General features: G+C 44.0%; 1 protein-coding gene and 1 long non-coding RNA gene across 3 annotated transcripts; both read right to left on the bottom strand.

Moving 5' to 3' along the window:
- Nucleotides 1-29,735: 29,735 nt before the first annotated feature.
- Nucleotides 29,736-41,700, bottom strand: Gm38552. Of its 2 annotated transcripts, XR_869526.2 has the most exons (4): nucleotides 36,178-36,646; nucleotides 35,200-35,342; nucleotides 31,417-31,535; nucleotides 29,736-29,960 (listed from the first exon to the last, which is right to left on the bottom strand). It is a non-coding gene; the product is annotated as a predicted gene, 38552 (long non-coding RNA). The 2 variants fall into 2 exon arrangements; XR_869527.1 differs by lacking the exons at nucleotides 35,200-35,342; nucleotides 36,178-36,646 and adding an exon at nucleotides 41,659-41,700.
- An 18,805-nt stretch (nucleotides 41,701-60,505) lies between these two features.
- Dera (deoxyribose-phosphate aldolase (putative)) lies at nucleotides 60,506-143,801 on the bottom strand. Its single transcript, NM_172733.1, has 9 exons — nucleotides 143,740-143,801; nucleotides 120,157-120,254; nucleotides 118,721-118,868; nucleotides 117,553-117,648; nucleotides 115,315-115,449; nucleotides 101,496-101,624; nucleotides 68,073-68,185; nucleotides 61,495-61,644; nucleotides 60,506-61,262 (listed from the first exon to the last, which is right to left on the bottom strand). The coding sequence occupies exons 1-9, from the start codon at nucleotides 143,768-143,770 to the stop codon at nucleotides 61,206-61,208; spliced, it is 957 nt and encodes a 318-aa protein (NP_766321.1). The 5' UTR covers nucleotides 143,771-143,801; the 3' UTR covers nucleotides 60,506-61,205.
- Between the last annotated feature and the right edge of the window lie 378 nt (nucleotides 143,802-144,179).

Raw genomic sequence — 144,179 nt, 5'->3', positions numbered from 1 at the left:
CTCCCCAGGTTGTCTTCTGAATTCCACATTCATGCCATGGCATGTCCTTGCATGTCCATTACACACACACACACACACACACACACACACACACACACACACACGATATAATAAAAAATTAACTTATTTTCATTTGAAAAAATACAAGAGTATATTTTAGTACTCCTCATTTATTGTGTAGGAATCATACACCTGTCCCTAAAGGCTAAAGATAAGGCTATGTTCCCATGGTCTCAAGTGGCCCTTGTGGAGCAAGGTTTCATCATGTCCAAAAACCACATATCTTATTCTCAGCAACTTTTATGTCCCTTATTCAACAGTTTAAAGGAAGAGAAAATTTACCCTCCAACACACTAATTCTATGCAAGGTCCCTGCACTGAGTCATTAAAAATCCCTCTTCAAAGCTTTGCAGGAGCTTAAGTGCATTTCAGAAAAGTGAGGGACAGTTTGTATTTTGAGAATTATGTAATACTCAGCCAGCTTAGTCATGTTTTTTTTTTTCTCTCCTAGCTCACAGTGGCCCCAGCTCTCTGCAGAGAATAATGTGTTCATAGTAATGCTGGAAGGCTCAGCAGTCTCCCATTTTTACAGCCCACAGGACTCCTCATTACACACAGCTAAGGTAATGTTCTGCCCCAGCACACTGGGATTGCCCCAAACATCACTGTATTCATGTAACTCATTGTTCCTCTGGGAAGAAAGAAAGGAATTTCAAGGTAGGATCAAGGCTGTAACGGACTGGCTTTTGAAGTCTCACATTATTTCATAAACTGCCTCTCTATTCGAAGACATTTTATGCTGTAGACACTATAAATTTTATCTCAATCTTTTCTTCTGCTCTAATCTACTGAAATATATTTTCTTTTATTCCCATGGAGTCATTAGCATGAAAAACTGAAGTGTTCCCATCCTGCCAAACAATAGTGCGTCATTTCTCTGGCATCCACACCTGTTTCTGTTGCTTTGTAAAGGCTGGTAAATAACACCACTGAAAGCTGTTACTATCATCCCAAGCAGCAAGGTGTGGTTAGCAGAAGGCAAATACAAGATCCCCTTGTTCTCTTTCCTGACATATCTCATTAGAAGTCTCTCACCCAAACACAGTGTGTCACTTAATAATGTGTGCCATCAATATGTGAGTTTATATTATTTGCCATTATTCTCAATATTTTCCTCACAGGATTATTTTCCAGGGGTTTTTGAAGCAGTTACTATAGCCCCTAAGCAGGGGTGAGACTTCTTACCTACCTCCCCTCTCCACACTGGGATGTCATATGTCTTCAATGTTGTCAAAGCACACAGTGAGTTCATGTGTTCAACAGCTGTGACGTGTACTGTTTTGCTGAAGCGTCTGCCTCTGGCCCTTAGGATCATTCTCTCTGCTCCTCTGCAATGATTCCTTAGCCTGCAGAGCATGGGTTTGATACAGAAGTCCCATTTAAGGCTAAGCACTACACCATCTCTTTTGCTCAGTGTCTTGACCAGTTTGGGGGGTGGGGGGCTTCTGTGTTAATGGACTGCAAAAAGAAGCTCCTCTGACGATATTTAAAGGATCTACTAATCTATGGGTTGTCGAAGACCAGCTCCAACAGTATGTTCAGTCACTCAAGGATGGGATATGGAGTCAGTGTCAAGCAGGTACACACTTACACACTCTTGGTGTATGAAGAAAGCTTTTACAAGCTCCAACAACTTCATATATACACAGACAGACAGACAGACAGACAGACACACTCACACACACTTACTCAAACACTGGATGGGCAGAGTGATGTTCCAACCATTTTACAGCCATACACATACATGTGTTTTGTGGCTGGATGGAGCAAAACTCCAATGAGCAAGCTCCAACCATTTTATATACAATTGTACACATACACACATTTGGTGGATAGAGCAAACTTCAAAGAGCAGCCTCCAACAAGTTTATTTTTTTCCCACAGCTTATAGATCCAGCAAATCTTTCAAGCAGCACACACACAAAAAAATCATAATGTGATTACATTCTATTTTTCATTAAGTGATCGATTACAATGAGTATGCATAGAAAAACATGTTCCCCAGTACCCTCACATGAATAAACATTACATAGTACAGGTGAAGAAAAAAAAAAACAGATTATTCCCAAGAACCCACATACATCCGTAACTAGGCAACTCATTATAGATTAACAAAATGTAAGCAAGCAAGGTAATTTTCTCAGCTAGTTTCTCTTACTGACAGGCTGCAATTTGCGGTTACAAAGAAAGAATCAACTACCTTAAAATCTATCTTAAAAACTAATCTTATAAAATCTTTAAAAAATCACAAATCTAAACTCTTATGTAAAAAAAAAATCAGTCATTTCTACTTTAAATCCTCAAAATGCATATCTATTCATTAACATTTTTATTAAATCATACCAGGAAGCTGAAGGCAAAAAATGGGTACAAGAAATTAATCATCACCTTGATCACCAGCCCAGACGTAGTAAGAAAGAGGCAGGAGAAGGAAGAGGAGGAGGAGGGAGAGGAAGAAGGAGGAGGTGGGAGAAGGAAGAGGAAGAGGAGAAGGAAGCGGAGTTTGAGGAAGAGGAAAGGGAAGAAGAAAAGGAAGAGGAAGGAGGAGAAGAAGGAGGAGGAGGAGGAGGAGAAGAAGGAGAAGGAGAAGGAGAAGGAGAAGGAGAAGGAGAAGGAAAAGGAGAAGTCAATAAAATGATCCCTAATGATATTCTGTTATATTCATAGATAGATTAATGCCTTATCCAGTCATCATCAGAGAGGTTTTCTCCAGCAACAGATAGGGACAGATGCAGAGACTGACAGCCAGACATTAGACAGAGGGGGATGGGGAGTCTATTTGGAGGTCTCTATAAAATCCTTCCCCTCAGAGCTCAGAGAATCCTGTGGAAGAGAATGCAGAAAGATTGATTGTCAGAGCCAGAGAGAATAGAGGACACCAGGAGAATATGGCCTTCTGACTCAACTAAGCAAGGTGCATACGTGCTCACAGAGACGGAAGCGGCAAGCACAAGACCTTCATGGCTCTGCAACAGGCCCTGTGCATATATACATAACTGTTAGCTTAGTGTTTTTAAGGAACTCTAATATGAGAATAAGTGGGTCTCTGATTCTTGTGCCAGATCTTAGGACTCATTTCCTCCTGTTGGGCTGTCATACCCAGCTTTGATATGATAGTTTTTGCTTCAATTTATTATATTTTATTTCATTATGTTTTGTTGTTATCTCTTCGAAGCCTGTTGTTTTAAAAAGATTTATTTATTTTTATGTATATGAGTACACTGTAGCTGTCTTCAGACACACCAGAAGAGGGCATTGGATCCCATTATGGATGGTTATGAGACACCATGTGGTTGCTGGGGTTTGAACTCAGGACCTCTGGAAGAGCAGTCAGTGCTCTTAACCTCTGAGCCATCTCTCCAGCACAAACCTGTTGTTTTTAATGAGAGACAGAAAAGGAGGGATCAGAAGGGAAGGTGGGAAGGGAGGAAATGAGAGGAGTAGGGGGGGGGGACTCTATAATCAGGATGTATTGTATGAGAAAAGAATATGTTTTTGATAAAAGACAAAAAGGAGGGGATCAAAACTAAAGTTGGTCGTCCATGTTCTAAGAATGGTGTAATAGCAGAATCTAAATAATTAAGACAATGGAGTACTACTCAGCTATTAAAAAGAATGAATTTATGAAATTCCTGGCCAAATGGATGGACCTGGAGGGCATCATCCTGAGTGAGGTAACACATTCACAAAGGAACTCACACAATATGTACTCACTGATAAGTGGATATTAGCCCAAAACCTAAGATACCCAAGATATAAGATACAATTTCCTAAACACATGAAACTCAAGAAAAATGAAGACTGAAGTGTGAACACTATGCCCCTCCTTAGAAGTGGGAGCAAAACACCCTTGGAAGGAGTTACAGAGACAAAGTTTGGAGTTGAGATAAAAGGATGGACCATGTAGACACTACCATATCCGGGGATCCATCCCATAATCAGCTTCCAAATGCTGACACCATTGCATACACTAGCAAGATTATGCTGAAAGGACCCTGATATAGCTGTCTCTTGTCAGAGTATGCCTGGGCCTAGCAAACATAGAAGTGGATGCTCACAGTCGGCTATTGGATGGATCACATGGCCCCCAATGAAGGAGCTAGAGAAAGTACCAAAGAAGCTAAAGGGATCTGCAACCCTATAGGTGGAACAACATTATGAACTAACCAGTACCCCGGAGCTCTTGACTCTAGCTGCATATGCATCAAAAGATGGCCTAGTCGGCCATCACTGGAAAGAGAGGCCCATTGGACACGCAAACTTTATATGCCCCAGTACAGGGGAACGCCAGGGCCATAAAAGGGGAGTGGGTGGGTAGGGGAGAGGGGGTGGGTGGCTATGGGGGACTTTTGGTATAGCATTGCAAATGTAAATGAGCGAAATACCTAATAAAAAATGGAAAAAAAAATAATAATTAAGACGCAAAGTCTTGGCACCAGGATAGCTACAATTCCCCAGCCAGCAAAAGACCAATAACCCATCAGTTAAACCTACCCATAAATGTCCCTGGCTTTTATTTCATCTTTCCTATAGGTCGCTCTTCCAGAGTTTCGGCACCAACTCTTAAACGCGTTCTCGCGACCGGCCAGGAAGAACGCAACAAACCGGAATCTTCTGCGGCAAAACTTTATTGCTTACATCTTCAGGAGCCAGAGAGCCAGAGAGCCAGAGAGCCAGAGAGCAAGAGTGCAAGAGCAAGAGCAAGAGCAAGAGAGAGAAAAAGAACAAGAACAAGAAAGCAAGAGCAAGAGAGAGAAAAAGCAAGAACAAGAGAGAGAAAAAACAAGAACAAGAGAGAGAAAAAGAACAAGAAAGCAAGAGGAAGAACAAGAGCAAGAGAGAGAAAAAGCAAGAACAAGAGAGAGAAAAAGAATGGCAAAACCCCGTCCCTTTTAAGGAGAATTATCCTCCGCCTAGGACGTATTACTCCCTGATTGGCTGCAGCCCATCAGCCCAGTTATCATCACGAGAAAGGCAGAACACATGGCGGGAAAACTGCCCCTGCACGTGTGCAGATTATGTTTACCACTTAGAACACAGCTGTCAGCGCCATCTTATAAGGGCAAATGTGAGGGCGGCTCCCAACAGGTCGCAACATGACTACAAAAAAAGTCAAAGTAAAATTATTAATATTTCTCACCTTAGTTCTGGCTGAAACTATAAACAGCCCTTTCCTTTCTAATCAATCGGATATCCAGGTTTCTTTCAAAAATGCTGTGGGCTGTGGCTTTAGAATCCAGATCTACTGGTAGAATAGAGAAACACATGAATAGTCTATACTTCATAACTACTTCATAAATCCATAAGAGTGGGAACTCTGGCACGTTTCCAGTTGTCACACATACCACTGCCATCTTTCCATGCGCTCTTGTGTGCTCGATGCCCTCCCTATTAACATACAGATATTTACTAGCCAAGCTGATAGCATTCTGGTTTTAGAAAAGTACTTAGCTCGGCAGGATTTTTTTTTCTTACTCCTTTTGCTTCACTATTGAAGATATAAAAATACTAGACCTTTTAAAATATCATAATGATTTCCTGATTTGTTTCAAAGTTGGAAACATCAAACTTGGATGCAGAGATTGCTAGCACTCCTCAGAAGATTCGCTCCCCCTCCCATAATAGAGAAATATATTGTTGGGGGAGGGTCGTCCCCATTTTACATGAGTGTGCTGTATTTACATTCCTTCCCCTCTCCTCCCTCTCCTCTGCTTCCCCTCCATCTCAGATTCACGGCGGTTTCTTACATACTGTTACATATGTATTTATGAGTGTATACACACAACATACTGAGTCCATTTAGTGTTGCTTGAATGTACATAGTCTTGGGGCTCAGCACTTGAGATGAACCACAGGGAGTAAATGAGCTGCCTTCTTCAACTTTACGTTTCTCAGACTCCAGCCCTGCTGCATAGTTTTCATGGCCCAGTGAAAAATGAAAGTGTAGGGCTTTTTCAAAAAATTATTAACATTAAACTAAGCACAAGGCCCCTCTGAGCCTTGTGCTACATAGGTCACGTGCCTGTGAGGCCCTACCTGTTCTTACCATACTGAAGATCCCATAAGGAAGGGCTACTGGTGATGTGCATGCTCCAAGCCAGGGTGTTAAAATTGAGCACCACAGAGCCGGCATGATATGACATTTTAGATCACTGTATGGCAGAGAGCCAGCCAACTCCTGCCCACTTAAACTAGTATCTGTCAAAAATATTGCATGTTATTTAAGTGAAAATACAGTTTTGGTGTACTGAGCCCTTTGATTTGAGGATTTCCTGAATTCCTAGCTGACATTACCTTAACTCACACAAGAGCTGAGGAAACAAGATTCTAAACTAAAATTCTTTAAAAACCAGAAACAGGGAGTTCTCTGTTCCTCTCATTCAGAGTCGTGGGCTCTAATTCTATTTGTTCTATGCTCTGCATAACTTTGGGCTCTTATTATAGTGTCAGAGAACACTCACTGTTTGAACAAATGCTTCTTAAGGCCCTTTGCCATGTCAGATAACAGGAACTCTTCAATGAAGTAGAGAGCTGAATTCTTGCTCCCATAGCATATACACACAGGAAATATATACACAGGCAATATATACACAGGCAGTGTATACACAGGCAATATATATACAGGGAATATATACACAGGGAATATATACTCAGGGAATATGTACACAGGAAATATATACACAGGAAATATATACACAGGCAATATTCTGAGCCAGATGTTGGTGGTGATTCAGGTTGGTCACCAAGCAGCTCAAGAGATGTGGGCAGGAGGACATCAAATTCAAAACCTTCAGACAACTAAATAATTTCAAAGTTATCTTTGACACCATGGTGAGATCCTTGCTAAAAGGAAAAAGTTAAAAAAAAAATAAGAAGAAGAAGAAGAAGAAGAGGAAGAAGAAGAAGAAGAAGAAGAAGAAGAAGAAGAAGAAGAAGAAGAAGAAGAAGAAGAAGAAGAAGAAGGAGACAGAGAAGGGAAGAGGAGGAGGAAGAAGAGGAGGAGGAAGAAGAGGAGGAGAAAGAAGAGGAGGAGGAAGAAGAGGAGGAGGAAGAAGAGGAGGAGGAAGAAGAGGAGGAGGAAGAAGAGGAGGAGGAAGAAGAGGAGGAGAAGGGGAAGAGGAGGAAGAGGAAGGCGGCAGCAGCTAGGATGAAGCTCAGTGGTGGGGCTTGCCTGTCTTGTGAGATAGACCCTGTCACCGTGTTATCAGGAGCCGCTCAATAAGTAGATAAGTAGATGCAGAGAAAGGTAACCAGTTCCCTGGTGGCTATTGGTGTTTTACTTTGAAGAACTGCCATGACGCAATTTAGACTCGCCCTATCAGTTGCCTCCATAAACGTAACCATAGAGCGTCAACACCTTTGGCCAAAAAATTCCCTAGTAAATGGATGGCTCGCAAGCCATTGGCCAGTGAACCTGCCACCTTCAGTGGTGGGCAGCAGGCAGTCAACACTGAGGGGAAATTGTCCTTTTAACCCAAAACAAAAGACTTTCAGAGGTGTATTGAAAGGGGAATCCACTTCCCCCTTAACCAGAGCCCTGCTCTGCCTGCCATTCGGTGTCTTACCTTTGAAGGATAAACCTTACATTTCACACATCTAAAATAATGAAGCTGTGTCATTTACCAGGAAAAAAAGTGTGCAACTGGAAATCATCCTATGATGCGAAATAAGCCAGAGTCACAAACACAGACAAATACCGCATGCTTTCTCTAATTTGCAGATTCTGTTTTATATAAATAGCTAGATCATACATATATACATATACATTGTAAAAAAAAAAACAGAAACAAGACTGCCTATGAAGGTAAAGAAATTCAAAATATATGATGTACTTAGATAAAAATATCCTTATGAAACCCAATACTATACTGAATGAATTTATGTCAATAAAATAAATTAAAATATTAGTTATATCTGGTGTCTATCCTTGTTTAATTTTTGTCACATGTAAAAGGTGATTTTTGACAAGCTTTTTCATCCGAGGAGTACATAAATTTTCTTTCCTTTCAGTTAACTCCCCTTTGCGTTGTCATCTCTGTAAATTCAGGGTCAGTCTCCTCCTTCTCTCTCTCTCTGGTGTTTTCTGTTGGACATCTGAACTGATCTGCTGTGCCTTAGGGTTCCTGCACCGTGTGTTTCCACCTCTGTGACGCCTCTGTCACCTGTACCCTCTCTACACTCTCGGTTAGGGTTACCTTGACATATGCAGAGAGAACTAAGTGGGAGAAGAATGCTCTCTCTGAACATACATCCAACCTTGATTCTGAGCAGCAATAAAATATCCACCATATAACTTCTTCACAATCCTCTGGGACCATCTCCAGGAAGAGCTGCAATAATACCCAAAAGACACTGCAGCAAGAACTGGAGATAAAGAAAGCCAGGAGGAGGAGACTCTTGGTATCCTGTCTGCGGAAGTTTGCCTTAGTTTCCCACTTTCTTTCCCTTTTTTCCTTTGCAATGTTGGCAACAGAACCCTCAGCCCTGCATGCTGCGGGGAGCCCTCGACTGGTAAGCTGAATCCTGACTCCACACAGCATTTTAGTCAGACATTCCCTCTTCCCAGTGCCTGGATGGCTGCCCTCTTCTGACCTTTTCAAATCCACACACTAACACTGCAGCACATTCGCAGCAATATTCTGGGTCGTGCTTAGGTCACAAGAGCAAATCTTTCATGAAGGCCTTTGTTACCTCGAAGCCTTGCTAGAGGAAGATGGCTTGTACAGAAGCAGACCCTCAGGAGAAGGTGACACTGGGTCAGCCTGCACCTGTGGCTGCAAAGCCTCCAGAACTGTGGGAAATCTTCCTTGTTTGTTTGTTTACAAAACTCCCATTGAAAACACATCGTATATATACTGTGAAAACCCGAAACAGAACAAACAAACCTGCCTATCAGGTTGCTTCTGTCCAAATGTACTAAGGTAGCAACGGAAGACACCCTCTAACAGAATCCCAGGGAAGTTTTTATTATTTATTATAGGAAGGTAGCCAAGTCTGGTTTTGGAGTTACCATCCATTAAAAAACATGCATCTGCCCACTCGACGCATTTCACATCTATTAACACAAAATAAGGGCAGGGGAAATGAGACTTGAGGGTCAATAGAGGAACAGTGATGTTTATGACTAAGGTGGCTTTCAAATGCTTTATATTTCAACAAGAGCATGCATTACTGGAAAAGATGCTATTAGTCCATTAGTATGAAAAAAATGACGATATTTTATACCCCAATCTATATCACTTTTGAAAAGAAAAGGATCCATGCTCCATCCATAAAACGTTCCTAACCACAATTATGTCATTTCTTGGAGCTGGAAGATAAAATGCATTAGACTAACCAGGCTGTTTAATGTGGGGACTGAGGGGGGAACTGTGAAGGCACTGACAGTGGGCTTCAGTAGAAGATTCTCATGTACACAGTCGAGAGTCAATCCAGCTGTCTTACCTACTAATAGAATCATATAAAGATCATTGCAACCAGAAGATGGAAATGTGAACCCCCAGATATCCAGTTTCTGATGGAAGACATGTTGAATTCCTTCCAACTTCCTGTTCCTCAACTGAACAGAAAGCTGTCAAGCAAGTTCACAGAGGACTTCAGAGAGAGATGAGAGAGAAGAGACTGTGGACATGACAGAGAGATGGCACCCATGAAATCACAAGGTGGCTGACCAAACAGAACCTGCAAAGGAAAGCATCAACAGCATGCCACCTCGGGTAGGGAAGTTCACAAGGCCCAAGATGAAGCAACATAGGCAATCAGTGGCTACTGAGAGCTGGACAATCGGTCTTCTCCAGGGGTGAGAGCCCCTTGATCGGTCACCTGAAACACACACACATAGGGAAATGCTAAATATCTTTAGTAGGGTGTGTGTGTGTCTGTCTGTCTGTCTGTCTGTCTATGCCTATCTTCTGTTCTGTTCTGTTCTGTTCTGTTCTGTTCTGTTCTGTTCTGTTCTATCTGTGTGTCTGTTAGTCTGTCAACCTGCCTCTATCTGCCTGTCTGTAGCTCTCTGTCTGCCTATGTGTGTGTCTGCCTGCTTATTGTCCTGCCTGTCTATCTACCTGCCTGCTCATCTGTCTGTCTGTCTGTCTGTCTGTCTGTCTGTCTGTCCATGTAGCAATGATTAAGATAGAAGAGGCCACGAGGAAGAAGGGGGACACAGGAGGTGTGGGAAGGGGAGAAGAAGGAGTGAAAACAATGTAAACATAGCATTTGTGTATGAACTTCTCAATAAAACTTTTAATTTAAAGATTGAGACATAATGGAGATTCCGCCATTCAGCCAATGAGCACCGCTCTGTGGTTCCTAGTGGTGGGCACTACACTCACTTCCATTTGCTGGCACAAAATCAGAGTAAGTAAATTCAGCCACCAGCTTCCCTGAGCATCTTGCACGGTGCCCTGTCATTCTGACAGACTCACCACAAGTGATTCAGGCAGCAGAGGAGAAAAGCAGGTTGGACAGTGACCACTACACACACACACACACACACACACACACACACACACACACACACGCATGCACACATACACAATCGTGCACACATATACACAGCATGAACAAACACAGAGGCACCCATGCACACATATACACGTATACACACATGCATGCACATAAATACACACACTTGTGCATACACATACACACACACACACACAGCATGCACAAAAGATCTCTGCATATAACTACCATGGAAATTGGGACAAATGACCAGCTCAGATTAAATACGCTTAGCCATGAAAACAGTTAACTGAAGACCAGTGAGCTGGCTTACGCTGATGCTGGTGTATTCATGTAAGCGTTGTGTCTCGCCCACCATTTGTTTTAATTATTCCTGATGTGCGCTGCCTATCGCATCTCTGGCTCCTTCAAAGGCAAAGGAATAAGCAGTTGTCATAACAACAAAGGCCTTCATTACCCTGGGAACCTTCAACAGCTTTATTTAAGATGAAGGAGAAAAAAAGAACCCTAACCAATTAGCTTTATCAGTCTGATTCATGTTCCTCTTAAACTGATAACTGTTTCCTGAAGAACCTAGAGTTTGATGGGAGATGTGTCATGAATATTTATGGTAACATAAAACTCTGAGAAAAATTGGCAAGCTAATTATCACTTGGGAGGTGTTTCTGGTCAAATTCCCGCCCAGTGATCCATTTGATTTTTTTAAAATGACTTTTATTAAACAAATCAAAGAATTAGTGAGACCTTTACCAATATCTATCCATTGGTTCCAGAATAGAAACGAGATGTATGCCGTTCAAACTTTATTGCTCTCGCTAATTTGATTTGTGTTCGCTTTTCAATTCTGTTAAACTGGAAATGTTTTCTCCTGCCTTCCATCCTTCCTTCTCTGTACCAAAGCACAGTAGAAATCCCTAGACAGTTTTAATTCCGCCCTTCTCTATGGAGGCTTTTTTTCCCAGCTGTTTTCTTCTGGCTGCTGGAGATAAGACTTAGAAGCAATTATTGTCTTGGTCCCGGATCCCACAGGTGTTTTCCTTCCTGCCCTGTGACCATGAGAAAAATAAATAGCAACCCTGAAAGGGTTCAACCAGGGCAGTCTTTGAGTTCAGCCTTGAAGCTAAATGTTTGCATACTTCATGAGAGTGAAAAATTACGCAGGAGTCAGCATAATTATTTCTGCAAAGGGCTAGATAGTAAATATGTTTGACTTTGCAGGATGTAGGGTCTCTGTTGAAATTCCTCAGCTCTGCCTCTGTCAAGCGAAGTGGGCACAGACAAGATGGGAGCCAGATTTCATACAAGCCTGGTTTGCTGGCTTCAAAAAGTTCCCACGAAATTAGACATTTCCCCATCAAGGAAGCAAGTGCCAAAATTATTCAAGTGAGGGAAAATAAACACTACGGTAGCATATCTAAGAGAGGATTTGCACATATCTTGTTTCACTTAATCTTGCAGGGAGGGTTGCTCTACAAGGAAGACATTCTCCTTTTCCTCTCTTACTCATGGGAAAACTGGACTTGAGCCACTCAGGTAACTTCCTTGCTTTCCAAGGTCAAAATGGCAGACTGTTGGCAGCTTAAATGCTCTTTCTAGCACATAGTCACCTGGCTCATAAACAAGGTGGCTTACACAGCTCAAGAAGAACAGCATGTCAATTCTCAGTAGAGTGAGAGGCGGACTCTATCCATACCCTCCAGTTCTGTTGAACCACCATTTATAGGAACACGAAGCCAAGAGATAAGTAACTGCGGAGCTGGAATTGTGGGTCCTGAGTCTTGGGGCCATAGCTCCCCCTCAACTTCCTGTCCTCGCAAACTAAAACCAACAAAGACTTCTGAAGCTCTTCAGGATCCCCTAGAAATCGCTCGCACCGAGTGAGTAGATTCAGGAGCAGGTGAAGCTCAGGCCCCACTTCCACTAAAAGGTTTACATAGATGCTTCAGTCACTCAGAATTATGCAGAAAACTATTACTTAATTATGACAACTCTACCCAGGCAGGATATTGCATTAGTAAGCGCAGATGTACCATCTGTTATGAAATACAATAGAACTGGATTTGGTGTTCCCCTATTAGAGCCCTGTAACATTAACTCTGTAGGGCTCAGCTGAAATGAAAGTCTCCAGGAACAAGCCTGACATAGGCTTTTTATAAGTGGGTCCCCTTCACTCGATTCAAGACTGCAAAGATTTTCTGAGTAATGCATAAGAAATTAGACACCATTAGCAATAAGAAAAAAGTCTTTGATAAATGAGCAAAATAAAGGCAAGTTTTTCCAGGCAAGATTTGATAATTCATAGACTAAGAGAAAAAAAAAAAAAACACCCAATGATGAAGAAAGGTATCTTAGTCTAGTCATCTTGCTATAATTAAATGCTATAAACTGGTAAACTGGTGAACTTTCTTTCTCACAGTTATGGAATGTCCAAGATCCAGGCCAGCATATTCAATGTCTTCTGCTGTCTTCAATGTGCTCTCACTGTCCCCTCCCACCTAGGAGAGGCAAGAAAGCTCTCTGCACTCTTGGAGGGGCACTAATCCTGGTTGTAACAGCTCCACCTCTGTGACCAGCAACCACACAGAGGTCCCACCTCTGGGGATTAGGATTTCAATATATAAATTTGTGGAGAATAAAAATATGGAATCCAGTCAGGCGTGGTGGCACATGCCTTTAATCCCAGCACTCGGGAGGCAGAGGCAGGCAGATTTCTGAGTTCGAGACCAGCCTGGTCTACAGAGTGAGTTCCAGGACAGCCAGAGCTACACAGAGAAATCCTGTCTTGAAAAAACCAAATATATATATATATATATATATATATATATATATATATATATATATATATATGGAAACCTTAGCAAATGAGTGAGAAAATGTTTCAGAGAGCAGTTGAGGCCTGGGGAGACAATTCCATAGTTAGTACATTTGCCATGTAAATAGGACCAGAATTCAAACTCCTGAACCCATGTGAGTGATAGGTGGGTGTGATGGCCTATCTGCAGTTCTACTGCTTGTAAGGAAAGACAAAGTAGACCCCAAGTGAGCTGGCAAGCAAGATTGGCCATAGTGGTGAATTCTGGGTTCAATGAAGAATCTCAAACTCAGGGTTGGGGAGTAAGCTCAGTGGTACAGCGCTTGCCTAGCAAACGCAAGGCCCTGGGTTCAGCTTTGGGGGAGGGGGGCAGGGAAGACAAAATAACAAAAAGAATCTCTGACTCAATGAATATGGAGGAATCCATCCAACATAGCATGTATATGTGAACCTGGACATACACAGGAGCCACAAACACACAAACACACACACACACACACATGCACACACACAAATACACAAACCAAATTAAAGTAAATAAAGTAAATAAGATATAATAAATTGCCAGTATTCACAGTTTGAAGATTTAATATGAGTTAGATTTCTGGCTTTTCCTAAAGAATGGAAAGACCTAGAATTCAGGAGTATTGTCAGCACACGCCCAGTATGAAAGTATGGAGAAGGTGGGCCTTCAGGTGATGAGTGGCCTCCCATTTGTCTGCTCCCTTTCAGGCTCACTAGTCTCATTTTGATAATCTCCTCAGCCTCCACAGACATCTTAGTTTTTAAGACTCAGTTTCAAAGGCACGCATGGGAGATCTTCTACAATAAGGTTAAAATTGTAAAACGATTTCAACATGATTAGGAAGGGGCTTAAAGTTATCCTGTTCACTACAAAATTTAGTGACCAATCACAAAGAGATGAGCCATGAATTGAACAGGATGAGTAGACTGAGTCACCTAGACTGTGGAGACAGTAGCTAAGCTGCAAATTATGCATTTGATACAGTAAACAATGATGAGCAGTGGAAAGGAGGGATACACTGGAGTTCATTTTGCCTTTTAGAAGATGTTGACTCTTACCAAAGTCAATTTTAAATTTATATGCATTGTGTCAGCAAGCAAACAGGTTATTTTATGAAGTATCCTGGAACTAAATGAACTGTAAAGTACATTTATGCTTTGATGGATAACTTGGTTGGCCTCAATTTGAATCATTTGCCTTATAACTTTTTTCTAGTGTTCCGCATGAATTTCCAAACACTTCCCGTAAACTCAAGCATAAACACATGTAGAACCACACTCAGTGAAGGACTTGAGATTTACAAGTTGTGCCCACACTGTAACTCTCTTTTATTTTTCTGCTTTTGGGCAATTATTTTTAAATGAGGAATAATTCCTGCTGAATATATTCCAAACCATATTTTTAAAAGGAAATCCTGTTGAGACATAGAGATTCTTAAATTCTTCATATTTTCCATTAATTGATTTTTTTTAGAGGTTCACTATAAAATTCCAAAGTAACTGTTGGTTATATAAAAGAATTCCTTTCATAGCATCCATAACTGTGCATATATGCATAGTCAGCTTCATAGAGTAAATATCTCCAACAATGTATTTTTTCTATGCTTAAATTTTAGTCATATTCAAATAGTACTTATGTACTTCAGTCACTTATGGTTTATGACATGTTAACTTTTTTCTAACGAACAAGATCATATTTTATGTAGCTTCTTGAAGATAATTGAATTTGCTCAAGCTATCTCAACTTCTCTTCTAGAGGTTGTCCAAAGGTCTCCCTATGTAGTCGTGGCTGGCTGGGCGCTCACTGTGTGACTCAGGGTAGCCTCCAGCTCGCTGCAGCCCATCTGCCACAGCTTCTAGAATGCTCATCTTACCTACCTTTAACACTGTACCCAGCTTTCTCAATACTGGGAAAAACAAGGTCACCACATGGGCATCTCATCTTTCAGCCTTTTTAAGGTTTTTGTTTTATTCATTTTCCCACTGCATTATGCTTCCTTCCCTAAGGTGATTAGCTACCTCTCTCCGTATAATATTAGCATATTTATAAGTGCTGAGCATTGCATTGGGGTTGCTAGCCAAGAATAAGTCTAACAACAACTATTGTTACCAGCTAAGGTATCCTTCATTTCTACTGTCACCAGATCCATTTGTTTTTAGTTACTCTCTTTAGTTCATCCATCGTCTGAGAATCCCACAGGTTTTCTTTTTATTTCGTGGATAGCACTTATCTGATGACAATTTGTAAAACAGTCTTCCTATTCAAGGTAAAAGACCTTGCTTATGCCAAAAGGCTCGGCTCTCAAACTAGAACAGAATAAGTCACAATGATTATTGCTAACCCCTGGACCATGTAAGAGATACGCTCACACATGCACGTGCCCAGATGGTGGCTGTGCTACTAGTAGCTCGTTAGTCAATCTGGCAGGTCGGTCCTTATAACTGCTGGAACTTTGCAAGTCTTTATTTTCATGAGTATATTGTTTCTATTTTGCTTAGTCTACTTCAAGTCATGATGGTTTTCTGCTTATACCCTTAATGCATTCAGAGGTGGGTTTTTTTTCCTAGTCTTGTTTCCTATATGAGTATCTGCATTTCATCCTTTTTTACAGATATATTCACTACATTTATCAAAATATCAGAATTTGGAAACGTTTGTTCATATTGTTGGTGCACATTTAATCAAATTTGGCAGTGATTTGTTTGAGAGTCCTTCTGATAAACAATTGGGCCAAATCCCATTAACGCTATTGATTCTGACTTTCCCTTATGTACTCTTCTATATCTATAGCATGATGTCCATGCAGGTATTATGTTCCTATAATATCTTTGGCATTGGGTGATTTCTAAATAATAATCTATAGGCTGAAATTATCTGAATATAATAGAAAGACTCAGAATTCTAAGTTGCATCCAGTGGATGCTGACAGCATGATGCACAGAACTGTAAGGTGAAATCATCTTGTCTGCTCTCAGCGGCCTTGGTATACGTCGTTTTATATATTTTACATTGTGTTTAAGGTTTATGCTTTGTCTCCTCAAATAAATTCTAAGTGTTTGAGAATAAGGGAGTGTGTGTGTGTGTGTATGTGTGTTTGTGCATGTGTGTGTGTATGTGTGTGTATGTGTGTGTATGTGTGTGCATGTATGTGTGTGTGTGTATATGTGTGTGTGTATGTGTGTGTATGTGTGTGTGTATGTGTGTGTATGTGTGTGTGTGTATGTGTGTGTGTGTGTGTGTGTTAGGCATGTTAGGGAAGAGCTGTGATTCCGCATCCTCTGTTTCCACCCACAGAGTGTTCAGGATAAAGTGGAGTCCAGGCCCAGGTGGGGACTGCAGGATTCCCATGGGGACAGGGGGGTTTTAGTGTTACAATTCTTTTAGATAATAGTCAATGAAACTACTCTCTTAGACAATTACAGTGAATCAGCTGGTGTGCATATATTTAATTCAGGGTGACCAAGGGCTATATATGAACCTTGGAGAGTGGGAACTAGTTTTCAGGGTGAATGTAAATCATTGGCTGGAGTTTAAAGTACCGGGGATGTCTCCTTTGCATGGAGAGCCATTCCAGGAGTCGCAGGTACTTCCTAGGAGTGTTCTTATTGGGGAAAAGAGGAAGTTGAATTTGAAGGTTTGCCAAGGACTATGTGACCTTCCTCTGGGAGACTGGGGGATTGGGCTCCCCAGACAAGGTCAGAGAAGGAAAACCCCTGTTGGAAAAACCAAGTCCTCCATTTTGCATTGAGCTCAAAGGAACTATCTGGACATGGTACATTAACCTTAAGAATTTGGGTTTTCCAACATGTGTGTGGGGTATGGGTGTGTGTGGAGAGAGGTAGAGAGAGAGAGAGAGAGAGAGAGAGAGAGAGAGAGAGAGAGAGAGAGAGAGAGAAAGAGAGTTTGCTTGCTTGCTTTCTGAGCTTTTCCACAGATTCTAGCACTATACTACGTACATTCAAAGGGTTCAATAATATATCAGAAGGGGCCGGAGAGACAGTTCAGTGGTTAAGAACATAGACTGCTCTTTCAGAGAACATAGGTTTAATTTTATTCATAAAATGGTCATTTCCGGGCAGTGGTGGCGCACACCTTTAATCCCAGCAGCTGAGAGGCAGAGGCAGGCGGATTTATGAGTTCAAGACCAGCCTGGTCTACAAAGTGAGTTCCAGGACAGCCAGGGCTATACAGTGAAACCCTGTCTCGAAAAAACAAAAACAGAAAGAAAGAAAGAAAGAAAGAAAGAAAGAAAGAAAGAAAGAAAGAAAGAAAGAAAGAAAGAAAGAAAGGAAGGGAAGGGAAGGGAAGGGAAGGGAAGGGAAGGGAAGGAAGGAAGAAAGAAAGAAAGAAAGAAAGAAAGAAAGAAAGAAAGAAAGAAAGAAAGAAGAAAATGTTTAAAAGTGGGTCTTCCCATGTCAAATGTTTTAATAAAATGGTCATTATAGCCTATAACTCCAGATCCAGGAGACCTGACACCTTTTGGCTTCTGAAGCCACCTACATTCATGTATGTATGCATGTATGTATGTATGTATATGTACCCACTTATGTATATACATTCTTAGATATTATTAAAAATTAAAAATTATATGTATGATATACACAAATTCAGATTTTACACACACACATATATTTGCATATATACATATATACATATGTACATATACATATGTACATATGTGCATATGTGCATGTGTGCATATGTGCATATATGCATATATACATATATACATAATATATACATTATATATATATATACACATACACGTATATACACACATACATATATATATGGAGGAGAAAAAAGAACAAAATTATCCAGCAGAAATCATTCTTAGCCATGGACTGTTGAAGCAAAGATCACACCACCCACTTACCTGTCCCTGCAGTTCCTAGAGGAAAGAGCACAGTGAGAAAAGCCTTTCACACACAAGCTAGTAAAGCCTGGATCGAGGAAAAACACACTGATTGTAGAAGAAAACAGTTCTCATCTTCCAGAGGCTGACGTAAACAAACACCAACACATGCAGATGGTGGTCATTATGTACTTGCTCAGTTTTACTTAGGTTGCTGCGGGGACTCAAAAGATGTTTGCTGGTGGTTAACGGTCAAATCTCACCACTATAAGAAACTTTATCATATATCCAGTTATGGCTTCATTTATTCATTTATTTACTAATCTATTCATTCATTCATTCATTCATTCATGTGTGTTCGTAGTCACATCTTGAGGATGTGTGTATGTGTTGATCTTGGGGACAAAGGTTGATTGATCTTGGATATCTTTCTGACCTTCCTCAGCCTCCATCTACCTTGTTTTTTGTTTTTTTCAGTTGGCCCTGTTTTGTTGGTTTTGGGTTTTGTTGGGTTTTGAGACAATACTGGCCTAGAGCTCACAGATTAGGGCTTATCTCTCCATGAGAGCTCCAGGGATCTACCTGTCTCTGCCTCCCCAGTACTGAGATTCAGAGCATACATCACCGTGTCCAGCTCGTTTACAGGATCCATGCTCCTGTCCTCATGTTTGTACAGCAAGCAAATACTTTCCTGACTGCTAACTCTGCTTGTCAGTGTTTAATAGCTCATTACCTTCACACAAATGGTAATTCCAAGTACACATTATATATTGATTCATACTATAAAGTTCTCGCTACAGCTTTGTGTGGTAAATGCAACACTAATTCCCAAATACATGTTCATACAAAAGAAGAAACTAAGACTTTGTGATGAGAAACTGACCAGATGTGTCACAGTCAGCTAGAGTCACAGGGTAGAGTTCAAACGCAGACACTAAACACAAAGTCTAGGAGATTTAACCATAAGGTTTAGGAGCTATTGTAGTACAAAAGGGCTCTGCTGCATGCATAATGAGCCTGGAACACAGACTCGTGACAAGCAATTCAGTTCATTATGCTTGACCTATCTGAGACACCATAGTTATCAACTCTAATAGTTGAATCTTCTACATTAACAATATTGAAGAGTAAGATAACTCTGGCATTTTCCTAAGAACTTTCTAGTGGATGCTTTAATCTGTACACACAAAAAGAGCTGTCCATATCATTAAAACAAAGAATAAACACTGTCCAATGGACACTGCATCATCATTTCCTCTTCGGCCCCTAAACTAACCTCTTGCTGTCCTCTGGTGTCATGGATTCTCTATACTATTGTAATGGTTTGAGTAGGTATGGCCTCTATAGACTCATGTGTATGAATGCTTGGCCCATATGGACTAGCACTATCAGGAGAAGTGACATCGTTGGAGTGGGTGTGGCCTTTTTGGAGGAAGTGTGTCACTGTGGGGGCAGGCTCTGAGGTTAAGTAACACCCAGTTTCTAAGCCTCTTGCTGCCTTTGGATTAAGATGTAGAATTCTCAGCTCCTATATCTGCTTGCATGCTGCCATGCTTCCCAACATAATGATAATGGACTGAACCTTTGAAACTGTAAGCCATCCCCAGTTAAATGTTTTCCTTTATAAGAGTTGCCTTAGTCATGGTGTCTCTTCACAGCAATGAAACCCTAGCTAAGACAGCTCTCTTCCAGAGCTTCTTTGCCGACTTGCTCTAGGATGATCTTGGAGTCTCTTGGAAGTAAGTTCTTGCTGTTTTTCTCTAAATACACCATGGTTATCTTTAGTCCTCTCTTCTGGAAGTATCTCAGGATTTCTCTCTTCCAGTGTAGTTCTAAGCATCCTGTTTGTCTCTTGCTTGGTTCGAGTCCTCAGTCCAGCTAGAGTGCTCACTGCCAAGTTCTGGTTCTTTTCTAGAGAGGATCAAAATACAAATTTGAAAGTCCATTCTTTTTATTTTATTTTATTTTTTATTTACTTATTTATTTATTTTTGTTTTTTCAAGACAGGGTTTCTCTGTGTAGCTATGGCTGTCCTGGAACTCATGCTGTAGACCAGGCTGGCCTCAAATTCAGAAATCCACCTGCCTCTGCCTCCCAAGTGCTGGGATTAAAGGTGTGCGCCACCACTGCCTGGCTTGAAAGTCCATTGTTGTTGGTAACAAGAATCATCTTACCATGTTGAAAATGTGACGCCCAGGGTCCCACGTTTTGATACCCTCCATGATCTATGTTTTGTTGGAAGCAATGGTTCAGGAGACATTACCATGAAACTGCTTCGTGCTCAATAAGACGTGAGTTCCAGCTCTGCTTTGAACCGTTTTATGTCCTTGAATCCTCTGTGTCCCGTAGGTCTTGGCTAAGAGTCCAAACAGAACTGAGTATGAAATGTCCTCTGTGCAGTGTTTGCTGTTTATTGTCTGTCATTGAGCCTAAGAGCAGCAGAGTGTCGACAGCTCTCATTCTTAGTGAAATCCCAAACTGAGTCCTTTTTGGGGGGTGGGGGTGGTAGTCTTAATGTAAGCAGCCAAATATAAAGCGTTCTGAAATAGGAGTGGGGATATTTGTGATCTGAACTATTTTTTTTCTGGTTTTAACAACTTTTATGTGCAGAGAAATGGCAGTGAACAAGATAAGCTCAGGCGCTGCACCGGTGGAATTTACATTCTGACTTTGTCAACAGTTACTACTTATCAACTACATTCGATATGGAAAACATATGTTAGGAGTTTGGGAACAGCCAATAAATAACATCCCTCTGTCCCAGTTGAATTCAGAACCAATTTAGAGATGGAAAAGATAGACAGATGGAGATCAATCCAACAGCTTTATGACTGTTAAAGCTGATTGGAGAATGTGGCTTCGGACTGGCTTTTATCACTGAATTTAAAAGACCTTTTCTTCTTCGTTTATTGATGTAGTTTGACAAAGTGCAGGCTATTCTCTTAGAGCCCAGCCATTACAATGGGAAAGGGGGCTGAGAAAAATTCATGATTCCAGTTGGGTGTGGTGGCGCCCATACTGGTAAATTCTGCACTTGGAAGGCCAAGGCAGGAGGATCTCCAGGCTCTGAAAACTATTCACTGTTTGACCAGAACAGGTTACAGAAGTAAATGAGACTCTGAAAAAAAAATTGTTTCAAAGGAAAACGTATCTGTCTTTAGAGGACTAATGGTTTTCAGACACATATGAAGACTTTCTGACAGTTGTGGGTACACTGGTAATATTTTTTCAGTTAATGGTCATAATACAAATGGTGATTTTCATTCACAAAGCTGTACATGAAGACAAGGCATAGGTACAGAGTTAAAAGACTACATGCTTTCTGGTAACATTGGAACTAAAAGAAATAGTACTTTAACATACAGTCTTAGTAGAGTGGAGAGCAATTATGACAGTAATTGGGGGAAATGTTTTTAATGAAGCGTTACATGTAAAGATAAGCAGTGTGAATAAGCCTATCAATGAAAATTCAGTATCAATGAAAATTCAGTATCACCTTCTTGCAGGTGTGCATGTACTAAGCTATTTCCCAACACAATCTAAGAAGAATCGGAAGGTTTTCAACCATCACCATAATAAACACCAATAAGACCTCAAGTCACGTGAGAGGAGAATGCTTTCTCTGAGGGCTGCTGGGGTACCAGTCAGTCTTATTGCACAGCGCAGCTTGTTCCTGAGAGACCCAGTCCGACTCCGCGTCTTCCCAATTTAGGCAAATAAGTTATTTTATTTCAAGTACTAATTGTCTCCACAACAAACAGTGACTCCTCTCAGCTGCGATTATTGGCATTACAATAGATAATCAACAGGAAAGCCTGAATGCAAAAATGGGAAAAGTTGCCTTGGTTACCAACCCGCAATGCCTAAGTGTTACAGTTACGGCCATCTTTCTAAATTTCTTAGCATCCCCCACCCCAACCAAGAGCGAAGGGTAGCATCAGAGTCAGCTTAGGCCAATAAAAGACCCCACTCTTACAGAAATATTTTTATGAAGCCTTTTCACTAAATAACCCCAAGAAAGGAGCCTTCCATTTAGAGTATTTGTATATTCATGTTCATGAACGTTGAGAACAGTAAGATGGAATTGGAGTGCCTGCTTTATGCCCGAGTAGCACATTATTGTGTTTGCTCAATGCACAACACCACAGTGTGGCCATTACTCTATATTATCCTCTCCTCTCCCTTTCCTTAAAAGCAGGTGGAGAAATAGATCACCCAAGGGGCCATCTTACTTCATCCCATATGGACAAAGATTGTGTAGGGCTTGGGGGGCCGAAAGGTTCATCTCAGATCCAACAGTAACTGCTTAGCTTTGCAGCCCTTGATCTGTTTAGTAAATTGAGGATTGTAAAACTAAGATGACTATTCAGATAGGCATCTATTAATATATCCAGCTATTATAAAGCAGGCCGGAAGCTCACACAGCACCTTGCTTATCAAGTTCTGACAGTGGCCGGCACTGACTTTGCCTCCACTCCATAGTCCTGAGTCCAGGGGATGTAGTTGTCCTTTGCTTTCAGAACATCACGCACCACCAGGTGAGTGACATTTTGCTTACCTGGGGGAAAACATCTAAAAAGTATAAATCATGACTATATAATAAGTAATGGCAAAACATGAATTAAAACGTTTAACAAGATGGAGTGATGTCTCAGTGGTTAAGAGCACTAGCTGTTCCTCCAGGAGACCAGAATATCAATTCCCAGCACCCCTCTAGCAGGCCCGTGGCAACTCATAGCCATCTGTAACTCCAGTCCCAGGAGATCCAGTGTCCTCTCCAGGCCTCCGCAGGCACTGAGTGCACAGAAATTCAGGCACATACATACAAGTTTTAAACAGCTAAATCTCAAAATTTTTCTTAAAGTTTTAACAAGTTCCAGATTGTCTAGAATATCATGTAAAAAAAAAAGTATTATCTCTGTTAATAGATAAGGGAACTAAAGGTTATCATATAATTTGAGGGAACTTTCCCCCTAACAATGGAGGGTGAAGGTCCTGAACCAGAAGAGACTGGAAAGCCAGCTCTGCCACTCAGGTGCTCAGGCCTCCTCTGTGAGAACGGCGTGAGCAAATACGCAGGAACCACTCGGAACAACACACACAGGAAGTATGACATGTGGACCTGGAAATACTTGTGACATTGAGCAATGTCTAAAAGTGTCCAGGCATTTAGTTCTATTTACCTTGCTATTGTTGTTTCTTATATTAAAAACCTTGATACATTCTTCTTTGCTGGAGTCACTACCTGTTATAAAATGTCACTAGATGTGCTGTGTAAACAGAGCTACTGGATACAGTGTTTCTTTACCCTGCTCGGGACAATCAGGTAAGTGATGCAGATTTAGATCCCAGCCCATGCCCAAGTCAACAGAGGAGGCCTTCTGACCTCAGTGGTCATCACAAAAGCAGATTCCCACCATCCACTCCTACTTCCTGCTGACTGCTTACCTGTGTGCTCTTCCAGGAGGAGGGCGTGACCTTGAGACATAGCCATTCGCCAATTGAGTTTATAGAGCTGCAGGGTCCAGAGAGACTCTGGCTCACAGCCAACCAAGCTCTCTCTCTGGCAAGCTCATTGCCTTGATGTTAACAGTGGATCTGGAAGAGTAGAGTCTTTTCGCCCTTTGCACAGAGCACTTTTATTCACTAAATCTTGTCAAAGAGCCACCTGTCTTTCATCTGCTGTGGTGGTTGAATTCCATTCGAGGGGCAAACACACACATACACACACACACACACACACACACACACACACACACACACACACACACCTGTTAGTGTTTACCTGACACTAACCAGGGTCATTTGGGCAGAAGGAATCTTAATCAAGAATTAAGGATTCTTAATTAAATTAGTTAATAAGATTAGCCAGTAGGCAAGTCTGTAGGGCATATTCTTGATTGATGACTGATGTGGGCTCACTGTGGGTGGTGCCACCCCTGGACTGATAGTCCTGGATGGTGTAAGAAAGCAGACTGGACAAGCCATGGACAAGCCAATAACAGCACTCCTCCATGGCCACTGCATCAGCTCCTGCCTCAGCCGAGTTCCCGCTCAGCTGAATCCTGCCCTGACTTTCCTCAGTGATAAACTGTTACCTGGAAGTATAAGTGAGATAAACCCCTTCCTCCACAAGTTGCTTTCCGTTGTTGTGTTTATCACAGCAATGGAAATTGTAGCAGAGCGAGCCATCACAGAAGAAGGAGCAAGAGTAAGAGAAAAACACAGAGAAACAATGTATTCTGGAAACAGGGCTGCTGTACATGCAGACTCATAGCTGCCATGGCTGCCTGTAGGCTTAGATGTTTCAAAACCTACTTAATTAAGGGTTCTTAAATACTTCAACCTTTCTTCCAGCCCTCCAACCAAAGGTAGAGAAGAAAGCCTGTTTAGAAGTAGTCCTTTGAGATGGTACCAGTCTTTGTTGTCAGGACGTCAATAGTCTAGTCCAAAACATTAGACTTGAATCAGTACCGGCAGCCTGGTCCAATCAGCAAACACATATCAGTAGCAGCAGCTCGATCCAGAAGAAACCATGAAGCTCCACCAATTTGGTACAAGTCCACAGAAGCACCCAGAATAACCATGAGAAGTTCTTTGGCAAGTTTCTCTCTATGAAGTCAAGGCAAGTGAAGATCAGTATAGACCAGCAAAACTTTGAAAGAAGAAGCAAGGCAAGAGCATCATTTGCAGTCTGTTGGGCTCTATTTATACTCTTTCAAACATCATGCGCCCTTTCAACTGTCTGCCTCATCAAAGCATCGTCTCATGTGTCTGCTTCAGGAAAACATCCTCTCATGTATCTGCTTCAGGAAAACATCCTCTCATTACCCAGCTTCCAGAAAAAAAAAAAAAATTACATGACAACTGAGCCTCCAAGGAAACCAGAAATTATACTTCAGTTGTCTGTACAAGATCTGCACAAGATCAAGCCAGTAAGTGTTCCAGTTTGGATGGGGAGAGGGAGGGATCATGAGCTGCCATACGTAGCTGAGGACAGTTGACAGTCTGGGGGAAAGAAGAGTCACTTCTTAATGAGGTTGTGGCCCTGATAAGTTGACCATGGATGCCCAATCCAAGGAGATTATGGCCAGCATAAACTGTGCCAGTGGGTTATTTTAAAAATAGTAATAATAAAAAGGACACGGAGATGAACAGGGTGGGGGCAGATCTGAAAGGAGTTAGGGAGAAGAGTGAAGATACGATCAAAGTACATTATCTGCAGTTATCAAGAATTAATAAGAATATTATGTATTAAAAGTGTTTAACACATCACTTCTTGGCCTTTTGTCTAAGATCAAGTGTAAAAGTGTTTAACCACAATGGAAGATAGGAATATCTGGAATCTCTAAGCTATACAGCAATAACAGATTCAGAAAGCCTCAGCTTCGTATAGGATAGAAGCAAAGCACCTAAATAAATAATACATGTGTGCAAATAATCCTGACTACCAGGCCTGAGGGACAGCACATGATGGGGTTTACTGAATGTCAGAGACGTTTGCTGAGGGACAGCAAGGCCACAGCTGTCTCAAACTAGCATTTGCAGAGCTGGAAGAAGAGTCCAAGAGGGAGGTTCCACAAATACCAACTTAACTGAAGCTGATCCAGAAGAGACACGTTGTTCCTTCGGCGCCCTCTATTGACAAGGTCAGGCTAGTGCCATTCGGCGAGGCATGCGTCATTCAGTGAGAAGAGAGAGTAGATTTGTGTGCCGCTTAGAATCAACAAACTGATAATTGGGTCCGTACAGATACAAAATGCCTTTTTTTCCCCCTAAGACATGCACACAGAAGAAATGCCTGTTTCGTATTTGTGCAAAGACAAGCTGGGGAATTGCTTTGAGTCCTGAGATCATGGTGAGGGGTACCTGGCATGCAACCATTGTTGCTCTGCTCGGCCCCAAATAACCAGTCTGTATAGGCAGCCTCTTCGCAGCACGACACTATGGCTCGCCGTCACTTCCTGTTTGAATTACTTTTTTAAAGACATAAACAATAGCAATCACACACACAAGCCTCTCTTGTTCAGTTGCTCTGAACAGGTTAATTGTATGCTGAGGAAAAGCGTTCCTTTTCTAATGACTCAAAAGCAAGACAGACGAGTGAGTGAACGTGTGATTTGATTCAGACATTCTTCTTAGATTGTTGCTGTTTGCGGCCATCACCTGGACCTACCCCTAACACCGGTGAAGTTAAGAACCTAGACTATCTAAAGGCATCCGTCCCAGGGTTCCTCAGGCTACTGGACAATTTCCATTTCTTGAATGAAAAAAAAAATCTCAGAATTCATTGATTTGGGGGTAAAGTTACTGAAAGCATCGAGGAAGGTCAATGAAACGGGTTGCTTAACTGAGGGAAATAGATGCCATCCTTGCTCACTGGTAGTTTCTGTGTACTCTTTATGCATAAATCAGTCTCGTTTGTGATAAGGAACACTGGAAGGGCTTGGATTCTCAGGAGGAGCAGACAGAAGCAGGAGCCCTGGGCCGTGGTCTAGGGAGGGCTTTGTGTGAAATTGCTGAAATGGAAGCAGACAGCGAGTTAATTCTGTTGCATTTCTGATGGGTTACTCTGCCGTGCTGGAAATGCTTCGAATGTGGACACTATTAAAGAAACTAAGCACCCGGTGGAAAGAGCGGGACAGGGTTGTTTTAGGTAAACTGGGCTGGTTGCAACAGCGGATAGATACTTTCTTTCCAAGCCTTCGAAAAGTAAAGGGGATACTCTCTTTCCAAGTCTTTGATGTTATCTTTCAAATGGGGGATGAACACACTTTTTGTCAACTTTCTCTACACCCTGAAATAACAAGACTCCATTCCCAAGCTTTTCTGTACCATAGTTAACAATTATTCTAATTGTCAGTCCCTGGATTTTTTTTTTATGCTTTCCCTGAAATGTGATAATTTGTAGGCTAATGTAAGAAATTAGACCATTTCCTAGTTTTTCTAAAAGGAAAGCACAAGGCTTCCTCTCTCAATAGATTGACATCGCAACCCCTCCACCTGTGAGAATCAATGAAGCGTTCACTCATTCGGAGTTCTACCGCCTTCTTGTCAACAAGGTGGAGGGAGTTTGTTTTTTTTTCTTTTTCTTTTTAGTGCTTTCTCTGTACTGTCATTTCAGATTCACAGTTGCTAAGTATTCCAGGAGCCCAGCAGAGGGACTCTCTCATGGTGTGATTTGCAAACTTTGAAATAACACCCACCATCAGAAGCACCATATGTTGCTGCGTTATAGTCAGCTGACAGGAGCATGTCATTTGTCATTCGAAATTCAGAAAATGTCAGCATCTTCATACCCAGCAATTGCCTACACGCCTCTCTGGTTAGCAAAGAGCATCATTGAGCCTAAGTGCACATGAAAATATGGGAGTCGTATGGAGGAATAAAAATAGCGGAGTCAGTATTAAGACACACAGCTTCATGAGCATATGGACAGACAGATCAACTTCCTATGCTCCCACCGTGTGTGTGTGTGTGTGTGTGTGTGTGTGTGTGTGTGTGTGTGTGTGTGTGTGTGTGTGTCTGTGTGTGTCTGTGTGTGTCTGTGTGTGCATGCATGAGTATGTATGTATGTGTGCGTGCATCTAGGAGAAAGGTCTGACCCATAGGGTTAATGGCATTTGGGCTAATCACGTTTTCTAACACTGGTGACTCAAATGTATCTTTTAATTATAAAATAGGATACCAAAGAATATTTTTTAATCCATTAAAGGCAGATTCAACATAAAACACAAGCTGTTTCCTTTGTGATTAAATTGCATGCAGCTGCGCTAGCTTCCGCAGAGCCAAGAGAGAAAAGCACTTGGTAATTCTTCCTAATTAGAGGATGCTAATTACTCCTAAATACAATGCACTTTCAATGTTATAAAGGTTCCTCTAAATCAATGTTTTTATAGGGCTAAAAATTAATAATGATTTCAAATCCATTAACTGTGGCCAAACTACCCATTTGTTCATGCTTGCACATGACTTTACAATGAAATCTCTGAACTGAAATGAGGTGAGGACCGAGCCACATGGCCTGGCGTATTAGCACATTATTTCCATGTTGATCAGTGCCCCATGGTGGTGTTTCTTCCCTGTGCTCATGTCATGGTGGAAGCAGAAGCAGGCACTCTGTGGTTGGAGCATGGTCATGCTTCCAATTTGCCTTCACTCTGTGTTCCCATCAGATAGCGGAACTTCCCTGCAGCAGGGGCTGGGATCTAAGTTCTTAATCACACGAGGGACCCATGGGGACAGAGAAACTCAGTTGCTGGGCACTACACGTTTTCTCCTTTGACACAAAAGTCCATGAAGACTTTGAGAGTCAAACAAAAGTTGTCCATTTTGTCTAATTAAAATACCAGGGCTGTATCAATGTATAGAACCAGTGAGATGTTTCAGCAGGTGGAAATGTCTGTTCCCATGCCTTATGAGCTGAGCTCAGTCCCTGGAACCCCCCCCCCCAACACACACACATGATAAAATGAGAAAAACAACTACCTTTATAGGAAAAGTATAGTGTATGTGTACTCAAATAAATGCACAAAAAGATTTAAAAAGTATATAAATTTTAAAATAACACTGTTCACTACACACTCTTCCAACTAAATTATGACCCTTATCAAATAAAGTCTTTTAAACATTTTTCTGGGATTAAAGTGGTTCAAGTGCACTATTGCATATGCCAGCAAGATTTTGCTGAAAGGACCCTGATATAGCTGTCTCTTGTGAGGCTATGCCAGTGCCTGGCAAATACAGAAGTGGATGCTCACAGTCATCTATAGGATGGAACACAGGGCCCCCAATGGAGGAGCTAGAGAAAGTACCCAAGGAGCTGAAGGGGTCTGCAATTCTATAGGTTGAACAACAATATGAACTCAACAGTACCCCCAGAGCTCATGTCTCTGGCTGCATATGTAGCAGAAGATGGCCTAGTCAGCCATCATTGGGAAGAGAGGCCCCTTAGTCTTGCAAACTTTATATGCCCCAGTACAGGGGAACTCCATGGCCAAGAAGTGGGAGTGGGTGGGTAGGGGAGCAGGGCGGGGGGTTGAGGGAGGGGTATAGGGAACTTTTGGGATAACATTTGAAATGTAAATAAAGAAAATATCTAATAAAAAAAAGAAATTTTAAAAAATAAATAAATAAAGTGGTTCAAGTGGTTGCCAGGCATGCATGAAAACCCGAATTTAGATTCCCAGAACCCATTAAGTGCTGAGTGGGTCGAGTGGTTCCTCTGTAATTCTAACTCCAGGAAAAGACATGAATGCCCAAAGCCACCTGATTGATGAGACTAGCCATGTTGGTGAGCTCTGGGTTTGATTGAGGGACCCTGTCTCAATGAATAAAGTAGAGAGCAATGGAGGATGATTCTTCCATCGACTTCTTGAGTTTCTACATGTGAGCACATACATGCACAAAGCATATACATATATACACATGCACACTACATACATACATATACATACATACATATATGAAAGTAGAAGAAATAAACACTTTTAACTCATTTTTCTTAATGATAATATTTTTCGTTCTCTATCATTTGCCTGTAAGTTATACTCTATTTAATTCAACTCCATCTTGAGAGGTGGCTCGTTTGCTCAGTCCATTTGTTCTGGGCTCTGGTTAAAATGCGTTTGTACTCCAAGGCTTCCTAGACAAAAGTCTTGTTCTCCAATGAGTTAGTGCTGAGGTGGTGGGAACTTTGAGTGACAGGATCTCCTGGGAGGTGGTTGTATCATAAAGTCACCAACCTAAGAAAAGATTAATGGTGCTGCCATCAACTTAGTTCCATACAGTCCTCTACAAAACTTCTGTAGACTGTATGAGGTCACATGACAGACTCTTGGGGAGCAGGGGAAAGAGGCAATAGTGAACCCCGAGTTTCCGAACCCCGAGTCAAGCATGTCATGAGTCTGGACTCTCCGACGGTGCTTATGCATGTATCATGGACATGTACATGTATCATGGACATGTACATGCTTATGCATGTATCATGGAACGTCACTGATGCTTCAACTCTAACCACGTGACATGCGCACTCTACTGTGCATGCTGATCCCCCTCCACCAGGAAACGCCAACAAAGGCGGCCTGACACGCATTGAAGCTCAGCCACAAGGGGAGCATCTTTATTGTACCTGGAAAGCTCTCTGCTCTTATGAAAACATAATGGTTTAATTACAGAAAACAAAGACTTCTACTATTTTCCTACTGTCATTCCTCAGCATGTAAGTATCAAATTAGCATATATTTCGATGGTACTGTGCTATATTTTGATTTCAAAATTGCTGTTTGAATCGCTGCCCCAAGCTTCATAAAAACTCATTACTTAGGAGTTTGGGGCAGAGAGAGGCGGGAAGGATGGCTTAGCAGTTCGGAGCACTTGTATTCTTACAGGGGGCCAAATTCAGTTCCCAGTACCTGCATGGTGGCTTATGATAGATAGATAGATAGATAGATAGATAGATAGATAGATAGATAGATAGATAGATAGATAGATAGATAGAAATTTCCCTATGATTTGTCAGTAAACCCATGTCTTACATACATACTTAACCTGTTTATATGCCTAGTATTGTATAAGAATTGCTTGCATGAAAGGGTTGAGAAAGGAAAAAGTTTAAGAACCCACAGTCTATGACTCTAAAGCCATTGCTGTAGCAAACCAAGGCTAGCTCAGGCCTTTCTGCACATAGCTACTTCTTGTTCTGCACCTCTGCCATGCTGTGCTACAAACACTGGCCCTGACCAGAAGCCAATTAGATGGAGCCACCTGATCTTGAACAAGCCAATGCCTTTTCTTTGTAAACTGCCCAATGTCTGGTATTCTAGCATCACAAAATGGACTAAGATAAGCAGATGTAACAATTTTCCAGAGACTGGTTAATTTATACACAATGGAATTTTATTTCTGATAGTTCTGGAGGCTGAGAACTCCACAGTCAAGACACTGATGGCTTCCATGTTTGCCTCTTTCATTAGGTCATGGTTCTACTCATGAGGTCCTCGCTGAAGCCCTGGCTCTTAATACTGACACACTGCTGATTAAATACAAATGTGTGTTCTGAAGGAAAGCATTCACACCATAGTACCCACAAAGGAAGAACTCTCACCTTGTTCTTCCCAGTCATGAAAAGGTGGATCTGGATGAGTCACTTCCTACTTCCCCAGATTCAGGTACCTCATCCACTGTGGTGCTTCAACTTACTTGGATTGAGGAGTGCTGACATGCCTTGCAGAACACACTTCTAGGCTTGTCTGAGGATCGTCTACAGATGATTGACTAAAGAAGATCTGCTCTGAATGTGGACAGCACCATCTCACATGCTGGACCCAAAGAGAATAGGAGAGGTGTTAGCAAGGCTCTCTCTCTCTCTCTCTCTCTCTCTCTCTCTCTCTCTCTCTCTCTCTCTCTGTGTGTGTGTGTGTGTGTGTGTGTGTCTTTCTCTCTGTCTCTGTCTGTCTGTCTGTCTCTGTCTATATCTTTGTCTCTGTCTGTTTTCTGTCTCTGTCTGTCTGTGTGTCTGTCCATCTGTCCATGTGTCTGGCCAATGTTTGTAGCACAGCATGGCAGAGGTGCAGAACAAGAAATAGCTATGTGCAGAAAGGCCTGAACTAGCCTTGGTTTGCTACAGCAATGGCAACACCTCTTCTATTCTCTTCTTTCTCTCCTATTCCTGGCTGCATGAGGTAAGTGGCCTCTCAACCTGCTCTTGCTGCCTCAATCTGGACCCAGATGCAATGGCACCAAGAACTGTTTACTGAGAACTCTGATTCTTCAAGCCCAAGTAAATCCTTCCTCCTTCAGACCTGCTTCCCTCCTGCCCCAGCCACAGTGATGCTAGTCTGACTAGAACACTACCAAGTGACTGATGCCTAAGGCCCTTCTAAGATGGGGGCAATAAGCAAATGAAATAATGGTTTGGAGAAGAAGGTATTTTGAAAAATACCATCACAATATAATGAAAGGTGCTTCAGTCAGGATCAGCATGGGAGAATAACTATGGGAGAGACTTTGGCTTCCTATAAACTACAGATTGAGACTTTTTTTCTCAATTTTTAGAATTATTACATTATGTGTATGAGTATTTTGCCTGCATATATGCATATGCACAACCATGTCTGATGCCTGAATGCAGAGACGAGGCTTGGGTGATTTATCACTGCACTGAACAGTAGGAGGGTGAATTCCGAGTTCAGAAAAGCAGGCCAGTCGTGAGATTCACACACCTTTAATTTCCCTTTATTTGAACTTGATTTGCTTCATCTGACCCCCATCAGAACCTCCAGTGGAGATTGAGGAATGAGGGACTGACCCCCACATGGCCAGAGAGTCTCATTCTTGACTAGACCTTTGCTCCCATTGGCTTTTTACATTTTTCATTAACCTTGCATTTTTGTGTGTAAGTCGGTTTTTCATCACTGTGGTAAAATGTCTGTGCAAACAATATAGGCAGAAATAATTTACTTTGGCCCGAAGAACTAAAGGTTTCAGCCCAAGCTGGGCTGGTGCCTTGATGGTCTGGCAGGACCTTGTGGAGGGAAGGCACGAGAGAGAGAAACTGTCCAATGTTCCCTCATGGTGGGCAGGAGAGTGCCCTCACTTCCTGGCTCCTTCCCTTCCCCTTTTGCTCCATGTAAGCCTCTGTCCTATCAGATGGGGCCTCCTCAGGCTGGGCTGGGTTCTCCTCCTCAGTCAATCTTCTCTGAGCTGATCTCACAGAACACCCAGGGTATGAATTACCAATCTATCTATCTTTCAATTCAATAATTCAGTCAAGCTGACAACCTAAATGAAGCTTGCATTGAGTAGAGGAGATAGTGTGTGTGTGTGTGTGTGTGTGTGTGTGTGTGTGTGTGTGTGTGTGTGTGTGTTCATACTTCAACTCAACAACTCAACAATCAGCCCTATTAACGTCTGATTCCATTGAGAGGTAAGTGCAAAGCAAGCCCTGGGAAAGCATATTACATTTGTAACCAATAAATGGGTACTTCTGTTACTTTTCTGATGGCAGCGGCCCAGATACCCGGCAGAAAGCAACTTAAGGGGAAAGAGTTCGTTTCCTGTTATATTTTAAGGGTGATGCCCATCACAGTGATTGGCATGAAGCAAATGTGACAGGTGATCCCATTGTGTCTGCAGTCCAGAAGCAGAGTACACAGGAAGTGGAACAGGGTCTCAAGGTCTCAAGGGTCTCCCTCAATGACACACTTCCTCCAGTGAGGCTCCACCTCCTCAAAGCTCTAAAGCCATTAAAAAAAAAAAAACCATGCCACTAGCTGGGGACCAAGTATGTAAACACATGAGGATATGGGAGGCATTTCACATATGGGCTTCTCTTCTTCAACCTCCCTTCACTATCAGGAACCCAAAGGCAGAAAACGTCAGTGGAACATGGGACAGTTTTTTAAGTGCCCATGTTAGTTTTGTGTAGCACTCGGGAAACATCAACATGTCACTAAGAGGGAGAGAAAGGACCGGGTCAGGAGACTTAGTGGATGAAGAAGCTTGCATCCAAGCATGACGGTGCGGGTTCGATCCCTGGGCCTGGGTTCCATTCCCAGGACCCACACAGTGAACTGACTCCTGCAAATTGTCTGCTGACCTCAACACATGTATGGTGGCATGTGCACATGTGAACACGCACACTTTTTTTTCCAATTTTTAATTAGGTATTTTCTTCATTTACATTTCAAATGCTATCCCAAAAGTCCCCTATACCCTCCACTACCCCACCTGCTTCCCTACCCACCCACTCCCACTTCTTGGCCCTGAAGGAGCACACACAAAAGTAGAGTAGAAAAGAATTTTATTCAGAAGTTCAGAGTAGTTATATCATGAGTCGTCAGTGGGTCCTGAGTGCTCAGGAGCATGTGTGCTATGTCCAGCCTCAGGAGCATGCATGCTATGTCCAGGCTGGCCTTTGTGAGTTTGAGCTGATTACTAAGAGAGGCTAAGGGTGGTTTTCTATTTGGATAGACAGGCTTGGGTTATGTCGGCCTCTGTTCATTCTGCATGCCCTTTCCCGTGTTGAACTTGATTTTGATCATACGAATACCCAATTATGCACAGGCATACAATGGTAAATAGTTTTTATTCCTTACATTTTAATTTTGAGAATATAATTCACCTTGTGGGCATGCACTCAAAATTAGCTTAGGCTGCATCAGCCCATGGACCCTCGATCCAAGATACGTTAGCATTTGACCACAAAGATGCCATGGGTCAGAGTGACCATCGGCCTTTCTTTAAGGAAGGGTGCACATGTAGCTCAATGCAGATAAGTTTCCATATTACCAAGTGCTTTGTTGGGGAATGGTGGTGGTGGTGGTGGTGGTGGTGGTGGTGGTGGTGGTGGTGGTGGTGTGTGTGCATAGCTAAAATCATTCAGAGTTCTGGCTAGCTAAGTTCTCCCTCTTCTTGCCTGCTTCTGTTGGAATACAGAGGAGATGGCCATTAACACCAGCTTGGTGAAATTAGGGAAAGCAGGTAACACTGGACCAGCTCCTCCAGAGCTTCATATTCATAAGTTAGTGACTATGAAATACTTGTTATGCAGCTGCCCTGAAAAGGCCTACACCATTTACTGAGTTGATGACCAAGCCATATCCCCAGGGCCATCTCCCAGTGTCCAAATAACTTCTGTAGAACTATTAAGGCCAGCATGCTTTTGCCTTTAGATGCTGATGCTGATTTACACCCTCCAAAGACCATCAAAAAGACAAAGACAACTCCTAAAGAACAGACTTGTCAGAAGCAATCCAAGACTCCTTCAATGGCTGCATGAGAGAAGCCCTTAGCAGAATCACATTGCTGCTAATGTACAGGTGTAGTTTGAGTCGACCAGCCCCTTCCTACCATTCTTATCTCTTTGTTACATGGGTGCCCACTATGACCAAAAGAAATAAAAAAAATCCAGAAAAGGGCTGAGAAATGTTGCCAGCATAAAGATGGGAAAGCGTGATGTGGCAGTCTAATAAAAGGACTCACAGACGTTCCTGAAATCATAAATCCTTCTTGTGCCTTTTGAAATTGGCTTCCTTTTTAAGATTTCCAGGACACAGCTAGAAAGCTTCAACATGTTGCCTTTTCTGTTTTCTCCCTGCCAGTGGGAAAGCCTGAGCTAGGTGTACCTACAGAAGGAAAACAACAATGTAACTTCCCGTCTTTCCTTTCTCCTCCACCCACTGTGTGCTTATGATCTGGCCTTATAGATGTAGAGAAAATCAGAGCCAATTGGACCTCCAGACCCCCTTCCATCATGGCTGTCTTGCCCTCCCCATCCAGTCTGATCTTACCGTCTTCTCCACAGCATGTGGTAAACTCCTGGGCTCTCTTAGATACCTCTAAAGCCTGGAACTAACCCTGAGCAGTTTCATTAAAGAAGGTGGGTTTACATCTTTATCTCAATCCTTTCGGTGAATCGTACATGAGAAACCTTGAAATGGATGTCCTAGGGTTTCCACTTAAACCAGTGAATGAACACTGTGTAAAGGTTCTACAGTAGGACACAGCTTCTCTGCTCTCATCATTGCTGTAACCTGTTTTCCCAGGCTTGGAAAACAGAGCCTTATTCTATTTTAATTCAGGCAAAAAGCAAGTAGGGAAATAAATTGATGACTCCCAATATTTCTAATACCAGTAAAAATATACTATATTTTAATTTTAAAAATTCTTCTCTCATATATTATATCCTGATCACAGTTTCCCCTCCCATCCCCAACCTTCCAGACCCACCTACCCCCACCTACCCGACATGCCTCCATTCTTCCCCAGATCCATCCCACTCCTGTTCCCTTCAGAGAAGAGCAGGCCCTTAGGGACATTAACCAAACACAGCATAAACGGCTGCAATAAGACCAGGCATTGACCATCACATCAAGGCTGGACAGGAGAACCCAGTAGGAAGACAAGAGTCCCACAAGTAGGCAAGAGTCATTATTGTTTCTACTTATCAAGTATTATTACTTGTTCTTTCATGATGCAAACACTTTAAAGCTGTTGGAGATACATCAAGCATAAGTGAGCTTCTCCTACAAAAGATTTAAAATAAAGATGTCAGCACATTCTGTTATTGGGGGTGGGATTGGTGATGCTTTTGAGGTTTTCTTGTTTTGTTTTGTTTGTTTGTTCATTTGTTCATTCGTTTTTTGAGACAGAAGCTCAAAAGTCCAGGCTAACCTCGATCTCTCTACACAGCTAGGGGTAGTCTTGAACTGCAAATCCTCTTGCCTAACTCCCACGTGCTGGGATTCCCAGGTGTGCAGCACCACACCTGGATAACTACTATGTGTCTTTGCACATGTGTGCAGACATACAGGTGGACCACAGATGGACATCAGATGCCTTCCTCAATTGCTTCCTACCTGTCTCAGTTAGGGTTTCATTGCTGTGAAGGGACACCATGACCAAGGCAACTCTTATAAAGGAAAACACTTAATTGGAGCTGGCTTACAGTTTCAGAGGTTCAGTCCATTATCATCCTTTCAGAAAGCATAGCAGCATGCAGGCAGACATGGTGCTGGAAGAGCTGAGAGTTCTACATCTTGATCCAAAGGCAGCCAGGAGGAGACTGTCTTCTGCAGGCAGCAAGGAGGTAGCTCTGGATCACACTGGCCAGCCTTGAGCATATATATGAGATCTCAAAACCCCACCTCCACAGTGACACTAGTAAGGCCACGCCTTCTCCATAAGGCCACACCTCCTAACAGTGCAGCTCCTCTTAAGCCAAGCATATCCAAACACCACATCACCTTATTTTTTAACCAAGCTCTCTCACTGAACCTGGGGCTCACCAATTTGGCTAGAATGGCTGAGAGCAAGCCTCATGAGTCCTGCTGTCTCTGCCCCTTGTCTAAGCACTGGGGCTATATGTACAAGCTACAGTGACTCACGTTTTACTTGAGTGCCAGGGACCTAAGCTCGGCACTTTGTACTTTGTAAGGCAAACGCTGCACCTAATAAGCCATCTCCCAAGCCCTAGCTAGCTACATTGTTTGAACTCCACATGCGAGTACTTCGGAACACAGAAGGGTAGCTTTACTTTACCATTTATTGTTTATTGTTTTTATAAAGAACAGAGGGGGAATACTGAAGATTCTGACAGCAGATGACAAACATGTAAGGGTAGAAATTTAAATAACCATATTTGATCATTATGAATTGTGATAGCCAACTGGATCATCACACGCTTTCCTCCATAAATATGTACACGTAGTATGGGACAATGAAGAAGGAAAATAAAAACACAGGGTAGACTGCGGAGATGGCTCCACTGAGCGTGCTGCTGCTCTTCTGTGTGCTCTGAGTTGGGTCCCGCAGCTCACAACCACCTGTAACTCCAGGTGTGGGTGGGGCATGTGTGGGTCCATGCCCTCTTATGGCCCCCTTGGGCACCTACTTACACATACACAGCAGAGTCTCTCTCTCACACACACACAAATAAAAGTAAAAAATATAAATAAAAACCTTTTTTAATAACTCCGAGGATCCAGATTGAGCTGAGACTTGGAGTAAGAAGGGACTGAAGATATCAAGCCCAAGGCCTAGCAATAAATGTCAAGGGAGTAATTGAAGTAATTTAGTTCCTGGAGGGACAGACTTGTGAAGACATTGGGAAGTGTCTTCCTAAAACCACGAAGACACTCAAAATAGCCACCTCCCTCTCCCCCCTAGATATTTTTATTGGTGACAAAGTGACATTGAAGTAGATGCACCACATCCCAAAGATGCCTTCTTTGAGGAAAGAAAGCACCGATTTGAGTGTATGGATTCTGACACAGTTGCTAAGCATCAGATGTATTACTTTAGAGCAGCTCTTTAAATATGCAGTATGTTCAGATGCAGAGAGCAGCCGGGAACACTGGTGTCTTATTTCTTTGTTGCTAAGGGTCTTATTTCTCCCTTTGTTGTTTTTCTCAAAACCTGGAGTCTTCTTTATTTGAAAATATTTATGTGTGCAGGAGAGGAGAGATTCGGTGCATTGTTCTTTGAAATTTGCTCTTTTTACATTACTGAATTCTCACACATCTTTTTCTGCGGGGCAGAATGACTCTAGTTTTCTTTACAACCATCAGTGCACACATCCACAGGGATTTTCCAAGGCTGGGCTCATGATAGCTTTCCTACGCTGAAAGATGGGGCGGGGATCTGTATTAACTTTATATCAGCCTGTGAAGCAACCTGACTTTATTTGAACCTTTATCACCCTATGAGAGGTAAGTTGCTTTGCTTACTTACAGATGGTCTGGAGCAAAGGCTGTGATTCAAGTGACAGACTGAGGTGATCTACTTTGAGATTTGGAATAAGTTTTTCTGCTTTCTGGAATTCCAGTCTCTTCTCCCACAGCTTCCTACCCACTTCACAAAGATGTTGTGAATATTAACTTCCAAGGCTTTAAGCACTTCTGAAGAAAGACATGCTCTAAAGACAAAGCATTAAGCAATCTGAAATAGGCTCTACTTTGTATTATCATATAAATTATCAGGAGGATTTTATCTAAAGAGTAGTTACTTGGTGCTAAATCCAGCTAAATAATGGAAGAAAAAAATGCACAGATGAGACACAAACTCACACAGTATTCTGTGGTAGAAGTCTGTCTGCCATTGTGCTTGCAACTGTAGAGGGATAAAGGCAACTCAGTGTGCAAATTGCCTGGAGCAGGTACATGTGCATTCTTGATGTGCTTGCTTTTAAGTAATAGCATCTCCATTTGACTGTGGCCACGGAGTTCAGGGAGTAAGGCAAGTGGTCCAACAGCATTAGCAAGAAACAGGAAAAAAAGGAAGGAAATGTGGATGAAGGAAGGAAGGAAGGAAGGAAGGAAGGAAGGAAGGAAGGAAGGAAGGAAGGAAGGAAGAGAGGGAGAAAGGGAAGGAGGAAGGGAGGGAGGGAGGGAGGGAGGGAGGGAGGGAGGGAGGGAGGAAGGAAGGAAGGAAGGAAGGAAGGAAGGAAGGAAACACAAATTTGGCTGCAGTGAGATAACCATACACTGTCAAATAGATAAAATTTTAAAAAGCCCAACATCACCAAAGTTGGCAATAATGAAGCAACCGGACCACAGATTAATTGCTGGTAGGAGCATGAGAAGAGAATGGGAATTCTTCCAAAGTTAAACATTACTCACACAATGAGCCCATGACATGATAACACACACCAAATACAGGCTTTCAAGGCTAGTGGGGTGTCTAAGCAGGCACTTGTCTCCAAACCTAATGACCCTAGTTCAATCCCCAGTGCCTACACAGTGGAAGAAAAGAACTGACCCCTCAAGTTGTCCTCTAACCTCTATAGACATGTGTGCATTCATGCATGGATACCCCCCCACACACACACACAAATATAATGATTTTCAAAAGGCATATATAATGGTGTCCCTGTTTTTATTCAAATCTTAATACTGGAAATAATTCAAATTTCCATTAACAGACAAATGTATAGATGAATGATCTTTTACTATATGATCCTACTCAACAATAAAAAAAGAGCAAAATTTTGATATGCACCACCATGGACACATCTCACAGATGTAATCTTGAGTGAAAGAAATCATAAATAATAAGTGGGAATAGGGAAGATTTTTAAATGTGTTTGTGATCACTCAACCTAATAACGGCTGCAGCTGCTGTCATGTTGGAAGATGGTCTTTCAGAGTTTTCTCTACTCTTAAGTACAGAGGGAAGAATATTTGTATTGAACAAGCTGAGGCTCAGAATGGTGTGCCTACATTGTTCTTCCAAGGTATTACAACCTCACTCCCCTGTTCAAGAAATTGGCTCCGAGTGATTCATCATATGGAGACAGTTGTTTTCTATACCTTATATACTTTCATGGATGATAAATGCAAAATCTTGGGGAACTATCTAACCAAAGACAGCTATTCAGATGTTGCACAATCCCTAAGATAGTTCATACAGAAAACAGACACTTCATTTGTGTGATCAGATTTTCCCTCAGGAATATGAATTAGGAGCTAGAGATGCTGATGAGCACTTTCCGTGCTAAGGAGCAGCACATAAACAGCTCAGTATGGTGGCAGAAGCCCCTGGCACCTCAGTATTGTAGGAGGTAGAGACGAGATCACTGAGGCTTGTAGGTACCAACCTGGCTTTGGTGCAATGATAGACCCTGCCTCTGAGGACAGGATGGGGAGAGTATGAGAGCAGGATACTCAACACTGTTTTATTGCCTTCATGAGCGCGCGCACACACACACACAGGGTTTGAATTAGACAATGAAAAGAGTAATGCAGAACAAAACCCAAGTACTAGAAAATGCATGGGTAAAGATGACTACAGATGCCCTAACAGGATAGAAGATAGGAAGCAATGGCAGGAGACAGAGAAAGCACCTACCCTTTGAAGGATGATGTACCCAGAAGTAGCAGGGAATAGAGCTAAGACCATGAGAGAAAGGTCTGATAACACTGCCATGGGACCCTGACTTCGATGGCACAAAGTCTGAGTACACAGCTGTAACTCCCTTTCTTATCTCAGTGTGCAGAAGCAGTAACGAGACCGACTTTGACCTTAGTCCAGTTTCTGTTCTCTATAACCAGGAAGCCCAATGTGACAAACGCACTGATAGAATCGTTATACACATATTCTTATTGTTGTGTTGTGAACCACACATTCATATGTTTGATATTTGGCCCCTATTTGTTGAAACTACCTGTAAGGAAGGCATTTCTGCAAACTTTTGAAGGTAGAGCCCACCTTGAGGAGCTGGTCTCCACAGCTAGAGGTACAACCTAGAGGAATCCTAGAGTGCTGTAGACTTGGTGGACACTTCTTGTGGGAGTTCAGAAGACAAGAATGCTGAGAAGACATGGAGGCCCAAATGGAAATGAAGTCTTTATTGGGAATGGGACAAGAAACCATTCTTAGTAGAGCCTAGCCAAAACTCTACCTACATTTTGCCCATGTCCTGAAAGTCTGAGTCAAGACCAAAGTAATGGATTATGGCTAAAGAGATGCCTCAGTGGCTAAGAGCACTTGCCGTGCTTTCGGAGGACCTGGGTTTGGTTCCCAGAATCCACATGGTGGCTGACAATTCCAGTTCCAGGGAATCTGATGCCATCTTTTGGTGTCCACAGGCACTGTACACACAAGGCACACATACATCCATACAAAGAATCATATGCATAAAATATAAATAAACAAATTTTTAAATGTAATGGACTAATTTGGTGGAGAAGATTTCAAGAAAGTAAAAGAGCCAGGCTGTGGCAGTTAGTGGCGACTGCATTTATTCATGTTTCTAGTAAGAATTAAGAACAGAAAGCAGAGCAAAGCATATGCAGTTTGGTAGAAAGGGAAACTGTTAGGTGGTAGACAAAGAGGCCACATTTATTAGCAAGATTAATTCCTTTCAAATAGACAAGCAATTTGCATTAGAATAATAGAAAGGGTGTCTTGAAGGCATCCCAAGATTTGACAAAATCCACTTACCATAAGCTTCACAGGAAAGTATTATAGTAATAATAGGTGATCTCTGTAAGATTGAAAGAATTAGGTATCAAATATGAGTTGTTATGATTCCTATTAAGAGATCTCCCAAGATTCTCCTCTCTCCATGATAGTCATCTTCTAAGCATTTTGGTATCATAACTTCTTAAAGAGCTTAACACATTGTTAGTGATTCATAATTAATATGCTGAAAATTATGGTACATACTTATAAAGTATAGTTAAGTCTGATACTTGGTTTACTAATAATAAATCTAGTTCATAACATAACTATTTTTTGAAAGAGAACTACTTATAAAAAAAATAGTGAGGCATATCACATTATATAACATTTGTATCTTCTTGTATCTTCTGCATTCACTCTATTGCTCTGTGCACCTGCTAGAAAGCTCCCTACATATTCATGAGAGAATAAAGGACAATGAAGAAGCCATGTACCCTTGCAGGTTTTTCGTGTTCTATAGTAACATCTGGACTTTTAAGAATCACCAGGTCCCAAGAATGAAATCTGACTCTTAGGCATATCATGAGTTTTTGGTGAGATAACCCTTAGTAGGATATACCTTAGCTGTCCAGAGATATTCTTTCTTAAAGCCATGCAGAATCCCACTCCTGTTCAAATATAAATTTTTCACTTCTATATGTTTCCCAAGTATTATTTTCTCTTCCAACGATGCCTATTCCAGCATACTCTACTAGGAGTTAAGAGTAACTCACTAAGAAATAACGTTCTCAAACCCCTGAATAAAAGTGAGACAAAGTGAACTTGGGTGGGTAGGGGGAATAATGAAGAAGAAGAATATGAAGGAAGATGGGGGGAAGAAGAAAAGAGAAGGAAAAGGAGGGGAGAGGAAGAGTAGTGACCCACATATCACCGTTCTTGTGAACAGCACTGAGTTTTGAATTGTTGCTTCCTATAGAGTGCAATGGGCTTTCCAACATTCTATTCATGGGGAATCTATAGATCCACTGCCCAGGTCCTGGCAGCACTGTAGAAGCCTCCCGGAATGAATCTACCAACTTTCTGCTAAGCTTTGATAGTGGGATAAGAATCCCCCTAGTCCTAAGGAGTAAGAGCCATTACACAAAGGCCCAGATTTATATTCTCCTCATTTCACAGCCCAAAAGAAAGTAAATCCCTGCATCTTCCCTGAAGGGGGAGGAAAATATCTAACAGTGGTAAAGTAATGGCTTCCCTTCATAGGAAAGGGCATGGTGGTCAAGGTACATCTTTTTCTACCTGGTACCCCAACCACACAGAGAGTACAGCCCACACTCCCTTCCCAAGGAACCTCTTGTCGTGCTCAAGCATCAAATATTCAGTTTCCCGACTTATTTCCCTGCCTTGTATTATCTCTTACATAAAGGCGTTCAAGTGACATTAAAGCCATCACGCTCAAGGCACCAAGAATATGAACAGTAATGAGATGCTGTTTCTGCTTTCAGAAGGTCTTTGTGATTTTGTTTCTCATGTTTCCTTCAAGAAAATTAGAAGCATCAGGCACACAAAGATTGTGATTTCATTAGAAAAATGTATATACATCTGTCTTATGGTTTTATTGCTATGAAGAGACACCATGACAAGAGCAACTTTATAAAGTAAAAACTTGACTGGGGCTGGCTTACAGTTTCAGAGGCTGACTCCATTACTGCCATGGCAGGAAGCGTGGCAGCATGCAAGCAACCATGTTGCTGGAGAGGTAGATGAGAGTTCAACAGCCCTATTGGCAGGCAGCAGGAAATGAATGCCCACTAGACTTGGCTTGACCAATTTTGACCCAGAACGCCTGACCCAATGACACAATTCCTCCAACAAAGCCACAATTACTCCAGTAAGGCCACATCTCCTAAGCATGCTACTCCCTATGAGCCTATGGGGGCCATTTTTATTCAAACCACCACAAAAATCCCTCCATCCCTGAAACTGGTCTACATATGTGACCTTCATCTGTGGCCCTCGTCTCAGACTCTGAAATCTTTCTGAATGACTCTTGTTTCCTATCAGGATCCAGCCAGACCAGTGGCGCAGAGATCATCTTCCAGTTACAATGACTCCATTTTCAACCTCTTAGTTACATACAGGCTTTTGCATGTTTGTGTTTCACATTTTTAATATTAATAGTAGAAGCCTTCAGTACCGCTGTTCATTGTGTAAGAATCTGGAGATAACACAGCCTACATTTTAGGTCCTAAGAGCATGGAGAGAGTAAAACTTCCTGTGATATTCAGCCCCAAGTGTTGGAGACCATACCATAAGAAAGTAGGCCTTTCACAGCTTCCCACCCTAATAAGCCAAATGGCCTTGTGCTAAGGAGCCGGTCATTACCTCCTCCTCCCTATCCTTTCCTGGCACCAGAGACCCTAAAAGCTGAATTATAGTCCCCTTTTCCTTATCTCTTCCTGGCTCCCAAGACTTCTAAGGACATGAGTTATGTGCTGAGCCCAGCCTGACATCCGGGACTGTTAAGGAGGGATCTACATTCCAGAGATAGGACTCGGAGTGCCTCCCACCTGCAATATGAATTCGGCCTTCATGTCCCCAGATGCCCACTTCTTTGTTCTTTGTTAATTCCCCCTCAACCCCTCCCTATTTCCCTTCGCTGTGTGCTTAAAACCTGGCGTTTCAGCCTAATAAACTGAGACCTTGACAGGAATCCTCCTTGGTCTCGCTCTTCTTTCTCGCTCATTTCTCTTCAGGTTTGCGGTCCCCCTCGCACCCACGAATAACTGGGTCCTGCTGGATGGGACAAGTGACACCTGAACATGCGGCTGAGGTTCGGATCGTTTGCCTTAGGTGGAGATTACGGAGTTTGACTCCACCAGAGAAGTTCGTCGCGACCCCAAGAAAAAATAAGTAGTGAAGAACCACTCCCACAGCTCATGGGAGGAAGTCGTCCTTGGTAAGTGATTCATCTCCACTGAGAAATGGGAACTAAGCTTAAGAGGCAGCCTTCATTAAAGGTTTAAAGATGTCTTTCAGGGAAAGAGGAGTTAGAGTTAAAAAGAAAGATTTGATAAACTTTTTTATTTTCATAGACCAGGCATGTCCATGGTTTATTATAGATGGAGCAGAGATACACTGTAAAAATGGCAAAAGGTAGGCAGAGATTTAAATGATAAACTAGCTAATGAGGGTCCTGATGCGGTCCCTGCAACCATCTTTTCTTATTAGGGAGTAACTATCAGAAGCTACCACTGTGCCTACTCTCCCTTCTCTGGCAGAATTCCCAGAAGAAGGAGATAAAGAATTAGAATTTGAACATGAGAGAGAGAGAGAGAGAGAGAGAGAGAGAGAGAGAGAGAGAGAGAGAGAGAGAGAGAGAGAGAGAATAAGTTTCAGAAAAGCAGTTATCCCCTGTTTGGGATCTTTTAACAAAAAAGAGGGAAAATGAAAATAAGCTATTTCAGAGCTCTCCTAGGGACAGAAGGAAATCGGGAGACGTCCTGCTTCCTCTCTGGCTCCTATGGAGATATTCTTAGTTAGGATATCTGGGTCCCTTTGAGACATTAAGTTCTATTTCCTCACTGTCTATTGTCTGTCCTTGGTGCACCATTTGTCCATATGTCTATTTATGTTTGTTTTTGTTTTGTTGTTTGAATGATTGTTGTTGTGTGTTTCATGTTGAAAAAAAGGTTAAAACTTTATCTGCTGGCTGTCCATCCTTTGATTTAGATTAACTTGTTTAAAAGGGCGTCTCAATTTGCACAGCAGAAACTGATAAGTTACACTGCACTGTGGCTGGGAGTCAAATACAGCTGGAAAAGCCTTGCTGAGAGCCAATTGCAAATGGAGCTGTTAAATGGGCAGGCAGCCTTTTGCTTGTAACAGAAAGTTAGCTTAAATTGGTAACTCAGGGTTAGAGTCATGTACCCAAGAAAACAGGTCTTTAAAGATACTTGAAAATAGGGATAATCATTGGGCCAGGACTCTGGCAGAGTGCTCAGATTGAGAAATGTTTGCATTTAGGTTGACTCTGAGCCCAGAGGGAAGCAGCCTCAGCGAGGCTTGTGTGGCACTTCTTTTGTTTCACAAACCATGACTAGGGAAATTCCTAGGACTTCAGCTCTCCCTCCCTTCCTTTTAGCTAAAAAGAGTCTTGTTGCAGACCTAGCCAGTGTTGTTCTAAATAAAGTCTAAATTCAAAGTTTATAAAAGGTCAATCAGACTGTGGAATTTATCAGTACATTGTGAGTTGACTTGCCTACTTTATATAAAGTTATAGTGTACAGAGTTTGCTTATATGGATATGTATATTGTTTCCTAAGTGAAAAGCATTTTAGTAACTAATGCTTTAAATCCTTGCTCTCACACAATGAACTTTTAAGTTCTGGGGAGTAGCTGTAACTCCAGATAAGATTCAGAGGCAATATCTTTTAATACTTAGGGTTTTTAGCTATATTAGAAAATCGTGGTACAGAAAATCTAAGAAGGAAAAATTGATTTGCTTCAAAATTTTATTTTCAAAAGCTTCCAGGAGATGTTTGTTGGCTAAGACCTCACCTTGAGGCCTTAAAGTGACTTAAACCTTTGTTAGGTGCTATCTAGTGAGATTCAAAATTACTGGTGAGAAACAAAAAGTTTTCACAGAAAGCAGAGGAAACTTCTGTGATCAATTGTTATCAATTATAATCAATGGTAATTAAATATTACCTGCTCGTTTTATTTATGTGCCCACAACAAATCTTTGGCAAGAGACACATTGTAGTAAAATCATCCTTCTTCACCTCAAAGTAAAGTTTTAGCATCCTATTAGGCCACTGTAGTGCTAATAAAGAATTGTAAGATAAATTCATATATTTTAGAAAAACTATAACAAAAATTGTGTCTTAAGAACCTGACTAAATGTCTGTTCCTTGTTCCAAACAGCCATTAATTTGGTTATTGCAGAATATTGATGTTTGATCTATTGCATACCATCATATTAAATAAAATTGATAATCATTATCCTAAAGATAAGTTAAAAAATTGTTTTTATGCATGCATGCATCCCATTTACTGTGTTTTAAAAACAGCCTTTCTATGGGAGAAAAGTATATGTGAATTGGATCACACACTTATTCTTTTGAGTTTCCTCCTGTTTCAGCACAGATAATTAAATTGTGTGCTGTAGATGGTGTTTTAAAATGTTGAACAATCAAACTTTAAGTTGTATATTAATAGTCAATATTATATCTCAGAGCTTACAATTGCTTAAAATTGTTCATCCCTCAGACGCTATTAATTTTCAAGCTTGCAATTGCTTATGCAACTTATAAGAAAAAATACTGTTCCTTTAAGAAGACTGTTTTTGGTCAGTTAAGAAATTGTCCTGGGTTGCCTGGAAAAGACCCCCAGGATTTGCTTCTGTGTTATAGAGGCTTACATAAAGCTTTAACTGATAAGGATTACAGATAGCTCCTAAAAAGATACGAACTCAGGATCCTTATAATTATTTGGGTTTTAGACTTACTACTCAAGCTGTTTTTCCCTAGAAGATAGTTATTCACAGAGACAACTTAAGGACTTTAAATGATTTTCAAAAATTGTTAGGTGATATTAATTGGCTTTGCCCCTATTTAAAGTGTACTACAAGGGAGTTGAAATCTTTGTTTGATAGTCTTAAAGGGAGTTCTGATCCAACCTCCCCTAGATCTTTAACCTCAGAAAGATTGCTGGACTTACAAGTGGAAAAAGCTATTGAAGAGCAATTTGTCTCTCATATAGATTACTCTTTGCCTTTACACTTGTTAATTTTTAATATGTTTCATATGCCTACAGGATTGTTATGGCAAAAGTCTCTCTAATGTGGATACATTTGAGGATTTCTCCTAAACATAATATCTTGCCATATTATGAAGCAGTAGCTCAGATGGTTATCCTTGGAAAGAAGCAGGCACTAACTTATTTTGGCAGAGCCAGATATTGTAAAACAATGTCCTAAATGTATTACATTATCTCCAGTGCCACATTTAGAAGTTAATCCACGAGGTCTTATGCCTAATCATATTGGGCAAATGGATGTAACTCATTATGCAGAGTCTGGAAAATTAGAGTATATACATGTTTGTATTGACACGTGTTCAGGATTTCCTTTTGCTTCTCTGCATACAGAAGAGACCTCTAAAAATGTAACTGATCATTGCCTACAAGTCTTTAATGCCATGGGATTGCCTAAACTTATTAAGACAGATAACGGGGCATCCTATTCTAGCAAGAATTTTACTTCATTTTGTAAAGAATTTGGCATCAAACATAAAACTGGAATTCCTTATAACCCCATGAGGCAAGAAATAGTTGAATGTGCTCTTCGTACTTTAAAACATCGACTATATAATCTCCTTCTTTATATATTCAAAATAGTAATGGTTTAAGATAATATTTTGATATTTTTAGAGAATTTGCATGTCAAATTGTAAAAAAAAAATTTGCTCCTGGTGTCCTCAGTTCCTACCTGGTTCCACATAATTGTATTAATTCTTGAGGACCTATACTTAATCAATTGCTGCAAATGAATGCTCTTATTTCGGATTAATAAATAAATTATACACATGTGACTATAATAACTTTTTAAGCATTCTAGTTACAATCTCTCTTCAAGAGAAACAATTGAACGTGTAATTAGTCACTGCCCATGTTATATTAAAACTGACTATAATAGTCAAGTATTTAAGTGGTTTTGTCAACAATTTAATAATTCTCAAAGACAAGGTATTGTGGAACTTTAAAAACTCTATCTTCTTAAAAACAAAGAAGGGGAGAAATTATACCCCCATGCACATTATTTAAATCATACTTTTATTTTTAAGAATTTTGAAATTTGGATGTCAAAGAACTTAATAAATGCCTTATAGTATCTTAAAACTAGACATAATTATATCTAGGTGAGATGATAAGGGTCAACTTATTGGCACATGGCATGATCCTGTACAGAAAGTTAATATGGGGGAGAGAGGGGGATGTCTCTGTTTTTTCCACAGAATGCTGCAGAAGCATGCTAGCTTCCAGAATGAGTTGTGTGACAGGCTGACCTGTGAGTTCCTGAGTGTCCTGATGGTGGTGACAGGAAAGCTGTGTTGATCACACAGAGAAAGAGGAATCAGGGAGAGCAGCAACTTGCAAACAAGATGAAGAAACTTCCTATCTCTGCCATGGGCTACAAGGAGAGCCTATTTCTGCAGTGACCTTGGCAGTAATCCTGGGCTTAGGAGCCGCAGGTGCAGGAACTGGAATTGCCTCTAGTCACCTCCCAACAGCAATACACCCAGCTTAGCCTTGTTGTGGACAGAGATATACAAGAGCTACAAAAGGGCTTGAAAAATCTAAGACTCCCTGGTCTCTCTGTCTGAGGTAGTGTTACAGAACAGACAAGGCCTTGATTTAGTGTTCCTACAAGAGGGAGGGCTATGTGCAGTCCTCAAAGAAGAATGTTGTTTTTATTCTGATAAGACTGGCTTAGTTCAAGATAGCATAGACAAAGTTAGATTAGTTTAGAAGAAAGAAAACATAACAGAGAGAAACAAGAATATTGGTATCAAAATTGGTTTTCTACTTCTCCTTGGCTCACTACCATACTTCCCAACCTTTTGGAACCTTTCGTGGGTATTTTGTTGCTTTTGTCTTTTGGCCCTTGGGCCTTTAATAGATTAACCAGTTTTGATAAGTCACAGATTGAAGCTGTTTTAAGCAAGCCAGTTGCAGTTCACTACCATCGACTAGATATCTGAGACTCAGACGAAGATCTCCCTTCCACCGATGTAGAAAGAGCAATTGCTGGCCGCCAATTTTCCACCCTTGCTACAAATGCAGAGTCCCCTTGGTTCCTCAAGCCATGGAGACAATAGAGATGAGGAGAGTGACCTCCAGCTCCTAATATAGCCTGAGAGCCACAAATTGTGGTGTTACAACTGGCATAATTCTTAGATACAGTCCACAGGGGCCTTGCTGAATCTAAGGTTGACAATTCTCCTTTAGGAGCTGTACAGGACTCAGACCTGTACATACTGGTTCCTGATAATAGGAATCCAGTATGGGCACCAGCGTGGGTATGAGGCTAAGCACTGCAGGGGAAGGTCCAATTAGACCGTTTCTGAGTTCCCTGAGAGACACACCCAGTTTGTATGGAGGTTGGTATCTAGTTCCAGTTACAACCAAAGAATCTTTCTAAGGTTCTGCCTCCCCTCCCCAAAAGATACCAAGAGCCATGAGTGTGGGTCGTGACAGCACCCATGGGAGGAATCAGGTCAATGCTCCCCCAGCCATGGTTAATGCCCACTCATCCAAGGATGAGAAGGTCATTTGATCACCTCAGTTAAGTGTGGCCTTAATAAATTTAATTCAAAGGGGGGAGATGTTGGAGACCATACCATAAGAAAGTAGGCCTTGCACTGCTTCCCACCCTAATAAGCCAAATGGCCTTGTGCTAAGGAGCCGGTCATCACCTCCTCCTCCCTATCCCTTCCTGGCACCAGAGACCCTAAAAGCTGAATTATAGTCCCCTCTTCCTTATCTCTTCCTGGCTCCCAAGACTTCTAAGGACATGAGTTCTGTGCTGAGCCCAGCCTGACATCCGGGACTGTTAAGGAGGGATCTACATTCCGGAGATAGGACTTGGAGTGCCTCCCACCTGCAGTCTGAATTCAGCCTTTATGTCCCCAGATGCCCACTTCTTTGTTCTTTGTTAATTCCCCCTCAACCCCTCCCTATTTCCCTTCGCTGTGTGCTTAAAACCTGGCGTTTCAGCCTAATAAACTGAGACCTTGACAGGAATCCTCCTTGGTCTCGCTCTTCTTTCTCGCTCATTTCTCTTCAGGTTTGCGGTCCCCCTCGCACCCACGAATAACTGGGTCCTGCAGGATGGGACACCCAAGGAAGATGTTGTTTTGTCTCCCATAGCTCATTACAGACTTCCCATGAATGACTCCTCCCTAGGCCAGACCACAGAGGATGCGCTCACCGACTGAATTACAGTGGCTAACTTGGGGCATGGCTATTGCCTTCTACAAGTCCTGGGAGTGTGGTATAATGCCCAATTGCTCCAGTGAGTGCCTCATAGTCTGTGACACGAGGTGAAGGCACAAACACCACTGTCACTGCAACTGGCCTCAAATCCCAGCTCCACCTGAGGACACTTTAACTTCTCCGTTCAACTCATCAGTGGCATCATAATCCACAGACCTCACAGGTTTGCTGTAGCATCAGCTAACTCATACAGATGAACCTCAGGGAGCAGAAGTCACCATACACTGCAGGTACAATAAATTATCAGTTGCTACCAAGCAAAAACGGGCCCTAGTAAACCAGAAATATGCATTTAGTAGGCAGTCAGAATGAGCTAGATACAGCTGTTTGCAATCCTCCTGCCTCCACTTACTAAATTCTGGGATTAAAAGCATAAGCCACCATGCTCAACTGGAAAGACCTTTTAAAAACTGTATATGAATAGCAAGGATTTATGGACTGAACTTACCAACCAATATTTTATTATAATGATAAAGTTCTAGTATATTATATCCCAAATATTCATACCCAAGTTTTAAAGTTCAAATCAAGCATTCACACAACTGCAATATCTTGTCTTTGCAAAACCTCGCTACAGGTGTGCCAAATGCTATAATCAGTCTACCAGATAGATACTGACTGCGGTTTAAAAGACAGAATCTAATAACATTTAGGAGTTCCACAGAGCTCAGGAAGTGAAACTAACAGGTAACCATGGAATGGGGTGAATTTTGCACATTAGCTGGTAAGTCATTCCAAAAGCATTAAAACTTATTTCAAAGATTTCAAATGTACAATTACTTTTGCTGTCACTCAAAGCATAGAATCAACACTGGGGGAGAGAGACAGAGAAAGAAAGAGAGGCAGAGGCAGAGAGACAGAAAATACTTTTATTGGTTCATCCGAATGAATAACTTTAATGAATACAACTGTTTCCCCAAACATTTTTTTTATATATTACAATTCATCTAGCAAGATCAGCAAGTGGGGAGGAGTGGGGAGAAGGCCAAGTGAACCATTTCTCCCACCCATCTTCCTATCAGAATGAAAATATGGCAAACTGCATATTTGAATAGGCCAAAAAGGCACACAAATAGAGAGGAGCTGCCTAGAGCCTGGGTCTAACATGGTGTCCCATAAAGGAAGAAAGCACAAAGCTGGGACCTGGGCTTGACCAGCCTCGCTTCCCTTGCTTGCTACTGGCAACCAAGTTCTGATTCTGTGACTGCTCAGTTTCAAGCCTGGCCTCCTTTGTATCTGTAGCCACGCTAAGCACGTGTCTAAGCATGTACATGCGCAGAGCGCCCTTACTGATGGGCATTCCTAAGCACGTGCCTTAGCCTGTACATGCGCAGAGCGCCCTTACTGATGGGCATTCCTAAGCACGTGCCTTAGCCTGTACATGCGCAGAGCACCCTTACTGATGGGCGCCCCTAAGCACGTGCCTTAGCCTGTACATGCGCAGAGCGCCCTTACTGATGGACGCCCTTAAGCACGTGCCTTAGCCTGTACATGCGCAGAGTACCCTTACTGATGGGCGTTCTCTCCACTGGACTACAGGATCCTAGATTTGCTGCCCTGTGGTTTAGAAATCCCTTCATTTGACTGAAGAAGAATACTCCATCCAGCCCGATGCTGCCCCACCCTGCTTCCTGTAGCTTTATAACATACTTGCTAATGAACGCGGAATCAGGAAGAGATAAGCCAACGGTTTTATTATAAGAATGACGAGAATGGTGTTAAGCAGTTGCTATAGAGCAAGACCCGAGAAATGCCTTCTGAGTTTGAACCTTCCTTTCTGGCACTGCCTAGCTGACAGATGAGCTTCAAGGAGCCCCAGCAGGTAGGACCTGAGAAGGAGCCTGTGCACATATACAAAGAAGCTTATTTGTGTGCTGGGGACATGGCTAGGCTGGCAAACTGCTGCAGTGCAAGCACGAAGTCTCAAGTTCAATTCCCAGAAGGTCTAGTTTTCTGTTTTGCTTTTTTAAAAAAAGCTAAGCATAGCAGTACAGTGTGAGCCTGTAATCTTAGCCCTGGCTAAGCCTGGGTTGGGAACATCCCTGGGGGTTAGGACCAGTCAAACCAAGCCAGTGAGCTCCAGGTTTATTTTAAAAAATAAACCCAGACTCTAAATACATAAGCAAATAAGTAAGGTGGAGGGAGACTAAGAAAGTTACTCAAAGGCAACCTCAGGCCTTCACATGCACACAGACACCTGTGAACACACACATGAGTACACACTAATACACACACAAACCCACATACACGTACACACATACGTGTACACACATGCACACATGAGCGCATACATTCACACACGCATGCACACACATTCACACAAGCATACATGTCCAGGCACACAAACATATATACACACGCACACACATGCACAAGCAGCACACATACACACACGTACACACACACATACAAACACACATACACACACACAAAAAAAATACTTTTTAGAAGAGATTCTTATTGCTAAATCCTTACTTTTTTTCTAAAGTGGTCAGGGGAGTACCTGAAATTTATCTTGTCACTCATTTCCCAACTTCCCAGAATCAGTTGTATTTATTATTCCCCTCCACATTTCAGAGGGAAGGATAAGCTTTATCTGAGGGTGAGATATTGAATAAACAGATGATTCAGGCTCGGCAGCTTCCAACCCCCCTTTCTTAGCAATGTTTGGCCTTAGGAGTTGTTGTTGCTTCCCTATTCAAAAGTGAACTGGAATCCTAGTCATGGAACACATAAAACCTCCCCCTATTCAAATGCAGCACAGTTTCCAACTACATGGCCAGAAAGCCAGCACATCTCAGTAGACGGCATGCACCGTGAAGACGAGTCAGATCTGCTTTGGCTAGGTCTATAAAGGCTGGCAGAGGGAAATTTCCTATATCAGTCCAGCATCAAAGGAGAGAGGTGAAGCTACCAGGAAATCAAATAGCAAGTTTGTATATGCAGGGAGCAGCCAGTTACTGAGAATGGCTGGGTAGTCAGAAAGTAGTCATGAGCCGCTCTCTGGCAGCTGGGGACAGCTAATGTGGAAGGGATGCACAAAACCACATAACTGTGTATCATAGGAACATGTCTGTACACAAGACTTCCTACTAGGATGAGATGCATTCCACACACAGACTTCTAGCCTGTAAAGATGGGCATCTGTGCAAAGCCACCACAAGAAAATCAAATAAGAAACTAACAGAAGGGAAAAGAATATTCATTAGAAAAGACTTCTTCATACAGAAGATAAAATTATAAATCAAATTTGTTGACATGACGGTAAAAACAAAAACCCAAATAAAGCTGCCTTACTCATAGAGCAAGAGCTCATAGCAGGTGCACAAGAGCCTAGGACCATCGCAGACAATCCTTCAAGGGATAGTCTCTTGTGCACTGTGTAAGAGCATTCACCTGTCAACAAAGAGCTGAAAGGCCAATAGCAAAGCAGGAGAAGATAGGCGGGATTTCCAGAGAGAGAGGCACTCTGGGAAAGAGTCCAAGGTGGGAAGAGTCTTCACCTAGACATGGAGGTAGCTGGACATAAGTAACGGAGGAGAGGTAAGTAACCAGCCATGTCACTGATGTAGACTTGTATAAATGGGTTAATATCACTAAAGTGCTAGTTGGGGAGCAAGCCTGAGCTAAAGCCATCAGCACTGTAAATAAAATAAGCTTCCATGTCATCATTCGGGAACTGGGTCGGACATAGAGAAGACCAAATGGTTACACAAAAGAATAATAAAGGGGAGAGATAAAAAAGACTTGCATGGGCTGGAGAGATGTTTCAGTGGTTAAGAGCATGCACTGCTCCTACAGAAGACACAGTTATCAGCACCCACATCAGGTAGCTTACATTCATTAGTAATTCCAGCTCCAAGGGATCTGATGGCCTCTCCTGGTCTTATGTGGGTACCCAGACACATCACACACACACACACACACACACACACACACACACACACACACACACACACACACACTTCCCATCATCATAATCATCACCACCATCATCACCAAAGGTTTTTAAAAGGTTTAATAGTTCAGAAATATGGTAGCAAAGGTTCAGAGGAAAAGAAGACAAGACAGTGGCTAGACTCAGTGGCTGACTCAGTGGCTGACTCAGTGGCTGACTCAGTGGCTGACTCAGTGGCTGACTCAGTGGCTGACTCAGTGGCTAGACTCAGTGGCTGACTCAAGCGCCACCTGGAAGAACAGATGATAAAATCATTTCAGATAAGGGGAAATCATGACGTTTAGCCAAAGCTCCCTTCAAAGTCAAACAACCTTAATGCAAAACCCATAGAGTCACCAAGAGGAGCGGGAGGGAAGCAATTGCAGAAAAAAAAATTGTTACTCTTGATTAGAAGCCAACAGATAGTCATGTAAAGAAATAAAAATGTAGGGCTGGAGAGATGGCTCAGCCGTTAAAGGCTAGGCTCACAACCAAAAACATAAGAAATAAAAATGTAAACATCACTAATTAAAGTCCCCTCGCAAAGGATGCCGCAAGACTTCTTTGAACTCACTGCACAGGGCCAAGAGATGAGGGCAGGTCTGAGAGCTCAGCTTCAGCGAACACCAATGCAACTGTGTGATACTTAGTCCTTTACCACCAGAAGCAAAAACCTCTGCCCAGCACCGCAGGGCTACACTGTAGTTGATAATCAATAGAAATATAATGTAGTTTATCCCCCAAGAAGCCAGAATGTGCCTCCCCACACTCCTGGGTTGCCAGGATACAGGCAGGTGATTCGATCCCTAACAAATGGAATGATGACCCAGAAACTCGGTATCCAACATAACTGTGAGGAAGCCAACCTTTGCCACCATGGCAGAAGTTCTGGAGCCAAGTGCCCAAGACAAGACTATAGTTTTACGGAGTGGTTTGAACAGTGTTCTTAGCTGCCTTCCTATACTTCCAACATTCTGTACAATGCTCGGGATATCATAAGCACCCTTTCTGCACATATACTAGGGTAGAATCCTGTTGTTACTAATGCCCGGCTATGCACAGTATTGGCAGAGCACACGCTTAAAAAGCAAAAGACAAAAAACGTAAAACTCTTGAACACACTTAGCACCTAACATTTCCATAAGCCCTAGGGGTTCCCTACACAGAACCTTCAAACAAAAAGCCAACTGTCTGTGAAGTGTGCCTCCCTAGAGCACGTTATCTATCCCAAATGTAAGTTGAAGAATGGCGTCTGTTACAATAAGGCTCGGCATTAAGCACCTGACTGCACTTGAATCATCAAAAGCTAAGCATTCCAATTCGGTAAAAGGAAGTGCAGCTGGGTCTCACCACGCTTGTTTGCTGGAATCCGTCGGAGATTTCAAGGGTAATGATTCTAAAGACGTCTAAAGTGTTTATTCTCGGCTCCAACGCTTGCTTTGAAAGCCCAAAGTGGAATCAAGTTCACTGTGAACAGATTAAGGGATGGTGTCACTACCATCTTTCCCACTCCTACTCTAGGATATGAAGACCAGAGTAACACACCACACTCCTGGGGTTGCACAGGGATACAGCCCTGTGGCCAGTGGGTTTGACCGGCTCAAGGATGCACTCACAGAGTTGAGGACAAGCATTCCTTCCCAGGCATGGTTCCAGTATCCCAATCTGTATCTTGATGTAAGGTCTCAATTTCCAGTCTTAAACTGCAGACTCTTTAGGTTGGCAGCATAAAGCAACCCAATCAAAGGGTGATCTACTCAGGGCACAAGATCACCTTGAAACACCCCCTTGATGGCATGTTTCAGGACTGAATTGGCTCACAATTCACCTAACTTCCCTTTGCTAAGTTGAATACAGAAGTCTCATTTTTCTTCACTCTGAGACAGTCTCATATAATCCAGGAGGGCATCATACCCCATATGTGGCCAAAGATAACCTTCCTCTTGCCTCTTCTTCCCCAAGTGCTAGGACTATAGATGGATACCACCATTCTTGGTGTATGTGGTACTGGGAATCCCATCACAGGTTTATGTTTGCTAGACAAATGCACTACCAACTGGGCTACATACCCAGTTCCTTTACATACAGTGAATTTTTCAAGCTTTACCTCATTCCTGTCAATCCTGGGAGTAAAGTACAATGTTATGTTACTACAGCATCATATTACTGATCAAATGAATTGAAAACATTTCCCAAAATTCCTCCAGAGAAATTAGTGCCATAAAACTAATGATTTGAGCTTGTTTTGTTTTAAATTTAATGTATAAGTGCATTTTGCTTAATGTGTATCTGCGCACGTGGAAGCCACATGCTGGTACCCACAGAAGCCAGAAGAGGGCACTGGATACCTTGGAACAGGAGTTACAGGTGCTTGTGACACGGGTACTGGAAATCAAACCTGGGTCCTCTGCAAGAACAGCAAGTGCTCTTAACTGTTAAGCCATCTCTCCAGCCCCAAGATTTATTTTCTAAAAATCAAATTTTAGGCCTGTCTTTTCTACAGATTCCTCTTTGTTCTTGTTGCTTTATGTTTGAAAAAGTTTTAGTTCGTTGTAAGGTCACCGTCTTTCACATATCTTGCATTAAGCATTTGGTTCTCATTTGTCCCATTAAATAAGAACTGACCAGATGGATACCCTCCACTTTCTCTCCTGAGCAGGTTTTGAGCAATTAAATATGATTATTTTTACTGCATATTTTATGTATCAGCCAGATGTTATCTGTGGTCATTTCTGGAAGAGATCACTCTGTGGAGGTTATAAAATACTTATTTTCTTTTGGGAGATGGAACTCCTGAGTATGACCAGGAAAGCACATGAAATTGATTTACTCTTGTATAGCTTGTTCCAGGGACAAAATGGGCCAAATAGCTCAGCATCTGTGAAGGCAAAGGTCTATTCAAAATTCCCTTCTTCAGAGCTTTGCATTCTGCTTGCGTTGTGTGAGAAACAGAAAACAAACAGACCCCGTCTGTGTGAATATCTGTTTCCCACTGTACTTTGCCGCTTCCCAAAGAACTGATTTGGCCTCTGGAAGCTGTCTGTTTGTGACACAGTAAAGTGGTGGCTCACGCAAGACCTTGCGTGCAATGACTTGCCACGTGGACACGCTCCCAGATGTCCCTGACAGTTTCTGCACAGCGCTTTCTGTTTTTTCATGCAAGCTAATTCATCTGCATTTCTCATTAGCGTCGAAATGATCCAGAATTAAGCCAAGAATCCGTAATTGTAAAACCGCTCTGTGATTACACAAGTCATTTTCTCCCCATGTGGACACAAATTAGAACTCAAATAATTTTTTCCTAAAACAAATATAATCTCTTAAAAAATTGTAGAACTTCAGGTCATCCAAAATTATGACATTATAATCAACAGAAACACTCAACCATGTTATCAAATGGCTAGGCAGAGGTGGCCTCTAACACACTAAGCCAAACCGAAGTTACTACACAATCATAATTTTGAATGGTAGGGTAAATCTAAAGACAAGAAGAGCACTTCAGTTTGAAAAACTTGACCATGTCCTGTCAAATACCTCAAGATGTGCTGGTGTGGATTCTGGCTTCAACTCAAGACTGCATCTCACTGTGTAGTCTCCTTGTAGACTAGGATGGGTCTGAAGTCATTAACACATGCCTTCTAAGTCCCTTTAAGCCCCCATTTCATATGAGTGTGTTAAGAGTAAAGCTTAGGCCTATCATGTTTAACTGCAACACTGTGACCATTTGGGGGGAAGAGAAAGCTTGTCCCTATTAAACTGAATCTTTTCACACAGAACATGGCAGTCATTCCCACCCTGGGTAAAACAGCTCTTCCCAGTACTCGGAAGTACACAGATCTCCTTATAGGAAAACATGGTCACCTTAGAAATGACCTGTTCCTGTGTTTTATAGCAACGGCCGTCAGCTAGGACCCTTTACAGTCATCTGTGCAGCATGTCGATAAGCAGTCAGGTAAGAAGGGCCAAGCATGTCTCATGAAGAGTCCCAAAGTCCTTAGGACAAATTGTCCCTCAAAATATAACATTATTTACCTCTGGACCAGGCCATACTCAGCAGCTTCAGAGAGGGTTGAGAGACACACCAGTCTTAGTTTCCTGCATGCATCACAATTGTCCACAGGGGTCAGTTCCAGTGGATGCCTCATATAAATTAAAATTGAAGATAATGATGCCCGCTCACTTGATCAACTAAAATGACCAGCTGGGTTTAATGGGAGGAAAACAGAAACCCCACTGAAATTAGAATAGTTCTGAAGGTGATGGGTGTAATTATTTTCCATAATGATTCTTCTCCAAAGGTGACTGACCACTGTGCTAGCGAGCACCAGGGCCGGGTGGAACATTACGAATCTGGATGCAGCACTCAGAGCTAAGGCACAAGCCAGGCGTCACCACTCCGCCTCGGTGCTGGGGGAAGCAGGCCTTCTTTTCTGCTCTTGTGTTAGTTGTTTCCTTTAGTTAGTGAGGTGCTTTGAGGGAATTGCTTAATTGACTCCCGAGAGGCAAATTCTAATTTAGATCGGTACAAAGTGTTTTCTCTTTCTAGCCATAAAACATTTTCTTGGATTTGTTCTAATTATCCTTGGGGGTGACATGGTCTTGGGTCTGAAAGCTCTGTTATGTCATCTGCCCTCACCCCTTCCCTTCACAGAGGCAGACACAGGGCAAAGGATGCATACAGACTGGACTGAGGTCCTAGAGAGAAGCAGAGGCTGGGCTGGGCAGCAGTGCAGGAGAGATGAACAAGACTGACCAAAGCCGGTGTGCTTCTGCTCGTGACACCAGCAGAGGTATTCAGAGGAGGGAGGGAGGGAGGTGAGGAAGGGAAAGAAGAGGAAGGGGAGGGAAGGAAGGAGAGAGAGACAGAGAGACTCAATGAAAAGGCTCCTTTTCCAAGGCTCAGGTTCTGCAGGTGGTAGAGATGTCAGCAAGCTGACAAAAGCTGGAGGGAAGAAGGAGTCACAGAGCAAAGGGACATGCAGAACATGAAGCCAGGCACATGTCACAGCTGTTTGTGGGTTCCTAGCTGCATGAAGGTGACCCTCAAAAGTAACTGCCGACGCAGCAGGATTCCCATCTAGCTTGCTGATAACCTGGTTGCTTATTTTTGGAGTCCTGGGTATCAAAGTCCAAGGCTTCTCTCACAGGCCACACAAGCGTGCCATCCCTAGACTGTGGCTACTTCTCCAAGCTTGGCCTTCCCTGTGTATGTGCACACAGTGTGTATATGTGCATATGTGTGTGGGGGAAGCGGAGGTCAGCCATTGTGTCCTTCCTTAGATGCAGTCTGACTGATTTTTAGACAAGAGCCTGTGACTCACTGCAAAGAAAGATGCCTGGCCACGGCTGGAGTTACAGGCAGATGCCACCACATGCCCAGTTTTTATTTTTCTTCATTAAAAGAAATAATTTAAAGAGATAAAGACAACAAAGACCACCAAGCCAGGCAGAGTGATGCTCCCAAGCTGGGCAGGAGGTCCTCCCAAGCCAGGTAGGAAGTATTCCCAAGCCAGGCAGGAGGTACTCCCAAGCCAGGCAGGAGGTCCTCCCAAGCCAGGTAGGAAGTACTCCCAAGCCAGGCAGGAGGTCCTTCCAAGCCAGGCAGAAGGTCCTCCCAAGCCAGGCAGGAGGTGCTCCCAAGCCAGGCAGGAGATGCTCCCAGAATTTTTTTTTTTTTCATTTTTTGAGACAGGATTTCTCTGTAGACCAGGCTGGCCTTGATCCCATAGTGATCCACCTGGCTCTACACCTGAACTCCGGAGTTAAAGATGTATACCAACACTAGCAACACCTCCTCCTGCTGGAAGGATTTTTTAAGTTCCAGCCCATACCACCCACCCCCAGGGCACCGCCGAAAATAAACAAAATAAATAAATAAGCACAGAGATTTTTTGTATTTAAAAATTCAGCGATATCCACATTTTCTTGCAACAACATCACAATCTCATTAGCAAAACAATTACTAAATGTTTAGTATAGCACAGAGAGTCAGGTGGACACCCGGGGCAGGGCTCCACATTGGTAGGCAGCACAGGGGGGCAGAGTATCCTCTTGCTATAGCACCCATTCTCATTTTTATCACAGTTTTAAGTGTATTTATTATGTGTCAGAGGTAGGGGACACGAATGTGTGAATGTCAGAGGCCAGCCTTTGGAGCCGGCTCTCCCCGTCCACCCTGTGGTTGCTCAGAGCTGAACAGGTGTGCCAGGTTTGGTAGCAAGCACCCTTCCCTCCACAGCCCTGCCTGCCCTAGGATCTCAGGTCTCAGGCAACTTAACTTCACTGTACGTTCAGAATTTTCTGCAGTACAGGCTACTAGAAACATTTTATTCTGAGTTTTTTTCAGAGGGAATCTTCACAAAATTAATAAATGTAGACCTCCTGGTAACGAAGACCATTTCAACCTTTCCTGATCTGAATCCACATTTAGATTCAGCTGGTTTGTTTCCCTTTATTGTTTTGAGTTGATTTCAGGGGAGATTTTAATGGGGAAAGTCAGTTAGCTGTTCCAAAATTACATAACCTTAGCAATTATGCAAAAACATTTTTTTTTGAACAATTTGTTGCAAGATGCTTTTCTGGGTTGGCTGCTGACCTAAGACATCGGAAGATCATGATAAGCCGCGTAGCGTCCAGTCACGTGATGGTAAATCTGTGAGGAAAGCCAGTTTCGTTAATTAATAATTAAGCAAGCATACACATTAAGTAGTAATTACACTATTGCACAATAGTAACTTCCCTCCGTACTGCGTTAGTACGCCTTTCAGCAGAATTTACACCTGATCTATATAACTGATGCAGCTTCCCTTGCAGGAGGTGGAGACTCGCTCAGTTCTGATGTGGTCAGCCTCCACTCCTTCCAAGGACAGTGTGTCTTCACTCACCTGTCTCTCGATGTCTGAGAGCAGAGAACTGGCCCCTATCCGGAAGAGGTCAGGCGTCAGCCACTCATCTCCTAGTTCCTCCTTGACCAGGGAGAGCCACGCCAGGGACTCCTTTGCAGTGCGGATGCCTCCGGCAGGCTTGAAGCCCACCTAAGGAGGAAAGAAGAGCAGCCACTGTCACCAGGCCAATTTCAAAAGTGTCCCCACGAAGTGTCTTGAGTCACCCTTTCCTTCTTAGACTTTTTCACCTCAGCAAAGGGAGGGGCCTATTTCAGCAGAGCCTTACCTGAGCAAACTTCAAAATAACTTTTCCAAGACAAATGGGAACTGGGCCACTGCTTCTGAAGGGGCAAGAATGAGGGTGCATGTCACACCATAAACCTCCACTGTCTAGGCTAAATCTGAAGAAGCCAAGGGAAGTGTCAATAGATAAAATACACCACGGGTGTCCATCCAGTCTACACTGATCCAGTGAGCCTTCACCTGTCTACACTGATCCAGTGAGCCTTCACCTGTCTACACTGATCCAGTGAGCCTTCACCTGTCTACACTGATCCAGTGAGCCTTCACCTGTCTACACTGATCCAGTGAGCCTTCACCTGTCTACACTGATCCAGTGAGCCTTCACCTGTCTACACTGATCCAGTGAGCCTTGACCTGGAGGTGCAAAGTACGTGAGTACTTAAGATGGGATCCGTGTGGCCACAAGGTCAACCTAATCAAACTGGCAGCCGTCAGCAGAAAGAACTGACAGTTGCTTCAGAGGTGCAGGCTTCTTCTCTGAGGCTGTACCATGAGGCATGGAGTTCTATAGAGCAGGCCAACCATTAGTGCAAGCATGGGAGAAGGTATATGGGGATGGTCATAAGCCAGCCCAATTCATGGCTGTGAGTGATCTTGAACCCATGCTTTTTCATAGGACGTGCATTCAGTTCTCAGCACTCATGTTGAGGGGCTCTAGCTCCAGGGGTACTGGAGCCCTTTTCTGGCTTCCTCAGGCACCCACACATACAGGATGCATACAGACACACAGGTATGTATGCACACATGCACACATAAATCCTTTAAGAAAAACAGAAAGACATAGCCGAAATCAGCCAATTTAAGTTGCTTCTACATTATGTCTGATATCCATTAGAAAAGAACTGGTTATCAGGCTCCTGTCGGCATGCACTTCTTGACATCCACAATAGTGTCTGGGTTTGGTAACTGTACTGGCTAGTTTTGTGTTAACTTGACACAGCTGGAGTTATCACAGAAAGGAGCTTCAGTTGGGGAGATGCCTCCACGAGATCAAGCTATGGGGCATTTTCTCAATTAGTGATCAAGGGGGGAGGGCCCCTTGTGGGTGGGACCAACCCTGGGCTGGTAGTCTTGGTTCTATAAGAGAGCAGGCTGAGCAAGCCAGTGAAGGCAAGCCAGTAAAGAACATCCCTCCATGGCCTCTGCATCAGCTCCTGCTTCCTGACCTACTTGAGTTCCAGTCCTGACATCCTTTGGTGATGAACAGCAATGTGGAAGTGTAAGCCGAATAAACCCTTTCCTCCCCAAGTGCTTCTTGGTCATGATGTTTGTGTAGGAATAGAAACCCTGACTAAGACAAATTGGTACCAGCATAGTGGGGTATCCTGTGACAACCTGGCCATGTTTTGGGGAGGACTGTGGAAGGACTTTGGAACTTTGGGCCAGAAGATCCATTCGTTGTTAAGAGCTCTGTCAGATGTTGTGAAGGAGCTTGGAAGATATTGTTGAGAACAGTGCAGAAAATGGAGGCCTGGCTTGTGAAATTTCAGAGGGAAAATTAAAGACTTACTTCAGGGCCATTGCTATTTTGGATTGTGAAGATTCTGTGGTTCTGGTTAGCTGGGGCTGAAGAATCAGCTGTGATTAACAAGATACCAGAACTGCTAAAGCAAAAACTTGGCATTACTGGGACTACTGATGCTGGTTAGCTGGAGCTAAGAAATTAGTGGTGATTAAGAAGAGACCAGCATCATTGAAGTGACATCTTCTGGGAAGTGTTTTTTGAGAGCACAGAGGCTGTGTTCCAGAGATAACCAAGGTTGTCCCTCGTGCTACAGTGGGACTTGGTAATGTGTAAAAGTCACTCAGGTGGTACTGGTTTTGAAGGCATGAAGGGGTCATGCAAAGCAGCTGAGACTCGGCACTGTGAGAGGCCAGGGAAGGCCATTGGTGAAGGTGCAGCCTCAGTTGCAATTGATGTCTCAGGACTGAAGGGGTCATGCAAAGGATTTGAGCTTAGCACCATGAAGAGAGCCTATGAGAGGCTATTGTTAAAGCCAAGTTACAGTGGAAGACAGCAGCATTTTGGAGATGCCAGTACCATGAGATGACCACCAAGAACAGCAGCAGCAGTACAGAGGTACAAGTGGCTGGAGCCTAGAAGACAATGTGTGTGCTACAAAGGGCATGGCTGGAGAAGTGACCCAAGCCCTTGGAGGAGGCCAGAAGATCGTGAGTTGGATCCCAGACATTGGATGGTTGGAGACTGAATTTTGCTTTTGATTGTGACTATGCCCTGATATTTTTCCCTCTTGAAGGAAGTTTTTTAGTGAAGCCCACAGTTAAGAGATTTTGAATTTTAAAGTACTTTGTATTTTAAAAGATACTGGATATTGTAAAGGGATTGAACTTTTAATATGTAAAGACTGTGGAACTTTTAAAGTTATTTAGATCGTGGGGATGAATAAGAACTAAGGGTTGAGGCTTACTAGTGATGTTTTTGTGTGTCAAGTTGACAAGGGGTCAATTGTACTGGCTATTTTTGTGTCAACTTGACACAGGCTGGAGTTATCACAGAGAAAGGAGCTTCCGTTGGGGAAGTGCCTCCATGAGATCCAACTGTGGGACATTTTCTCAATTAGTGATCAAGGGGGAAGGGCCCCTTATGGGTGGTGCCACCTCTGGGCTCGTAGTCCTGGGTTCTATAAGAGAGCAAGCTGAGCAAGCCAGGGGAAGCAAGCCAGTAAAGAACATCTCTCCATGGTCTCTGCATCAGCTCCTGCTTCCTGACCTACTTGAGTTCCAGTCCTGACATCCTTTGGTGATGAACAGCAATGTGGAAGTATAAACTGAATAAACCCTTTCCTCCCCAACTTGTTTCTTGGTCATGATGTTTGTGCAGGAATAGAAACCCTGACTAAGACACTAACTGTGTTATAGGATGAATCCCAGGTAGGACAGTTTCTGGATGGCCTTTCCTTCAGTCTCTCCTCTACACTTTATCTTTATATTTGCTCCTGTGAATATTTTGTTCTCCTTCTAAGAAGGACCGAAGCACTCACACTTTGGTTTTCCTTCTTCTTGAGCTTCATGTGGTCTGTGAATTGTATCTTGAGTATTTGGAGCTTTTGGGCTAATATTCACTTATCAGTAAGTGCATAACATGTGTGTTCTTTTTGTTCTTTCACTCGGGATGGTATTTTCTAGTTCCATCCAATTGCCCTGCAAGAGCCTTACAAATACAGAGACAGGTGCTCTCGGCGAACCATTGGACTGAGCATGGGGTCCCTAATAGAGGAGTTAGAGAAAGGACTGAAGGAGTTGAAGGGGTTTGCAACCCCATAGGAGGTACCACAATATCAACCAACCAGACCCCGCAGAACCCCCAGGGACTAAGCCATCAACCAAGGAGTACACATGGCTCTATCTGCATATATGTAGCAGAGGATGGCCTTGTCAGACATCAATGGGATGAGAGGTCCTTGGTCATATGAAGGCTGGATAGATGTCCCAGTGTAGAGGAATGGAGGGCGGGGAGGTGGGAGTGGGTGGGTGGGTGGAGGAACACCCTCAGAGAAGCAGGGGGAGGGGGGATGGGATAGGGGGTTTCCCTGGGGGCAGGGGGTGGGACTGGGAAGGGGGATAACATTTGAAATGTAAGTAAAGAAAATATCCAAGAAAAAGCAAAAGAAAAGAACAGGTCCCATGTATAGTAATCTCATGATGCCCTGGATTCGCCTGTCCTAGGAGTATAACCATCCAAAAGAGTGGACAAATCTATACCCACAAGCTGCCAAGCCACACTGGGGCTTTCTTCAGATAGATCACACAAGCAGGAGGCACCACGAATAGCATGGAGAAAGGAGCCAAGGAAGCAACAGGGAGCCTCCCTGTGAACTTGACCACTGCCGCAGAGCAACCAGAAGCCTCCCTATGAATCTGACCACTGTCCCGGAGCAGTGTCACGAATGGAGCGAAGTGGTTCCCTGCCTCAGTAACACACAGACAGCTAGCTCAGCAGTAGGGCACTTGTAGCCATTGTTGAGGAATGGCAAACAACCAAATCGCATGAAGCCTTGAGCCGACAGCAGCACACGTGGCGACAGAGGAGACTTTCTGCAGGTTGGGCAGTCCTCCTAAGAGATTTTCTATAAACATATTCCAGTGTCAACAACCCTGTTCAGTTATGTTTTCAGAAAGAAGTTCTTATAGAAGTTAATATTGTTTAAGGGAGAGAATATAGAAAGCATAAATCTGTGATGAACTCAGTCATGAAATATTAAACTGTAGCTTCTCAGGGGCAGCGCCAAGTGCAGACTGGGAAGGTGGGCTTTTGTCCCATACCACAGGGCTTGCATCAGTGAAGGAGGAAGAAGCACAGTACACTGCCTCTTAGCCTTGCTGTCAACAACTTAAAGGCCATGCCTGGCTCCCAGGTGTATAAACAGGTTCTCCTTGCTAGGTATCGAATGTTACAAAGCAAACTGGATGTGTCCTGGGCTTGGTCTTGTCTTAACATTAAGGGGGGCAAGAACAACCATAAAGAAAGTATATAAAGACAAGCCAAATAGCTCTCCCAACTCCAGCCTGGACCACTAGCTCTTGCCTTGCTCTCTGATGCCTGTTTTGTGCTGTCTGAAAGCTGTCCTGGGAAGGGACATGACGTTTACACCTGAGAATAACCACAGGTCAGCATCGCCCATGATCACCCACTCAAGAACTATTCCTTTAGTTCCCAAAAATATGCTTTACCTCTAAGACGCTCGTGAAAACACATGGACGCCGAGGGAATCTTGCAGCCCCATGGCCGCTAAGGCTGAGCCTGGGAACCCACGTGCATAGCCAGCTGAATATCTGATTTTGACATCCTTAGGCCAACGCTTTATCAGAAACCTTCTGTGACCCAGCAGAAATAGCTTGTGAAACGACCTCAGCAAGGAGTCCCATGGGCCTAACTGGTGGTGACAGTTACAACTGAAGGGGAAAGATGAATCTCTCCTTACACAGCTTCTCTTTGAAACCAAACCAAACCAACAATAACAGGAACACATTCAGTAAATTGACAGATCCGTATCAATGCTGAAGACCACCAAGTAGCATGCAGGTGGGATCAGTGTCCTCTGCGGATAAATTCTAGGAGAGATTTCCTCTCACAAGGAGCACATTCCATGGCAGTCTCTAATTCCAAAATAATTCTAAGCTGTAGTCACTTATAGAGTCATAAAGACATTCTGTCCACAGGTAAAACATTAAAGGTCTGCTTGAGGGGAGGTCTAGGTGTCAGAAATCAAGATATTGGTTTTTAAAAGATGCCCCTCATGAAGGGAAGTCTCATTATATTAAATGCATGTACACACACACACACACACACACACACACACACACACACACATGCATGCACACATAGACACCTATTCAACTATGAAAAAAATTTCTTAGATAATTTGTGACTAGGCAAGCAACTTGAAGTGAAAAATCCAAATTCTGTTTTTAAGAAACACCTCGTATGCATTTTTCCTTTTTACTTCGTACGATTCAAAAAATCCTGTGTTATTCTTCGAAAAGCTGACAAAAGGTAGCATATACCCTCCTCAGCTCGACACTCTTCCAAACAGCACGTCCACCTTCCATAAAACACACACACACACAAAAATGGATATTTAATTCAAGAGCTATAGGACGGAAGCTAGCTTTTCCCTGCTGTTACGCGGCATTTCATTATTCTGTTTAATAAGTTCATCTCCTCGAGAATTTTCTCTTCACCTCATATTATTAAAAGTAATAAGTTTTTCTGGACCGGGGGTTTCCCAACAGAAAAACCAATTTACGTGTGTCCTTCAATAATGACAGGAGAAGATGATTTCCCATTATCCTGCCTACTTTTCCTATCGCCACCACAGCTTATCATTCAATAAATGTTACTCCACGATTCTTTCCATTCCGGGAGGAAGTTAAATCTCTATATTAACCTGTTTTCGCCAGCCAACGCCTTGCCAGAAAACCTCTGTGTTGCTGCACAATTAGTTCCTTAAAGAAGGCATTTAGGAACCTCTCGTCAGTGCTGAAACTGTCTTCAGTTAATAAAAGGACACAGAGTGAGTTTACCTCTTGATCACACAGTGCGCCCACACTCACACTCACACTCACTATGTTAATCGCATGCCTTCCCCCATTGAGTTGTTCTTTTGTAATGAAAGATAAATTAAACATTTATCTTAATAAAGGCGACTCATCCACACCTTCGGCATAGGGAGCCAGTTATCCTGTGAGCTGTGAGGAGGGTTATAAATAGCATCCTCTTCACTTTGAAGGAAGGTTTGCTGGCAACAACTTACCTTGTTTCCAGTTTTCCAGAAGAAATCTCTAATGGCCCGCAGCATCACGATGGCGACTGGGAAGGTGGCGTTTACTGTTTCCTTTCCAGTAGAGGTCTTAATAAAATCTGATCCTAAGACAAAAGCAAGGAAAAATCCCAGGTTAATTAGAACTTACTTTTTACACTTAAGTCACTGAAGGAAATGAGTTGTGTGCAACACGCCCCCCCCAAGCCCCCAACCCTCTCCCCCACCATGGAATACTTTTGTTTTTTGGTAATTATGTGAAAATACTAAAATGAAAAGCTCCCTTTAAAATAACTGTTTCTATGTAAAAGCCAGAAGAAAGGGAGAAGACCTGTAAATTGCTGTCTTCTGGGCACACACAGCCACGGCAATTATACCCCTCAGCAGCAGAAGCTGTCACGCCCAGGCCTGTACAAGACTGAGCCCTCATTCCTCAGTTACGAATGAGACTCAACTCTTCCTGCTAAACTTCTTGCTGCTGGTCAGTTCTGGGGAGGGGGCAGTCATTGTCGTTGGTTTAACACCCATGGCTGAGCCCAGCAGGCACCGAGGGACAGTTCTAAACCCAAAGTTACATGACCCTGGTCAAAACTTATGGGTCACAAACAAACCTGGAAGACACTAACGTATGAAAGGGAGGAGCACATGGTTGACAGAGGGTATAGGGCAAGAAGCAGGTAATAGAAGGGTGGGTGGGGTTTAGGAGGTAGGCGGGGTATAGGGATGGTGGGCAGGGTTTAGGAGGTAGGCAGGGCATAGGAAGGTGGGTGGGGTATAGGAAGGGTAGAGAAGAGTAATAATACATCACACACTTGTATAAAATGAAAAAAAAATCTGTAAGAATTTTGTCTTTCACCACCAGATAAATTAAATTAGTCACTCGATGGATTCTCATAGACTCTGGTACTCTTGCCTCTATATTTCACAGCTAATTAAAATCAAGTTGGTTTGTTTAATGCATAACAATTTTATGCCCTGTGCTCACTACCATGTATCCTGACACGTCCCACGGCACTGTGGCTTCGTCACTCCCGCTCGCTCACTCACTCACACTCGGAGGAGAGCACACACACAGCACAGGTGTGACAGCCCCAGAACTGTCACCGGCTGACTTCTGTTGCATTAACGAAGCAGCAGACCTCCCACACAGATGAGGATTTCACAAAAGATAGGGACCCTTTCATAGCTGGCAGATGTTTTCCACAACTCCCTTCTCTTGAGTCTTAAACCTGTTTGTGTAGTTTCCAGGAACAGCAGGAGACACATGATAACAGCAGCAGGGATCAGCACCCCAGTGCACCATGGGGGTCAGGAGCATAGCAGAGCCTCAGCACTGTTACCAGGCACCGATACAAGAATGATCTTCAAAGAGGCCACTGAGACATGGAGAAGCTAAGTAGCTCTTCTGAAGTCACATGGTACAAAGTCTGTCTGTCTCACTCTGTTTCTATCTCTCTGTTTCTGTCTCTGTCTGTCTCTGTCTCTCTCCCCCTCCCTCCCTCTCTCCCTTTCTCTATGGGTGTGTGTGAGTCATTTCAGCTAAAGCAGTTTACCTTAGTTTATCTGTTAGAATTGTCCCATTTATCTGGGGCCACACAGCAAGTCAAAACGGAAACACCTTCCTTCAGGTGGTACCTAGCCCAGCAGTGCTCAAAATCCAACTCATCCATGCACAGTATAGGACCACCATATATGGCTAGAGAAGAAAGTTCTGGGTGCTACTTCCTAGAAGGGTGAAAACCAATCACGATGCTGTATACTGTATCACACACACACACACACACACACACACACACACACACACCACACAAACACACATACACATTTAAAAAACTAGAGTGTGAGCTCTGAATGCTTTCATTCACCAGGAGACAAATGACTGAATACATATATTCACACAGATCTGAATATCCCAAGGAGTATGACTACTGAAATGTCACATGGTGATTCTATGTTTATTTGTCTCATCTTAACTGAATTGCATTTTTAGATGAAAGAGACCCATGTTCTGGATTCCCAACAAAGACCAACTGACTCAGACTTTGACAAAAACACACATACACTTGGGTGCAAGTTTCCAGCTCTGTCCAAGGAATCTGTGCAACAATGCTTACAATTAATTAGAGTCTCTCCAAGTCTATCGAAGAAATGTGGGCCAGAACATGAAAGACAACCTAAATCTTCCCTTATAGTTGTTTTGAAAAGATACTTCCAGGGCTATTCTGTACCCTGGAAGACTCACTTAGACACGCCTTTATTATACATGCTGGGAAATGTCCAAGCAAATGTTCGCTCTTCCCTCCAAAGCCATGGCAACCCTGGAGTATGACAGCAAGGGTTGGGAGTCAGCCTGGTGTCCAGCTCTGGCTTACACGGTAGCCATGCCACTTCAATCTTCCTCCTTTCTAGAATGGGTCTGAAAACCCCTACTGCTTCAGAGAGTTACACGAGGCATCAGAAGGGATAATATATGTAAAAGCTCCCAAGTCCCTCAAGGACTACACACACACAAACGAAGCAGAGGCCTTAGGTAGGGCCTCTGTGGTAGCATCTGGGCAGTGGCCCCCAATCTCTCTAAGCAGCAGAGATTATGGGTCATTCTGAAGGGAGAACAGAAAACCAGAATGCCACGAGAAATTTAGACAGGAAAGAGAGTGTTCATGAGGGTTTGGAGGTCACAAAGACTCTTGGGAATTGTGTCTGGGAAGCCTAAGGAAGGCTGAATTCCAAAGTAACTGCCTGATGTTTCTGGTGAAAGAAATCTCGAGGCAGAATAACATGCAGAGTGTGGCAGGGCTCTTGCTCACTGTGCTGACTCCGATCTGCAGGGAGAAGGGAAGAAGAAAGAACAGTGGGGAGATAAGGAGCAAGGTACAGTGTTGGCAATGAAGGAGCCCTTCACTTCAACCTTCCAGCCTTTATTGTGGATTTCTTATAAACATTCATTAGGAGCTCAGTGTGTGTGTGTGTGTGTGTTTAAGACTCTCCTTTTAATAGATATATTTAGACCATTAACATTTAAAATGATCACTGATTCTGTTGGATTAATATCTACCATGTTATATCTCTTCCATCTGTTACATTTTTGTTTAATTTTCATACCCCCTTTTGGGTCTTCTCTGACTTCTTTGAAGATTCTACATGATTCCATTTCATTTCCTCTCATCATACCAATGATACTTCTCTCATATCCTATTTAGAGACTGCCCCAGAGTAGTAAATACTCACTTCATCCCAGCCCGTCTTCAAATAACACGACACTACTATGCCTTTGCCTTTTAATAAAGAGGTCCTAAATTGTTTCTTCTGTCTGTCAAAGTCCTGCTGTTGCTCATGAGTTTGGAGTTTCCCCCTAAAGGCCTTCCTTAAACACCTCCTGTGAGGAAGATGATCTAGCACTGCCTCCCTCGGCTTCTGCTCAAGATCAGAGAAGAGGGACAGCACCACTGTTACAGAGCTCCACTGTGAAGAACTTCTTTCCCTCACTCATTGCTGACCTGATTTCTGATGAGAAGTGTGCTGAGGTCATTTCCTGTCTGTTGGGGTCATTTCCTTTGTCTGCTGAGGTCATTTCCTTTGTCTGTTGGGGTCATTTCCTTTGTCTGTTGGGGGTCATTTCCTTTGTCTGTTGGGGTTATTTCCTTTGTCTGTTGGGGTCATTTCCTTTGTCTGTTGGGGTCATTTCCTTTGTCTGTTGGGGTCATTTCCTTTGTCTGTTGGGGCCATTTCCTTTGTCTGTTGAGGTCATTTCCTTTGTCTGTGGGGTCATTTCCTTTGGCTTGGGTAGGTAATATGTTTTCTTTCTCTGGCTTTAGTTTTTCAAGGTTCCCTGCTGCCTTTGATTTTCTCCTATTTGTATATGCCATGACTAGGAACAATTTTCTTTGTCAGTCTCTAGTTTTCTTAAATCTGTGATTTATGGCCTGTCCTTAATTTTGGAACATTTCTAGCCATTATATTCCCTCTATACAGTTCCTCCCTTTCCCTATCCTCTTTCTCTTTCTGATACTGGAATTACACCAGCATTATAACTTCTGAAGTTCTCCCCACGTTTTTGGAGCTTTTGTCTTTCCTAAGGACTCTGTCTCTTTACATTTTAGTCTCAGAAGCATCCATCAATCTATTGTCACAGTCACATGGAAAAGCAAGATCTGGAAGTATTAAGGGCCATGCTAGGTCCTTCCTTCCTAGACATCAGGTGTGAACTGAAATTAGAATGCATAACGCATATGGTATATACAAGGAATACTGTGGAATATGTCAGATAGATACGATGGTCAGAAAGAACTGCAAAGTTTGAATTAATCCCTTCAACTAGATTGATGCAGGGGCGATGCATGGGCGCCATTTGTGACAGACGAAACTGGAAGATAGGGTCTGTGGGAGAGCCTGGCCATCAGACATAATCTCTGAAAGCAGAGGTGGCACTGCCTCCACGTAAGTAAGCTGTTAGGGGACACAGTGATTATATAAACGTATGTTTTAGGTGATGCTACTATTGGCCTAGGGACAACTCCGCATATGTGAAGCCCAGGGTTTCATCAAAGCTTCTGTTATGTTTCTTACATTAAATCACTATAGAGGGTTTTGAACCTGCAAACATCTGGCTTCTGTCCTGAGGGCAGCATGAGGTCTGATCACATGACTCCAGGGTTTTTAGCTGCTGCATTTACTGTCTGTCATGGAAATCAGGAAGAAGAATGACAGAGAATCACACAGCATACAGTTCAGGCATTTAGGAACTGGCTTTCATTAGATTTCAGGAAGAAAAAAAAATCAAGATTTGATTACACCGAATATTTTAGAAAATACATCCTGTCAGTGCTTTCCCACTGCCGAAGAACACTGGACTCGCCAGTGAGACTAGGGAGCCACACTTTAGTTTCATTTCTCGTTTTAATATTATTTCTCCTGCCCTTTGCTAAACAAAACTACCTCAGAGAAATACATGCTGCTTTCAGAATCATCAAAAGCCCTAAACACAATCAACTCTCCTCAGAGCACATGTGAACCCAGTCACAGCCAACCCACCTCAGAATGGGTGTGAACCCAGCCACAGCCAACTGTACCTCAGAGCACCGTGAACCCAGCCACAGTCAACCCACCTCAGAGTGAGTGTGAACCCAGCCACAGCCAAACCTACCTCAGTGTGAGTTTAAACCCAGCCACAGCCAACCCTACCTCAGAGTGAGTGTGAACCCAGCCACAGCCAACTGTACCTCAGAGCACTGTGAACCCAGCCACAGCCAACCCACTTGAGAGTGAGTGTGAACCCAGTCACAGCCAAACCTACCTCAGTGTGAGTTTAAACCCAGCCACAGCCAACCCTTCCTCAGAGCTAGTGTAAACCTAGCCATAGCCAACTCTACTTCAGAGCGTGTATGAATCTGGCCAACCAGACCTCCCTCATGCTGAGTTTAGGAGCCAGAACCTTAAGAGAAAATACCTCCCCATCAGCATAAGCTATCCTACAGCTGGTCCACAAGTTTAATGACATGAGCTAATGCCAACACTAGGTGGGAAAGGCCTGAGACGGTCAGGAGTGGTCCAATCAATGGACCAGTGCTCAACTGTGAGTAGCTGAAATTAAAATTAATAATAAATACACTGCTTTACATAAAACTGTATTTCTTATTTTCCTCATTTGGCACCTTTAGCTCAGCTCTCTTCTTGTGGTCTAAGGCTACTCAGAGCTTTCCTGCAGCCTGTAATTACAAGTCTCCATGGTACTGTTTCATTAAAAACTTCCATTAAACAACAGCTGCCCCTGTATATGGTCTTCTAATCAATTTGGTCAAAGACAATGACTTCTAATCAGCTGTTGATAAAAATAGAAGATGAAATTTTAATTCTAATAGATTAACCACAAACTCAAGACAGTCTTCAAAATCCATCTAACTCGACCCTCCAGTGGATTTAATGACTATTCAGCAACTCATTACTAAATAGAACAAGACGAACATTTTCCAGTTCATTAAAGAAATGTACTATGTATTTTTGCATTGTCCTCATGATTCGTTACAGGGAGTCTTAATTACAAGATAATGGATAATGGTTATTAAATGCAGACTGCAGTAATGAAGCCCTATTCATTTGCGAGCCTCAGAGACTGCAAAGGGAGGAAAATAAAATTACTAGCTTCAAAAGATTAACGGATCAAATTATTATTCAATTTTCAAAATCTCATTCAGACTTCATAGAAACAAGAAGAGATTAAAAACTAGTATTAAGACCAAAGTAGTACATTTACAAAAATAATATCTTAGGGCTATTGCTGCATAATAAGCTTCAGATGTGATTATTTTTTAAAGTATAACTAACAATGGGAAAACATACATTTTTATTTCCTGAACAAATCTTATTTATGATCCAGGCAGTTTCTAGTAAGACCTGAAAGCCTGGGTGCCCATGGAAAATGTGCTTCAATGCACAAAGGGGAACACAATGGGAGCTGTTATTAACAATGTGTGCTTTACTAATGAAAAATAGGGTTTAAATTCGACTACTGCCGGAGAACGCCTGTCCCTAAGCGAAGTCGCATGGACCCTACAATAAGAGCCGCTGAGCACGCTGTTCATTAGCTTTGTGCTTCCTGTGACTCCCTGAGAAGTTACCCATTAGAGGTAGTGGGAAAGGTTTTTTTTTTTTAATGGTGATTTTTTAACACTAATTTACACTTACAATCCACAATGAGATACTTTTTAAAATAAACAGGATGTATAAAAGTATGAGGCACCAGATTAAAACCTATTAGACTCGTTTGTTCCATATGAGCTTAAAAATAATTTAGGGTGAGAGATAAAGATCCAATTTCATGGTTGAAAAATGTCTAAAGAAGGAAGTTGGACGCAGCAGTGGAATGCAAATCTTCAATCTAAGAACAGTCGTTCCACCAAGATGTGGGCACGTGATCCATAGAATGTCTTCCCGTGGGAGAAAAGGGGAAATGTCTGGAGAGACAGACAGACAGACAGATGGATGGACAGATGGATGGACAGATGGACAGACGGACAGGCAGGCAGGCTGGATGGCAGGCAGAAAGGGAGAAGGTCGAGGAGAAGAGAAAGGGGGCGGAAGAAAGGGAGGTGAGGGTCTTTTCTCTCTCTCTCTCTCTCTCTCTCTCTCTCTCTCTCTCTCTCTCTCTCTCTCTCTCTCTCTCTCTCTCTCTCTCTGTCTGTCTCTGTCTCTGCAGACACAGCACTGATAGTGCTTTCCCCTGTGTCCAGTCCATCGTATGAGTGAGGCAGCACCGTAAGAAGTCAGGCATAGCCAGACAGAATGGGAACCAGAAGGCAACTACAATGTCAGGGTTTGAAATGTCTCTAAGACACCAAGGGTGTGCTTGGCTCATGGAAACCACATGCCTTGAAGTTGGTCTCCTCCAAATAAAGATGAAGATGTGGTCACAAAGAATAATACAAGACAGCGTGATTCAAAACAGATTGTTCTTGGTAACTGGCAGTAGTGTTGTGGGGAGATGGAGCCGTACCAGCAGCAGTCTGGATGGGCTCGTGGCTCAGAGGGTCAAGTGACTGCCTAGCATGGGTGATCAGCAGCACTACACCCGGCCAGGCTCACACCTGCAGCTCCAGCATTCGGGAAGTGAGCCAGGAGCATCATGGGAAGGCCCTCTCTGACTTCACAGCCATTCTGGCTAACATGAAATCTCAGTATCCTGCCCCACATGGGGGTGGGGGCTTTCAGTGATAGCTTTATACTCCAGAAGTTCCTTTTAATTTAAAATATTTTGTTTAAAATAAATTTTAGAACTGTGACTATACTGGAAACTAGTGAGTGACCAATGCAAGTAAAGTCTGCTGCTGCCTAAATCCTAAGAGTGGACGTCGGCTGCGTAAGTCCTTAGAGTGGACGTCGGCTGCGTAAGTCCTTAGAGTGGACGTCGGCTGCGTAAGTCCTTAGAGTGGACGTCGGCTGCGTAAGTCCTAAGAGTGAACGTCGGCTGCATAAGTCCTAGGAGGGACATCAGCTGCGGAATCTTGTAAACACACTAAGCTTTATTGTCGTGGCTGGTTTGCAAATTTCAAAACAGACAAGCTTTACTTAACTCAAGTAGCCAGTGTGATTTGTTCAGCATTTTGAACTATGAATCACAATAGTGAATGTCTGGGGTCTTAAACTTTTCTGTACATAGTCTCTATTGTTATATATTGTTAGTTGTCCAGAAAATAGGTGTGAAAATCTACAAAGAATTTCCAAACTAAAATGTTGGAGTCCCCACCCACCCACCCCCAGCCCCCATTTTAGGGTCTCGCCCTCTCCTTGCCCTCTCCTGTGTGAGGCTGAGGAAGGAGAGCCATGGGGACATCTGGGACAAGAACAAAGGCCCTGCCATAGGCACCGAGTGGACTACAACAAAACGGTGAGGTCACAGGGACGAAAGAGGAGACAATGGAAACTAACTGCAGAGCCAGACGTGGTTACACAGCCCTGTGATCCTCACACTCAGGAGGCTGAGGCAGGAGGACTGCATGTTTGAGGCTACTCTGAGTTAGGTAGTGTGAGAACCAGCTGAAGAGAGAGGGAAGGAAGGAGGGACCGAGGAAGAGCTGGGGTGTATCCACTATCTGACAAAGGAGACGCACACACAGTGATGAGCTATATAGTTATCTGATCTCACATTTTAAACTGTATCTCGTATTCTCTGAAATTTCCTACTGATTCCAAATAGGACACCCAGAATGCAGGCCTCCTCCCTAATCACTGTATGAGGGACGTCAATGCATACAGTTTTTAACGCTATCCCTGGTTGTTGGGATAGTCAACGAAACAACCTTCAAAGTCAGGCATTCAACTACCCGCAGCATTACCATAGAGCAAGAAACTTCAACACGATTCGTAAGTCCTTAGAGTGGAGTCCTGGGAGGGACATCAGCTGAGTAATCTTGTAAACACACTAAGCTTTATTGTCATGGCTGGTTTACAATTGTCACTCCCAGGAAAAGACCTGTCAGGAGGGTGTCAACAGTGGGGGCTTCCTACTGGCCAGAGACAGTCAACCTGTGACAGTCAACATTGGTCACAGAACCTGTCAGAGCCAGCTCAAGACAGATGGCTGCGAGTCCCCTAGCACTCTTCTGTGGCCCAAAGGGCCACCTTGTCTCAGGCAATAGCGCCACATCTAGGGTTATTTGAAATGAGTTCATCCACGCTGACACGTGAAGTGAGTGTAAAATCCACGGGGCTGGGAGAATTTAGTACAAAAAAAAATACTGAAATTTTTTCTCAAAAAACGTTAAAATTGATTGCACACTAAAATAAGACTGGGGATTGGGTCAGAAGCTTCTTTTCACTGAAATTTTGGTTGTTTGAAATAAATTTCAGAACTGTAATAATACTGGAAAAAATAAAATAAAGTCTCATAATTCCTATTTGCCCTTTCTTTTCATTTGATTAATGGCACAACAGAAAACACACATTGCAATAGCTCTCTCTGTTAAACAGGACTAGCCTAAGGCTTCAGTGAGTCTCCTAAGTGAGTTCCATGAGCAAAGCTCCTTAGGCAGGTTCCGAAGTTTCCTCTCTCTGCAGGCTAAGAATTTGCTACTACGGTAGGCCAACACCCTTTAAATGTTGGTTTAAAATTGGTCAGAGGGGTGGAGAGAGGCATCGGTGGTCAAAGTGTGGGCAGCACGATTGTGAGGTCTGGAGTTCAAACCCCTAGCAACGCTGAAGAAGTGCAGTTGCATGTGGTCAGCTCACCTGTTAGTCCGGCTCCAAAGGCAGAGACTGGGGAATGTCCAGAGCAAGCCAGCTAGCTACACTAGCCACACATGGGCGCTCTGGTTTGACTGAGAGACCCTGGCTCAGTGGATAAGATGGAAAAGTAATAGAGGATGGGAGAGACCCTGGCCTTCAGATGTGTGTGCTCACGACGCATGCCTACCTACCCACATACAAAACCATGCAGACATATGGTACTGGAAAAGGAAACCAAGCATAATAAAATATAGGAGTCAATAAAAATTTGCATCAACAAAAGGTTTCTGAATGTCGACAGATTTCTATATGTTCACAAAAGTGAATTATAATAAGTTGTGTAATGAAGCTACAGTATTCCCAGCAGTGTGCGCCTGCAGTGCATCATGGAACTTCACTGCAGCCTCAGGTCTGAACACACAATATGTGCACTTTGCACTGTGCATGGAGTTGCACCACAAAATGCCAACAAACACTTCCCAGGAGACCCTGGCTTAGCCTGGAGGCTGCTGGCCTTAGAACCCTGGTGGTTTTGCTGCTGGCATCAAAGTTTCTGCTCTTAATATACAGATCATGGCTTAATGACAGAAAACAAAGACTTTACATATTCTTTCTGCCTTCATTACTAGCATGTAACTGTCAACTTAGCATATCTTTACATTACAGTGTTTTAGTGTTTTATTTTAAAAGCTGTTTTGGATGATGACCTGGGATTCACTTAAAAAAAAAAAAAAAAAAGAACAAGTGAATTTTAGCTTGGGATTAGGACAGAATTTCCAAGTATTTCTGAAATGGATGTAAACAGCTTTCTGCAATTTCATAAAATCAAAACATCATCCACTCTGAAAACAGAGTAGAATACTGTCTTAGTCAGGATTTCTAGTCCTGCACAAACATCATGACCAAGAAGCAAGTTGGGGAGGAAAGGGTTTATTCAGCTTACACTTCCACATTGCTGTTCATCACCAAAGGAAGTCAGGACTGGAACTCAAGCAGGTCAGGAAGCAGGAGCTGATGCAGAGGCCATGGAGGGATGTTCCTTACTGGCTTGCTTCCCCTGGCTTGCTCAGCCTGTTCTCTTATAGAACCAAGACTACCAGCCCAGGGATGGTCCCACCCACAAGGAGCCTTTCCCCCTTGATCACTAATTGAGAAAATGCCTTACAGCTGGATCTCATGGAGGCATTTCCTCAAGGGAGGATCCTTTCTCTGTGATAACTCAAGCTGTATCAAGTTGACACAAAACTAGCCAGTACAAATACTCTTATGTCCTACAGTGTCAACTAATTCAGGGGAGAATTGATTCTTTATGTAGAAATGAACACATCTATATAGTTAATACACAAATGTATTAAACAAATTATAAACCATGTAGACCAAATGTTGTTTTATAAAACAAATTTTTAACTGTTGTGTGCAGTGACCACAGAGCCCTGTGTCAGATTCCCTTGGAACTAGAGTTACAGGAGTATGAGCTGTCCAGCATAGGTGCTGGGAATTGAACTCAGGTCCTCTGAAAATACAGTGTATGCTCTTAACTGCTGTGCCATCTCACCAGACCATCTTCTTTTTTGAAAACTTACTTTGTATGCCTGTCTCTCTCTCTCTCTCTGTGTGTGTGTGTGTGTGTGTGTGTGTGTGTAGGTTGGTGGATAACGTTGAGAGCTATTTGTCTCTTCCCACCATGGGTTCCCAGACCAGGAGCCCACGCTGTGTGTGTGGCAAGATGTATACGCCCTCAGCCATCTTGCTAGCCCCATGAGACACTTCTTTACAGATCTCTGCTCTATCAGCAGATGGCCTGACTCAAGTTATATACATTGTCTTTTCCCTTGTAATAACCACATAGGTTAGATAGAACCTTTATCTGTCTCTGTCATATTATCTTTTTTTTTCCCCAAAGAGCTCACAGCATTACAGGGAAGAGGCAACAAGAGTCACAGTGATTAGATCAGTACCCCCTGGTTGTAAGGAAAGGCCTGGGTACCCACAGTTTTATTATACAGGTGCAAGAGTCTGGATGACATGGAAGCGTTGGGTGCTGGAGAGATGGTTCAGTAGTTAAGTACTCCCTGGAGAGATGGTTCAGTAGTTAAGTACTCCCTGGAGAGATGGTTCAGTGGTTAAGTACTCCCTGGAGAGATGGTTCAGTGGTTAAGTACTCCCTGGAAAGATGGTTCAGTAGTTAAGTACTCTCTGGAGAGATGGTTCAGTAGTTAAGTACTCCCTGGAGAGATGGTTCAGTGGTTAAGTACTCCCTGGAGAGAAGGTTCAGTAGTTAAGTACTCTCTGGAGAGATGGTTCAGTAGTTAAGTACTCCCTGGAGAGATGGTTCAGTGGTTAAGTACTCTCTGGAGAGATGGTTCAGTGGTTAAGTACTCCCTAGAGAGATGGTTCAGTGGTTAAGTACTCCCTGGAGAGATGGTTCAGTGGTTAAGTACTCCCTGGAGAAATGGTTCAGTGGTTAAGTACTCCCTGGAGAGATGGTTCAGTGGTTAAGTACTCCCTGGAGAGATGGTTCAGTGGTTAAGTACTCTCTGGAGAGATGGTTCAGTGGTTAAGTACTCTCTGGAGAGATGATTCAGTAGTTAAGTACTCCCTGGAGAGATGGTTCAGTGATTAAGTACTCCCTGGAGAGATGGTTCAGTGGTTAAGTACTCTCTGGAGAGATGATTCAGTAGTTAAGTACTCCCTGGAGAGATGGTTCAGTGGTTAAGTACTCCCTGGAGAGATGGTTCAGTGGTTAAGTACTCTCTGGAGAGATGGTTCAGTGGTTAAGTACTCCCTGGAGAGATGGTTCAGTAGTTAAGTACTCCACTGCTCTTCTGGAGGACCTGAGTTATGTTCTCAGCACCTGTATCTTGTCACTCACAACTGCCTGTTAACGTCAACTCCAAGGGAGCTGATGCTGTCTTCTGGCTGGGACGGGACCTACACTCATATGTACCCCTATAAAAACAAATGACTAACAAGAGAAACATTCTTTAAAAACCACAAAGTGTTCTGCACAATCAGAGAATAAAAGCACTGATCGACATACACCAAATTACAGCGAGCAAAGCACCGGTGTCAGCATGCTTTGTCGCTGGCCATCCCTCCAGCTGAGCCTCCAGCTCTGAGGACTCACTGGATCAGGCGATGTCCCCACCGATAAGATGACTCTGAAGACATCTTAAAATGATAAGACTATACCCGGCATAAGCTTTCTCTGCCCTCATGTTTGTGGTGAGGGGAGAGGGAGAGGGAACCGCCATGCTAGGTAGAAAACTCACTCGGTTATCACTATGCTTCGGCGGAGAAGAGTGAGAGAGAAGTGCCTTTTAACAAACTAACAAGCAGGGTGTGCGTTAGACAGCTGAACTTCATTTTGATTGTGCTTGCGACTGTCACGAGCGAGTTTGGAATGTATAGTATATATTAACATTAAAAGTCAGGTATGCTTGTGTGGAATCTATTAACTCCAGAGAAAATTACTCAAATTGAAGGAATAGCTGCTTAAAATGGATTTAGAAATACATTTTACTGAACAAAGCCAGCTGGAAAATTAGGCTACTTTATCAGGATTAGAAAGTGCTATGAATTTTAAACACAAAGCTTTTAAAAACAATGCACTACATATTTGAGATTATCATACCTCAATGTCATCATAAATCTTTTTTCCCCCAACAATTGATGATGAGTCTGGAGAGTTGCTTTGCGCAGTGGCCTGCCTTTCACAAAGGAAGCTGTGTTAAATTTTCTGTGGGGAGCTTTATCTCCGGGCGATGGCTCTGAGGCACCTAGAGAACTTGTCGGCCTCCCATTAGCAGATCTGGAGATGGGTGACGCCTGCAGAGCTCTCAGTGTAAAGCCTTTACTGTACAGAGCTCCCCGGTGGCCATCTGCTGCGGGGACTGTTCACCAGCCACTCACAGAGACAATGCTAATCCCAAGTTATTTTCAAGTCAGAATCATGTCTCTTACCCTACGGCTCATCACAACCCCCTTTTATCTGCATTCCTGCCCACTCAGCTACCACCAGCGACTATGGTTCTCCAAAAGTGGGGCTGGCAGATAAAGAAAGAAGGGGAAGGGCTCTGAAAACCTCACCTAGTGGATGAGTGCAACCAGCAAAGGTCACCTGAAGCTTGAGACAGTGTGTCAGGTGGATCATTCACAATTCCTGAAGACAGGGCCAGAGACAGGGCCTCAAGGTTAGCTCCCAGCAGCCAAGCCGAGGAATTCACAGCCACCTGTAACTCAGCTCCAGCGGATGCAATACTCCCTTCTTTTCAAGCCTCCAGTTAATTTCTGATATGTATTTAATATTGTGAAAACTACCTGTAAGGACTGCTGTTGAACGCAGGCATTATCTCTCCCGCTAAGGTGCATGTATTCAGAGAGTACGTTTTGTGCACTTAAGTGACATTATGCAATATCAAGACCCGAAGGGCATACACAGAGGACTTAAACATGTAAAACCCAGTGAAGAAATAGCAACTCAATTGTTACATTTATTATTGAGATGGGAAGCAAGATTTGCAGTGATAGACCCATAAAGGAAAAAAGGCACTTGGGGTGACAGACAAGCAGTAATGTCCCCACATCTGGAAGCCACAGACTTGCTCTTCACTCACAAAAGGCCTTGAGTGGGTTTTGTTTTTTTTTTTTTAATCTAATGCCTGGGAACTAATGATTAAAAGCTTTTTTAAACATGAAAATCTGATGAGCATCAAAGATGGCTCTGATGAGCATTAGAAGATGGACAGAGGTTCCATTGTGAGCTGTGCTGTGTGGCTGGCTCAGTCAGCGAGGTGCTCACAGGCAGGCACAGGGACCCAAGGCTCATCCCTGAGCACCCACACTGACAAGTAAGATAGGTGGAGGCCCGCACCTACAGGTCAGCGCTGAGACAGCAGAGACAGGCAGAGCGATCACTGAGGCCCACTGGAGCCAGCCTAGCAGACCTGGGAAGATGCAGGTAGAAAATGAGAGACTGCCACACGAGAACATGGTGGGAATGACTGAGGAAGATACTCGAGGTTTACTTGTGGCCTTCACACAAACGCATGGCCTCACAGATGCATGTATACTCATCAACACACACACACACACACACACACACACACACACACACACACACGTACACACAAGCACACACCTGGGGTCTGCACAGTCCGAGATATGAATTCCACCTAATAATATTTGACTGTTTCAACAAGCATCTCCAGCCTTAGCTAGCTCTGACAGTGGTGACCAAGATTTATCAACACAAAGGGTCATATATGTAGGAGTAGCACACCATGCGCGTCTTCTGAGAGCTACTTCAGAGCCAAGCTTTACCTGAGCGTGTTCCACATCTATCACTAAGTCCTGTAGGTACCTCGGCCGTCATCACTGATGAAGATGCAAACATCCCCAGACACTGCAGCTGAACAACAATGCATCCTTGTCATGAGATTCGAACAGAGGCTTTTTTAATGCAGCACCCAGGCTTTTTAATACCACGGTTCTTTCCGTTCCGTAAGCCAGATAACTCACTGTTCTGTAGAAATGTTCTCTGCTGTATGGACTCTGCCCCTATTCCCCACTTCCCTGTCAGAACTCTACCTGGGCCAGTCCAACTGCCATTGCTGTGGCTCTCCCCCAGTTGTGAGCATACACACAGGATTAGAACTATGGCAGCTCACCTACCAGCATGGGAGAATTTCCTACAGAGTTAGAGCATTGCCACACCCGACACGGCAAAGCACCAGTGACTGCCCCATCTCCAGGCTAGCTCTGAAGCTGCTGTGGTCAGGATCTGTGTCACACCAAACCCTGAGAGACTGTCTACTGGACCGTCCACTTTTCTTCTGCAGATCTGGAAGTTCAGTGACTCTACATCTATTCACTTTCAATGGGTGTCACCTTCTGTGACTGTATTCACACATACCACGCACAAGCACACACACAAGCACACATGTCCTGTTCTGCCTCACTCATGCCTAGGCAGGCCCCCAACTCTCCACTCTGTCTTCACTGGGAAATCATAGAAGCAGCACGGTCCAACTAAATATACTGTGGAAGGAAATGCTGGTACGTGGATGTGAGAGCGCTAACATGGTATTGGGGAAAAAAGAACAGGTAGAAGCCAAGTGCAGCAGGACCTCACAGGAACTGCTGAAGAGTCAAGGAGGGACATTTCCACATCCCTGTCTGGACAGCTCCTCCAGGACAACAGGGACTCTGTCTCTTTTTGGGCAGCTCCTCCAGAAACACAGAGCAGCTGATGAAGAGAGAAAATGGAGGAACGGTGTGCATTCAAGTCTGCAGATGCCAAGTGAGGAGCTACTAGACCAGAAAGAGCTGAGAGACAAGGACACCTCACACTGGAGGCTAGTGATGACTCACCATCCTGCTGTGACACACAAGGGGCCCAGGGACAGGATAACCTTAGTGATAACTCACAGGGAGACTCTAAATGGGTCACATGGGGAGGGCTTCCATCAATACTATATAAGCCAAGAAAGATGGACTTGGAAAAACTAATATCCCATGTCTTCCTTCACACATAGTATATCCCATGTCTTCCTTCACACATAGTATATCCCATGTCTTCCTTCACACATAGTATATCCCATGTCTTCCTTCACACATAGTATCTAGACTTGAATTTAGACACCTGTGTGTACATGCGTGCTCACATGTGCGTGTTATGTGTGTCCATGCATGCATGTGTGTGTCTGTCTGTCTGTGTGTGTATGCACGCATGTGTATGTCTGTATGAGTGCTTGCACTGTGTGCACATGTGTCTGTCTCTATGTGTGTGCAAGTGTGTATGTGCATGTGTGTGTACGCATATACTTGTATATATGTGTGCTCAGGACCTGAAAGTAGAGGGGGCACTGAAAGGAAGAAAGGTTTTGGGAGAGATCTATCATCTATCAAACATGCATATGACAGCAGGAGGAACTTGGGGAGAGGAACTAGAAAGAGAGGGAGACAGGACAGTAATGATGGAGAGGATAAAGTGTCACCAGGTACACCAGCTTAAAACGCGAATGGCCATAAGGGACACAACTTCCTGACCTACATTCCATACGTCCAGCTGTGCACTTCCGTAAGCATGAGCTTTTGTTTAATTACTTTATTAAATAAATATTCAGCATCCATTATGGAACAAGCCCTACTTGAAAAGCTTTATACATAACCTGAAAGACCTTCAAACAACAACAAAAGCAGTCCTGGGCCACTCTGGGGCTCTACCAGGGCCATCTTCCTAGAAAAGTCTGTAAGCAGCCAAGGGGAAAGTCTCATTTTAAGATTGAAGTAGTCAAGAGGAAATTCCAGGTTTGGGGACAGTTCAGGACCACCTCTGCCTTGCTAGCAGGATTTGTGGAGAGCTGTTACATCCTGAGTCATGTACTTCACTATGATCAGTAAGCCTCTGGCCCTGGCTGGAGACAAGTGAGGGACACTGTGCCAGGCCATGAAGAGCTGGAAAGGAGGAGTCAGGAGCCACTGTCGAGACTCCATGGCAGGTTTCTGATCCACCAGGGCCAGCAGGAGTTCCTGACTGAAGAGGGCTGGGGTGGCCACACAACCAGGCCTGCTCACGTAGAGACCACAGTTCTGACTCTGCATTCATGATCCAGTCAATGGAACTGAACAAACCTGGGGTATATCATTTCTGTTCTCCTTTTCCTAACATTACCAGACTGTGGTCACTGCAAGGATAAATGATGTCTGTTGCTGATGTGAAGAAGGGGCAGGAAGGGGCAGAACCTAGGCTCTCCACTTAACAGATTTTGGTTTTATGAGACAGGTCTCCAACTGTAACAAAGGTTGACCCAGAGCTAATTATTACAGCCCAGATTGACCTCAAACTCCTGACAATCCTCCTGCATCAGCCTCCCAAATCCTAGCATTACGCGCTGAGCCACCATGCTTGCCCAGCGTGGACTTTATTGAAATATTAATAAGCTATCCTCAGGATGCACGCAGGCTGAGCATGGTGTCTCCTCCAAGCTGGGGTGAAGCTCGACAGCCTTCCGTTGTGTGGCTCTGACATGTGGGACTGCAGACACCAGCCACACAAAGAGGGAGCAATATTGAAAGTGACTCCAGGGGAGAGTTTCCAACACTGTCCTACCCACGTATACCCACATTACACTCGGAAGAGTTCTGAGTGCATTGCATGGCGCCTGCTCAAACACTCATCCTCGCATGGAGCACATCTGTGTACAGGGCCTGGCAGGACTAGTAAGCTCGGGCTCTCCTCTTGAGTCTGGTATTAATGAGGATGAGAGAAACTTTGCCAGTCTAATGTGAGTTTGGAATGACAGGCTCAGACAGACATGTGGAGATCAGAGGACAATTCGCAAGAATCAATTCCTTCCTTCCAATATGTGGGTTTTGAGGATTAAACTCAGGACATCGGCCTTGGCAGCAAACACCCTTACCCACTAAGCCTTTTCACAGGCCCATAAGCCACATTCATTCAGAGAAGGGAGTACACCCCAGCTAGCAGGGCTCAGGATCCCCCAAAGTTCTTAGACCGTGACAACCCTTTGTTAGAATGGATGGTGCTGAAATATTGCTTACCAGAACACAACCCAGTAATGGATTTTAGCTGGAAGGAACTCCCCAGGCACACGAGCTTCCGTTCTCCACTGCACTGCACTCCACTGCACTTCACTCCAGGGACACACGCTTCCATTCTCCACTGCACTGCACTTCACTCCAGGCACATGAGCTTCTGTTCTCCACTGCACTTCACTCCAGGGACACACACTTCCATCCTCCACTGCACTGCACTTCACTCCAGGCACACGAGCTTCCGTTCTCCACTGCACTTCACTCCAGGGACACACACTTCCATCCTCCACTGCACTGCACTTCACTCCAGGCACATGAGCTTCCATCCTCCACTGCACTGCACTTCACTCCAGGCACACGAGCTTCTGTTCTCCACTGCAGGGTGCGGAGCTTCAGGAGAGTCTCTCTGATTTTGACTTTGCTTTCCTCCAACCAATTCCAGGCCATCCCCAACACATGCCATTGACTTTATACCAAGCTTGTAGAAACGTGTTCTACTGATGAAAAGAAAGAAACTTGACTGATACTTCAACTTCAACTCTGTCTTTTCGTCAAATTTAATTTGAGCTCCGTAGAGTAGGAAACCAAACCCTCAGCTCTTCTGTTTCTTCTTTAACTCTAAGTCCTAAAACAGCATCATGCACCGCAACAGCTTACCAAAAGTCCCCTGCACTAAGAGACGCTAGGAGACGATCCTTATAAACCAACGGTTCAAATCTCGATCCTACAGGCTCCAGAGGCAGCTCAATCCTCATTTATAGTACCATTTCTTTAATTAAAACAAAAACAAAAAACACCTTGATTTTCTGAAATAGGACTATTATGAAGGGAAGTTCCACTACTTGTTACCATATGCAGAACACACTTGTAGACAGCCTGTTGTTTTAAAGAAAAACAAGTATGGCAGCAGAAGTTAAAGTGACTAGTGATAAAGACCAAGGAAGACGGTCCTCTGCTTCCTTGGTGCAGAGACACTGGAGGCTGTCATCTTTGCAAGCTTCCACGTTCCCTTTTTAATGTACTAACAAAGATGAAAACTCACAGTATTTACCCATAATCTCCTAATAATGGTTCCAGAAAGCAAGAGACATCTGGGTTTATGAAGGAGAGGAGGAAATAAGATGTGGTGGGAACTAGGTTGTCACCAGGCAGAAAAGAGTTCTCTGATTTTATTTGGATTTGTTTCTGCAGTGGCGCCCTTCGTCTTACGTGAGGTCTCTGGGGGAATTATGTGAGGTTTATTGTTGGTGGTGGTGGTGGTGGTTTTTTATCTTTTCTCTATTTGTATCTTTGAACATTTGGTTTTAAACTCAGATCCAAGTTATCTGCATGCATTAAACTGCTAGTTGACAGCACAGATAAACCAAGTGCATTTTCCTCTCTTTAATTATTAAATTGAACAGTTTAATAATGCAATTCTCCAACCGAAAAATGGATTGTATTCCAAAGCTCATAAATGCATGGTTGGCTGAAATCAAAATGTATTTCTCCAGACTGAGGTTGGCAATAAATGCCAAGCAACCCAGAACCCAAGTTTCACTCCAACGGAATGTTCAGGCCTCTGAGCCCAGTAAACTTTGGACAGACAAAGAGTTTACTGGGGACACAGGAGTGTCAGCAGGCCCATCTCTGCAGCTCGTTAAGCCACTGTCTCCTACGAGGCTAGGGCTGGGACATTCTGAGATTTATAATGCCAGCATCTGGGAGACTGAGGTCAAGGCCAGCCCAGGTTACATCACCCAAAACAAATACTTCTGTAGCCTGCAAGCCATTTCTGGCTCTGGGGACAGGAAACTGGACACTTGGTCTTTGAGACCCTCTCGGCTCACTGCCTGGCCCTTCTCAGGCACTTCTCTCTCTGATGCCAGCCACCCCATCGTCCTCCTTCCCCAGAGCTGTTACTGCACTACATGCAGGCTCAGCTCATTCAGAAATTGCTAGTAACTGCTGGGTTCCTGGGGTCTCGAATGCCTTGAGCTCCTCTAACAGGGTCCTTTAAGAGGATCAAACCATGTGGCTACCACAAACCACGTGTCTCCCCCTGTGTCCGTAAGTACACGTTCCCTCCTGGCCTCTGTATGAGCTGCTCTTTATCTGAGCCATTTGTCTTGGATTAAATAAACAAATAAATAGTAAAAACAAAACAAACAAACAACAGCAATAAAAGAAAAAAAATCATGGGACTTTTTCATTCTACCCTTGAAGGAACAAACAAGATTAATGGTAAAGTATGTTTGATTATAGGGAGGAACCAGCAAGAACATGAAATGAGAACTGAACTTCAAAAATAACCAGCAGAAAAACATACTTAATAGCCTTTCAATTTAGGACACGCCAACTCTACTGGAAATACCTAAAGGTGGTTTTACAGATTTTTATTTTACGCCTTGGAAAGGCGTTATGATATTGAGTATTGCAGAATAAAGCAGACTGCTTTCTAGTCATCCAATATACAAGCTAAGAAAAGGCCTCGGCGTATGACGGATGTAGTGATGGAGATCATTGCGAACGCAGAGGTAACTTGCATGCTTTTCCTTTCTATTAAAAAATAAACAGGCACACTTTAATTATTCACTAGGCGTGCTAATATCAAACTGTGATGACAGTGAACATCCCACCAACAGCTTTGTGCCACTTCGGTGCAACATGATCTACGTTCCCTCCCAACCCGTGGACTCTTTGGAGCCTCCTTGGCTGTCCCTGCCCAATTTAGCAGCTTATAAGCACAGGAAGCTGACTTTCCCATGCCCCACTTGGTGATAAATTTTTCACAAAAAGCAAATGAGCACACTCATCCCTGGGTCGCAGTGAGGAAGCATCATCCCGAGAACTGGAGTCAGAACCAGGCGGGCCTCTCCCTCCTCCTTCAGCCCCGGCAGCAGATCTTCCCTTGAATGTATGTGGTGAACCTCATTCACGTATTCTAACTAGAAAAACGGCCTCCTACTTACCCTCGTGGCTTTTGCTAGAATTTGTTTTTTAATGTATTGTTTTTCCTTGTTACATAAACAGAAAAGTAAAAAGAGGGCCAGTCTATGCCTCATTCTGTAATAAACCCAACCACCATGGGCCGTGGATGTTCTTACATGGGGAAGCAGAGGCCTTGGCTCTTAGTAAACAATCTGGTTTCTCCCAAATCCCACGTCCCAACAAATCACTCTCGGCTCTCTTGCCTCTGCTCCTCTATGGCCATTCATTCCTAGCTACTATTGTTTTTGCTTCTAACATGTTTTGGATGGTTAGTTTTCAACTGCTGACTTGACAAGACCACCCGGGAAGAAAATCTTAAGGAATTGTCTAGCTCATGTTGGCCTGTGGGCATGTCAGTCAGGGGGGGTGCGGGGGGGGGGAACAACACTGTCTTGATTGTTAATTGATGTGAGAAGCCAGAGCCCACTGTGGGCAGCGCCATTCCTAGGCAGGTGATTATACACTGCACACGGGAATGTAAACACATAGGTCGGCATGCATTTACTCAACTACTCTTGACTGTGATGGACAGCAGCCTAGAACTGTAAGTGAATAACCCTTCTCTCCTCAGTTGTTCGCTGTCAGGGTATTTTATAACAGCAACAGAAATACAAGCAGGACAACGCCCCAAGTCACTCCTGCTCTGCAGGGCTTTCTTAGCTTCATCTCCAGGCCAGCCACACTGTCACCTCCATTTTCTCAGCTCCCCATCTCCAACAGAAACACACGTCACTGCCAAAATGCCAATGCAACCACTGTCCACCATCACTTAGAGTCTGGAGTTAGGGGATTGCATTTTTGTCCCAGGTGCTGGGCACAGGAGACATTCTATAGACCCCACTGACCGAAAGAATAAACAGAGGAGGGATGACTCGCTAGTCCAGTGCTCAGTCCTCAAGCTAAAAGCTTTCCCTGCCCCTACTCGGAGGAAGCCTGACTCCTCAGATAGTTCTCAGTTGTAAAATGCTTTCTGGCTGACCTCCCACTCTCTAGCCACACCTCCACCTCTTCCCCACACACACTGGAGGGACATGCTGCCTCTGTACATCTCAGCAACACAGATCCAGTGACTTTCCAGCCAAAAGGCCTTCCTTCACATCTGTCCCCAACAAGAGTCATAAGAGTCAACAGCTTTGTGAGTTCTTCCTTCTGACTCCCTCCCAGTGGGTTAGCAGGAAGAGATGCATGAAAACAATGGCCCTGTCTCCCCTTGCTTCCCACAGAGCAAACCACTCTCTCTGCTTTTAACTTGTATACAAGACCTAAGAGATGGCTACCACCTCACCTCACGTGCTGGCTGCCCAGTCTCCATTTACCCATTTTCTGTCTCCCTTCTCTCTCATAAGCCTTCTTCTCAGTCCACATAGCCCAGAACGGGGCAGGACCCCAAACAAACCCCACACCCAACATGGAGAAGACAGGAGAAAAAGCCATGGTCTGTTTGTATTGCAGTGAAGAACAACAACTAGGTAAAGATGAGTGCCAGCTTGTGGTTCAGAGTCTACACTGTACTACAGCATGGCTGATGTGGGCCAAGCCCTTGGACTGGCCCAGAGACCAGCTGACCCACGGGACGGGATCTCTCAGGGGAAACCGGCTCAGCCTACCAAGCCGGCCACTTACAAAAGCAGCTTGTGAAACAACAGATTTGTTCTGTGCTGGCTACCGAGAGTCCTGTTCAAGCTTGAGACTTTTTTTTCCTTTTTCTCTTTTTATTGGTTATTTTATGTATTTACATTTCAAATGTTATTCCCTTTCCCGGTTTCCCCTCTGGACCTCCCCCACACCCCTCCCCCTGCTTCTATGCCGATGTTCCCCTCCCACCTCACCGCCCTGGCATCTCTCTACACTGGGGCTTCGAGCCTTCACAGGACCAAGGAATTCTCTTTCTACTGATGTCAGGCTCTTTTTAAATGACTATTAAACTGCAGGGCTTGGAAGAAAGAGTCCTGTCCTGACCATCGGTTCAGGGTCCTGCCTGCTAAACAGAAGTACTCATGGCCATTTCTGAAGTACTTCAGAAAAAGCACTAACCACCCCCTGCCACGCCCACCCTGGTAACTATCACCCGGCCATGCCCACCGAGGACCCAAGGAAACACTAGCCATCCCACTGCCATGTCCACCCAGGACCGGCTGACACCTGATTCTCTGACAGTTGGATTTATCAACGGTGTAACTATGAAGCTCTTGAGGAAATCCTCATAAAAGTCTCGCTAAAGAGTGTTGGCCTAGACTGTCTCTCTCAGCAGCACTTTCACCATCTACACGGGCTTGATATTTTAGTCCCTCCTGAGCTCGGACACTTTTGTATTTCAGGTTTTCTTGTGGTAGAGTGAGAGGTTTGAGGTCAGTGAACTCTTTAAAAACAAGCAAAACAACATTATTTAGACATTTTTCCATTTTAAAGATTCATTCTTATTTTGCGTGCATGAGGATATAGAAACATGTCTATGTACCACGAACATGCCTGGTGGCCTTGGAGGTCAGAAAACAGTATCAGTTCCCCTGGAACTGCAACCACAGATGGCTGTAAACTGCCATGTGGACCCTGACAACAGGGCAAGTGTCCTCTGCAGGAGCAAATGGCTCTCTTGACGGCTGAGCCACCTCTCCAGCTCCCCTGTTTGTTTGTTTGTTTGCTTGCTTGCTTAACAGTTTACAATCCTAATAGTTTTCTAGGCATTTCAGCATTAATTCTCTATCTACTTATTTAACTCTGGCTAGGGACTGAACCCAGGGTCTTGGACATAACAGACAGGCCCTCCACCACTGAGCTGCACCCCCAGGCCTCCACCATCTACCTACAAACATCCACTTAGACTCTTTGACTGGCAAGTAACAGGGAAATCGATGAGTAAGCGAAGATCTCTTTAGTGACTTACACACAGAAAACGTGGCAGGCGGGATTCCAACCTGAAGACCACATTTCCCACTTGCCTAACTAGCTCGAGGGAAGACAAAAATTACATAGGAGATCACTGAAGTTTACGGGCTTGTAAAGAGCCATGTTAACAAACATTTAAAAAGAAAAGGGGCTCCCGCAGTACCTCCCTCCCTCTGCTTCGCAGCTCCCCTCGGCTAGCATGCATGACTTTGTTTGTATTCACTTGCATTAGGGCCAGGGCCACAGACAGAAACTGTGGATTTCCGGAATGCCCCTTCACTACCTAAGTCGTTTCACTGAATGGCTTGGCTGAGCAATTTAATACAGAGGGTCTCTCTCTTCTTTATTCTAGAAATGGCAGTACAACCTTCGGCTTGTGTCAGCCAGTTTTTCCTCCAGTTAACATAACTTTCTACATTTTTTAGAAAAAAAACTACATCTTTCTTCATTTATTTGTTCTTATGAAGTAAACCTAGAAGCCCTCAAATATTTTTTCTTTGAAATCAAATAAAGAAATATTCATCCATGCAGAAGAAAAGAGAGCACAGGAGAGTCCCTGGCTCCGCTTTATAATATTACAGCACGTGGTGCAGTCTCGTGTCTGTATTTATTTCCAGTCATTTAGTTTATGATGGAGAATAACTTTTGATTACTGATGCTCGCAGTATTATTCTCTCTGTCTTGGACTGTTTGAGGACCTGTATTTTATTACAAAGTCCAATAAAAATAAAGTGAAAAGCCCACAGGTCCCCAAACTGCTTCCTGGCCGGGGCTGTACGTCACTCGTTTCCAATCTGGAAGGAATTTCCTTCCCCTGTAAGTCTCTGTCGCTTGCTCATAAGCAAATTTATCTCCTAATGCCTCCTTCTTTATTTTAGCCATTAATCTCCCATTGAGAGTCCTACCAAATGCTTTCTGCAGATAAAAATATTTAATGTTTACTAGATTTCCCCATTCCACGCAACATATATTGCTTAAAGGGGGGAAAAAATCAATCTTTTCTACCTGAATTCAAGTTTGTTAGTTTGACTCCGTATGTTTCCCTCGGAAGTAAGAAATCCTATTTCTTTTGCTACAGGTTGAATTATGTCCAAACAAAAGAAGTCAAAATTGTAACCTTAGACTCCTCTTCTAGAAGGTGAGCTTATTTGGAAATGGGGTGGTTGAGTTGGTAATCATTTAAGAAGAAAGCACACTGAGTAAAGTGTCTGTTGTCTGGCTGGAATCCACAGAAGAGGCCCAGGCACACAGAGAGAAGATGCCTGACGGCAGAGGTCAGGCCCGGGAAGCTGAGTGTGACCCTATTTCATTCAGCAAAGGTCAGCAAGGAAATGAGTGGGACTGAACCTGCGGAAATGCCTGTTGTAGGAGTGGATGGCAGGCAGGGCGTACATGGCGGGCAGGGCGCACATGGCGCGCCTGCATTTAAAAGTCCTCCCCAGATGGGATAGCAGGTTGGTTTTCACCCTATAAGAGGTTTAACTTCCTGGCCTAGTTTAAGGACGTGTAAACAAAGTTACACTTCAAAGCCCAGTCCCCCAGCCCCTCATGCCTCTGTACCTCTCTCCCTGTGTCTTCCCTGAACCACACATAAGCTTGAGCCTTTTTCTTTCCATCAAAAAACCAAGTCAGAAGTTCTTCATGCCCTCCCCTCCCCTCTCCATCTACCTGTGAAGTCTTACAAAGTTCCACGACACTCCACTGCTTTGCAGTGCTTCAAAGCAGTCTTGGAAATACAACCTCTGGGTCATAGTTACAGGCTGCTAGCCGGGGCCATGCCATTATGTAAGGCTACTCCATTATAATGGAACTGTGACCATTGCCAGAAGTACGGTAACTTAATGCCCTGGATTATGATTATGTGGAGTAACTGCGTCTAGATTCTTTCCCCCGCCCCCAGAGCTGTTTTGGGCATAACCTGTCCCGTGACTACTTATCAATCACGTGATCTGTTACAGAGACCATACTTTTCCTCTGAAACCTACAAGGAGGAGGCCCAACTCCTGCCATGTGGGCTGCACTGTCCTGTGAGCCCCTGCAATGTTCTCTGTCTGTCTGTCCATACCACTAATAACTGCTCTAAGAAATCTCTTACCCCAAAGGGCAATCTGCCCCGGTGTCCCCCTGCCTCTCTCACCCTGCCTCTCTCCCCCAGCCTCTCTCACCCGGCCTCTCTCACCCGGCCTCTCTCACCCGGCCTCTCTCACCCGGCCTTTAACCCAACACTGCTCTGTTCTTACGTTTTCTCCAGTGGTGGAGGCTCATTAACAACTCTTCTTGTTATAAGTTAAACACTTTTACTTAGGAAACATGAGACCTTGTTTTAAAAGGACATTAAAACAAACCAGGCTGGTACACCATGGGGATCAGAATGCACCATCTGGAACAATACTCCTTGAGCAAGGAAGACTTGCAGCACATGACAGGGGCACTCAGGGTGGCTTGTGACAATCTTCTGGTGTCACTTGCCATTTGAATCATATTAAAGCTTTAGGTAGTAATTGGCTCTTAGTCACGGCACGGTTTTGTTTTTTGTTTCTTGTGGTCCAAGTGAATCTCCCGGGACTTTCACGGGTCTTTTATGATTGAATGACCTCACTTATTTACTTTCCGACTTCTCCGCTTCATCTCACTGTCCCCGTATTACTCTCTTCTTAGTAGGTTGGATTTCAGATCAGCTAACCCCTGGCTCCTGCTACTCCCTGGCCCCACTTTTATTTCCTCTGCTTTGCAAAATTCTGGCCGAGTTCAAAACTCCTTGCCCGTTCCGTCAAGGTGCACCCTCCTGTGGGCCCGGGTCCCTCCAGCCCCAGGTTTTTACGAGTGCTTCTCTGCACAGATCGGCATCAGCAGTTCAAGCCCGGTGACTTTACGACTGCGTATCCATGCTTATTTATCTGTCTGTATTATCCCTGAAGATAAGGGCTAGAATAACCTGGAGGACAGCTTGTCAGCTGTTGCCAGCGCGCCGACGGCCCTAGCTTCCCAAAGATAAAGGCAGTTCTGCATCTCCGCCTTCGAAAAGTGTGCAGCATGGGCTGCTGGGCCAGAATCCCCTCACCTAAGCACATCAGCTTGCTTCCTGCGTCTGTTTTCTCTAAGCATGACACTTCATATCTTGCCATCCTTTAGGGACTCGATGAAAGCCAACACAGCCCCTCTTCCCCCACTCCCATGTTTCTTACATTCCCTCACCCCAGCTCTTCCTTAACTCCCACTTCTCTCACCAGATTCCCACTCATTCAATCAAAGGTCCCCGCACATCACCCCCTCCAGAAGCACCCTCAATTCTCATCTTCAGACCTTGGGTTGGGCCCAATGAACCTCTGGTGCAGCTGTAAACGAACTGTCCTTTTCACCTGCTTCTTAAAAATCCATTTCCACTTCCCTGTCCTGTGCCCGGCTGAGCCAAAGCTGCCCGACAACCGAGAGCTATGTGCCGTTCCGTTTGGCAGATGTCTGAAGAGCTTGTACGGCCGCCATCATTTCTGGGATTCAGAAGAGGAAGAGACTTGATAGGTTTGCAAGTGCAGAAGTCTGGATGATAACTAACGGTGATTCGTAACCAGATTCATTTTATAGATCTCTTTTCTAGTGAGTTCACATCTAACATTTTCATCAATCCTCAAAGCGCTGGGGCGGATACAGAAGAGCACAGCTGAGCATCTCATACGCATCTCCTGAAGCTTCAGTCAGCAGCTTCTGAAAAGTGTCGCTCTGGACAACACTGGCCACAGCCTAGCAGGAAGAGTCAGCTGTGTCCCCTTTCTTACAAAATAGGATAGCGTGGGAGTCATGCTGAGGTCAGTGGCTTGCAAGGTTACTGTATTATGTAATAATGTATTCTCATACCTTAATTGTTGGATAATACATGAATTTAATTGCACAAGGTCAGGTCATGTAGGGAAAAACAAGAGCCTGGATCGTTCTCTGACTGCGCTCCTTCACTGGGACTACTCTGACTGAATACTAAAGAGCCACACAAAAGTAGGCCTTGAGTCACTTAGGCGACTCTTGCTCTGCTCTCTGAGGTCATCACGAGATCCTGCACACGGCACAAACTAAATACAGGTTATTTTGGCTCACGGACCTGGAGGCTGGAGCGTCCAAGAACACAGCATTGGTGAGGACCACTGAGCTGCTTCCTAGCAAGGCAGAAAGCACATAGGCAACATAGACAGAGAAGAAAAGTAAGCAGGCACACAGCAGGCTGCTCATGCCTGCGAAAATGGCATTAATCTACACATAAGGGCCTATGTGAGAGCTTCTTAAAGGCCTGCCTCTTAATACTAGCGGCTAGGAGGTTCAACTTCTGCCCAAATGTGACAGGAGGCATTTAGGTCACAGCAGTGCTGTCCAACACACAAATGCCTTGGCTAAGGTATTATTTGTAATGACGAACAGCACCACACTAACACAGTTAGTTCCATTTCTCCAGAAGAACTGTTTCTGCAATAACCTAAATGGTATAAATCACAGACTTGTAACAGTTTAAGTTTAAAGTAACGGTCAAAGCTGTTGACGGAGGATTCCCGACATATCAGAGTACTGATGGACTTGCTTACCAGTTAGTTATAGCTAGAAAATGGCAGGAGATGTGTTCAGGCACTGGAAAGTTGGGAGCTAAAGACACAGACCCTGAGATAACTCAGATTTGCAAGTTAACTGAGAGGCTCTTTACATCAGCTGCTGTAAATATGTTCAGATACATACATAGGAAATATGATTCAGTGAGTTTAAAGACAAGGGCTCAGCAGAAGAGTGAAATGTTGTAGTTAAATGATAATTCCAAAATAAACAAAGAGAAAAACAAACAAACAAAAATTCCAAACCCCAACATATACACTGGCATAAATTTTACCTGGTGAATTGAAAAGCAAACTTGAGATACAAAATAAAGGATAAGGCGCATGAATAAATAAACATGCTTTCATAATTCCTAATTTTCGTTTGGAGAACAAAAGTACTAAGAAGAGTGATAGTGATGGTGAGGATGGTGATGGTGGTGAGGATGGTGATGGTGATTGAAAGTTAACCACATAGGACTTGAGCAGCCTTTGGGACAATACCAGTCTGTCTTACACTTGCACACTTAGGATCCTTGAAGGAAAGCCAGATACCATGGGGCAGATATTTCTTAACAAAATAGTTCTAGGGGCAAGAGATATGTCACAGTGACTACACACATACACTGCTCTCACAGAATACCCAAGTTCAGTTACCAGAAAAGCACTCAAAATTTAGACACCAAAGATCTCAATCTAAATGACACTTTAAATAACATTCTAAATGGCAAGAGAACTTATGAAGGAAGCTAGAAAACACTTTACCTCATGGTGAACAAAAGGAAAAAGTTAGGTCTTTGGAAAGACTAATAAAATTGACAAAACTCCTGTAAGACTCTATCAGGAGAGGGAAAAATAAAAATGAAAAAGCAGCGGTCAGGGTGAAGAATGAGCTGTGACTACAGACCCTACAGACATCAGACTAGGACCATGGTGAGCTGTGACTACAGACCCTACAGACATCAGACTAGGCCCACGGTGAGCTGTGACTACAGACCCTACAGACATCAGACTAGGACCATGGTGAGCTGTGACTACAGACCCTACAGACATCAGACTAGGACCATGGTGAGCTGTGACTACAGACCCTACAGACATCAGACTAGGCCCACAGTGAGCTGTGACTACAGACCCTACAGACATCAGACTAGGCCCACGGTGAGCTGTGACTACAGACCCTACAGACATCAGACTAGGACCACGGTATGAACAACTTCACAACCACAATCCTAGCAGCTCAATGCATCTGGGTGGCAATGGAGCGGATATCTGTAAGAAAGCTTGCAGTCTCTCGGTTATTCATTCGGGGGAGTAGCAAACAAAACAGTAGCTACAGTGTGAGTTACGGGATGTTCTCAACTGACGAAGCCTGTGGATGTCCATACAGCCAGGTTGTGCTGCTAGCGAGCAGGCAGACCGCATCACACCGACCTTAGAGGGTCTATGGTGCTTTGAATGGGGACGGTCCCACGGGTTCACTGATATCAGTGATGAGCCCCTGCTGACGTACAGTTTAGGAAGGAGGAGAAGATGCAGCCTTGATAGGAGGTGTGTGCCTGGATGTGGGGTTTGAGGTTTCCCAAGCCCTTGCCAGGCCCAGACTTAAGCTCTTGCTCTGGACCTCTGTCCCCACAGCTGCCATCACACACCCAGCCAAGGCAGGTGTGGACTCCCCCTCTGAAACCGTAAGCGATTCCCAGGTAAGTACCGTGTCTTATGAATTACCGTGGCCATGGCATCCTCTCACGGCACTAGAACAGTAACTAAGAGAGTCACTCAGAATCTGCCGGGATGACAGCAACGTTACCTCCTGACTGCAGTAGTCAGATGCAGGTGACTGCATACTGTCTAAGCTTCTCACACCGTATGGACACTTAACACATTCCAATGAATGTAAGCTCAACTCAATGAGATTGATTTTTTTTTTTGTCAGAAAAAAATAAAGTATTTTTATTTGGGATTAGTCTGTGCATTATATAGAAAACTAAAACAAAAATACAGAAACCCACTGAATTTGGAAAATACTTCAGTTCCATTATATGTAGCAGCAGGATAAATACAGACTGGGAAGCAGGCTAGACGCTATAAATCATAAAGTTCACAAAGACAACGAACGTCCTTCCTGAGAGCTGCTGCTTCTGAAGAAGAAGCCGCACTGCAGTGGACGTGAGCCAAGCAGAGGTCAAACTTGGACTGCGGGCCTGCTCGAGCTCTGGGACCTTAAGAAAATCTCCATTAACTCGGGGGTGGTGAGAAGAAGATCAAGGGACATTAAAAGTATTTGTCAGCAACGGGGACATAGAACTCAGTGACAGAGCACTTGTTCAGTGGGTGCACATGCACACAAACAGAAAACTTAGTGTGGCCCCGATGGACCAGAAAGAAGGGTCCCAGGAAACTAAAAACAGACCTACTGTGCAGTCCAGCGCCATCACTTCTGGGTATACAGCCAAAGAAATCAAAGCCAGCACAGACAGAGAAACCAGCATGGTCATGTTTACTGAAAGACTGGAGTCAGACTAGATGTAAAAAAACAAAACACAGAAAGCAGTGTATATACACGCACAGTGAGGCTATTCGGCCACACCCGTCCTCTCCTATGTGGAGTCATATGCTTTTCCTATAAAATCAGAAGAGAAACTATTAATGTGGGGGAGGGAAGATCAGAGGAAGAGACAGTAATTCTTGCATATACAACACACACACACAAGGCAGAGGGAAGCCACCTGTGAGGACGGAGGAGGACCACAAGGAATAACAGGGAGGGAGGCCAACGTGAACGGAGCTCACTGGTGACGTGCGTCTGCAGCTTCACCACAAAGTCTGGCCTTTTCTACACTAGCTAAACTCTAAACTAGCAATGTAAGAAGACCAAACTGAGAATGAATCTGTTGATGTACCCCACAGCTACAGGCTCAACAGGCTAGTTAAATGGTGAAGCAGAGCCCATAAACACAGCAGAGGGCAAACTGCACAGAAAGCAAGGGCAGTGGCAGCTTCCAGCCAGTTTTCTCTGGGCACAGCAGATGGAGGCGGCCTAACACCACCTTCCCTCTGGGAACTGCTTGTGCAGAGCGTCCACGGCTGACCTTTCAGAAAGCCCATACTTTTTTCCGGACAGTGTTATAGCTGTGGTAAGAGACACCTCAGGGCAGCTCAGTTGTGGCCCCATCAAGTGCCTTGGCCTTGCGAGCATGCTGACACGGCAACACCCTCAAAGGTGTCCCACAAATGGTTGCTGCCATGTTTGGCTGCAGCTCCTTGAAGATGGCCTCAACTTTTCGTTTGTTGCCCAGACTAGCAGTCTCTTCCTTGGCTAAGAACCAGAAGGGGACCACATGTCTAGCTAACACACTGAGGGCCTTAACACAGTCACCCCAAGTCACAATGAGCCTTCTACTGTGGACTGCTGAACTCCAGCACCCCAGTGCTGTGCAAAGTACTCTATTTCTACTTAGCCTCAGATATTTAGGGATCTGGCTTTAAAGGACACAAGCAGCAACAAGTACCCACAGGGCCGGCAGCAGGGACCAGGCCGGATCATCCTCAGTGGCCTGGCTGATGCTCAGTAGAGTCCCAGGGAAGCATCCACTAGGCCCGACGGCATTCAAAAGGCACACGAGAGTATCCAAGGCTTATATCTAAAGTATAAACATCTACAGCGTGACCACAATGAATGGCCTGAACCAGGGAAGCCAGGCATCTTCATCCCAGAGTTAGGGCCCCTAGGGGACACCTCAAAATCAGCTCTCACTCCCAGCACAGTGAGGCGTGTCATCTAATAGAGAATTAATCAATTAATCGAAAGGATATGGAGCTCTCGAGAAGATGAATCAAGCGGTGGGGAAGGAAGTGATGCCAGACACTGGCGTGGCTGTGCTGAAGTCAAGTGTGCTGAGGACAGAGGCCTTCGAGGCAGGGGCCCAACATGCACAAGGACACAACGGAAGCTGAGTCCAGGAGTGAAGGGGAAGGAGACAGGAGAAGACACAGACAGAGGGCCTGGAAGTTGCACTCCATCTGGGCATCTGGGGGGGGGGGGGACGGTTGTAAAGAAGTGGGGTCATGATCAAATCAGCGCTGAGAAGGCCATTTAACAGCACAGAGGAGAGAAGACTAGAAAGGGCCAGAAGTAGGGACGGAGACCTGAGCTGAAGTAACCCACTCGGGAGGGTTTGCCCAGGACAGCAGCTGCAGCGTGGAGAGAGATGCAGCAGGCCACTCCCTGGTACAGTGGAGGTGAGAAAGAGGCCGGCGGAGCTCCAACCTGAGCGGATGCGTCTGCTCTGTGCAAAGCAACAGAGGTCAATAGAGGTCAACCTCTATCTGAAAGTAAGAAGAACGCCCCCCGGATTCTTCCTTACATTAGCAGGAACAAAAGCAGGGGCCACTTGAGAAAGCACAGACAGGTCTCAGAAAGACGCAATGCTAAACTAAATCCTCTCCAGCACACACGGAGGAAGAATCAACTAGCACAAAAGGCAATTTGCTAACAAGAGCGCCATCTACTGCTACATAGGGAGAGCGCAGCAAAAGAAAAATGCTACAAACCAACAGAAAAGTGGACAGAGGCCCAAAGTCTCCATTCACAAATCTCATCTCAGCCCTCTGGAAAGAGGATGACGGTAGCACTTGCAATACCATCCAAATGCTTGTCTTCCCTTGTTTCTCCTAAAACCGTCGACCCAGTGGGCAGCAGGTCTGAAGACACGAAGCTTACCTGCCATCATCGCTACCAGGCTGGCTTTGTAGACGTTGGTGAGAGAGCCCAGTTCGCCCGTAGCTAGGATGGTTTTGAGATGGGCCTCGCCACAGGCCTTTCGAAACTGAGTGACCTCATCGTAGAGAGCTGTGGAGGAAACCATTGCAGCTGTTACAAAGCAGGCAAGGGGTAAAGGTGGCGGCTCTTTAGAGCCAGAAGAACCCACTTCGGATTTAGGAAACATAAGACATTTGCCACTTACTAAACATCACCCCAATTTAATATCGCCTAGAGCACCCTGCTACAGTTCACATTCAGTGCCTGGTTTGACACCATAAAACTGTTCCCAAGCCCTGGGCCTGGGGTCAAGAGTCATAAAGCCTCTTAAATACCATTATGAAGACATGCAAAGTACAAATAATTTCTACTTTTTTCCACGTGATTAGGACCTGAGGGAGAAAATAAAAGCAAATCTATCTGCCATACATATAGCATCCAGTTACTATACCACGAGGAAAAGATATCCTGCGGTTCCTATTCATTCTCCTCCAGAGGTAGCAGGTTCTCTTGTTAGCGTTTAAAGCAGACCTTTCCTGGGAGACGAGCAATGCCGATGCAGGAAGAGCTCACTGGCCACCACTGTAGACAGTAAGTACATGAGAACATGAGGTGATGGGCTGGCAGGTGCACTGCAGGTATGTGAGGAAAGCTCACGCTAGTGGTGTGCACTGAGGTGGCTGTCAATCACCCAAGCTCTACTTCACCTTCCAGAGCTCCAGACAGAGCCTGCGAGCAGCCTGGTAAGTAGACTAGACAGAGTCGGGTCGACAAAGCAACCAAAGACACATGGCAAGACCAAACTGAGGGAAGCGGCTGAAGGAAAACCAAACAGTTCAAAGAAACCAAAGCAAGCGAAAACCAACTCGAAAACAAAACACAAACGAAACACACACAAAATTAAAAACATGTAAAACAAAGAAAAGAAATACCAGTAAAGAGGCAAAAATGTTAGTAAACAAAATCAATGTGTTTCAAAAGCTACTTAAGAGGCATCTGTCAAGGATAGCATGGGCTTTAGCCTTCTCCCCCTAGCCTACCGTCTATCTGATTCCCCAAACTCTGGAATCAGAAAATCTGCCACAATGACCAGGGTGGCTTGTGTGTGTCTTAGGGGAAGCTGGTTTTACACACAGGATGTCTGGTGTTTGTCACCACCAGATTGTCCCCACAGAAGGTCTGAGGTGACAGCCCTGTCTACCCCCCTTCCCCTGCCCATGTAACCTGACTCGTGGAAAAGCCATTTGACCTAAGTGCCCACTGTGACACTGGAGTGTCTTAAATCATAACCCCTTAGCAGGCAGTAACAATTTACTTTCCACTCAGGAAGGTGACTCTAGGGTGGAAGGACCTTTCTGGAAACTAAATCTAATGAGAACATTGTTCTTCTAGAAAAAGTGACAGGATGACTTGTGGTCTAAAAACCCAAGAATGCTAACCTGGTTAACCTGTGACTTGAAATTCTGTGGTAAGCAAGTAACAGTGGGCTCCCTGCTCCACAGCCTGACAGAGGTGAACAGAAGATGACTGCAGATGTGTCACTTCCTGTAGGACTCAGGCAACACTGTATTCAGTCTCAGTCCTATCCTTAGAGTACCTTATATGTACCTTATAGTTATTATGAAGATGAGGGAGAGGGGCAGGGACAGGGACAGGGAGAGAGAGAGGGAGAGGGAGAAGAGGGAGAGGGAGAGAGAGAGAGAGAGAGAGAAGAGAGTGAGTGTGTGTGTGTGTTTTGTGAAGTTTAGTATTATAGTATCTTGTTGAAATAAGTTTCCATCTTGTCTGACAAAAATCAAATCTAATTTCATAGCCTAACTCATTCCCCTTGAAGAGACAAGAAATTCTGCTGTATGGATAAAAATCTTTAAAGATATTTAACTATAGCTTTTGTCACAGTGAACTTTGATCTGAATAACAAATTCATAAACTATTGATTATGATCATGTTTATGAAAAAAACACTGCAATTCTTTTAGTGACCATTGGATTTATTTACCTGTAGTAAACAAACCAGAAAAACAAGATGTGGTTTACGACCAGCAGCTGGAGGGTGTGGGGGGGCCCTGCTGTTGAGGTTGTAGTCCACCACGTAGGGATAGCTCTCTGAGCTTAGTGCAAAACCGAGAAGTCCCTTTCTCAGCGGGACTTCCCTTCTTCTGCTTGGCCTTGGCTGGAGTGTCTCTGAGCAGGTACAAGGGGCCTTGTCCAGAGAACGACCCCGTGCAGAGCTCTCTGCACGTACTACACACAAGTCCCGCTCTAGCCTCCCACCCACACGATAATTAGGTGTTGTGTTATGGCCAATCAGCCCTTTCCACCCATACCCCTAAAAGCCTTATATACCCTGCCCTGGAAAAATGAAGTAGAGCTGTCTCACTGAAGCTAACTCCTTCTGTTACACTCACGATGTCACTTCTGCCCTCACAGGCTGGTGGCCCACGACCCCGGAGGAAAGGGAGACCCACACGAGGGTATGCTCTTTAACTCATAACCCAAACACAAGGGATGTAAAGGGGCCACCTCCGCATCCGCGCCCTTCACTCTCAATGTGCTAATTTCATGATGTCAGCAGTACTGCATGTTCCTGAGAAAGTATCTGTAGCTTGGTTTTATTCTATTATTCTGTGTACATAGTACATATGTAGCACCGTGGAGACCCTGTCCCAAAGGAATAAGACAGAGAGTGATGAACACGGTCTCTCATGGAGCCTGAAACTCACTCACTGGCTAGCCTGGCTGGCCAGTGACGCCCAGGTATCTACATGGTTCCATCCATCCATCCAGAGCTGGAAGTGCAATGGGGACCAGCAAGGCTTGCTTTACTATGTGGGTTCCAGGGCTCAAACTCACACCCTTGTGTTCAAGCCCTTACTGTCTGAGCTCTCCCTCCCTCTTTCTGCTCCAATCTGGATTCCCTGAAGAATAGAAAACACATCCTCTTTGGAAAGAGCCTAAGGAAGCAGCCCTCTGGCAGAACAATGCACTGCAGTGCTCAGAGTTTCTATCAGGCCTTCCCAGGCCCCTGTCTCTAATTAGTTACGTCACCTGACAAAGCTATTGAACATCCCAGGGCTCCATTTTTCTTCACTCCACAGCCATTGTTCAAGTTGTGAGAATAGATGTAAAAGTAATTGTTCGGATGATTATGAGGGTAATCAACTAATTATGCTTCTCTCACATCCACCTTTAATAACAGGCACGTGGAAAATGAAGATTAAACTCTGCCTTACTCTAGAAGCTAAAGTCTTAGAACTGAGGGCACTGGCTCGGAAGGACAACTCAGAAACTGCCTTGTAGCAGATCTCTGCAGAGATGGCAGACACAAGGCAGTCCCCACTACCCAGGGCCTTGAGAGCAGAGACAGGCAGGAAAACTAGAATTTCACAGCAGGTATGGGACACACCTGAAGGATGCGGAGGGACTTAGTTTGCCATGGAGAGTGACGGACACTCTACCTAGTGAGTTCTGGGAACTCCAGTAGGATTTGTTGACTGCAGTCAGCAGTATTAGGCCAGGGAGATGTCCAAAGAGCTTCAAACATGTTATATACAATGGCACTGACCATGTGAAGGTTGACCAAACAGATGGCCATACTGAAGGTCATGGGAACAAGGTTTCTTGTAACATTAAAGGACATAAATATGGGAGGGTACGTGTGTGAGGACAATACCTCAGATATGAGATCATAATAGATTTTTTTTGTGAATTAAAGGCCTCTAAGATAGATAGATAGATAGATAGATAGATAGATAGATAGATAGATAGATAGATAGATAGATAGATGGATGGATGGATGGATGGATGGATGGATGGATAGATAGGTGGATACATGGATAGATAGGTAATACATAGATAGACAGACAGACAGACACACATACACTGAGGAATAGGCAGGCAGACAGATAAGACACAGCTATAAATATGTGCTTATGAACGTTGTGACGATGAATGTGTTCACACAGTTGCTAGATCTGGCCACTGAGTATGCACAGAACATCAGCATCTGAATAGTGGTCAGTGTATCTGGTAACAGTGGTACCCAGATAAGAGGACCCAGGCTTCTTGGAAAACAGCTGTTTCCAGGCTCAAGGCTTTAAAGAAATTCGACGACGAGCCTGAATCAGCTTTTATAACAAAGAGAAGAAGTTCTGCAGAACGAGGGGAACATTGAAAGGACACAGCAGCCAGTCTGAAGTGGCTTCCACTGAACAACTTTCAGACAGCTTGAGTCTGAAAGTGATAACAACACTATGACCTGGAAATGGAAAGACAACAGTGAGGGGAGGGAGAGAGGAGCGGGGGAGAGTGCAGGGGAGAAGGACATGTGTGGGTGTCTGCATGGTCATACCCATGGCCCAAGAGCAGAGGAGAGGCCGAGGGAGGGAGTGGCCAACGGGGGCTTACTGTTTGTCAGTATGAATGAACTGTGTGGGGGGGGAGTGTGTGGTGTGTGTGTGTGTGTGTGTGTGTGTGTGTGTGTGTGTGTGTGTGTGGTGTGTGTGTGCACACATGTGCGCATGTGTGGGTATGTACATGTGTGCACATGTGTGTGTGCACATGCATGTGTGTGCATGCATGTGTGTGTGCACGTGTGCATGTGTGTATGTGTGTGTGTGTGTGCGTGCGTGTGTATGTGTGTGTATGTGTGTGTATGTGTGTGCGTGCATGTGTGTGTGCACGCATGTATGTGTGCATGCGTGAGTGTATGTGTGTGCGTGTGTGTGCATGTGTGTGCATGTGTGTGCATGCGTATGTGTGTGTGCATGTGTGTGTATGTGTGTGCATGTGTGTGTGTATGTGTGTACATGCGTGTATGTATGTGTGTGTTATGAAAATGCCATGGTTTACCTGCACTATTATGTATGTCAATTAAAATTTTAAAACTGCAAAAGGATCAAAAACGATTTAAAAACTGATAGTAAAAGATTACTACCAAGCTAGTTCAACAGAAATCTATGAGCTCTTATGAAAAGGAAGGAGAGAAGGGACAGGAAGGGGGACAGAAAGAGAGGCAGGAAGGGAGGGAAGCAGGCAGGAGGAGGACGAGTGTAGGAGGAATGATACAACTGGGGAATTGCCATTTGGAGACAACTACTAGAATAATAACTGAATATCAATGGATGGTAAAATGCTGGATAAAAGCTGGATTAGAGGTGGGATATTAACATAGTCTGAGATGACAGCTATTCATTGTCTATATTTACATATTTACATATTAAAATGAAAAATGCTGATTTTATGATGTAGAAACTTGACAGAAGTCATCCTAGCTCAGTAAAACTTAACATCCTCAAGAACCAGACAGATTAACATCTTGTGACTCTCAAAGAACAGTGGAAACCTCAGGCGCTTATTCACGAATACTTAACTTGAACCTAAAAAGAAGAAAACACTAAGCAAGTCTAACTTTGGGGTGTATGTGTTTGAAATAGTCTCAGGTAGCCCAGGCTGGCCTCCAACTCGTTATATAGCTGAGGATATCCTTGAACTCGCAATCCTCCTGCCACCCACCTCCCATGGGTTGGGACCGCATGGAAAAATCACCACGTTTTATGAGAGACAGGAGCTCAAAGCTAGGGCTTTATGCATGCTGGACAAGCGCTTTACCAACCAAGCTACATCTGGAGCCCCTTAAAGACAGCTTGTAAATTACTAACAACAGGCCTGACCTCCTCAAATAAATAATAAATAATAATAATAATAATAATAATAAATAAATAAATAAAAACAAAACAAAACATAAAAACCTGTCGGGGGTGGGGAGGGGTGCTACTTCATAATAAAGAAGGAAAAACAGAGGTGTAATGACTGACGTAGATCTAACCTGGCCACTGGGCACCTAAAACTCTGAACAGAGCCTCTGCATCTAATGTTGGACGTGAAAGACCGCTTTGCTCTGGCTGGGTATGATCTTGCCATCACTTCTTGAAAATATACAGTGACGAATTTAAGGGTAATAAGTCAACAGGAATATAAATTAGTCTCAAATAGTTCATAAAAATTATAGTTATGTAACACACACACGTAAAAAACAAAACAAAAAAAGCCAAAAAAACAAGAATACCTTTAGAACAGGAGAGGCTGGCTGACGCATACACTTGAGCTCTGCACACTATTTTTTTGATTTTCTATATGGTTTAATAAAATCACTCAAAACTAAAACTTAAAACAACATATGATATTTTTTATGGCTTGCAAAGAACCTAAGTATTTTTCTGACACAGGGGGGCTTTTGTGACCATCAACTAGTCTATGGTGCTCAAAGTTCTTAAAACAGGGTTTCATATGGGACATATTTTATAATCTACTTATATATATGAATATATATGCATATATTCATATATATATATATACACACACACATAGATAAGATAGATGATGATAGATAGATAGATATGTTTATGACATAATTTTTAATGGCCGTACAATCTTCCATTATACAGATGTAAAATTTTACTCAGTCAATGCCCTGTCGTCGTTTTTGGCCGTGATAAGCAATCCTGCAGCGACGTCCCCACAGTGAGGTCTCTGCACAGCTCGTCATGCTATCCCCTAGAGTCTTTATTATTTGTTTCTGCTCACACACTTCCAAGTAAAATATGTTCATTGTTAAAAATTCAAACATTACAAAACTGAGACTTCCTCATTTAAAGAGAAAAGAAAAAAAGAATGATTCTTGCCACGTACCAGAAAAATAATAATTTGGAAGGTTATTATAAAAGATGACTGACAAATGAAAATGGAATTCAAACGCCCCGACTGCAAATTAGTCAGAATAATGCAAAATTTAACAAAACACACACACCAGAAGCACTGGCAGAGTGATGTCACATAAAACCCCATAAGAAATGTTTTGACTTATAATGAGGCCTTCAGGATTCTGAAGGGGGTGTACCAGAAGCCCAGGATATGTCACACTGCTGATACTTAATCAATATTCTTGCACAACTCACGGGAGTCTGCAGCCTGGCCCTGGGGCCCCTCCCACCTCCACCAAGCTGGTGAGAAGTAGAAGTCAGAACCTAACCTCTGCCCAACAGGTGAGGCTGTGTGGGTGGAGTCAGAGTCAGAGGCCGGCCTGTGTGCATCAAGACACAGTCAGAGGCCTGCCTGCATATGTGCATCTACAGATTGGGGCCAGGGGTAGACAGAAAGCAGAGGGTTGGGCTGCAGGGTGATTTTGTTTTCCTTTTCTCTTGCTTACATCTATTTTTCAAACCGATAAATAGAAATACAAAAACTGTACCAGTTAATGGGGTGCCATGAGATATTTTGGTGTATGCATGTTCTGTTTGATATTTATGTCCATGAAGACATAGCTATATCCTCAGACACTTGCCATCTTCTCTTTTAGCTTTTTGAGATGCAGAACTTAAATGTTGTCTACAGGCGCCCGACCATGCAGCCACTTCCTCAGCTTCCTGCTCCTAACTCCCTAACCACTGAAGAGCCTTTCCTTCAGCTCCAGGACAAGGACTCTATTTCAGCAAGACAGCTCCCCCCAGCACGGCCGGCCCAGCCCTGCCCAGCCCTGCCCCTCCACCAGGAACTATAGCATTTTCTTTTCTAGTGTCAATCTCACAGCAGCTGGGAATGCACAACATTTTCTGGAAACGCATAGCTCTAGCTGTAGACAGCAACGCTAGTGTATCCTGCACATCTGGAACCGTGATGTGGGTAAGACCTGCACATCTGGAACCGTGATGTGGGTAAGACCCCAAGGCTTCAGACATCGTGATTCCTGTCATAAAGTCATAAAGCACTGTCTTTTTGTTTCCTGTGATTCAAAGGCAGTTTAAAAAATAATTGCTAGTGAACACATCTAAGCAATTATTTTTTTGAGTGCCAGAGAGATGTTCAACACTGCATAAGAATGTCCTGAAAATAATGCTTCAGATAATTATATGTACAGTAAAACACTTAATATAAAACTGCACAGCAACCTTTCATACCAAAAAAAAAAAAAAAAGTCACAAGATGTTCAAGAACATGGTTTCATTCGCCAGAGCAATTAATTAAACTTGTAAGGGTAAAATGGAGATGGGCTTACTAAATCACCCAGCAGTAAAATAACCTAGAAGAAATAAAACACACACATTTTTGCCAGCACTATTGAAGTGCCAAAGACTCATAGCGTAAAAATAAAAACCATAAAAGCATGTGGCTCTCTATCTCCCGACTCTCTCCGTTATAAACAACCTGGGAACAGAGGAGCTACAGAGGAAGGGGTTATGTGATTCTATTCCTGAGAATGTCTATAGATTTAGAAATAGCTTTTCTGGTGAGCTATTATTATTAATAGCTCTATAAAGGAAACAAGAATAATTTCTTTCTGGGGATCCCCATTCTTCGGTGAAAACATAAAAATAAGTAAATCACAAAAAGCAGATTGATTACTGCCCAGATTTCAGGTCCCTAGCATCCAGTTCAGATGAGGAAAGGAGAGACAGACACACTGGCTGTGTTCTTGGGATTTCATTCTCTCGAACTGAACCAGACAGTGTTGGGTGTGCCTGCTGCAATCTAAGCTTAGAGAACCACAGGGGTGAGCAACCAAAAGACATGGAGATGACGAAGCTGTGGCCACAGGAGACAGACAACACTCACAACTGCTTCACTGAACGACTGCACCAGAAAAAGCCAGTGTTTGAACCACCTAGGAACCCTGAGCGCTGGTATCCCATGGACACTTGGTCCCCAGGCCCAGTGAAGGTAGTTCCAGTGCTAGGCTCCCAGAAGTAGAGTAACGAGTAAGGTACAAATCGAAGGACTGCTCCGGATCACTGGTAAATACCACAGGCACCTCTGTGGGGCAGAAATGAGACCAGACCGCCCCTATGTATATTAGCTACAGTAGGTAGGCAGTTATCAAAGTCTCATAAAGTGCCAAAAGCTTTTTCAGAAAAGCAAACTAAGAGAGGTGTCGGCATCAGCACTACCATAAAATACACACACACACACACACACACACACACACGCACACACACACACCACAGTAGTACATGAACCCTAGTACAGGAGTATTACTGACACTAAGAAAGCCAGAGACCTCAAGAGATTCTCACAGGAGCAGGAGCCTCGCTCCCATCATATCCAGCCCGCAGTTCTGGCTGTACCAGAATCGGCCCAGGACCGTGTGGGAAGAGGTCTGGATCGAGAACTTAGGAAATACTTGTCAGGTAATTCTGAGAGCCATCAATACCATCTTCACTCTGTCTCAGGGGACAAACAGACATACATCTGGCTGCATGAACAGGAGGAGCCCGTGGAGTAATCTCAGGGCAGTACAGTGTGAGTGAAGTAAACATGGCTGATAGGAAGAAGCTTAGCAGAAAAGGACCAGCCTGCAAGGACTAGGGTAAGACTGAACAAAAAGTGCTATATAAATAGAGACCACAGCAGTCTGTGATGCTCAAGGTAGGGTAGTTACCTCAGGGATTTCAGTAGCTCCTGAAAGCCTCACCACACTCAGGATAACACGGCCACCAACGAAAGCATCCCGAATAACCAAGAATGCACTAAATCTAACTACGACTTCCTTAAGTTAGTGGAGCGTAAGTAATTATTTTAATGCATTTCTTCCTTACGTGGCTAGATTCCCTGACGTCCAGGGGACTCTGATTCTGAGTCTCTGGTTCTCTGAAAATGGTGATGAGCAACGGAGATGAGTGAGTGTGCAGACAGGAGTCTCGAGCAACAGAGGGACCAGGCAGATGGGGATGCTGGCGCCCAGAGCTCGGGAAGCTGACATGGAAGACAACAGAACAGAACTTGACTCTCTAAGAATGAGGAGCAGTGACAGCAGGACAGAACCTCTGAGGGAAGGCAACTGGCATTCAGGAACTTGGCACCAAGAAAAGAGGACACTGAGAAGTTAGAGGGAACCTCGGGAGTGTGAAATCAGACACAGCCAGGACCAAGTGTTCTAGGAGGAAAAGGCAGCTCACCAAGTCAAACATTGAATAGAGGCGCATAACAAACAAGGGAAGAACATGGGGGCCGAGGGAAATGGGAGGCCGCTGTCCTCACCCTTAGAGCCTACCCAAAGCGAGATGTGGGTTGTTTAAGGATTCCAGCGGTGATGGGGATAAAAGGGAGATGTAGTCATTAATGAAGGGGAATGATGACTTCAAAGAGAAACACTTAAAGGCGAGGACAGAGAGGGAGAGGCTGGGAACTTGAGAGATGAGAGGACCTGGGCATGCAGGCGAGGCGACAGTCAAGAGTCGCACAGCAAAGACCGAGAGCCACACAATAAAGACCACAGGTCTGAGGCCACAGGACTAGGCAAGAGCCAGACATCTGACAAAGTAGAGACATCAGAGGGAAATGAAAGATGGAGCTGGGGAGATGGCTAGATGGCTAAGAGCACTGGATGCTCTGGCAAAGGATCTGACTTCGATTCCCTTCACAAACATGGTGGCTCACAACCACCTGTAACTCTAGTTCCAGGGGATCTGACATCTTCTTCTGGCCTCCTTGGGCACCAGGCCTGCAGGATATATGCAAATACAATCAGGAAAAAAACACTAATATAGATTTTTTAAAAAATAGAAAGAACGGGAAGGTAAGAGTGGGGCTGTGGTGGTTTGAATGGGAATGGCCCCATGGATTCATTCATCCAAATGCTGAAGGGCTGCCACCATTGGAAAGGATCAGCAGCGGTGGCTTTAGAAAGTGTCACTGGGGGTGGGCTTTGAGGTTTCAAAAGTTCAATCCATGTACAGTAGCTCTCTTCTTGCTGCCTGTGGTTCCAGATGTAAAACTCCCAGCCACCTCTCTGACACCATGTCTGTCTGCCCGCCACCACTCACCCAGCCACGACGGACTAAATCTCAGAAACTGGAGGCCAGCTTTTGTTTACGAGAGTTGCTGTGGTCGCGGTGTCTCTTCAGAGCAACAAGACTAAGCCAGGGAGCTCATAGCCAGTCTCCTCACAGAATCTGGAGCGAGCGCCATGGAACCACATGCTTCTGTGCTGTGGGACGTGCTCTACCGCTGATGTGACTTGCAAAGTGTTAACAGGTAATCTTTACCGTCCACTGGCTGGGATCTAGAATCGCTCTAGAAATAAACACCTGGGCACGCGTGTGAGAGAACTTCTGATGAGCCTGGGTGACTGATGAGAGATCCACACTGGATGTGGGGAGCAGTAGCTGTTCTTTGGGGTGAGCTGGGCACTGCAGTCTCTCCCCCTAAATCTTGACTTTAGATTTTGCTGTGATTTCTCTGCCACAATGGACTGTGAGCCAGGCCAGGCCCTGTCTTTACGGTAAGGGGATTTCACTGGGTGTTTGTTATGCTGCAGTGGAAAGAAAATGAAATAATCCCTGAAGCAACTTCACAGAACTCATAGAAGGGAGGGCCCAAGGCAGGAAATGGGACAGCCTGCTGGGCACGCCCACCAGTGCATATCACAGAAATAATGAGAGGCTCTTAATCAGGAAACCCCTAATATAAAAACAGGGCACGGAAACACACAATGTAAAATCAAGCTGAGAATCAAAATTAAGACAAAATACTGCAGTGGGGAAAGGCTTCAGTCACTGCTGGCTTTTATTTAAAAATAAATTTCTAGCATTAAATGTTCCTTTTCCATTTGGTTTGGGTCAACAGGTTATTAACACCATAGAAAAAAGTTAATGGAAAAGTATGGTCTAGGACAAAATGTGTTATTATATTTTGTGGAAATGCCTACTTTGGGGAAATTATTATCTCAGAAACAGCCATCCCTAAGTCTGTGAAGGAGAGCCAATTACATCAAAACCCATCTCCTATTGGATTTCACTTTTCAATTAACAGAGCTTGAGAGACAAGAACACAAGTTATAATATAAACTGCATGCCTGTGTCTTCACCTGCTTGTAAAAGACATAAAGAATGTGCATCTGGATTTATTTAAAATATGCATATTTACATTATCCACAACTCTGAAATCGTAACTGAAAATCTATGACCAAAAGCTTATAAGCAGAATACACAGAAACAAGAACATATATAAAATATGACTTTCAAGAAGGATTAAGGACGCCCAAAGCACACACAAGCAGCAATACAAATGGGCACAAGGAAAAAGAGATATTTGGAACTGTCAAGAACGGTAGTATACATAGGAAAGGGGGAAGAAATGGGAGAGACATGAAATGGTGCTAACTCTCCAAGCTGGAAAGCATGTAGCCTCACTCACAGCCAGTGATGGAAGCCATGTAAATGACTTAGTTCAAGAAAGCAGGATGCAATCAACAAGATGCAGAGGTTTTCAGATGGGACCTTTCTTTCCTTCCCCTGGGGAGGATGGTGAAGGCTGGATCTTTGAAAGCCACCTTAGACAATGGTGTGTTCCTGCCGCGGTGGTAGACACACGTACTACAGAACTGGGAGATGGAATTGGTCCAGGTCTCCCACATAACTCTACTTCCCTCTGAATGCCCTGTGGCTAGACTGGGGACTGAATTTTTGTTACATCATAAGTAAACAAAAATTAGTTAATAGGGGCCAAACAGTGGAATAGGTTTGGCAGAAAAAAAGTTTACAGATATATACTATCAAATCTCCTCTCTGGTGCCTAGTTTCAATATCTGCAGTCTCAGTTAACAGGAATCAACTTAAGGTCTGAAAGTACTAAATGGAAGGTTCCAGAAATAAACTGTTCATAGGCTTTACAGGGCAGCTGTGGTGAAATCGCATGCTGGCTATGCTGTTATGTTCACAGTTATTGAGTCACCGAAGTTATCAGATGGCTATGTCTCAGCTGACAGTGACACAGAGGCCAGGAAGATGACTCGAGGGTTAAGAATGCCAGCAGCCAAACCTGGTCACCTGAGTCTGATCCACAGGACTCACATAGAGGAAGGAGGCCAACTCCCAAAAGTTGTCCTCTGATCTCCACAGCCGAGCCCTGGCAGGTGTGAGTCCCACCCTCCACATACACACCAGTAAACAAATGAATTAAGTGATCTACTGAACCCCCCCATACTTAAAAATATGTTTTACTTGGTATGTACATCTATCAAGAAACAATATATTATCTTAGCATTAATTTAGTTTCATCTAAAATGTTAAATTACTTGCCATGGTAACTTTTTCAGAGAGCATTGTATGTATTTTAGTTATTAATATCCTCATCTTTAGGATGTAAGATATGTGTATGTATAGGAACAGATTCATCTTTAGGATGTAAGATATATGTATATAGGAACAGATAAAGTTCATTTGATTGTTTCATACCTCACTGTATAACAGCATCCTGCTACTAGGGTAGACACTATCTTATCCCAGCTTAGGATAATGGTGAGACACTAACTCTACAGATGACTATGTAATCACATTTAAGGTAGAAAAGGGGCATTTAATAAGCTTAATACTAGCACACATCCTCACCGTCCACAAATATTAATGTGAAAAACGATAACCTCCCCAGCGTCCCAGAGTAAACCTTGCTTAGAGGCCTTGCCTGGAGCGACCTATTTACTGAATAACGAAACAGTACAAAACTGTAGGAATTCTTCCAAAAGAGAAGCAAATTAATAATTTTTAAACTGGATTTACTGCACGGGATGACTGTGCCCCTAACTACACAGAGAGTCGTAACCTGTTCCTACAGACAGAGAAGGGCTTAGACTTATAAGGAAATCGAGAGGGACACTTTTAGCCATGTTCCTCTGACCATTGACTTGTGGCCTGGAACTTGATTCCTAAGCCCTGCTGTGTTCCGTTCAGATCTCCCCATGATCCACCAGGAAGGGCTGGGGCTCCCTGGGAGCAAGGACCTGCACCTACCTTCCCACTGGCCCGTCAGCACCAAGGTCCTGTTAATGACCACGTCAATTTCAGTAGCTCCATCCTCCACGGCCAGTCTGATCTCTTCCAATCGAGTCTTTAAATGAGTCTGTCCAGCTGGAAAGCCAGTGGCCACTGGGAGAGATTTCAAAGAAAGAAAACAGAGGGAGAAAATGAGGGAGGGGAAAAAAGGGACAAACCTCAATTGGTCAGTTTGTAAGTGCGGCTTTGAGAAATGAGGCATGAACGGTACCTAAACGTGACTCACGCCACACAGGACAAAGTTGGAGTAGTGGGATGAGTGTACATACATTTTCAGGGACATGATACATGTCTCTCTGGAAGACCTGAGGTGAAGTTGCTGCAGAGATGTTTGCATGGGACGCTGAGTAACTATCAACTAACTAAATATCAGCTGAGTTTCTTTTTCATTCACCCACCTCTGATTCTACACAGGGTCTGTTGCCCTTTCCTTCAGTTATCAGGTCTGCTACCACAGGCCAAACACATCTTCCTGTTATGTAAGTAATGGGCTGAACGCCCTGAGATGGTGAAAACACTATGGTCTATGGAGGCACAGCTTCAAATATGTTGGGAGCCCTCTCGGAGAGGCTATATACAGACATGCACATGGAGAGACGGGTCAAGGGTTAAAAGCACTGGCTGCTCTCATGAAGGACCCAACTTCGGCTGCTAGCACCCACACAGAAGATCTAATGCTTTCTTCTGGCGTTTGTGCACATTCACAGGACTTGATGCAGAACCCATGAAAGCACAAACGTATATGCATAAAAAAATAAATCTTAAAAAAAATATATATAGTACATCATCTTTCCATAATGCAATAAGAAGCTGATGTTTATAAACTGCATTTTCCCTTTCTTCTCTTTTCTTTTCTTTTCTTTTCTTTTCTTTTCTTCCCTTTCCTTTTCTTTTCAAGACATGGTTTTTCCATGTAACCCAGGCTGGCCTTAAACTAGCAGCAGTCCTCCCCTCAGCCTCTAAAGTGCTAGAACTGCATGCATGTCCCACCACACCTGGCTCAGACTGTTTACTGAAAGCACCAGGATATCCTTGTAGCCTTTTAAAAACTCGAATCTAATAATACTATCTGTCTCCATGGATCCATCCGTCCATCCGTTCATCTGTCCATCCACAGACACATGTTTTAGGAGGCTTTTTTAACCATCTGTTTATTTTTCTTTTATTCATTTAATGTGCGTGTGTGTGTGTGTGTGTGTGTGTGTGTGTGTCACACATGAGGTCAGAAGACAACTAGGAGGAGTTGGCTGTCTCCTTCCACTGTGTAGGCTTCAGAGATCCAACTCAGGTAGCCAGCCTTGGCAATAGGCATCTTTATCTCACTAGTGGCCCTTCTGGGTTTTAGGGCCCTGGTTTTCACCCTCGCTTGCTCTGTACTTCCTAGGTTTGTTTTTGTTTTTTTGACATCAGCTAAGTCACCACCTTGAGGCTGAATGTGTCTTGCTCTGTTTAAAACCGTCCAGAACTAACACTGTCATCAGAAGAGAGCCCAGGCCACCAGCCATTAGCATCCTGCCCAGCCTCCACTCGAAAGGCTGCCTGTCCACAACCGGACTATCTGTTCCCTGCTCTGCTTCTGTGCCTTTCCCTATGCTAGCTTCCATGTCACTATCATTCCCTGCCTTAGCAGATGTCAGCTTCCCCTCCCTTCTCAATGCCCAGTGCACCCATCACCTCTGCTGGGATGATCCTTACTGTGCAGCCCCAGCCTTGGCTGAGGGAAGCATTCTCTGCTCAGTATCATAAGCCACACACATGCGACAGAATGCAGAGACTTGTGTGTGCATGAGACAACCGACTCCATGACTATAAATCTGATGGCCATCATAAAAACCAAGACATGGTTCTATACTTTCAGGACTTAATGTGTCAAGGTTTCGAGTTGGTGGTGTTTGTCTCTTTGATTTTGAGATCTTACTACATGGCCCAGACTGGCCTAAAACTCAAAGGTCCTCCCCTGAGCTCCTGAAGAGATGGGGCTCTACATGTGTGACATCATGCTTACTTTAATATCTATATAAATTTACTACATAAATTTAGCACACATTAAAAATCACGAATCAACACAACTAAGCCTCTGAAATTAATGCAATCACAGTATAAATTTATGGGTGATAATCCATGCCAACTGAGCTAAAAAGAAACAAAAAACAAAAAACTTGAGCTATGTTGAAAAATCACGAGTAAAAGTCTTACCTGAGGCCACGGGGATGCTGCAGCCCGCAGCCTTCAGCGCCTTCACAGCGTCGCACACCCGGGCGGGATAAACGCAGACTGCAGCTGTGGTGATGCCTATGTAGGAAGCACAGCAGCCTAGTTTACGTGGAGCTCGGCTCGCACGCCACACCTTCAGTTAGCATTTCTGGGACAACACTGGCAGAGAGCAAATGAGAGGGACAAATGCTTGCCCCACATGGCTGCAGTCAAGGGGAAAAGACAGGTGTTTGTGTTTTGTTGTAGAGCCCTGAGGATGGAAACCGAGGCCTTGAGCACTCAACACCGAGTTACAGCTCTGGCTCTAATAAGGCAATGTTCTAGTGTCAACTGGAAAGAAATGTAATAATGCTTTTCAAAAGCTATGGAGTTGCTTAGGTCGACTGAGAGCCCAAGGACTATCTGTGATAACTGCACTGGGCTAGCTCAGAGCCTTTCCCTGCAGGCACAGCAGCTGGCACTGCAGAGCCAGGAGGCACATATCTATGCAGAGGATATCTGCCTCCCAAAACTGGTCCGGCAAGTGACTACACCTGTGGCCCTGGCAATACCTCCTGGGGCCCCAGGTCTTGGTTTTCTCACTTAGAAAACAGACACTACCACCACCCCTGCCACCCTACTTGATGGCCCACCACCACTAGCCTGTCTCCTCCACCTTTCAAGTTTGAAAGCTCAAAACTCAAGGCAGCTTTTCAACAGTTTCTCTCGTGTACACTAAGAGAGTGATAGGAGTTATTTTTGTTTCTTTGTTTCTTTGTTTGTTTTGATTTGTTTTAAATTCTAATGTAATACACAGTACTTCCCATTTGCATTTTATTTGCAAATGCATTTCTTTGACTTAATATGTGATGTGCTCATTAAGTGACAAGACCAGCCTTTTCCCTCACGGCTAGGGAATCCGAGCCTGTAATTCAGAGCCACTAGACAGAAACGATCACAAACTGAAGAACTGAGGAAACACTCCACTAACAACTTCAATTCATAGGTGCAGAACCTGATCTGGAAACAGGGCTTGGCGGCTCTTTAGCTTTGGCCTGTCTGCACACACAGAAGCAGAGGTGTACCAGCACAGCGGCAGGTGACCATCAGCCCCCGAGCTCCAGGGGGAGCTGCGAGCAGGTAAGCCCAGGTGCACTGTGCACAGCCTCACCTTTGTCATCCATATTTAAAGCTTTTAAGAGGTCTGCCCGGATTGGATATTTGGCTTTATAACAGAGTCGTTGAACGTTGGAAAACGTGTCATCGCCAGAAAGCGTGGTAAGATCTATAAACGTGACAGCTTTCAGGAGCCACGCAGCCTAGAAGAGAAGGAGAAGCAAGGGAAATCAAAAAGAAAATTCACCTTGAACCAGTTAGAGAGGAGAGAAACAAGAGACAAATGGGAGGGTTCACAGCCAGTGGCAATGCTACGGTAGGGCGCTTTCTGATACAAGTATAAAAGGAGCTCAAAATTGACCAACGGAGGCCAGCAAGATGGCTCAGCAGGGAAAGGAGCTTGCTGCCAAACCTGAAGACCTGAGTTCTAGCCCCAGAGGACACACGATAAAAGGGGAGAACCAACTCCTACCAGTTCTCCTCTACTTCCATGTGTGGTCCAGGGTGCACATGGCACACAACACGCGCACACACATACATACACATGCATGCCCACACATGTGGACACACAGAAACAATTTCAATTTTAAATTATTTTTAAAGGAATGGCAATCAAGATGAACATTAGCCAGAATAGAACAAAAGAGCAGACTTGGTCTATTTTTATCAGAAACTCCAACTGAAGCCTCCACTCGCTCCTGCAGTTTCTCACGTTTCCAGCTCATCTGTAAAGAGCCAGCCACAAGTGTGGAACATAAGACACAACATTTGTGAGTTTACCTTCTTTTCCAGGACCCAAGGTGATGCAGTATTTTCTGAAATCTCCTAAGTCCCTTGTTTTTTAGTCCAACCCTCATAGTCTCTAACTCACTCTAAAAAAATTTTCCTTTTATCTTTTCAACCAGGATGGGCAGATGGGACATGTCACTTTAGAGACCTCTGTCACCACGTTCTTTCTCTCTTGTGAAATGAACTCTGAAGTCCTTTTAGACCTGCACAGCACATCTGTGACTGCAGTGCACTAAGGAATGTGCTGACTGGAAGAACGCCACCAAACATCAGTTTTGGAATTTTGAAAAGTGATCTATGAAAAGAAATAGATAAACTCTCCTACCTCGGGCCTCAACAGTGGACACACCAGGTGTAGGTGTTTACGGCTTGAAAATTAAAATAGAAGACAGCCAAAGAAAGCAGACTAAGAAGAAGAATAAATGTGTTGCGGAAACGTGCGATTTAATTCGCTCATGAATAAAGATGCCTCAAATTCATTTGCGGTTTGGCCACTCAAGAATGATAAGATTCTTAACTTGTTTGGGTAAATGCGTTATCTTTCTCCAACCCATCATCATCATATATGAATTATTAAAATAAGCTATGGACAGCTGCAATCACTTAAGTCTAGATGCATCTTGAGCAAAATTCAATACTGTGGCCTCGAGGGAAGGGGCGTGCATGGGAGGGTCGGGACAGAATGCTCATGAGAGCCCGTACCTGCCATTCCTTCTTCACGCTTCTGCGAGCCTGGATCTGCTGGGCCCGCCTCAGCACAGCCGCGTGATTCACTTGAACTTTGGAGATCCAGCTAAGATCTACAAAGGAAAGAGCGGCACGTGTAAGTTTCCAGGGCTCCACTGTCATTTCTAGCGCAAGGGCATAGCTTCGTTCATTATCAGTCCTCTTTTAAAACACCTGGGCTTGGGAGCGGCAGGATGGCTCAGTCAGTAAAGCGTCTGCAGTGTGTGCCTGATATAAACCTGACTTCAATCCCTAGAGCCAATCAAATGGTGGGAAGAGAGAAACCATTACAAGTGTTGCCCTTTGGCCTGCGCACACACTGTGACATGCATGAGCCTGCTCATACACATACACAAAATGATAATCTGGACAATAACAAATACACAACCTTGTAGAAAGCCTGGTCATCACAAAGTATACTTCATGCAACATCAAATGCGTCTGAAACTACAAGAAGCTGTATTGATTAATTACACACACAAGCACAGCAGTGGGTGTGCCCTCCCTGGCACACACGTCTCCCCTCTGACAGAGAAGACTTATTTGTGAGTCTAGTCCAGGAGAGCAAATGATTAATAAATTCTTAAGTGAATTAGTGAATACTTAAAGGCATCTTTGATCACGACCCACTTACCGACAAGATTAATATCTGCTAGATGCTGACAGGATGCAGCCCATCAAAAGAAAATTTTTCAAAATGTACTACAAATAACAGTGTAGCAGGCATTCAAAACCAGGGAAGGAAAAAAAAATCCCACCCAAAGCTGCAAGAGATATATCTCTGGCACTACTGCTTCAGTGTGACCCAACCTGTGTTGTCAATTTTGTTTGAGCCTTGCTATGCACAGCCAGTGGACCCCCGTGGAAGGTCAGCTAGCTCTCCGGAAGACACAGCACTTGGATGCGTCTCTACCACAGAACGTGGATAGGATCCCTCAGTAGAGGGAGAACTGCTTCTTGTACAGAGTTCAGTGTGAGTCATGGTCTCCCCCTCGGGAGTCCAGGGTCTGGTGCCCATGACTATCAGCTCCACCCACGGGGCCTCCAGGAATGCTAGATGTACATCTGGTGACCTGTGTAGATGACCTTGTCTCTACATCACTGTCCCTCCCCAGGAACCTCATGGTTTTTAAAAAGAGTCTTAAAAGACAATCGCCACACGAACTGTCTCTGACTAACTACTTATTAGAAAGGACCTAAGTGAAGGAGGATTTACACTGGCACATGGTCACGTGTCTCTGTGTATTTGGAAATAACAGGGCTTCAGGGGGATCTTGTAACAACAACAACAAAAAAAAGTGTTCACCTTGTGGTCAACGAGGAAGCAGAGAAAGTATAACCCAGAAAAGGGACAGAAGCTATTATGACGGTTCGGAGGGTAAGGATAGGCCTGCTACCAACCCTGACAACCAAAGCTCAATGCCTGGTACACACATGGTAGGAGAGGAGGGTGGGTTCTGGAGCTATGTCCTCTGACTTCTAGTCATAGCTATGTGGACACACACACACCCCACAGTCAAAGAAAGGAAGAGAAAAAGTGGGGGAGCATGGCGGGATGCAATGCTGCCGGTGACCTACTTCCTTCAGGGAGACCCACCTGTACCGTTTACCACCTGTCATTAATTCCATCATATGAATTATGAGTCCATGAAGGGAATGAATGAGTTCACTCATTCATTCATTCATTCATTCGGTCAGAGATTTTATGATCTACCTCCCTCTGGAGATGCCCTCACAGACACGCACACAACTGTTCTTCATCAACCCTTTTACACTAAGACCTTTTACACTAAGACACCTGATGAGAGTCACACTCATTACTAACACAATCCTAAAGAATTCGCTCATCACAAAGATGAGATCTGGGACCACGAAGACAATTAATAGGTCTTCATCAAAACTGCTCCCCCCCCATTTCCAAATTTGTGGATTCCTACAAGTATCAATGCTAACAGTGTAGAGACTCAAAATCTGGGTAAGAACGAGCTATAGGAGCACTATCATTCAATATCGCTAAAGTAGGGACCACGTTTAGATGGTGTGTTTTTCATTTCTGATTAAATTATTTTGTCAGCTGAAATCATTTCATAAAGCAGATTTTCAACATTTCCATCCATCTGTTCTGCTCCTTAAAATATCACTTTGTCTTGCTTCTTCGCGAAGCCAACTCGAGAGAAAACAGATGCCTGGGTCAGGCAGCCTCTTGCCCCTTATCCCTACCAAAGAGAGAGTGGATTCAAGGCAGAGTCCCGGACAGCGGGATTAAATAGAGACGAGGATGCACACAACTCTTTTAAGACCTAGAAGAACCTAGCTCCACCCAAATGTAGGGGAGGTTTAAAAAATTAAAATAAAAAATTAAAATTAAAAAAACAAAACCTGGCCAACTGACCACCACTACAGGTGACAACAGGTGACTGAGTGCGTGGTAAAGACTGTTTCAGGAACAGCAGAAGTGATTGAAGCACTGGAGCCAAGAGTTGTATAGCATCCTAAGGCTCATGGCCAGAAGCTGAAGCCACCCCAGGGCTCTTCCCTTAAGATCCTCACTCCTCTCCACTCCTCAGACCTACGGTTGGTGGGAGCTCTCAAAAAAACCTCAAGAGTCCACCAACCAACCCTCTGCTCTCCTCTAGAGAGCCGTTCCTCCCGTTCCCCTCCCTCAAACACTGGGCTCCAGTGTCCCGAAACAACCAGCAGTCTCCCGAGTTGGTGTTTTATGCTGTCTCTGGTTCTGTGTCCTGTTTCTTCCTTCTACCTAGAAGGTCCTCCCTTACCTTCTATAAACAACGAACCCCCACCCACAAAGACTCATTTCAGGAACCGAGAACAGAGCTCAGTTGGCCCAAGGCCTTGACTAGCAGGCAGAAAGCCTACATAAACTAGCCACGGTACATACACTTGTAATTCTAGACCTTGGAGAACAGAAGTGTATAAGGTCATCCTCAGACAAAACAGAAGATTCAAGGCTAGCCTGGGCTCCGTGAGACCTGTGCCAAAAAGGAAAAGAAAGGAAAGGGAAGGAGAGAGGACTAGAGGGGAGGGCAGAGGACGGGTGGTCCCTTTCTCTGGGAATCCTTTCTAAGGTTTACAAGTTGCACATTCTTTTTAAAGTCTCAAGCAAAGTACAGGACCCTGGATGACATTCAAGTAAAAGGAGGACTTCTCCAAGTCCAGAAGCCTTCTTCTCCTATCCTCCCCGGGTCACAAATGACTTTGGATCTGCAGAAGAGAAAAATGATGGGCACCCAGACGGATACCTGGGCACAGTCTCCTTATAAAGTGCCCTCCGATGCACTGCAGCTGAAGTTGGAACCCATGAGGCTGCGCTCACACGCATGGTGCTATTTGCTACAGATCCCTGTGAAACATCTACTGGAGAATATAACAGAAATTACCTCTCCCCATACCAGCTTTGGCTGCTAAAAATACCATTAATGGCCATAAAATTACCCAGCCCCATATTTAATCCAGCCACAGAATTTGCCTCTGTGACCTCCCATGGCAATGAATTATATAAGTGACTATCTCGTTTTATTAGCACTTCATTTGCTACTCTTTAATTTCGTCAAATAACCCCTGTTCTCGTATTATAGGGTCTGGGGAAAAGGACGGACTGATTGGCCTTTGTTATGTCCTTCATAACTTTTAATATTTCATTCAAGTACCCTTTAGCGTCTCCTTGCTAGGAGAATCGAGTCTAATACACACACTCTCATCAGGACCATAGAATCTTCTGCTTCGGAGGCCAAGAGGGGTTTCAAGTTCACACGTCTTTGGGGAGAACAGACACGAAACTAATTGGAAGGCAGCACTGCTCCTCAGCTCACGCTCCGGCGAAGAAAACGCCACCGTGTTCCTCAGATTATCTCGCTGGTGACGTTCAGGCCCCTTGGTCGGTTATTAATTTGTTCTCAAGTGCATGTCTCTTACTTCTCTTCTTCTGGTTCCAGTCTCAACAAACACAGGGAGGGTCTAGCCTCACTGGCACTTTTATCCTGTTTGTCTGGGGTCCCTCACACAATCCCTAACCCACACGATGTGAAATAACAACCAGACAGGATGAGAAACCTGTCCATTTAGCCTTTGTTCCTAAGAGGCAAAACTGAATCATGATGCTTTGTTTGACACAGCACCCTCCCAAAGTGGAATAAATGAAATATTAAATTTCCCATATTCTTCTAATTCTAACAGTTCCCCCTAAACCTGCTTCTGGTGCTGTCTCAAGTTTGTTGCTTGCTGACACACGCTTGCACATTTTAAGGCTAGCTCATGCTCCCAAGTTCCCTTCCTAGTAGGACTCACCCAGCTGTCTGCTATTTTGGTATTGTTTGTTTTCAAATCCAATTTGCACCCTCCCAGGAACCGGCCACACCCTCCCAGCTGTGCAGGTGGTCAACTCAGAAACAGCTCACCAATAAATGCGCGTACCGTTTCTATTCTCACAAGCTAGTGTTGCTATTGGCCATTGAAACTGGTAAAGTATCTCATGATCATTATCTAATCCGTTGACCTTCACCTTGGAAAAAGTTGGCTAGAAACTAAGACACCAGGATGCTACTGCTAATGTCAGATTCAAGTTGCACAGTAAATGAGAAGAGGTCACCTTGCCTAGTTGCTATCCCCAAAATACAGAGATCAGTAACTGCCCTGCAAGCCCCATCCTTAGCTGAGGGCAGGTGAGACCCATCAGGAGTCTTCCGCCGAGAGCGTCCCACCTATCAGACTTGGAGGCAGGGGTTCAAGGGCATCTAGGCAGATCTGCTGCCCCTGCTGTTAATCTGGCCCTAAGGATCAGATGGTAAGAACCCAACCCCACCACAACCAGGCAGCACAAACCGCCACAGCCCAGAGGGACCTTTCAGGGGATACAGGCCTGCAGCTGTTGGCACCTAACCTCAAATTTCTATAGAGCACACTTTCACCTACAGATATCAATCCAAATCTGGTGAGGAATAAATCTGTATTGTATATCCTTCAAACAATCAAACTTAGATGGTTAGTGCCAAGATAAAGGCTGACTTGATCTCCCAGCTCTGCCTCTGTGGCAATCTTGTCTGTCCTCTCCCATGAAGCTGGCATCTCTGGTGTGTTTCACAACCATACTTAGATGGGTTATAGCACTTTCAGAATATCGTCACAGTAGAAGTTAGCCCGGGGTCATAGCACAAGGTAACCCCAGCCTGGCGGCATCTTTGAGCTTGACATGTTCCTCCTCCCTTCCTCATCCTCCTCTCGTCCCTGAGACCTCATCCTCCTGGCCACCCCCAGCTATTGCTGCTCCACCTGTCCAATCATCAGTGGTTAACAGAACGGTGTTCTGGGCACTGAAAAACCCTGCTGTCCTATTCTGGCATTTTCCATATAGTTTCCATGGGGTCGGCCATTTCAGGTCCAGTTGTTCTCAGGATCCTTGGGACTGCTCTTTCAGTGACCTCCCCAGAGTCTGCAGGAGCGTTGGTTACAGATAGAACCACAGCTCCTTAGCAGAGTCGGGGTTACACTAGAGTGCCTGTGAACAGCACCGTTTCGCCATTTAGCACAGCAGTTCTCAACCTGAGGGTCACCCAAGACCATCAGAAAACACATATTTACAATATCCTAACAGTTTTTACAAGACTCATAACAGTTACTTACAAGGTTCATAACAGTTGCAAAATTACAGTTAGATAGTGGCAATGAAAGTAATCTTGTGGCTGGGGATCACCACAGCACGAGGAACTGCATTAAAGGGTCGCAGCCTTAGGAAGGTTGGGAACCACAGATTTAGCGCGTCCAGACAAGAGATGTGAGAAACACATCCTAACAAGGCATCACACGGGGGGGGGGGGGGGGGCGCCACCCTAAAGAAACACAGGAGAGCGGTGAAGCAGACAGACATGAGGAAGACTGGAAAGCACAATATGAGACAACTTACCTGGGGAAGATCAATGCTTTCGACCAGCATTCCCCCAATTGCTTCCATGGCTTTTACTAGACCTTTCACTTGAAAATATATAATGAAAACTTACCTAGCTGACTGGAACAGAAAGATCAGTGTGTTAATGGCTCACAGCTGAGCAGAGACTGGAAGGTCAATCTAGGACAGCAGACAGGAGCCAGTCAACACCAGTGCCCCTGGGTTCCATCTGAGTAACCCAAAAAACCAGTCATAGTGGCACAAGCCTGGCATCCCAGCACTTGGAGTGTGCAGGCAGACAAGGAGGGTCAAGACTTTAAGGCCTTTCTCTGGTCCTGAGGTATGTGAGACCTTGTCTGTAAATAAATAATAAACTAGAACAATAGCAGCATTTACCAGCTGTCCAAACAAGATGTCACAGCAGCTGCCCAGGGTACCATCACTGCCTCAACAGGAGAAGCACTGACCGCCTGTCCTGGCCTCAGCCCAATCATACAAGAGACAGAGGTGTGCACCCCCTCTGAGCAGTGAGTGTCAAGCAGGACCAGCTGCGGGAAGTGTAAGCTCGAAGGCTGAAGGAGGACCACAATGACTCCTTGCAGACTAAAGGCCATGCTGTTACCATCCATCCATCTGTAAATCTGCAATCAGTTACCTCAGGCCAGGCTTTCCAATATCGAGTACACACACGCACCCCTACCAGCAACCTCAAAAAGTATATTTAATGAAAAATGTAATTGTAAATTTCCATTTCTCAGGAAGATTGATTATCTGTAATTTGCACATTTTACAAGCATGTACCTCAGAAAGCAAAGGGCTAACACTGACTACAGAAAGACTTAATGTGTTGAAAAAGAAGGTGGCTACTTCAAAACTTGCTGTTAAGACAAGCTGGAGTCTAAAGAATTTAACGCATTTTTAGCAGATAATAACTTTTAAGTCCAACCTTCATCAAGATAAGTGACCAATTTAAATATTGCTAATTTTCCAGGGACCAGATAAATAGTTAGAAACAGAATTCCTAAGCCAGTTTGGATTTCCAAACATGTAGGATTTGTTGCTAATGTGGCTTTGCCTTGGTGCTGCAGGTTGGTATGCCAGGCTAGTACTCTACCACCTACCCACAACCCTAGCCTAAATATGCAATCTTACAACAAATGTGCCCTAGGAAAAATACTGACAGGAACTTCCCCAAGGTCCTAAATCCTTTGAGTGGTCAGGAAGGATTCTCCATTGCTAGGGAAGCAGGGACAGACAGATCTCTGTGAGTTTAATGCAACAAAGCGAGTTCCAGGCCGGCCAGGGCTATACAGAGAGACTCTTATCTCAGAAAAGGAAGGAAGAAAGGGAGGGAAGGAGGGAGGGAGGGAGGGAGGGAGGGAGGGAGGAAGGAAGGAAGGAAGGAAGGAAGGAAGGAAGGAAGGAAGGAAGGAAGGAAGGAAGGAAGGAAGGAGAAGAGAAGAGAAAGAAAAAGGAAAGAAAGAAGGAATCAGTAGACCACAGAGAAATTCAAATGGATGGATCTGGCACCCTGTTGTGTAAAGATTCAACACTCAGTCCTTTGAAAAGGTCTGATGGATTATTCTTCAGAGAAAACCTCTGTAACACTTCCCTCTTGATAAAAGAATGCACAATGGAACTTGATGGAGCTTCCTAAGATTGTAACGCCTCCTCCCAATGCTGTCTGCCAATGTGTACCATTCACGAAGCCGCTGACTCTGCTGCAGGTTCTGCAAGCTAGTTTACATACTGTAACAGACCTACATAGAATTAATTCTGTGAAATAGCATAACTCCTATTTAAACGCTCCAGAATAGGGTTAGCAATAATAATAAAGTCTATTTAGGCTTTTTTTTTAAACCCTAGAAATTACTCAGAAGCATGCTGGTGGAAATTAATGATCACATAATGTCTGTACCAATTCTTCATGGAATGTATGGCCACCACGCAGCACTGATTAACCTGTTCTGACTACACAGTACCCCATGAAAATCTCATTTCAGGAAAACCCTATTATTCTTTACCATGAATTCAGGGTAATTCATAACCTCTCTCAGGACCAACCACTTCAAAGTGTAACCTCCATGAAAGTATCCTACATAATAGATTATGAATAAGATCTTATGAGGATGTCATTTTGTAGATCCTAAAATTTGTGACTTCATATTATCTCTGACACCTGATATTTCCAACAAAGAGGTTTTAAATGGCCTATTGGGAATCACTATTATTTTTAATAGAAATTCACATATTTGCATCTTGAAATCATATCTGTTTAGGTATTTCCCCCAAATTGCTGTTTACAAGTAATCATGTCCTACTTAACTTTAACTGTCAACTTAACACTGCCCAGACTATAGTTACGTGAGAAGGGAATCTCAATTAATGGATTTCCCAGACCAGACTGGCTTGTAGGCATGTCTATGGCAGAGTGTCTGGATTGTTAGTTGATGTAGGATGGCTCAGTCCACCGTGGGTGGCACCATTCCCTAGGTAGATCATTCTGGGCTATATAAGAAACCTGGCTAAACATAGGCATGAGTGAACCGGCCAGGAGCATTCCTCTATGGTTTCTACTAGAAGTTCCTGCTTGAGTTCTATCTTAGTCAGGGTTTCTATTTCTGTACAAACATCATGACCAAGAAGCAAGTTGGGAAGGAAAGGGTTTATTCAGCTTACACTTTCCACATTGCTGATGATCACCAAAGGATGTCAGGACTGGAACTCAAGCAGGGCAGGAAGCAGGAACTGATGCAGAGGCCATGGAGGGATGTTACTTACTGGCTTGCTCCCCCTGACTTGCTCAGCTTGCTTTCTTATAGAACCAAGACCACCAGCTCAGAGATGGTCCCACCCACAAGGGGCCTTTCCCGCTTGATCACTAATTGAGAAAATGCCTTACAGTTGGATCTCATGGAGGCATTTCCCCAACTGAAGCTCCTTTCTCTGTGATAACTCCAGCCTGTGTCAAGTTGACACACAAAATCAGCCAGTACAAGTTCCTACCCTGATATCCCTCCATGATGAGCTACAATCTGTAAGCTGAAATAAGCCTTTTTCTTCCCAGAGTGCTTTTAGTCAGCGTTTTATCACAGCCACAGAAAGGAAGCTAGAACACATATATTATCTAAACTGATGATTTATCTTTAAAGTTGACAATATGGGATCAATGAATATAACTGAATAAACATACTGTAATTTGATAATTGACTAATTTTCAAAGACACTCACACTGGGATTTGAATCTAAAATGTCTCCCATAAGCATATGTTCTGAGTGTTCTGTCTCCAGTTTACAAAGCAATTTTGAAGGAGATAGAGCCTGGCTGGCAGAAGAAAGTGGATGGAGGCAGGCCTTCAAAGGCTACAACCACCCTTGTTTCCTGCTCCAACTCACAAGCATGGGGCCACAAAGGAACACTGTCACATCTTCTCCTCTATGGGGCGAACTTTAACAATGGGCCAAAATGTCTTTCTTGCCTTGTGTGGTTTCTTCCAAGGTGTCTCAGCCATAGCAATGTAAAAGGCACACAGTAGATGAACAAGAAAAAAACCCTGAGATGGAGAGGATCTTAAAAGAGGGCAGGGCCCCACAATATCCACTACAAGTCACATTTCCTCAAGAGTATGCAAACACACACATATACACGCATAGACATACATACACACAAGCATATGCACACACAGAGACACACATATAAGCATATGCTCATGCTTATGCACACACACACACACACACACTTTCCTTTCAAAACAGAGGCTGGGGCTACACTTAATTAACTGAGTTAACACACAAAATATACATTTTATGTAGCGGTAATTTTGGCTATGCCACTGAAGGAGGCAGAGGAAGGAGGATCATGAGTTCAATGCCATCTTTGGCTACACCACTTTGTGCTCCCGACGGGTCACATGCTTCCAGTCACCTGCCCAGGAACTCTTTAGATCCACAAGTGAAAGACGCACACATTAGCTTATTTCTGAAATGTCTTAGCTCAAAGGCTAGGTAGTTCTAATCCTCTGCCTGGCTATCATAGATTTCCCTCGGGTACTCCTAACTAAACACCGTCTAAATCCATGATCTATCTTTGTCTTGTTCCTTCTGGGCAGCCCCCTAGTCTATGCTGCCCAAGATGCTTCTGGACAGCCCTGCCGGGGGTCGCATTCCTTCTCACCGACATTTTGGATGATTTTCATTCTGCCGCTCTAAATCTGATCCGTCTTCCTCTGAAACCTGGAGATTTTCCCTTCCTCTCTTCCAGTTCCTAAGTCAGGCAATCTAAAAGTTCCGCCCCTCTCTCTCTCTCAGGCCAGTCATTGGCAGTTGGCTCTTTACTGATCAATCAAAAACCAATTGGGGACAAGGACCTTTAGTGTTTGGACATGAATATTCTAGATTAATTCAAAGCATTAGAACCAATCCCCAACAATTTTATTCATAAAAAAGTAGAGCAGTCTACAAATACACAAACAAGTTCTTAAACTGGGGTACAAAATTACCCTTTCAAACCAAACTGAAAGACAAAGGACAGACTATACAGCCATTACACATGGCATGTCTACGTCTTCCACAACCATATGATTTACAAGAAATAATCAACAGCTGGGCAGTGGTGGCGCACGCCTTTAATCCCAGCCCTTGGGAAGCAGAGGCAGGTGGATCCCTATGAGTTTAAAGTCAGCCTGGTCTACAGAGCAAGTTCCAGGTCAACCAATGATACACAGAGAAACCTTGCCTCGAAAAACAAAAACCAAAAAAAAAAAGAAACCAATAATAATGAAATGTTCCATAGACACCAACTTACTAGTCTCATGCTCTTCTTGCATACCTTGATTGGCGCTGAAACACACACATATACACATAAACATGTATGTACACACACAGAGACACACAGAAACACATACACACATATATGCATTCACATACACACATATATGCATTCACATGCATATAGAAAAGGAAAGAAGCTTGAGAAGAAAAAGGAGGAAAGATAGGAATATTACAGGGATAATAGGAAAAGGGGTAGATTATTGAATCTACTCTTCAATTTAGAACTATTGTTATTCTCAAAATAAGGTTATTTTTGTTTACACTGATATGGATTATTGTATATTAACACATGTTTGTTTATTGATACAAATTTTAAGGTTATTTTTGTTACAACTTATTATGCATACCTATTTTCAACTCTTGTATTAGGTATTGGACCTTTGCAACTCATTTGAAAATGCAATTTTTAGTTCCAGGCCTTTTAAAGCTATTAAAATCTGTATAGGGTATTTAAGAAATACAAGTTAATAGTCAGTCAAACTTACGGACATGTCAGATACTAGTCTATATCATCACAGAAATATACCTCCTAGGTTGAACAGATAATAAATAGCTTAAAACAAGCAACTCTTGCTTGTTCAGATATGCTATAAATAGATATGTGGTCTTCAAAATCTCCAGAGACTCACAAAATGTGGCATTTAAGGATTTTTTTATTATTAATTTAAGGGTTTTTTACATTGAGAAATGACAGCTCCAGGGAGCACCCCATTCAACTTGTAAAAAGAGATGTGTATCAAAGGTCCCCATTTGGAGATAGCTTCATTTGTATCAAGCTAGCCACCAGGCAAAGAAAATGCCCCAACTTCATCCGCTGACAGAATGGACAAAACTTGAACATAGGCAAAATCAACTGCCAAGCTATGCCAAAATTGGGTAAGAAAGTCCTTCATAATTTCTGCTTCACAAATATGTCTATCAGATATACTGGGGCAGAACACTAGAAGACAGATGCTCCAATGTTATAGAGAATATTAACATATTATAGAGAATATCCTGACTGTCCAGGAAGTCAGCTATCTCTGCCATTTCTATCATTTTTGGAAGTTGCTTGTCTGCACTTCCTGCATACTCAGGTAATACTTATTCCTTCTCAGGTCTCTGATGTGGTTAAAGACTAGATAGTTATAGTCTCACAACTAAGCTTAAGTTGTTTAAGATTTAAGAAAATGTTTTTAGGTGAGCAATGCAAGTTATGACAGGAAATGATTTAAATACAAAACACTAAATTCACCAAGATAGGGTAGATGATATAATTCTTTATCCAAAGTTACCAAATACAGACAGACTAGAATTTATGGATGTAACTCTTACCTAATACTTTTCATAAATGTTTCATTATGTTCCTACTTTATGTTGCTTCTTATTGTAAGAGAAAGGCCTTTTTTATTCAGACAAAATGAGGGAAAGGTTTGGGTTGGTCAGGTGCTGCTATTTATTCAGATGCTAAATTCTGCACCCCTAGATCTAGAAGAGTGAGTCCTCATGTATACCAGCTTTTGTTTTACAAACCTTGCTCCCCAAGTTAATAGGTCAATAAAAGGCTAAAGCAGTAGAGAGAGAAGGCAGGACTTCCTGCGAAGGAGAAAGGAACTCTGAGAAGAAAGACAAAGGCCCTTTCGCCAGTAGACATCAAAGGAGACAGACATGACTATGGGCCTAGAAGGTATAGCTAGCCGCATGGCTGGATGGGACTAGGTGGTTGGGTTAAGTGGGCTAGTTGAGAGTCTGCCCAGCTAAGGCCTACGCTTTGAAATATTAAAAGGTCTCTGTGTGATAATTTGGTGAACTAGCTAGTCAAGGAATAACTGCCGCCATAGCAGTTTCCAGCTTCAATCAATACACACAGAATATTAATAACCACTTTATACATACATATATGCACACATAGAAACACATATATGCATTCAAACTCATTGACATACATGCATGCACACATACACATACGCACACACATACATATATGCATGCACACCCATATATGTACACACAGACATGCACACATATATGCACATACACATACATGCATGCACATATACATATACACGCAGACACACACATACATGCACACATGCATATATATGCATGCACACGTGCATATATAGAGACCATACACATGCATGCACACACACATACATATATGCATGCACATATACATGCATGTACATACATATATACACACAGACAAACACATGCATGCACACGTGCATATATATGCATGTACACACATACACATATGCATGCAAACACACATATATATGCACACGCATACACAGCACACTCATAGGTAGAAGGAGCTAGAACTGTAGACATACCCCTCCAACAGCAGGCAGCCAACAAGTTCTAACATCCCAACTACAAGCAGACAGGGCTTGAATGGATATCATTTCCCAAAACAAACAAGCCAGCCCCTGCTGCCTTACTGCAAAGTGACAGTCCAGGCTGCCTGTGAGTGTGTGCCCCTGGGCTGAATTAGAGTGGAAATCACCACCTGCTGGGCACTGATTCAAAACCCTGTTTCCCAAAGTACCTGATCTCTCTTTAGGAGGAAGTACTTTGTGACAAGGTGGGCTGGTTTCCCTGGCTCTGTGACAATCATCAAAAACCTTAGAGCACAGTCCCCTCCAAAGAAGTTCCCTGCCTTATTGTGACAGTAACTGAAAGGATGCTGGCTCCCTGCTGCCAGCCCCACTGACCTGGTGACCCTCAAGGTGGGTGGGAACCACATGACCAGCTGAGTTTTGTTTCACTCAGAGAAACCTGCTCCAGTGAACAGGGCAGGGTTTAGCAGCCAGAGAAACAGAAAGAGAAGCAGGGGGGGCCGGGGTGGGTGAGGAGCCTTTAAGATTAGGGGTACAGAGAAGAGTGGAGAGGAAGAACAAGAACGGCATGTTCCACAGACAGCCGGCGGGGTCCCCTCCTCCACATGTTCCCTTCCGTTGACTATGTTAACCTGTACCACTACAGTGCCACTTTTGCTGCCGTTTAAGGCTTTCTTTAGAGGGTCAGGCTTTCACAGTTTTGTGAGAACTGAACACTCTGTTACCTTCCCACACCTTTACTGGAGGGAAGAGTCCATGATAACAAGAGGCTGTCACATCCAGAAGTAAAACTCCACAGTACTCCTGAGGGCCATCCTTGACATCACCTGACATTAAAGTTCTTATTGGCTAGAGATTCAAACAGGGTGACCCATTTGTGTGGCCACAGAATGCCACCACACACACACACACACACACACACACACACATTATCCAAGACCTAAATATAAAATTGGTTGGATTTTACAGCAATTTTCTGTTTTCTGGTTTGAATCTCTATACGAGGGCTACGGACATAGATAGGTCAGATAGGGTGCTTGCTTCGCATACAGGAAGTCCTGGATTCCACCTCAGCATGAGAGGAAGGCGGGAGAAAAGTTCATCAAAGTGAGGATTTTAAGTTTGACCTCCAAGATCAGTGACGGTTCTACTAGCAGAGTCGATGAGGTCCCTAGGCATTCCGAACTGTGACAGCAAGTCTCAAAATCAACCCAGAGACCATGACAGCCTGAGTATCCAGAGCCCCTGTGACATGGAGAGCAGGTGGGAGGAGCCGGGGTGGGTCCCAGTGACTCATAGAAGTAGAGAAAAATCCAGGTATACTAGCCAGCCAGAGGTACACTAGCCATGGTGAAAGATAGGGGACGTCACTCGGCTGGTGAAGTGCCTTCCTAGCACGCAGGAAGCACGGGTTTGACATCAGCGCCATATGAACCACATATGTGATGCTGAACATGTAAATCCTAGCACTCAGGAGGCAAGAAGGATGGTCTGAACTTCTAGGTCATTTGCAGCTACGTACAGAGCTTGAGGTCTGTCTTAGTCAGGGTTTCTATTCCTGCACAAACAACATAACCAAGAAGCAAGTTGGAGAGGAAAGGGTTTATTCGGCTTACATTTCCATACTGCTGTTGATCAATCACCAAAGGATGTAGGACTGGAACTCAAGCAGGTCAGGAAGCAGGAGCTGATGCAGAGGCCATGGAGGGATGTTCCTTACTGGCTTGCTTCCCCTGGCTTGCTCAGCCTGCTCTCTTATAGAACCCAAGACTACCAGCCCAGAGATGGTCCCACCCACAAGGGGCCTTTCCCCCTTGATCACTAATTGAGAAAATGCCCCACAGCTGGATCTCATGGAGGCATTTCCACAACTGAAGCTCCTTTCTCTGTGATAACTCCAGCCTGTGTCAAGTTGACACCCAAAACCAGCCAGTACAAGGTCCATCTGGGATGCATGGGTCCCTGGGCACACACAGAAAGTTGGGTCATGACGGTATTGTAAGCAGTATTAGTGATACAGAGACCTAGCGAACAGAGCCCGTCTCTGGGATGGTAAACTTCATTACCACGCACACAACTTCAGCACCGGAGAGTAGAGTATCAGGGGACTGGAAGAGACCAAGGGTGCCTTCAGGGAGGAGTGGAGATCACGAGAGTTGATATTTCAGAGGAAATAGAAAAGCAGCCAGAATTTATGACTGGCAGTGATCACTCATCAAGTTGATAGTAACCTAAGTCAGTCTTCCAGGGTGGAATTACAGATTGAGGGCACCGAAGCCCAGACACTCAGTTACATGTTCAAGGTCACATAGTATCTGCCAGGGGTACAAGGGAACCACTAGATTCCGAAAGCCCAAGTTATAACCGTTTGGTTATATACGTAATCACTGGAGTGGGCTGGAGAGACAGCTCAGCAGGTAAGCATTTGTACTGCTGTTCTTGAGATGCAGAGCCTTGAAGCCCTCACAACACAGTGATACCATGTATCACATGCCAGGGAATAGCAGGAAGAGGGGAGGGAGCCCTCAGCACATCTCTAATGGAAGCAAACATTAAGAGGATAACCAGGGCCCTGTCTGGTAGAGGGATGAATACAAAATACAGGCTCTGTGCTTGGACGGCTCCACATTGATCAGTGAAGCGCTGGCTTTGCAAGCTCCAGGCGCTGACTCCAGACTCTCAGCTTCCACCTAAAAGACCAGAGTGCTGTGATGCACACATCATCCTAGCGCTGTGGAATTCTACCCAAGGCGAAGGCAGGAGGCTCCCTGGCCTCATTGGCCAGGGATCTCGTTGGCCGCTAGTCTAGCTGAAATGGTGAGATGAAGAGCAACAGAGGGAGACACCCAACACTGAGATTGGAGACATCTAGAGGGAAGGGCAGGGTAGTACAGAGTCTCAGTCAGAGGGCAAGAGGTGCAAAGTGACCGGTCTGGAAAGAAAAGCCAGAGAGACTTGCCACCAGCAGGACAAGAGGAAGAAAGGGCAAACCCAAGAATATCAGCCTGCATAGCTGCATGAACGACCACTGAAGGATCACAGAACCAGAAGAACCCTCGGAGTCTGAGAGACTGTACACCCATTTCTTTTGTTTCGAACATAATTTTTAGAGTAGCTTTAGAATTTCAAAAACAGCGAGAGGCACAAAGATGCCCCACACGTCCACACAAGCATAACTTCCTGCGTTATCAACATGTGCCTCAGTGGTAGCACATCTGAGACTTGTCTTACAGATCAGGAAAGGACGAGCCAGGGCACAGGAGTCCCTGTTCAAGGTCAAAGCCACCTTTATCCTTCCTGTATCTGGGAACCATACACAGTTCCCATACAGAAAGAAGGCAGCACAATAGAGACACAGATTTGCAACTCTCTTCTACACTCATTAAATTACAGAGGAAAGGTCCATTTGTTCTTTTGTTTTTTTCTGAGACAGGGTTTCTCTGTGTAGCCCTGGCTGTCCTGGAACTCACTTTGTAGACCAGAGTGGCCTCGAACTCAGAAATCCGCCTGCCTCTGCCTCCCAAGTGCTGGGATTAGAGGTGTGCGCCACCACGCCCAGCTCTGTGGGATTTTTAATATAGATTCCAGGATTAAAGCCAAGCTTTGAGGCACGGGTGGCCAGTGCTGTTAGTCACTGGGCCACTTCTTGACTCGGCTGTGACACCTGAACGAACTACACACCCCCCCACACACACACATACACACACACACACACACACACACACACACACACACACACACACACACACACAAACACACCCTGACACTGTGACCCGGAGGTGTTCAACCAAAACGCTCACCGGAGTCAGGATTCTGATCAGATAATTTCAGTGGTCCTCCTTCCTTTACAGAGCAAACCTGGCATCATTAACTAGTGTCTAAGACAACCCTGGCACCAGCCACTCGGAGTCCTTTTACAGAGCAATTACCAGCAGCTACTCTCTGCCCGGCATTTCTTTGGAGGAGGAAAGCCCGAGTATACAAAGAGAGCAAGGAGTTGGGAGGTGAGTGGCTCCGCATTTTAAAAACTATGTACGGTTGTTGGCGCAGAGATTAAACATTTATCCTCCTCTTGCGACCACTTTGGTTTCCAGGGAACCGACTGCTTCAGCGAGGCGGCAGAGGAGAGGTACACCCACAGATGCTCGCGACACACACCAAAGTCGACTGGAATTTTTCAAAGTGCCTTTTCATGCCTTTAATTCAAAGATGAACACATTTCAAGGTGACCCAATCCTCAAGCGACAGGCAGTGTTTTGAAAGGACCAGAACTCTCCACTTAAACCATTTCTAGTGACATGTTTCAATAGCGTCCTCTAAGGGCTCCGTCTGCTGTCTCATTTAGTAGTCTTTCTTTCCAGGCAGAGGCGTCCCATTTTCAATGAAGGCTTGAAGTTTGTCTTTCCTCCTAATAATTAAAATCCACAGGGCTTAGGTACTTTTATTTAAAAAAAAAAAAAATGTGTTTCGGTGTGTCAGGTACCAACCACAGAGGACCTTTAATTATTTAATTATACAACAAACTCTGATTACTATTTTATAGTTTTCTATTTATCAAAACAGTAATAAAAGATAGCCTTATGTGTAGGCTTATAAACAAGAGATAGCAGACTTCAAAAGCAGAATAAACGTGTCCATAAAAGGACACTCAACTCAAAATGCAGAAATGTACAGTCACCATAATGACTGCATGATCCATACACACAATTAGATAATTCTATCTTCTTCAATACATTAGTCACTTCCACCACAGCCAAATAAGATTACACTAGAATCTGAACACTGGGTTCCTTGTTTTAAAAAAAAAACATCTTTTTGCTCGATCCTTGTGCACAAACTACCCTGTGAGCGACTGCATGAGGAAAGCAAGCCTCCGCGGGACAGGTGGGACACCATCTCTTCCTGTCCTCCTGTGGTTCTGAGGTCATTTTTGTCAGGTCTCAGGCAGTTCAAATATCCAGAGCTGATCTCAAGCTGGACAATAGGAGGATTTTTGACAGATAAAAGCCAGTGATCCTCAGGAGCTAGTGAAACAGGTTTTCTGTGCCACAAAGGAGTCATTTCCCTGACCCCTGGCAGAAGGGACATATGGCTCTCGGCACATCAAAGCCCACACTGGCCGCCAGGCTCCCTCAGTATCACAAGGACCTGTTATACACACAGGCACACACACACATACACACCCGCCACCCCCCTCACCTCCTCCACACTAAACTCTCTCCAGCTCACAGGTTTCGCTCCACACAGCTACTCATCCTCCTTACAATCCAGCTAGGCTCACTGGCCCCTCCCTCCCTTGCTATGGGCTCGCCCTAGGCTCTGCCTCCTGCTCTCTCCTGAGCTCCAGCTTCCAGCTCTTGCCCCATCTCCTCTCTTCTCTCGCGTTTCCCCAGCCCTGGCCATGTCCAGTCGGCTTTCTTCTCTCTCTGCTCTAGACTCTTCAAAATAAGACCCTTCCCTTTATTAATGGAGCAGTCAAGGTGGGGGGGTTCCTTACTCTGGCCCCTCAAATACAACTTTGTTCCTTCCTTTGTGGTGGTTTTGCTTAATTCAGTTGAGACAATGTCTCTTAACTATCCCAGGCTGGCCTCAAAATTGTTAGCCCTCTGGCCTCCACCCCTTAGTACTGATATCCAATCACAGCACTGGGACAGCAAGCTCAGCCAACACCTGAGTGACCTTTATTGTCCTAGATATTCTGGCTGAGAGGCCTGTGCTCTTAGAGTTCGGAACAGGTCAGCTAACCCTGGGATCAGTACCCTGGTGCCACAGTACAAGAGGTATTCCACACAGGACTCTGCACATCTCGGTGCCTATAAAGACTTCTTTTGTAAAATGCACTTTGGCTCCTTTTGCCTTTCTTCCTTGGACAACCGTCCTAAACCACCAGAGAAAAGAGGAAAGGAGGTGAACAAGATGGGCATCTGAGCCACTACATTTGGCCAGGGCAGCCTCAAGACCAAAGTAGGGCATGGAAGCCCAAATAGGTAAGGAGGGCAGCCATGCATACAGCCGCCCAGAGTCCACACAGGAGGGGAGAAGGGAGCTTCCCAGGCTCCTAGTCTCACACAAGCTCTTACAAACACAAAAATAAGAGACGATGACCTCGGGGAGCCAGAACCCCTGTTATCACAACTCACTTAACGAGCAGTCTAAGCCAGGCTTCCTATAATCCTAGCCCTTGAGAGGTGGAGGCAGGAGGATTAAGATTCAAGGTCACACTCACCTAAAAATGTTCTAAGCCAAACTATAATATGTCAGATCATTTCAGGGACTGGAGCAACAGCTTAGTGGTTAAGAGCACTGGTTGCTCTTCCAGAGGACCTGAGTTTGAGTCCCAGTACCCAGATGTCAGTTCACAACTGCATGTAACACCAGTCCCAGGGGAGACAAGGGCACCCAGGCACCCATGTGGTACATAAACGTACATGCAGACAAAACACCCATACACAAAAAAATAAATAAAATTAAAATTAAATTAATATTAAAAATTTTTAAAAATACCATCTCAGAAATACACACACACACACACACACACACACACACACACACACATATATATATATATATATATATATATATATATATATAACTTCATAAGTGCACAAAGGTAAAAGATGAATGGATATTCCATTTATAATCTTTTTTAAAAGGACTTTGAATTGGGCTGGTGGAGATGGCTCAGTGGTTAAAAGCACTGCCTGCCCTTGCAGAGGACCCAAGTTCTACTCCCAGCACCAAGAGCTCACAATGGTCTGAAGCGCCAGCTCCAGGAGAGGTGATAACTTCTTTCAGCTTCCAAGGATACCAGAATGTACATGGCATACAGACATATATGCAGGTAAACCACCCATATGCATAAAGCCCAAAACCAGCCACCTCAGAACACGATGAAGTTAGACCACAGCAAATGGGGGAAAGACACACTCACCACCTTTGTAAAATAAAAGCCAAGGGAATGTCATGCCCAGGGTGCCTGCTAGCAGGGTTTGGTTTCTCAACACCCTTCTTGCAGAAAGAGTGGACTTTGAGCTGCTTTGGCTTCATCCTTGTGTTCCTTTGTGCTACACCAAGATTATTCTTTGTTTTGAACACCCTCAACCATAGCTATATATGTACCACTTGTTACTAACAGTGTCTGTTAAACTGTCCCTGTTTCTTCACAATTAAGATCTGCTTGAAACTTTTCCCTTAACAGAAACAGTCTGACATGAAGTAAGACATTGGGAAAATGCTCCCCAGTACAAAATCCCCACTTTCCAGATACCTCTGACGAGGCACAAATTTGAAATGAAGTTGTTGCGCTGGCTCGCTTTATGCCAACTCGACATTAGCTAGAGTCATCCGAGAAGGGGGAACTGCAACTGGAGGAAAAATGCCTACACAAAGATCAGGACGGAGTCAGGCCTGAAGGGCATTTTCTTAATCAGTGACTGATGAGGGAGGTCCCAGCCTACCGTGGGTGGTGCCATCCCTGGGCTGGTGGTCCTGGGTTCTATAAGAAAGCAAGCTGAGCAAGCCAGAAGGCAGCATCCTCTCATGGCTCCTGACCCCTGCCCTAGTTAAGTGTCTGCTCAAGGCTTGCTTCAAAGACGAACAGGGAGGGAAATAAGCCCTTTCTCCCCCAACTTGTTTTTGCTCATAGTCTTTCCTCAGTTATAGAAATCCCAAGACAAAACCACCACCATAACTGTGAGATGCCTTTAAAAACAGATGTCAAGCCGGGCGTGGCGCCGCATGCCTTTTATCCCAGCACTTGGGAGGCAGAGGCAGGCGGATTTCTGAGTTTGAGGCCAGCCTGGTCTACAAAGTGAGTTCCAGGACAGCCAGGGCTACACAGAGAAACCCTGTCTCGAAAAACCAAAAAATAAATAAATAAATAAATACATAAAATAAAAACATAAAACCAGATGTCATCAAATGGCCTTTGACTGACATTCAAACCCAGAAAGGCAGGGCACTCATGGCTCCTGTCTACACACAGCTGCATGGACAGATTCGCCAAACAGTAAGTAAAGATGTATTCCACTGGTCCACATGTAAGGGCCTAGGTTACTTGGGGAACTGAAGAAAAAAAAACATGTTTATGGACATTTTAAGGAAAGGTCTAGAACATGTTGGTTGACAGACCCTGGAGGGATTAACAAACAACCAGCATGGTGGTTTCCTGAGTGTGCTCCAGAACCACCCAGACCCAGACGGTTGGACATCCACGTTCTGCTATTACAATCAGAGCATCCCTGTCTGGAAAGCCTCTTTTACACATCCCCTGCTGGGAGAAACTTTCCTTGCAGAGTTCTCATCCTAAAAATCAAGTTCAGGGCCAGCCAGATGGCTCAGTGGGCAAAGACAATTACTGCCACACTTAGACATCCTGAATTTGAATCTTGGCTGTCAAAAGGTAGAAGGTGAGATAACTGTGAAAGCTGCCCTCTGATCTCCAGAGGTGTGCATGCGCGTATTCCCACCCCCAGCACTAACACACACACACACACAAAGTAGACAAATACATTTGATTTTTAAAAGCTGTCTTAAAGGCTGATGAGATAGATGTCTCAGCAGTCAAGAGCTCTTCCAGAGGCCCTGAGTTCAACTCCCACATGGCAGCCATAGACCATCTGAAATCCAATCCCAGGGGATTGGATGCCCTCTTCTGGCCTCAACAGGCATTGCACGTGTAATGGTAAACAGACCGTGTACAGGCAAAATCTCACACATAAAATAAAAATAAAATGAAAAAAATTGTAAATAACAATGACTAATGAATTCTACAATCTCCCTGGTGATAACTGCATTTTCCTAAAAATTTTTTAATACAAATGTGTTTAAATAACGCTAATTTCTTTTTAAAAAGTAGTACTCATTAAAAACATTAAGATGTCTTTAATCAGCAAAAAACCACAAAACTCATCAATTAAAGCAATGTTGAAATTAATACAGAACAATTTTTTTCATAGTACATATATAATTCACGTGATTTACTTTAGCAGATTAGATTACAGCTGTGTCACGCCTAAGGATTAATACCACAGCACACAAAAACTCTTGCAATCTATGTGATTATAACAAGAACAGTAAGGAAAATATAATCTATACATGGAGGTGTGAGTGCACATTAACTATTACTCTAAATAGCAGCTGTTAATGTCTACACTGTTACTTTGCAACACGGGAAAGGTAGTGTTTTGATGGCTTTTTAAGAAAGCTCTTTCTATATAGTCCAGGCTAACCTGACACACAACTGATGCTGGGGTTACAGGTGTGTGCAATAGCACCCAGCCCAGGACTTACACTTTAAGAAAGTAAAAATGGCCGGACAGTGGTGGCGTACGCCTTTAATCCCAGCACTTGGGAGGCAGAGGCAGGTGGATTTCTGAGTTCCAGGCCAGCCTGGTCTATAGAGTGAGTTCCAGGACAGTGTAGAGCTACACAGAGAAACCTAGGGGCTGGGGGCGGGGGGGGGGGGGGGGAGTAAAATTGGCTTAATTGCATCTCCTGAAAGGAAAATTTGAAACTTTAAAAGAGCTGTTGGGGGGGGGGGGGAATTATGTTACATCCTCGACCTTGTACAAAGATGCAGACTAGCTTCATCTTCAGCCCTTAGTCCATCTTCCAGGGTCACTGCTAAAGTTTACACTGCAGGGATAAAGTGTAAGGCTCTGTTGGAGAGAGGGACTAAAGTGCCATTAACCTGGTACAGAGACTACCTGTCAAGCATGCAATTCTAAACACTTCTAAAGTCTAGACTGGCAAGTCCCTTCTGAAAAGAGTAACCCTGTGTATCACTCACAGCCACTCAAAATCAGTCCCTATGAAAAGAACTTAGTGCGCTCATTATCGTTGCTTATTCAACACTAAGTGCAGAGAAATATACCAGCGGCTCCAAGTATCCCCTCCTCACACTATCCAAACCACCTTCAGACAGAAGTAGCTTCCTAATAAATAACTACTTTACAGATGCCGGTATATAAGCACAGAGTGAGTAATTTACCCAAAATCACACACCTAAGAGGGTCCAGGATACAAAGCAAACAATCTATTATGCAAAGTTAAGTCATTGACATTTGGCTCAGTCACGTTTTTGCTACGTTTGAATTACAGACTTTTAATTTTTTTTCCCAGAAATATCTGAACTAGTATCAATAAGGTGAAAAATAGTTTTAAAAAGAACATTTTGTCTAAGCATTTAAAATCATTTTTAGCAGACGGCGATGACCACCAGCACAGCCAACTTTGGGAATGGCTACGTGAGTCCGGCAGTAAATGAATGGCACACAAGTACCCGGCAGGCTTTTCACTCGGGTTGGTTTACTGCGACCACAGAGCTACATAGTGCAAAGATCTAATTAACCCTTCCTTGCTTCCGCTTAAAGGGTTAAGACTGCATAGAGCCTGGCGACAGGGCTGTCCCCGAGTTCTGCCTCAGTTCAGGTCTCCGCCCTCCGGGGATCGCCCTGGGCACCCCCACCCCCAACCTGGCGAAGGGGAGCGCAACCCGCTGGCCCTTACCGAGCTCTGTGCCCCGGCAGTGAGCAGCCATTGTGGCCACCGCTGAAAGCCAACCCTTGCTCCAGGTCGCCACACGGGCCTGGCCTTCCTCCTTCCTGTCAAGTCCCCGCCCAGAGCCACGCCCCTTTTGCAACGCCCTACCAAAGCCACGCCTCTTCGGTCCTGTACCACTTAAACTTTTCTCCAGCTCCTGGGCTTGGAGCCCAGCCAGGTCATCACCCTACCTGTTCCCTGTCTTTCCAGGTCAGGCCTGTGACTTGAGCATTCCCCAGCTCCAGAAGTCTCCCAGACCATTTTTAAATGCTTACATGGCCAATTGAACTAGACAGAATCAGACTTAGGAACTTTAGCTGTAGGATCATGTGAGTGGCAGGACTGGATTCTTTCTTGCATGAGCGGAGCAATGTAGTCTTGGACCCGAATTGTGGGTAGTGTTCCAG

The sequence above is a fragment of the Mus musculus genome, chromosome 6 (genome assembly GCF_000001635.26).
Source record: "Mus musculus strain C57BL/6J chromosome 6, GRCm38.p6 C57BL/6J".
Classification (NCBI taxonomy): domain Eukaryota; kingdom Metazoa; phylum Chordata; class Mammalia; order Rodentia; family Muridae; genus Mus; species Mus musculus.
Note: the sequence above shows the minus strand (reverse complement) of the source record. Positions and strands in the feature narration are given on the sequence as shown.

Coding starts and splice junctions, on each gene's coding strand:
- Dera (NM_172733.1), bottom strand. CDS start 143,770: ATGGCTGCTCACTGCCGGGGCACAGAGCTCG. Junction 115,450..117,552: donor CAGCATCCCCGTGGCCTCAG/GTAAGACTTTTA, acceptor AATCTCTCCCAG/TGGCCACTGGCTTTCCAGCT. Junction 101,625..115,314: donor GCTGACGGGCCAGTGGGAAG/GTAGGTGCAGGT, acceptor TTTCCTCCACAG/CTCTCTACGATGAGGTCACT.